This window comes from Chiloscyllium plagiosum, unplaced genomic scaffold (assembly GCF_037043375.1).
Source record: "Chiloscyllium plagiosum isolate Xiang-an unplaced genomic scaffold, Cpla_swu_hap1 HiC_scaffold_38, whole genome shotgun sequence".
In the NCBI taxonomy this organism is placed as follows: domain Eukaryota; kingdom Metazoa; phylum Chordata; class Chondrichthyes; order Orectolobiformes; family Hemiscylliidae; genus Chiloscyllium; species Chiloscyllium plagiosum.
In genome coordinates this window covers 35,609,415-35,753,593 of record NW_028270176.1, presented here as the reverse complement: position 1 = coordinate 35,753,593, position 144,179 = coordinate 35,609,415, and the positions used below count along the sequence as shown (strand labels likewise).

General features: G+C 54.0%; 1 protein-coding gene across 4 annotated transcripts in view; it reads left to right on the top strand.

Moving 5' to 3' along the window:
- The window catches only part of zbtb32 (zinc finger and BTB domain containing 32), a 61,260-nt gene extending 60,087 nt beyond the window's left edge, over positions 1-1,173 (top strand). For all 4 annotated transcript variants that reach the window (XM_087980780.1, XM_087980781.1, XM_087980778.1 and 1 more), the window contains one exon: positions 1-1,173. This exon is cut by the window's left edge and continues 2,696 nt beyond it. The gene's annotated coding sequence lies outside the window, so the exon portion shown is untranslated.
- Positions 1,174-144,179: the final 143,006 nt, after the last annotated feature.

Here is a 144,179-nt window from a genome sequence, read left to right as displayed (position 1 = left end):
TCCCGCGAGCAATCACAAACAGAAAGCCACAGGTGCCCTCCTCGTCTTCACTCTGCCTCATATTTTGGATGGAGGGGAGCTTGTTAGTGCTCATTCTGACCAGAGCGATCTCTGTCATGGCCGAGATCCCACCGGTGGGAACATTACACCCACTGATCCATCAATCCCTGTTTCTCCTTCAGGGCAATCCCGCCTTCTGGGCCACAGTGACGGTCCTGCCCTGTCCCTCCTTCAGCAGGCTCCAGCCAAGACACACACACACTCACACTCAAACACCCCGACAAACAGCGTCAGAGATACCCCCTCGCGCGTGCACACACACTCACACACACACACACACACACACTCTCACACATACACACACACACTCACACTCAAACACCCCGACAAACAGCGTCAGAGATACCCCCTCGCGCGTGCACACACACACACACACACTCACACTCACACACACACATACACACTCACACACACATACACACACACTCACACTCACACACACACTCTCACACATACACACACACTCACACTCTCACTCTCTCACAAACACACTCTCTTGGAGGGTCAGTGCTGAGGGAGTACTGCACAGTCGGAGGGTCAGTGCTGAGGGAGTGGGCACTGTCGGAGGGTCAGTGCTGAGGGAGTGGGCACTGTCGGAGGGTCAGTGCTGAGGGAGTGCCACACTGTCGGAGGGTCAGTGCTGAGGGAGTGGGCACTGTCGGAGGGTCAGTGATGAGGGAATGGGCACTGTCGGAGGGTCAGTGCTGAGGGAGTGCCACACTGTCGGAGGGTCAGTGCTGAGGGAGTGGGCACTGTCGGAGGGTCAGTGCTGAGGGAGTGGGCACTGTCGGAGGGTCAGTGCTGAGGGAGTGGGCACTGTCGGAGGGTCAGTGCTGAGGGAGTGGGCACTGTCGGAGGGTCAGTGCTGAGGGAGTGGGCACTGTCGGAGAGTCAGTGCTGAGGGAGTGGGCACTGTCGGAGGTGTGGTCAGTAAGTAACCGTATTGAAACAGAGATTCTTGGCTGGAAACAGGGTTGGTCAGTGGGTGAGAGTGTGAGAGCGATCTGACAAGGATTTCCAGGAATGTAGCACCCAGGTCCTGATGTAGCAACTTTGTGATTTTGCTGCTTTTGACTGAAATTGAAGTTAATAAAATTTGTATTTTCTGTACAACCTGAGTCTGAATGTATTGATGCTGCACCTTGGAACAGCAGGGTATCCAAAGGGAGCTTTACTCTGTATCTAACCCCATGCTGTCCCTGTCTCTGGGAGTGTTTGATGGGGGGACAGTGTAGAGGGAGCTTTACTCTGTATCTAACCCCATGCTGTCCCTGTCTCTGGGAGTGTTTGATGGGGGGACAGTGTAGAGGGAGCTTTACTCTGTATCTAACCCCATGCTGTCCCTGTCTCTGGGAGTGTTTGATGGGGGACAGTGTAGAGGGAGCTTTACTCTGTGTCTAACCCCGTGCTGTCCCTGTCTCTGGAAGTGTTTGATGGGGGGACAGTGTAGAGGGAGCTTTACTCTGTATCTAACCCCGTGCTATCCCTGTCTCTGGGAGTGTTTGATGGGGGGACAGTGTAGAGGGAGCTTTACTCTGTATCTAACCCTGTGCTGTCCCTGTCCCTGGGAGTGTTTGATGGGGGGACAGTGTAGAGAGATCTTTACTCTGTATCTAACCCCGTGCTGTCCCTGTCTCTGGGAGTGTTTGATGGGGGACAGTGTAGAGGAAGCTTTACTCTGTATCTAACCCCGTGCTGTCCCTGTCTCTGGGAGTGTTTGATGGGGGACAGTGTAGAGGGAGCTTTACTCTGTATCTAACCCCGTGCTGTCCCTGTCTCTGGGAGTGTTTGATGGGGGGGACAGTGTAGAGGAAGCTTTACTCTGTATCTAACGCCGTGCTGTCCCTGTCCTGGGAGTGCTTGATGTGGGGACAGTGTAGAGGGAGCTTTACTCTGTATCTAACCCCATGCTGTCCCTGTCCTGGGAGTGCTTGATGTGGGGACAGTGTAGAGGGAGCTTTACTCTGTATCTAACCCCGTGCTGTCCCTGTCCTGGGAGTGTTTGATGGAGGGACAGTGTAGAGGGAGCTTTACTCTGTATATAACCCCGCGCTGTCCCTGTCCCTGGGAGTGTTTGATGAGGGGACAGTGTAGAGGGAGCTTTACTCTGTATCTAACCCCATGCTGTCCCTGTCTCTGGGACTGTTTGATGGGGGGACAGTGTAGAGGGAGCTTTACTCTGTATCTAACCCCATGCTGTCCCTGTCTCTGGGAGTGTTTGATGGGGGACAGTGTAGAGGGAGCTTTACTCTGTGTCTAACCCCGTGCTATCCCTGTCTCTGGGTGTGTTTGATGGGGGGACAGTGTAGAGGGAGCTTTACTCTGTATCTAACCCTGTGCTGTCCCTGTCCCTGGGAGTGTTTGATGGGGGGACAGTGTAGAGAGATCTTTACTCTGTATCTAACCCCGTGCTGTCCCTGTCTCTGGGAGTGTTTGATGGGGGACAGTGTAGAGGAAGCTTTACTCTGTATCTAACCCCGTGCTGTCCCTGTCTCTGGGAGTGTTTGATGGGGTACAGTGTAGAGGGAGCTTTACTCTGTATCTAACCCCGTGCTGTCCCTGTCCCTGGGAGTGTTTGATGGGGGGACAGTGTAGAGGGAGCTTTACTCTGTATCTAACCCCGTGCTGTCCCTGTCTCTGGGAGTGTTTGATGGGGGGGACAGTGTAGAGGAAGCTTTACTCTGTATCTAACGCCGTGCTGTCCCTGTCCTGGGAGTGTTTGATGGGGGGACAGTGTAGAGGGAGCTTTACTCTGTATCTAACCCCATGCTGTCCCTGTCTCTGGGAGTGTTTGATGGGGGGACAGTGTAGAGGGAGCTTTACTCTGTATCTAACCCCGTTCTGTCCCTGTCTCTGGGAGTGTTTGATGGGGGACAGTGTAGAGGGAGCTTTACTCTGTATCTAACCCCGTGCTGTCCCTGTCTCTGGGAGTGTTTGATGGGGGACAGTGTAGAGGGAGCTTTACTCTGTATCTAACCCCGTGCTGTCCCTGTCCCTGGGAGTGTTTGATGGGGGGACAGTGTAGAGGGAGCTTTACTCTGTATCTAACCCCGTGCTGTCCCTGTACCTGGGAGTGTTTGATGGTGGGACAGTGTAGAGGGAGCTTTACTCTGTATCTAACCCCGTGCTGTCCCTGTCCCTGGGAGTGTTTGATGGGGGGACAGTGTAGAGGGAGCTTTACTCTGTATCTATCCCCGTGCTGTTCCTGTCCGTGGGAGTGTTTGATGGGGGACAGTGTAGAGGGAGCTTTACTCTGTATCTAACCCCGTGCTGTCCCTGTCTCTGGGAGTGTTTGATGGGGGACAGTGTAGAGGGAGCTTTACTCTGTATCTAACCCCGTGCTGTCCCTGTACCTGGGAGTGTTTGATGGGGGTCAGTGTAGAGGAAGCTTTACTCTGTATCTAACCCCGTGCTGTCCCTGTCCCTGGGAGTGTTTGATGGTGGGACAATGTAGAGGGAGCTTTACTCTGTATCTAACCCCGTGCTGTCCCTGTCCCTGGGATTGTTTGATGGGGGACAGTATAGAGGGAGCTTTACTCTGTATCTGACCCCGTGCTGTCCCTGTCCCTGGGAGTGTTTGATGGGGGACAGTGTAGAGGGAGCTTTACCCTGTATCTAACCCCGTGCTGTCCCTGTCCCTGGGAGTGTTTGATGGGGGTCAGTGTAGAGGAAGCTTTACTCTGTATCTAACCCCGTGCTGTCCCTGTCCCTGGGAGTGTTTGATGGTGGGACAATGTAGAGGGAGCTTTACTCTGTATCTAACCCCGTGCTGTCCCTGTCCCTGGGATTGTTTGATGGGGGACAGTGTAGAGGGAGCTTTACTCTGTATCTGACCCCGTGCTGTCCCTGTCCCTGGGAGTGTTTGATGGGGGACAGTGTAGAGGGAGCTTTACCCTGTATCTAACCCCGTGCTGTCCCTGTCCCTGGGAGTGTTTGATGGGGGACAGTGTAGAGGGAGCTTTACCCTGTATCTAACCCCGTGCTGTCCCTGTCCCTGGGAGTGTTTGATGGTGGGACAATGTAGAGGGATCTTTACTCTGTGTCTAACCCCGTGCTGTCCCTGTCCCTGGGAGTGTTTGATGGAGGACAGTGTAGAGGGAGCCTTACTCTGTATCTAACCCCATGCTGTCCCTGCCCCTGGGAGTGTTTGATGGGGGACAGTGTAGAGGGAGCTTTACTCTGTATCTAACTCACTTGGTGGGGGGGTGAGGGAGGGGATGGTACACACTGCTGTTACTGAGGGTCGGTGGGGGGAGGGAGGGGATGGTACACACTGCTGTTACTGAGCGTCGGTGGGGGGAGGGAGGGGATGGTACACACTGCTGTTACTGAGGGTCGGTGGGGGGGAGGGAGGGGATGGTACACACTGCTGTTACTGAGGGTCGGTGGGGGGGAGGGAGGGGATGGTACACACTGCTGTTACTGAGCGTCGGTGGGGGGGAGGGAGGGGATGGTACACACTGCTGTTACTGAGCGTCGGTGGGGGGAGGGAGGGGATGGTACACACTGCTGTTACTGAGCGTCGGTGGGGGGGGAGGGAGGGGATGGTACACACTGCTGTTACTGAGGGTCGGTGGGGGGGGAAGGAGGGGATGGTACACACTGCTGTTACTGAGCGTCGGTGGGGGGGAGGGAGGGGATGGTACACACTGCTGTTACTGAGCGTCGGTGGGGGGAGGGAGGGGATGGTACACACTGCTGTTACTGAGGGTCAGTGGGGGGGGAAGGAGGGGATGGTACACACTGCTGTTACTGAGGGTCGGTGGAGGGAGTGAGGGGATGGTACACACTGCTGTTACTGAGGGTCGGTGGGGGAGGGAGGGGATGGTACACTGCTGTTACTGAGGGTCGGTGGGGGGGGGGGGAGGGGATGGTACACACTGCTGTTACTGAGGGTCGGTGGGGGGAGGGAGGGGATGGTACACACTGCTGTTACTGAGGGTCGGTGGGGGGAGGGAGGGGATGGTACACACTGCTGTTACTGAGGGTCGGTGGGGGGGGGGGGAGGGAGGGGATGGTACACACTGCTGTTACTGAGGGTCGGTGGGGGGGGAGGGGATGGTACACACTGCTGTTACTGAGGGTCGGTGGGGGAGGGAGGGGATGGTACACACTGCTGTTACTGAGGGTCGGTGGGGGGAGGGAGGGGATGGTACACACTGCTGTTACTGAGGGTCGGTGGGGGGGGATGGAGGGGATGGTACACACTGCTGTTACTGAGGGTCGGTGGGGGGAGGGAGGGGATGGTACACACTGCTGTTACTGAGGGTCGGTGGGGGGGGGAGGGGATGGTACACACTGCTGTTACTGAGGGTCGGTGGGGGGGGAGGGGATGGTACACACTGCTGTTACTGAGGGTCGGTGGGGGGAGGGAGGGGATGGTACACACTGCTGTTACTGAGGGTCGGTGGGGGGGGAGGGGATGGTACACACTGCTGTAACTGCGGGTCGGTGGGGGAGGGAGGGGATGGTACACACTGCTGTTACTGAGCGTCGGTGGGGGGAGGGAGGGGATGGTACACACTGCTGTTACTGAGGGTCGGTGGGGGGGGATGGAGGGGATGGTACACACTGCTGTTACTGAGGGTCGGTGGGGGGAGGGAGGGGATGGTACACACTGCTGTTACTGAGGGTCGGTGGGGGGAGGGAGGGGATGGTACACACAGCTGTTACTGAGGGTCGGTGGGGGGGGAGGGGATGGTACACACTGCTGTTACTGAGGGTCGGTGGGTGGGGGGAGGGAGGGGATGGTACACACTGCTGTTACTGAGGGTCGGTGGGGGGGGGGAGGGGATGGTACACACTGCTGTTACTGAGGGTCAGTGGGGGGGATGGAGGGGATGGTACACACTGCTGTTACTGAGCGTCGGTGGGGGGGGAGGGAGAGGATGGTACACACTGCTGTTACTGAGCGTCGGTGGGGGGGGAGGGGATGGTACACACTGCTGTTACTGAGGGTCAGTGGGGGGGGATGGAGGGGATGGTACACACTGCTGTTACTGAGCGTCGGTGGGGGGGGAGGGAGAGGATGGTACACACTGCTGTTACTGAGGGTCGGTGGGGGGGGGGGATGGTACACACTGCTGTTACTGAGCGTCGGTGGGGTGAGGGAGGGGATGGTACACACTGCTGTTACTGAGGGTCGGTGGGGTGAGGGAGGGGATGGTACACACTGCTGTTCCTGAGGGTCGGTGGCGGGGAGAGGGAGGGGATGGTACACACTGCTGTTACTGAGGGTCGGTGGGGGAGGGAGGGAGGGGATGGTACACACTGCTGTTACTGAGGGTCGGTGGGGGAGGGAGGGAGGGGATGGTACACACTGCTGTTACTGAGGGTCGGTGGGGGGAGGGAGGGGATGGTACACACTGCTGTTACTGAGGGTCGGTGGCGGGGAGGGAGGGGATGGTACACACTGCTGTTACTGAGGGTCGGTGGGGGAGGGAGGGAGGGGATGGTACACACTGCTGTTACTGAGGGTCGGTGGGGGAGGGAGGGAGGGGATGGTACACACTGCTGTTACTGAGGGTCGGTGGGGGAGGGAGGGAGGGGATGGTACACACTGCTGTTACTGAGGGTCGGTGGGGGGAGGGAGGGGATGGTACACACTGCTGTTACTGAGGGTCGGTGGGGGGAGGCGGGGAGGGAGCGAGGGGATGTTTGTGGGTGTGGGGGCTGCTTTGTCCCTGGATGGTGTCGAGCTTCTCGAGTGTTGTTGGAGCTGCCCCCACCCAGGGGCAAGTGGGGAGTATTCCCTCACCCTCCTGCCTTGGGCCTTGTCGATGGTGGGGACAGGCTTTGGGGGGAGTCAGGAGGGGAGTTACTCGCTGCAGGATTCCCAGCCTCTGACCTGCTCTTGGAGCCGCTGGGTTGATGTGGTGGGTCCAGTTGTGTTTCTGGTCGATGGTAACCCCCAGGATGTTGAGAGTGGGTGGGGGTCAGTGATGGGAACACCGTTGAATGTCTAGGGAGGAGATGGTTAGAGTGTCTCTTGTTGGTGATGGTCATTGTCTGGCGTTTGTATGACTCGAATATTACTTGCCTCTTGCCAGCCCAAGCCTGGACTTTGCCCAGACCTTGGTGGATTTCACCATGAACTGCTTCACCATCTGAGGGAGTGGTGGTGAATGGGGCTGAACACGGTGCAATGATCAGTGACCATTCCCACTCCTGACCTTCTGAGGGAGGGAGGGTCATCGATGATGCAGCTGAAGATGGTTGGCTCGAGGACACTATCCTGAGAGACTCCTGCAGAGATGTCCTGGAGCTGAGATGGCTGACCCTCCAACAACCACCACCATCTTCCTGTGTGTCAGGTAAAACTCTAACCACCAGAGACTTTGCACCTGATACCCATTGATTCCAGTTATCCCAAGGCTCCATGATGCCACACTCGGTCAAATGCAACTTTGATGAGTTGGCGGGCTTACATGGAGTCTGGGTGGAATACGGTGAACAGTTCCTATCTTTGTATCCCTCAGTTAGACCCACACTCGGAGCACCGTGCACAGTTCCAGTCTCCATATCCCTCAGTCAGACCCACACTTGGAGCACCATGCACAGTTCCAGTCTCCGTATCCCTCAGTTAGACCCACACTCGGAGCACCGTGCACACTTCCAGACTCTGTATCCCTGTTAGACCCACACTCGGAGCACCGTGCACAGTTCCAGTCTCCGTATCCCTCAGTTCAACCCACACTCGGAACACCGTGCACAGTTCCAGTCTCCGTATCCCTCAGTCAGACCCACACTCGGAACACGGTGCACTGTTCCAGTCTCCGTATCCCTCAGTCCGACCCACACTCGGAGCACCGTGCACAGTTCCAGTCTCCGTAACCCTCAGTTAGACCCACACTCGGAGCACCGTGCACAGTTCCAGTCTCCGTAACCCTCAGTTAGATCCACACTCGGAGCACCGTGCACAGTTCCAATCTCCGTATTCCTTAGTTAGACCCACACAGGGAGCACCGTGCACAGTTCCAGTCTCCGTATCCCTCAGTTAGACCCACACTCGGAGCACTGTGCACAGTTCCAGTCTCCGTATACCTCAGTTAGACACACACTCGAAGCACCGTGCACAGTTCCAGTCTCTGTATCCCTCAGTTAGACCCACACTCGGAGCACCGAACACAGTTCCAGTCTCCGTATCACTCAGTTAGACCCACACTCTTGCACCGTGCACAGTTCCAGTCTCCGTATCCCTCCGTTAGAACCACACTCGGAGCACCGTGCTCAGTTCCAGTCTCCGTATCCCTCCATTAGACCGACACTCGGAGCACCATGCACAGTTCCAGTCTCCGTATCCCTCTCTTAGACCCAAACTCGGAGCACCGTGCTCTGTTCCAGTCTCCGTATCCCTCCCTTAGACCCACACTCGGAGCACTGTGCACAGTTTCAGTCTCCGTATCCCTCTCTTAGACCCACACTTGGAGCACCATGCTCTGTTCCAGTCTCCGTATCCCTCAGTCAGACCCACACTCGGACCACTGTGCACAGTTCCAGTCTCTGTATCCCTCAGTCAGACCCACACTCGGAGCACTGTGCACAGTTCCAGTCTCCTAACCCACAGTTAGACCCACACTCGGAGCACCGTTCACAGTCCCAGTCTCCGTATCCCACAGTTAGACCCACACTCGGAGCACCGTGCACTGTTCCAGTCTCCGTATCCCTCAGTTCGACCCACACTCGGAGCACCGTGCACAGTTCCAGTCTCCGCATCCCTCAGTTAGACCCACACTCGGGACACCATGCACAGTTGCAGTCTCTGGAGCCCTCAGATAGACCCACACTCGGAGCACCGTACACAGTTCCAGTCACCATATTCCTCAGTTAGACCCACACTCGGAGCAATGTGCACAGTTCCAGTCTCCTAACCCACAGTTAGACCCACACTCGGAGCAAAGTTCACAGTTCCAGTCTCCGTATCCCACAGTTAGACCCACACTCGGAGCATCGTGCACAGTTCCAGTCTCCGCATCCCTCAGTTAGACCCACACTCGGAGCACCGTGCACAGTTCCAGTCTCCAAATCCCTCAGTTCGACCCACGCTCGGACACCGTGCACAGTCCCGGTCTCCGTATCCCTCAGTTAGACCCACACTCGGAGCACCGTGCACAGTTCCAGTCTCCGTATCCCTCCGTTAGACCCACACGCGGAGCACTGTACACAGTTCCAGTCTCGGCATCCCTCAGTTAGACCCACACTCGGAACACAATGCACAGTTCCAGTCTCTGGAGCCCTCAGATAGACCCACACTCGGAGCACCGTACACAGTTCCAGTCACCATATTCCTCAGTTAGACCCACACTCGGAGCACTGTGCACAGTTTCAGTCTCCTAACCCACAGTTAGACCCACACTCGGATCACCGTTCACAGTTCCAGTCTCCGTATCCCACAGTTAGACCCACACTTGGAGCACCGTGCTCTGTTCCAGTCTCCGTATCCCTCAGTTCGACCCACACTCGGAGCACCGTGCACAGTTCCAGTCCCCAAATCCCTCAGTTCGACCCACACTCGGACACCGTGCACAGTTCCGGTCTCCGTATCCCTAAGTTAGACCCACACTTGGAGCACCGTGCACAGTTCCAGTCTCTGTATCCCTCAGTCAGACCCACACTCGGAGCACCGTGCACAGTTTCAGTCTCCGTATCCCTCAGTCAGACCCACACTCGGAGCACCGTGCACAGTTCCAGTCTCCTTATCCCTCTGTCAGACCCACACTTTGAGCACCGTGCACAGTTCCAGTCTCCATATCCATCAGTTAGAGCCACACTCGGAGCACTGCGCACAGTTCCAGTCTCCGTATCCCTCTCTTAGACCCACACTCGGAGCACTGTGCACAGTTTCCGTCTCCGTATCCCTCGCTTAGACCCACACTCGGAGCACTGTGCACAGTTCCAGTCACCGTATCCCTCCCTTAGACCCACACTCGGAGCACTGTGCACAGTTTCCGTCTCCGTATCCCTCGCTTAGACCCACACTCGGAGCACTGTGCACAGTTCCAGTCACCGTATCCCTCAGTCAGACCCACACTCGGAGCACCGTGCACAGTTCGAGTCTCCAAATCCCTCAGTTAGACCCGTACCCGGAGCACTGTGCACAGTTCCAGTCCCCGTATCCCTCAGTTAGACCCACACTCGGAGCACCATGCACAGTTCCAGTCTCCTATGCCACAGTTAGATCCACACTCGGAGCACCGTGCACTGTTCCAGTCTCCGTATCCCTCAATTAGACCCACACTCGGAGCACCATGCACAGTTCCAGTCTCCTATGCCACAGTTAGATCCACACTCGGAGCACCGTGCACAGTTCCAGTCTCTGTTTATCTCGGTTAGACCCACACTCGGAGCACCGTGATCTGTTCCAGGCTCCGTATCCCTCCATTAGACCCACACTCGGAGCACTGTGCACAGTTCCAGCCTCCGTATCACTCTCTTAGACCCACACTCGGAGCACCGTGCTCTGTTCCAGTCACCGTATCCCTCAGTCAGACCCACAGTTGCAGCACAGTGCACAGTTCCAGTCTCCGCATCCCTCATTTAGACCCACACTCGGAACACCATGCACAGTTCCAGTCTCTGGAGCCCTCAGATAGACCCACACTCGGAGCACCGTACACAGTTCCAGTCACCATATTCCTCAGTTAGACCCACACTCGGAGCACCGTGCACAGTTCCAGTCACCATATTCCTCAGTTAGACCCACACTCGGAGCACTGTGCACAGTTCCAGTCTCCAGACCCACATTCGGAGCACCGTTGACAGTTCCAGTCTCCATATCCCACAGTTAGACCCACACTCGGAGCACCGTGCACAGTTCCAGTCTCCGTATCCCTCAGTTCGACCCACACTCGGAGCACCGTGCACAGTTCCAGTCTCCAAATCCCTCAGTTCGAACCACACTCGGACACCGTGCACAGTTCCGGTCTCCGTATCCCTCAGTTAGACCCACACTCGGAGCACCGTGCACAGTTTCAGTCTCCGTATCCCTCAGTCAGACCCACAGTTGCAGCACAGTGCACAGTTCCAGTCTCCGTATCCCTCAGTTAGACCCACACTCGGAGCAGTGTGCACAGTTCCAGTCTCCGTATCTCTCAGTCAGACCCACACTCGGAGCACTGTGCACAGTTCCAGTCTCTGGAGCCCTCAGATAGACCCACACTCGGAGCACCGTACACAGTTCCAGTCACCATATTCCTCAGTTAGACCCACACTCGGAGCACTGTGCACAGTTCCAGTCTCCGTATCTCTCAGTCAGACCCACACTTGCAGCACAGTGCACAGTTCCAGTCTCCGCATCCCTCAGTTAGACCCACACTCGGAACACCATGCACAGTTCCAGTCTCTGGAGCCCTCAGATAGACCCACACTCGGAGCACCGTACACAGTTCCAGTCACCATATTCCTCAGTTAGACCCACACTCGGAGCACTGTGCACAGTTCCAGTCTCCAGACCCACATTCCGAGCACCGTTGACAGTTCCAGTCTCCATATCCCACAGTTAGACCCACACTCGGAGCACCGTGCACAGTTCCAGTCTCCGTATCCCTCAGTTCGACCCACACTCGGAGCACCGTGCACAGTTCCAGTCTCCAAATCCGTCAGTTCGACCCACACTCGGACACCGTGCACAGTTCCGGTCTCCGTATCCCTCAGCTAGACCCACACTCGGAGCACCGTGCACAGTTTCAGTCTCCGTATTCCTTAGTTAGACCCACACTCGGAGTACTGTGCACAGTTCCAGTGTCCGTATCCCTCAGTTCGACCCACACTCGGAGTACCATGCACAGTTCCAGTCTCTGGAGCCCTCAGATAGACCCACACTCGGAGCACCGTACACAGTTCCAGTCACCATATTCCTCAGTTAGACCCAAACTCGGAGCACTGTGCACAGTTCCAGTCTCCTAACCCACAGTTAGACCAACAATCGGAACACCGTTCACAGTTCCAGTCTCCGTATCCCTCAGTCCGACCCACACTCGGAGCACCGTGCTCTGTTCCAGTCTCCGTATCCCTCAGTTCGACCCACACTCGGAGCACCGTGCACAGTTCCAGTCTCCAAATCCCTCAGTTCGACCCACACTCGGAGCACCGTGCACAGTTCCGGTCTCCGTATCCCTCAGTTAGACCCACACTTGGAGCACCTTGCACAGTTCCAGTCTCCGTATCCCTCAGTCAGACCCACACTCGGAGCACAGTGCACAGTTCCAGTCTCCGTATCACTCAGTTAGACCCACACTCGGAGCATCGTGCACAGTTCCAGTCTCCGCATCCCTCAGTTAGACCCACACTCGGAGCACCGTGCACAGTTCCAGTCTCCAAATCCCTCAGTTCGACCCACACTCGGACACCGTGCACAGTCCCGGTCTCCGTATCCCTCAGTTAGACCCACACTCGGAGCACCGTGCACAGTTCCAGTCTCCGTATTCCTCTCTTAGACCCACACTCGGAGCACCGTGCTCTGTTCCAGTCTCGGCATCCCTCAGTTAGACCCACACTCGGAACACAATGCACAGTTCCAGTCTCTGGAGCCCTCAGATAGACCCACACTCGGAGCACCGTACACAGTTCCAGTCACCATATTCCTCAGTTAGACCCACACTTGGAGCACTGTGCACAGTTCCAGTCTCCTAACCCACAGTTAGACCCACACTCGGAGCACCGTTCACAGTTCCAGTCTCCGTATCCCACAGTTAGACCCACACTTGGAGCACCGTGCTCTGTTCCAGTCTCCGTATCCCTCAGTTCAACCCACACTCGGAGCACCGTGCACAGTTCCAGTCCCCAAATCCCTCAGTTCGACCCACACTCGGACACCGTGCACAGTTCCGGTCTCCGTATCCCTCAGTTAGACCCACACTTGGAGCACCGTGCACAGTTCCAGTCTCTGTATCCCTCATTCAGACCCACACTCGGAGCACCGTGCACAGTTTCAGTCTCCGCATCCATCAGTCAGACCCACACTCGGAGCACCGTGCACAGTTCCAGTCTCCGCATCCATCAGTTAGTGCCACACTCGGAGCACTGCGCACAGTTCCAGTCTCCGTATCCCTCTCTTAGACCCAAACTTGGAGCACTGTGCACAGTTTCCGTCTCCGTATCCCTCGCTTAGACCCACACTCGGAGCACTGTGCACAGTTCCAGTCTCCTATGCCACAGTTAGATCCACTCTCAGAGCACCGTGCACTGTTCCAGTCTCCAAATCCCTCAGTTAGACCCACACTCAGAGCACCGTGCTCTGTTCCAGTCACCGTATCCCTCAGTCAGACCCACACTCGGAGCACAGTGCACAGTTCCAGTCTCCTATGCCACAGTTAGATCCACTCTCGGAGCACCGTGCACTGTTCCAGTCTCCGTATCCCTCAATTAGACCCACACTCGGAGCACCGTGCACAGTTCCAGTCTCTGTATATCTCGGTTAGACCCACACTCGGAGCACCGTGCTCTGTTCCAGTCTCTGTATCCCTCCATTAGACCCACACTCGGAGCACTGTGCACAGTTCCAGTCTCCGTATTCCTCTCTTAGACCCACACTCGGAGCACCGTGCTCTGTTCCAGTCTCCGTATCCCTCAGTCAGACCCACAGTTGCAGCACAGTGCACAGTTCCAGTCTCCGCATCCCTCAGTTAGACCCACACTCGGAACACCATGCACAGTTCCAGTCTCTGGAGCCCTCAGATAGACCCACACTCGGAGCACTGTGCACAGTTCCAGTCTCCTAACCCACAGTTAGACCCACACTCGGAGCACCGTTCACAGTTCCAGTCTCCGTATCCCACAGTTAGACCCACACTTGGAGCACCGTGCTCTGTTCCAGTCTCCGTATCCCTCAGTTCAACCCACACTCGGAGCACCGTGCACAGTTCCAGTCCCCAAATCCCTCAGTTCGACCCACACTCGGACACCGTGCACAGTTCCGGTCTCCGTATCCCTCAGTTAGACCCACACTTGGAGCACCGTGCACAGTTCCAGTCTCTGTATCCCTCATTCAGACCCACACTCGGAGCACCGTGCACAGTTTCAGTCTCCGCATCCATCAGTCAGACCCACACTCGGAGCACCGTGCACAGTTCCAGTCTCCGCATCCATCAGTTAGTGCCACACTCGGAGCACTGCGCACAGTTCCAGTCTCCGTATCCCTCTCTTAGACCCAAACTTGGAGCACTGTGCACAGTTTCCGTCTCCGTATCCCTCGCTTAGACCCACACTCGGAGCACTGTGCACAGTTCCAGTCTCCTATGCCACAGTTAGATCCACTCTCAGAGCACCGTGCACTGTTCCAGTCTCCAAATCCCTCAGTTAGACCCACACTCAGAGCACCGTGCTCTGTTCCAGTCACCGTATCCCTCAGTCAGACCCACACTCGGAGCACCGTGCACAGTTCCAGTCTCCTATGCCACAGTTAGATCCACTCTCGGAGCACCGTGCACTGTTCCAGTCTCCGTATCCCTCAATTAGACCCACACTCGGAGCACCGTGCACAGTTCCAGTCTCTGTATATCTCGGTTAGACCCACACTCGGAGCACCGTGCTCTGTTCCAGTCTCTGTATCCCTCCATTAGACCCACACTCGGAGCACTGTGCACAGTTCCAGTCTCCGTATTCCTCTCTTAGACCCACACTCGGAGCACCGTGCTCTGTTCCAGTCTCCGTATCCCTCAGTCAGACCCACAGTTGCAGCACAGTGCACAGTTCCAGTCACCGCATCCCTCAGTTAGACCCACACTCGGAACACCATGCACAGTTCCAGTCTCTGGAGCCCTCAGATAGACCCACACTCGGAGCACCGTACACAGTTCCAGTCTCCGTATCCCTCAGTCAGACCCACACTTGCAGCACAGTGCACAGTTCCAGTCACCGCATCCCTCAGTTAGACCCACACTCGGAACACCATGCACAGTTCCAGTCTCTGGAGCCCTCAGATAGACCCACACTCGGAGCACCGTACACAGTTCCAGTCACCATATTCCTCAGTTAGACCCACACTCGGAGCACTGTGCACAGTTCCAGTCTCCAGACCCACATTCCGAGCACCGTTGACAGTTCCAGTCTCCATATCCCACAGTTAGACCCACACTCGGAGCACCGTGCACAGTTCCAGTCTCCGTATCCCTCAGTTCGACCCACACTCGGAGCACCGTGCACAGTTCCAGTCTCCAAATCCCTCAGTTCGACCCACACTCGGACACCGTGCACAGTTCCGGTCTCCGTATCCCTCAGTTAGACCCACACTCGGAACACTGTGCACAGTTTCAGTCTCCGTATCCCTCAGTCAGACCCACAGTTGCAGCACAGTGCACAGTTCCAGTCTCCGCATCCCTCAGTTAGACCCACACTCGGAACACCATGCACAGTTCCAGTCTCTGGAGCCCTCAGATAGACCCACACTCGGAGCACCGTACACAGTTCCAGTCACCATATTCCTCAGTTAGACCCACACTCGGAGCACAGTGCACAGTTCCAGTCTCCGCATCCCTCAGTTAGACCCACACTCGGAACACCATGCACAGTTCCAGTCTCTGGAGCCCTCAGATAGACCCACACTCGGAGCACCGTACACAGTTCCAGTCACCATATTCCTCAGTTAGACCCACACTCGGAGCACTGTGCACAGTTCCAGTCTCCAGACCCACATTCCGAGCACCGTTGACAGTTCCAGTCTCCATATCCCACAGTTAGACCCACACTCGGAGCACCGTGCACAGTTCCAGTCTCCGTATCCCTCAGTTCGACCCACACTCGGAGCACCGTGCACAGTTCCAGTCTACAAATCCCTCAGTTCGACCCACACTCGGACACCGTGCACAGTTCCGGTCTCCGTATCCCTCAGTTAGACCCACACTCGGAGCACCGTGCTCTGTTCCAGTCTCCGTATCTCTCAGTCAGACCCACACTTGCAGCACAGTGCACAGTTCCAGTCTCCGCATCCCTCAGTTAGACCCACACTCGGAACACCATGCACAGTTCCAGTCTCTGGAGATCTCAGATAGACCCACACTCGGAGCACCGTACACAATTCCAGTCACCATATTCCTCAGTTAGACCCACACTCGGAGCACTGTGCACAGTTCCAGTCTCCAGACCCACATTCCGAGCATCGTTGACAGTTCCAGTCTCCATATCCCACAGTTAGACCCACACTCGGAGCACCGTGCACAGTTCCAGTCTCCGTATCCCTCAGTTCGACCCACACTCGGAGCACCGTGCACAGTTCCAGTCTCCAAATCCCTCAGTTCGACCCACACTCGGACACTGTGCACAGTTCCGGTCTCCGTATCCCTCAGCTAGACCCACACTCGGAGCACCGTGCACAGTTTCAGTCTCCGTATTCCTTAGTTAGACCCACACTCGGAGTACTGTGCACAGTTCCAGTGTCCGTATCCCTCAGTTAGACCCACACTCGGAGCACCGTGCACAGTTTCAGTCTCCGTATTCCTTAGTTAGACCCACACTCGGAGTACTGTGCACAGTTCCGGTCTCCGTATCCCTCAGCTAGACCCACACTCGGAGCACCGTGCACAGTTTCAGTCTCCGTATCCCTCAGTTAGACCCACACTCGGAGCACCGTGCACAGTTCCAGTCTCCGTATTCCTCAGTTAGACCCACACTCGGAGCACCGTGCACAGTTCCAGTCTCTGGAGCCCTCAGATAGACCCACACTCGGAGCACCGTGCACAGTTCCAGTCTCCTATGCCACAGTTAGATCCACTCTCGGAGCACCGTGCACTGTTCCAGTCTCCGTATCCCTCAATTAGACCCACACTCGGAGCACCGTGCACAGTTCCAGTCTCTGTATATCTCGGTTAGACCCACACTCGGAGCACCGTGCTCTGTTCCAGTCTCTGTATCCCTCCATTAGACCCACACTCGGAGCACTGTGCACAGTTCCAGTCTCCGTATTCCTCTCTTAGACCCACACTCGGAGTACCGTGCTCTGTTCCAGTCTCCGTATCCCTCAGTCAGACCCACAGTTGCAGCACAGTGCACAGTTCCAGTCACCGCATCCCTCAGTTAGACCCACACTCGGAACACCATGCACAGTTCCAGTCTCTGGAGCCCTCAGATAGACCCACACTCGGAGCACCGTACACAGTTCCAGTCTCCGTATCCCTCAGTCAGACCCACACTTGCAGCACAGTGCACAGTTCCAGTCACCGCATCCCTCAGTTAGACCCACACTCGGAACACCATGCACAGTTCCAGTCTCTGGAGCCCTCAGATAGACCCACACTCGGAGCACCGTACACAGTTCCAGTCACCATATTCCTCAGTTAGACCCACACTCGGAGCACTGTGCACAGTTCCAGTCTCCAGACCCACATTCCGAGCACCGTTGACAGTTCCAGTCTCCATATCCCACAGTTAGACCCACACTCGGAGCACCGTGCACAGTTCCAGTCTCCGTATCCCTCAGTTCGACCCACACTCGGAGCACCGTGCACAGTTCCAGTCTCCAAATCCCTCAGTTCGACCCACACTCGGACACCGTGCACAGTTCCGGTCTCCGTATCCCTCAGTTAGACCCACACTCGGAGCACCGTGCACAGTTCCAGTCTCCAAATCCCTCAGTTAGACCCACACTCGGAACACTGTGCACAGTTCCAGTCTCCGCATCCCTCAGTTAGACCCACACTCGGAACACCATGCACAGTTCCAGTCTCTGGAGCCCTCAGATAGACCCACACTCGGAGCACCGTACACAGTTCCAGTCACCATATTCCTCAGTTAGACCCACACTCGGAGCACAGTGCACAGTTCCAGTCTCCGCATCCCTCAGTTAGACCCACACTCGGAACACCATGCACAGTTCCAGTCTCTGGAGCCCTCAGATAGACCCACACTCGGAGCACCGTACACAGTTCCAGTCACCATATTCCTCAGTTAGACCCACACTCGGAGCACTGTGCACAGTTCCAGTCTCCAGACCCACATTCCGAGCACCGTTGACAGTTCCAGTCTCCATATCCCACAGTTAGACCCACACTCGGAGCACCGTGCACAGTTCCAGTCTCCGTATCCCTCAGTTCGACCCACACTCGGAGCACCGTGCACAGTTCCAGTCTACAAATCCCTCAGTTCGACCCACACTCGGACACCGTGCACAGTTCCGGTCTCCGTATCCCTCAGTTAGACCCACACTCGGAGCACCGTGCTCTGTTCCAGTCTCCGTATCTCTCAGTCAGACCCACACTTGCAGCACAGTGCACAGTTCCAGTCTCCGCATCCCTCAGTTAGACCCACACTCGGAACACCATGCACAGTTCCAGTCTCTGGAGATCTCAGATAGACCCACACTCGGAGCACCGTACACAATTCCAGTCACCATATTCCTCAGTTAGACCCACACTCGGAGCACTGTGCACAGTTCCAGTCTCCAGACCCACATTCCGAGCATCGTTGACAGTTCCAGTCTCCATATCCCACAGTTAGACCCACACTCGGAGCACCGTGCACAGTTCCAGTCTCCGTATCCCTCAGTTCGACCCACACTCGGAGCACCGTGCACAGTTCCAGTCTCCAAATCCCTCAGTTCGACCCACACTCGGACACCGTGCACAGTTCCGGTCTCCGTATCCCTCAGCTAGACCCACACTCGGAGCACCGTGCACAGTTTCAGTCTCCGTATTCCTTAGTTAGACCCACACTCGGAGTACTGTGCACAGTTCCAGTGTCCGTATCCCTCAGTTAGACCCACACTCGGAGTACCATGCACAGTTCCAGTCTCTGGAGCCCTCAGATAGACCCACACTCGGAGCACCGTACACAGTTCCAGTCACCATATTCCTCAGTTAGACCCACACTCGGAGCACTGTGCACAGTTCCAGTCTCCTAACCCACAGTTAGACCAACAATCGGAACACCGTTCACAGTTCCAGTCTCCGTATCCCACAGTTAGACCCACACTCGGAGCACCGTGCTCTGTTCCAGTCTCCGTATCCCTCAGTTCGACCCACACTCGGAGCACCGTGCACAGTTCCAGTCTCCAAATCCCTCAGTTCGACCCACACTCGGAGCACCGTGCACAGTTCCATTCTCTGGAGCCCTCAGATAGACCCACACTCGGAGCACCGTACACAGTTCCAGTCACCATATTCCTCAGTTAGACCCACACTCGGAGCACTGTGCACAGTTCCAGTCTCCAGACCCACATTCCGAGCACCGTTGACAGTTCCAGTCTCCATATCCCACAGTTAGACCCACACTCGGAGCACCGTGCACAGTTCCAGTCTACAAATCCCTCAGTTCGACCCACACTCGGACACCGTGCACAGTTCCGGTCTCCGTATCCCTCAGTTAGACCCACACTCGGAGCACCGTGCTCTGTTCCAGTCTCCGTATCTCTCAGTCAGACCCACACTTGCAGCACAGTGCACAGTTCCAGTCTCCGCATCCCTCAGTTAGACCCACACTCGGAACACCATGCACAGTTCCAGTCTCTGGAGATCTCAGGTAGACCCACACTCGGAGCACCGTACACAATTCCAGTCACCATATTCCTCAGTTAGACCCACACTCGGAGCACTGTGCACAGTTCCAGTCTCCAGACCCACATTCCGAGCATCGTTGACAGTTCCAGTCTCCATATCCCACAGTTAGACCCACACTCGGAGCACCGTGCACAGTTCCAGTCTCCGTATCCCTCAGTTCGACCCACACTCGGAGCACCGTGCACAGTTCCAGTCTCCAAATCCCTCAGTTCGACCCACACTCGGACACCGTGCACAGTTCCGGTCTCCGTATCCCTCAGCTAGACCCACACTCGGAGCACCGTGCACAGTTTCAGTCTCCGTATTCCTTAGTTAGACCCACACTCGGAGTACTGTGCACAGTTCCAGTGTCCGTATCCCTCAGTTAGACCCACACTCGGAGTACCATGCACAGTTCCAGTCTCTGGAGCCCTCAGATAGACCCACACTCGGAGCACCGTACACAGTTCCAGTCACCATATTCCTCAGTTAGACCCACACTCGGAGCACTGTGCACAGTTCCAGTCTCCTAACCCACAGTTAGACCAACAATCGGAACACCGTTCACAGTTCCAGTCTCCGTATCCCACAGTTAGACCCACACTCGGAGCACCGTGCTCTGTTCCAGTCTCCGTATCCCTCAGTTCGACCCACACTCGGAGCACCGTGCACAGTTCCAGTCTCCAAATCCCTCAGTTCGACCCACACTCGGAGCACCGTGCACAGTTCCATTCTCTGGAGCCCTCAGATAGACCCACACTCGGAGCACCGTACACAGTTCCAGTCACCATATTCCTCAGTTAGACCCACACTCGGAGCACTGTGCACAGTTCCAGTCTCCAGACCCACATTCCGAGCACCGTTGACAGTTCCAGTCTCCATATCCCACAGTTAGACCCACACTCGGAGCACCGTGCACAGTTCCAGTCTCCGTATCCCTCAGTTCGACCCACACTCGGAGCACCGTGCACAGTTCCAGTCTCCAAATCCCTCAGTTCGACCCACACTCGGACACCGTGCACAGTTCCGGTCTCCGTATCCCTCAGTTAGACCCACACTCGGAGCACTGTGCACAGTTTCAGTCTCCGTATCCCTCAGTCAGACCCACAGTTGCAGCACAGTGCACAGTTCCAGTCTCTGGAGCCCTCAAATAGACCCACACTCGGAGCACCGTACACAGTTCCAGTCACCATATTCCTCAGTTAGACCCACACTCGGAGCACTGTGCACAGTTCCAGTCTCTGGAGCCCTCAGATAGACCCACACTCGGAGCACCGTACACAGTTCCAGTCTCCGTATCTCTCAGTCAGACCCACACTCGGAGCACTGTGCACAGTTCCAGTCTCTGGAGCCCTCAGATAGACCCACACTCGGAGCACCGTACACAGTTCCAGTCACCATATTCCTCAGTTAGACCCACACTCGGAGCACAGTGCACAGTTCCAGTCTCCGCATCCCTCAGTTAGACCCACACTCGGAACACCATGCACAGTTCCAGTCTCTGGAGCCCTCAGATAGACCCACACTCGGAGCACCGTACACAGTTCCAGTCACCATATTCCTCAGTTAGACCCACACTCGGAGCACTGTGCACAGTTCCAGTCTCCAAATCCCTCAGTTCGACCCACACTCGGACACCGTGCACAGTTCCGGTCTCCGTATCCCTCAGTTAGACCCACACTCGGAGCACCGTGCACAGTTTCAGTCTCCGTATTCCTTAGTTAGACCCACACTCGGAGCACTGTGCACAGTTCCAGTGTCCGTATCCCTCAGTTAGACCCACACTCGGAGCACCATGCACAGTTCCAGTCTCTGGAGCCCTCCGATAGACCCACACTCGGAGCACCGTACACAGTTCCAGTCACCATATTCCTCAGTTAGACCCACACTCGGAGCACTGTGCACAGTTCCAGTCTCCGTATCTCTCAGTCAGACCCACACTTGCAGCACAGTGCACAGTTCCAGTCTCCGCATCCCTCAGTTAGACCCACACTCGGAACACCATGCACAGTTCCAGTCTCTGGAGCCCTCAGATAGACCCACACTCGGAGCACCGTACACAGTTCCAGTCACCATATTCCTCAGTTAGACCCACACTCGGAGCACTGTGCACAGTTCCAGTCTCCAGACCCACATTCCGAGCATCGTTGACAGTTCCAGTCTCCATATCCCACAGTTAGACCCACACTCGGAGCACCGTGCACAGTTCCAGTCTCCGTATCCCTCAGTTCGACCCACACTCGGAGCACCGTGCACAGTTCCAGTCTCCAAATACCTCAGTTCGACCCACACTCGGACACCGTGCACAGTTCCGGTCTCCGCATCCATCAGTTAGTGCCACACTCGGAGCACCGTGCACAGTTTCAGTCTCCGCATCCATCAGTCAGACCCACACTCGGAGCACTGTGCACAGTTCCAGTCTCCTATGCCACAGTTAGATCCACTCTCAGAGCACCGTGCACTGTTCCAGTCTCCAAATCCCTCAGTTAGACCCACACTCAGAGCACCGTGCTCTGTTCCAGTCACCGTATCCCTCAGTCAGACCCACACTCGGAGCACCGTGCACAGTTCCAGTCTCCTATACCACAGTTAGATCCACTCTCGGAGCACCGTGCACTGTTCCAGTCTCCGTATCCCTCAATTAGAGCCACACTCGGAGCACCGTGCACAGTTCCAGTCTCTGTATATCTCGGTTAGACCCACACTCGGAGCACCGTGCTCTGTTCCAGTCTCCGTATCCCACAGTTAGACCCACACTCGGAGCACCGTGCACAGTTCCAGTCTCCGTATCCCTCTCTTAGACCCACACTCGGAGCACCGTGCTCTGTTCCAGTCACCGTATCCCTCAGTCAGACCCACACTCGGAGCACCGTGCACAGTTCCAGTCTCCTATGCCACAGTTAGATCCACTCTCGGAGCACCGTGCACTGTTCCAGTCTCCGTATCCCTCAATTAGACCCACACTCGGAGCACCGTGCACAGTTCCAGTGTCCGTATCCCTCAGTTAGACCCACACTCGGAGCACCATGCACAGTTCCAGTCTCTGGAGCCCTCCGATAGACCCACACTCGGAGCACCGTACACAGTTCCAGTCACCATATTCCTCAGTTAGACCCACACTCGGAGCACCGTGCACAGTTCCAGTCTCCGTATCCCTCAGTTAGACCCACACTCGGAGCACCGTGCACAGTTCCAGTCTCCGCATCCCTCAGTTAGACCCACACTCGGAACACCATGCACAGTTCCAGTCTCTGGAGATCTCAGATAGACCCACACTCGGAGCACCGTACACAATTCCAGTCACCATATTCCTCAGTTAGACCCACACCCGGAGCACTGTGCACAGTTCCAGTCTCCAGACCCACATTCCGAGCATCGTTGACAGTTCCAGTCTCCATATCCCACAGTTAGACCCACACTCGGAGCACCGTGCACAGTTCCAGTCTCCGTATCCCTCAGTTCGACCCACACTCGGAGCACCGTGCACAGTTCCAGTCTCCAAATCCCTCAGTTCGACCCACACTCGGAGCACCGTGCACAGTTCCATTCTCTGGAGCCCTCAGATAGACCCACACTCGGAGCACCGTACACAGTTCCAGTCACCATATTCCTCAGTTAGACCCACACTCGGAGCACTGTGCACAGTTCCAGTCTCCAGACCCACATTCCGAGCACCGTTGACATTTCCAGTCTCCATATCCCACAGTTAGACCCACACTCGGAGCACCGTGCACAGTTCCAGTCTCCGTATCCCTCAGTTCGACCCACACTCGGAGCACCGTGCACAGTTCCAGTCTCCAAATCCCTCAGTTCGACCCACACTCGGACACCGTGCACAGTTCCGGTCTCCGTATCCCTCAGTTAGACCCACACTCGGAGCACTGTGCACAGTTTCAGTCTCCGTATCCCTCAGTCAGACCCACAGTTGCAGCACAGTGCACAGTTCCAGTCTCCGTATCTCTCAGTCAGACCCACACTCGGAGCACTGTGCACAGTTCCAGTCTCTGGAGCCCTCAGATAGACCCACACTCGGAGCACCGTACACAGTTCCAGTCACCATATTCCTCAGTTAGACCCACACTCGGAGCACAGTGCACAGTTCCAGTCTCCGCATCCCTCAGTTAGACCCACACTCGGAACACCATGCACAGTTCCAGTCTCTGGAGCCCTCAGATAGACCCACACTCGGAGCACCGTACACAGTTCCAGTCACCATATTCCTCAGTTAGACCCACACTCGGAGCACCGTGCACAGTTCCAGTCTCCAGACCCACATTCCGAGCACCGTTGACAGTTCCAGTCTCCATATCCCACAGTTAGACCCACACTCGGAGCACCGTGCACAGTTCCAGTCTCCGTATCCCTCAGTTCGACCCACACTCGGAGCACCGTGCACTGTTCCAGTCTACAAATCCCTCAGTTCGACCCACACTCGGACACCGTGCACAGTTCCGGTCTCCGTATCCCTCAGTTAGACCCACACTCGGAGCACCGTGCACAGTTTCAGTCTCCGTATTCCTTAGTTAGACCCACACTCGGAGTACTGTGCACAGTTCCAGTGTCCGTATCCCTCAGTTAGACCCACACTCGGAGCACCATGCACAGTTCCAGTATCTGGAGCCCTCCGATAGACCCACACTCGGAGCACCGTACACAGTTCCAGTCACCATATTCCTCAGTTAGACCCACACTCGGAGCACTGTGCACAGTTCCAGTCTCCAGACCCACATTCCGAGCATCGTTGACAGTTCCAGTCTCCATATCCCACAGTTAGACCCACACTCGGAGCACCGTGCACAGTTCCAGTCTCCGTTTCCCTCAGTTCGACCCACACTCGGAGCACCGTGCACAGTTCCAGTCTCCAAATCCCTCAGTTCGACCCACACTCGGACACCGTGCACAGTTCCGGTCTCCGTATCCCTCAGCTAGACCCACACTCGGAGCACCGTGCACAGTTCCAGTCTCCGTATCCCTCAGTAAGTCCCACACTCGGAGCACCGTGCACAGTTCCAGTCTCTATATCCATCAGTTAGATCCACAATCGGAGCACTGCGCACAGTTCCAGTCTCCACATCCCTCAGACAGACCCACACTCGGAGCACCGTACAGAGTTTCAGTCACCATATTCCTCAGTTAGACCCACACTCGGAGCACCGTGCACAGTTTCAGTCTCCGTATCCCTCAGTCAGACCCACACCCGGAGCACCATGCACAGTTCCAGTCTGTGTATCCCTCCATTAGATCCACACTCGGAGCACCGTGGACAGTTCCAGTCTCTGTATCCCTCAGTCAGACCCACACTCGGAGCACTGTGCACAGTTCCAGTCTCTGTATCCCTCAGTCAGACCCACACTCGGAGCACTGTGCACAGTTCCAGTCTCCGTATCCCTCAGTTCGACCCACACTCGGAGCACCGTGCACAGTTCCAGTACCCGTATCCCTCAGTTAGACCCACACCCGGAGCACCGTGCACAGTTCCAGTCTCCTATGCCACAGTTAGATCCACACTTGGAGCACCGTGCACAGTTCCAGTCTCCGTATCCCTCAGTTAGACCCACACTCGGAGTACCATGCACAGTTCCAGTCTCTGGAGCCCTCAGATAGACCCACACTCGGAGCACCGTACACAGTTCCAGTCACCATATTCCTCAGTTAGACCCACACTCGGTGCACTGTGCACAGTTCCAGTCTCCGTATCTCTCAGTCAGACCCACACTTGCAGCACAGTGCACAGTTCCAGTCTCCGCATCCCTCAGTTAGACCCACACTCGGAACACCATGCACAGTTCCAGTCTCTGGAGCCCTCAGATAGACCCACACTCGGAGCACCGTACACAGTTCCAGTCACCATATTCCTCAGTTAGACCCACACTCGGAGCACTGTGCACAGTTCCAGTCTCCTAACCCACAGTTAGACCAACAATCGGAACACCGTTCACAGTTCCAGTCTCCGTATCCCACAGTTAGACCCACACTCGGAGCACCGTGCTCTGTTCCAGTCTCCGTATCCCTCAGTTCGACCCACACTCGGAGCACCGTGCACAGTTCCAGTCTCCAAATCCCTCAGTCCGACCCACACTCGGAGCACCGTGCACAGTTCCGGTCTCCGTATCCCTCAGTTAGACCCACACTTGGAGCACCGTGCACAGTTCCAGTCTCCGTATCCCTCAGTCAGACCCACACTCGGAGCACAGTGCACAGTTCCAGTCTCCGTATCACTCAGTTAGACCCACACTCGGAGCACCGTGCACAGTTCCAGTCTCCGTATCCCTCCGTTAGGACCACACTCGGAGCACCGTGCACAGTTCCAGTCTCCGTATCCCTCAGTAAGTCCCACACTCGGAGCACCGTGCACAGTTCCATTCTCCAAATCCATCAGTTAGAGCCACACTCGGAGCACTGCGCACAGTTCCAGTCTCCACATCCCTCAGACAGACCCACACTCGGAGCACCGTACACAGTTCCAGTCACCATATTCCTCAGTTAGACCCACACTCGGAGCACCGTGCACAGTTTCAGTCTCCGTATCCCTCAGTCAGACCCACACCCGGAGCACCATGCACAGTTCCAGTCTGTGTATCCCTCCATTAGATCCACACTCGGAGCACCGTGCACAGTTCCAGTCTCCGTATCCATCAGTTCGACCCACACTCGGAGCACCTTGCACAGTTCCAGTCTCTGTATCCCTCAGTCAGTCCCACACTCGGAGCACTGTGCACAGTTCCAGTCTCTGTATCCCTCAGTCAGACCCACACTCGGAGCACTGTGCACAGTTCCAGTCTCCGTATCCCTCAGTTAGACCCACACTCGGAGCACCGTGCACAGTTCCAGTCTCCGTATCCCTCAGTTAGACCCACACTCGAAGCACCGTGCACAGTTCCAGACTCCGTATCCCTTGCTTAGACCCACACTCGGAGCACCGAGCACAGTTCCATTCTCCAAATCCCTCAGTTAGACCCACACCCGGAGCACTGTGCACAGTTCCAGTCCCCGTATCCCTCAGTTAGACCCACACCCGGAGCACCGTGCACAGTTCCAGTCTCCTATGCCACAGTTAGATCCACACTCGGAGCACCATGCACAGTTCCAGTCTCCGTATCCCTCAGTTAGACCCACATTCGGAGTACCATGCACAGTTCCAGTCTCTGGAGCCCTCAGATAGACCCACACTCGGAGCACCGTACACAGTTCCAGTCACCATATTCCTCAGTTAGACCCAAACTCGGAGCACTGTGCACAGTTCCAGTCTCCGTATCCTTCCATTAGACCCACACTCGGAGCACAATGCACAGTTCCAGTCTCCGCATCCCTCAGTTAGACCCACACATGGAGCACCGTGCACTGTTCCAGTCTCCGTATCCCTCAATTAGACCCACACTCGTGGCACCGTGCACAGTTCCAGTCTCTGTATATCTCGGTTAGACCCACACTCGGAGCACCGTGCTCAGTTCCAGTCTCCGTATCCCTCCATTAGACCCACACTCGGAGCACCATGCACAGTTCCAGTCTCCGTATCCCTCTCTTAGACCCAAACTCGGAGCACCGTGCTCTGTTCCAGTCTCCGTATCCCTCCCTTAGACCCACACTCGGAGCACTGTGCACAGTTTCCGTCTCCGTATCCCTCGCTTAGACCCACACTCGGAGCACTGTGCACAGTTCCAGTCACCGTATCCCTCAGTCAGACCCACACTCGGAGCACCGTGCACAGTTCCAGTCTCCAAATCCCTCAGTTAGACCCGTACCCGGAGCACTGTGCACAGTTCCAGTCCCCGTATCCCTCAGTTAGACCCACACTCGGAGCACCGTGCACAGTTCCAGTCCCCGTATCCCTCAGTTAGACCCACACTCGGAGCACCGTGCACAGTTCCAGTCTCTGTATCCCTCAGTTAGACCCACACTCGGAGCACTGTGCACAGTTCCAGTCTCCTATGCCACAGTTAGAACCACACTCGGAGCACCGTGCACAGTTCCAGTCTCCTATGCCACAGTTAGATCCACACTTGGACCACCGTGCACAGTTCCAGTCTCCGTATCCCTCAATTAGACCCACACTCGGAGCACCGTGCTCTGTTCCAGGCTCCGTATCCCTCCATTAGACCCACACTCGGAGCAGTGTGCACAGTTCCAGTCTCCGCATCCCTCAGTTAGACCCACACTCGGAACACCATGCACAGTTCCAGTCTCTGGAGCCCTCAGATAGACCCACACTCGGAGCACCGTACACAGTTCCAGTCACCATATTCCTCAGTTAGACACACACTCGGAGCACTGTGCACTGTTCCAGTCTCCCAACCCACAGTTAGAACAACACTCGGAACACCGTTCACAGTTCCAGTCTCCGTATCCCACAGTTAGACCCACACTCGGAGCACCGTGCTCTGTTCCAGTCTCCGTATCCCTCAGTTCGACCCACACTCGGAGCACCGTGCACAGTTCCAGTCTCCAAATCCCTCAGTTCGACCCACACTCGGACACCGTGCACAGTTCCAGTCTCCGTATCCCTCAGTTAGACCCACACTTGGAGCACCGTGCACAGTTCCAGTCTCCGTATCCCTCAGTCAGACCCACACTCGGAGCACCGTGCACAGTTCCAGTCTCCGTATCCCTCCGTTAGGACCACACTCGGAGCACCGTGCACAGTTCCAGTCTCCGTATCCCTCAGTAAGTCCCACTCTCGGAGCACCGTGCACAGTTCCAGTCTCCATATCGATCAGTTAGAGCCACACTCGGAGCACTGCGACAGTTCCAGTCTCCGCATCCCTCCGACAGTCCCACACTCGGAGCACCGTGCACAGTTCCAGTCTCTGTATCCCTCCATTAGATCCACACTCGGAGCACCGTGCACAGTTCCAGTCTCCGTATCCATCAGTTCGACCCACACTCGGAGCACCTTGCACAGTTCCAGTCTCTGTATCCCTCAGTCAGACCCACACTCGGAGCACTGTGCACAGTTCCAGTGTCTGTATCCCTCAGTCAGACCCACACTCGGAGCACTGTGCACAGTTCCAGTCTCCGTATCCCTCAGTTAGACCCACACTCGGAGCACCGTGCACAGTTCCAGTCTCCGTATCCATCAGTTCGACCCACACTCGGAGCACCTTGCACAGTTCCAGTCTCTGTATCCCTCAGTCAGACCCACACTCGGAGCACTGTGCACAGTTCCAGTGTCTGTATCCCTCAGTCAGACCCACACTCGGAGCACTGTGCACAGTTCCAGTCTCCGTATCCCTCAGTTAGACCCACACTCAGAGCACCGTGCACAGTTCCAGTCTCCGTATCCCTCAGTCAGACCCACACTCGAAGCACCGTGCACAGTTCCAGACTCCGTATCCCTTGCTTAGACCCACACTCGGAGCACCGAGCACAGTTCCAGACTCCGTATCCCTTGCTTAGACCCACACTCGGAGCACCGTGCACAGTTCCAGTCTCCGTATCCCTCAGTCAGACCCACACTCGAAGCACCGTGCACAGTTCCAGACTCCGTATCCCTTGCTTAGACCCACTCTCGGAGCACCGTGCACAGTTCCAGTCTCCGTATCCATCAGTTCGACCCACACTCGGAGCACCTTGCACAGTTCCAGTCTCTGTATCCCTCAGTCAGACCCACACTCGGAGCACTGTGCACAGTTCCAGTGTCTGTATCCCTCAGTCAGACCCACACTCGGAGCACTGTGCACAGTTCCAGTCTCCGTATCCCTCAGTTAGACCCACACTCAGAGCACCGTGCACAGTTCCAGTCTCCGTATCCCTTGCTTAGACCCACTCTCGGAGCACCGTGCACAGTTCCAGTCTCCGTATCCATCAGTTCGACCCACACTCGGAGCACCTTGCACAGTTCCAGTCTCTGTATCCCTCAGTCAGACCCACACTCGGAGCACTGTGCACAGTTCCAGTGTCTGTATCCCTCAGTCAGACCCACACTCGGAGCACTGTGCACAGTTCCAGTCTCCGTATCCTTCAGTTAGACCCACACTCAGAGCACCGTGCACAGTTCCAGTCTCTGTATCCCTCAGTCAGACCCACACTCGAAGCACCGTGCACAGTTCCAGACTCCGTATCCCTTGCTTAGACCCACACACGGAGCACCGAGCACAGTTCCATTCTCCAAATCCCTCAGTTAGACCCACACCCGGAGCACTGTGCACAGTTCCAGTCTCCGTATCCCTCAGTTAGACCCACACCCGGAGCACTGTGCACAGTTCCAGTCTCCAAATCCCTCAGTCCGACCCACACTCGGAGCACCGTGCACAGTTCCGGTCTCCGTATCCCTCAGTTAGACCCACACTTGGAGCACCGTGCACAGTTTCAGTCTCCGTATCCCTCAGTCAGACCCACACTCGGAGCACAGTGCACAGTTCCAGACTCCGTATCACTCAGTTAGACCCACACTCGGAGCACCGTGCACAGTTCCAGTCTCCGTATCCCTCAGTAAGTCCCACACTCGGAGCACCGTGCACAGTTCCATTCTCCAAATCCATCAGTTAGAGCCACACTCGGAGCACTGCGCACAGTTCCAGTCTCCACATCCCTCAGACAGACCCACACTCGGAGCACCGTACACAGTTCCAGTCACCATATTCCTCAGTTAGACCCACACTCGGAGCACCGTGCACAGTTTCAGTCTCCGTATCCCTCAGTCAGACCCACACCCGGAGCACCATGCACAGTTCCAGTCTGTGTATCCCTCCATTAGATCCACACTCGGAGCACCGTGCACAGTTCCAGTCTCCGTATCCATCAGTTCGACCCACACTCGGAGCACCTTGCACAGTTCCAGTCTCTGTATCCCTCAGTCAGTCCCACACTCGGAGCACTGTGCACAGTTCCAGTCTCTGTATCCCTCAGTCAAACCCACACTCGGAGCACTGTGCACAGTTCCAGTCTCCGTATCCCTCAGTTAGACCCACACTCGGAGCACCGTGCACAGTTCCAGTCTCCGTATCCCTCAGTTAGACCCACACTCGAAGCACCGTGCACAGTTCCAGACTCCGTATCCCTTGCTTAGACCCACACTCGGAGCACCGAGCACAGTTCCATTCTCCAAATCCCTCAGTTAGACCCACACCCGGAGCACTGTGCACAGTTCCAGTCCCCGTATCCCTCAGTTAGACCCACACCCGGAGCACCGTGCACAGTTCCAGTCTCCTATGCCACAGTTAGATCCACACTCGGAGCACCATGCACAGTTCCAGTCTCCGTATCCCTCAGTTAGACCCACATTCGGAGTACCATGCACAGTTCCAGTCTCTGGAGCCCTCAGATAGACCCACACTCGGAGCACCGTACACAGTTCCAGTCACCATATTCCTCAGTTAGACCCAAACTCGGAGCACTGTGCACAGTTCCAGTCTCCGTATCCTTCCATTAGACCCACACTCGGAGCACAATGCACAGTTCCAGTCTCCGCATCCCTCAGTTAGACCCACACATGGAGCACCGTGCACTGTTCCAGTCTCCGTATCCCTCAATTAGACCCACACTCGTGGCACCGTGCACAGTTCCAGTCTCTGTATATCTCGGTTAGACCCACACTCGGAGCACCGTGCTCAGTTCCAGTCTCCGTATCCCTCCATTAGACCCACACTCGGAGCACCATGCACAGTTCCAGTCTCCGTATCCCTCTCTTAGACCCAAACTCGGAGCACCGTGCTCTGTTCCAGTCTCCGTATCCCTCCCTTAGACCCACACTCGGAGCACTGTGCACAGTTTCCGTCTCCGTATCCCTCGCTTAGACCCACACTCGGAGCACTGTGCACAGTTCCAGTCACCGTATCCCTCAGTCAGACCCACACTCGGAGCTCCGTGCACAGTTCCAGTCTCCAAATCCCTCAGTTAGACCCGTACCCGGAGCACTGTGCACAGTTCCAGTCCCCGTATCCCTCAGTTAGACCCACACTCGGAGCACCGTGCACAGTTCCAGTCCCCGTATCCCTCAGTTAGACCCACACTCGGAGCACCGTGCACAGTTCCAGTCTCTGTATCCCTCAGTTAGACCCACACTCGGAGCACTGTGCACAGTTCCAGTCTCCTATGCCACAGTTAGAACCACACTCGGAGCACCGTGCACAGTTCCAGTCTCCTATGCCACAGTTAGATCCACACTTGGACCACCGTGCACAGTTCCAGTCTCCGTATCCCTCAATTAGACCCACACTCGGAGCACCGTGCTCTGTTCCAGGCTCCGTATCCCTCCATTAGACCCACACTCGGAGCACCGTGCTCTGTTCCAGTCTCCGTATCCCTCAGTCAGACCCACACTTGCAGCACAGTGCACAGTTCCAGTCTCCGCATCCCTCAGTTAGACCCACACTCGGAACACCATGCACAGTTCCAGTCTCTGGAGCCCTCAGATAGACCCACACTCGGAGCACCGTACACAGTTCCAGTCACCATATTCCTCAGTTAGACACACACTCGGAGCACTGTGCACAGTTCCAGTCTCCCAACCCACAGTTAGAACAACACTCGGAACACCGTTCACAGTTCCAGTCTCCGTATCCCACAGTTAGACCCACACTCGGAGCACCGTGCTCTGTTCCAGTCTCCGTATCCCTCAGTTCGACCCACACTCGGAGCACCGTGCACAGTTCCAGTCTCCAAATCCCTCAGTTCGACCCACACTCGGACACCGTGCACAGTTCCAGTCTCCGTATCCCTCAGTTAGACCCACACTTGGAGCACCGTGCACAGTTCCAGTCTCCGTATCCCTCAGTCAGACCCACACTCGGAGCACCGTGCACAGTTCCAGTCTCCGTATCCCTCCGTTAGGACCACACTCGGAGCACCGTGCACAGTTCCAGTCTCCGTATCCCTCAGTAAGTCCCACTCTCGGAGCACCGTGCACAGTTCCAGTCTCCATATCGATCAGTTAGAGCCACACTCGGAGCACTGCGACAGTTCCAGTCTCCGCATCCCTCCGACAGTCCCACACTCGGAGCACCGTGCACAGTTCCAGTCTCTGTATCCCTCCATTAGATCCACACTCGGAGCACCGTGCACAGTTCCAGTCTCCGTATCCATCAGTTCGACCCACACTCGGAGCACCTTGCACAGTTCCAGTCTCTGTATCCCTCAGTCAGACCCACACTCGGAGCACTGTGCACAGTTCCAGTGTCTGTATCCCTCAGTCAGACCCACACTCGGAGCACTGTGCACAGTTCCAGTCTCCGTATCCCTCAGTTAGACCCACACTCAGAGCACCGTGCACAGTTCCAGTCTCCGTATCCCTCAGTTAGACCCACACTCGGAGCACCGTGCACAGTTCCAGTCTCCGTATCCATCAGTTCGACCCACACTCGGAGCACCTTGCACAGTTCCAGTCTCTGTATCCCTCAGTCAGACCCACACTCGGAGCACTGTGCACAGTTCCAGTGTCTGTATCCCTCAGTCAGACCCACACTCGGAGCACTGTGCACAGTTCCAGTCTCCGTATCCCTCAGTTAGACCCACACTCAGAGCACCGTGCACAGTTCCAGTCTCCGTATCCCTCAGTCAGACCCACACTCGAAGCACCGTGCACAGTTCCAGACTCCGTATCCCTTGCTTAGACCCACACTCGGAGCACCGAGCACAGTTCCAGACTCCGTATCCCTTGCTTAGACCCACACTCGGAGCACCGTGCACAGTTCCAGTCTCCGTATCCCTCAGTCAGACCCACACTCGAAGCACCGTGCACAGTTCCAGACTCCGTATCCCTTGCTTAGACCCACTCTCGGAGCACCGTGCACAGTTCCAGTCTCCGTATCCATCAGTTCGACCCACACTCGGAGCACCTTGCACAGTTCCAGTCTCTGTATCCCTCAGTCAGACCCACACTCGGAGCACTGTGCACAGTTCCAGTGTCTGTATCCCTCAGTCAGACCCACACTCGGAGCACTGTGCACAGTTCCAGTCTCCGTATCCCTCAGTTAGACCCACACTCAGAGCACCGTGCACAGTTCCAGTCTCCGTATCCCTCAGTTAGACCCACACTCGGAGCACCGTGCACAGTTCCAGTCTCCGTATCCATCAGTTCGACCCACACTCGGAGCACCTTGCACAGTTCCAGTCTCTGTATCCCTCAGTCAGACCCACACTCGGAGCACTGTGCACAGTTCCAGTGTCTGTATCCCTCAGTCAGACCCACACTCGGAGCACTGTGCACAGTTCCAGTCTCCGTATCCTTCAGTTAGACCCACACTCAGAGCACCGTGCACAGTTCCAGTCTCCGTATCCCTCAGTCAGACCCACACTCGAAGCACCGTGCACAGTTCCAGACTCCGTATCCCTTGCTTAGACCCACACACGGAGCACCGAGCACAGTTCCATTCTCCAAATCCCTCAGTTAGACCCACACTCGGAGCACCGTGCACAGTTCCAGTCTCCGTATCCATCAGTTCGACCCACACTCGGAGCACCTTGCACAGTTCCAGTCTCTGTATCCCTCAGTCAGACCCACACTCGGAGCACTGTGCACAGTTCCAGTGTCTGTATCCCTCAGTCAGACCCACACTCGGAGCACTGTGCACAGTTCCAGTCTCCGTATCCCTCAGTTAGACCCACACTCAGAGCACCGTGCACAGTTCCAGTCTCCGTATCCCTCAGTCAGACCCACACTCGAAGCACCGTGCACAGTTCCAGACTCCGTATCCCTTGCTTAGACCCACACTCGGAGCACCGAGCACAGTTCCAGACTCCGTATCCCTTGCTTAGACCCACACTCGGAGCACCGTGCACAGTTCCAGTCTCCGTATCCCTCAGTCAGACCCACACTCGAAGCACCGTGCACAGTTCCAGACTCCGTATCCCTTGCTTAGACCCACTCTCGGAGCACCGTGCACAGTTCCAGTCTCCGTATCCATCAGTTCGACCCACACTCGGAGCACCTTGCACAGTTCCAGTCTCTGTATCCCTCAGTCAGACCCACACTCGGAGCACTGTGCACAGTTCCAGTGTCTGTATCCCTCAGTCAGACCCACACTCGGAGCACTGTGCACAGTTCCAGTCTCCGTATCCCTCAGTTAGACCCACACTCAGAGCACCGTGCACAGTTCCAGTCTCCGTATCCCTCAGTTAGACCCACACTCGGAGCACCGTGCACAGTTCCAGTCTCCGTATCCATCAGTTCGACCCACACTCGGAGCACCTTGCACAGTTCCAGTCTCTGTATCCCTCAGTCAGACCCACACACGGAGCACCGAGCACAGTTCCAGTCTCCGTATCCCTCAGTTAGACCCACACTCGGAGCACCGTGCACAGTTCCAGTCTCCGTATCCATCAGTTCGACCCACACTCGGAGCACCTTGCACAGTTCCAGTCTCTGTATCCCTCAGTCAGACCCACACTCGAAGCACCGTGCACAGTTCCAGACTCCGTATCCCTTGCTTAGACCCACACACGGAGCACCGAGCACAGTTCCATTCTCCAAATCCCTCAGTTAGACCCACACCCGGAGCACTGTGCACAGTTCCAGTCCCCGTATCCCTCAGTTAGACCCACACCCGGAGCACCGTGCACAGTTCCAGTCTCCTATGCCACAGTTAGATCCACACTCGGAGCACCATGCACAGTTCCAGTCTCCGTATCCCTCAGTTAGACCCACACTCAGAGCACCGTGCACAGTTCCAGTCTCCGTATCCCTCAGTCAGACCCACACTCGAAGCACCGTGCACAGTTCCAGACTCCGTATCCCTTGCTTAGACCCACACTCGGAGCACCGAGCACAGTTCCAGACTCCGTATCCCTTGCTTAGACCCACACTCGGAGCACCGTGCACAGTTCCAGTCTCCGTATCCCTCAGTCAGACCCACACTCGAAGCACCGTGCACAGTTCCAGACTCCGTATCCCTTGCTTAGACCCACTCTCGGAGCACCGTGCACAGTTCCAGTCTCCGTATCCATCAGTTCGACCCACACTCGGAGCACCTTGCACAGTTCCAGTCTCTGTATCCCTCAGTCAGACCCACACTCGGAGCACTGTGCACAGTTCCAGTGTCTGTATCCCTCAGTCAGACCCACACTCGGAGCACTGTGCACAGTTCCAGTCTCCGTATCCCTCAGTTAGACCCACACTCAGAGCACCGTGCACAGTTCCAGTCTCCGTATCCCTCAGTTAGACCCACACTCGGAGCACCGTGCACAGTTCCAGTCTCCGTATCCATCAGTTCGACCCACACTCGGAGCACCTTGCACAGTTCCAGTCTCTGTATCCCTCAGTCAGACCCACACTCGGAGCACCGTGCACAGTTCCAGTGTCTGTATCCCTCAGTCAGACCCACACTCGGAGCACTGTGCACAGTTCCAGTCTCCGTATCCTTCAGTTAGACCCACACTCAGAGCACCGTGCACAGTTCCAGTCTCCGTATCCCTCAGTCAGACCCACACTCGAAGCACCGTGCACAGTTCCAGACTCCGTATCCCTTGCTTAGACCCACACACGGAGCACCGAGCACAGTTCCATTCTCCAAATCCCTCAGTTAGACCCACACTCGGAGCACCGTGCACAGTTCCAGTCTCCGTATCCATCAGTTCGACCCACACTCGGAGCACCTTGCACAGTTCCAGTCTCTGTATCCCTCAGTCAGACCCACACTCGGAGCACTGTGCACAGTTCCAGTGTCTGTATCCCTCAGTCAGACCCACACTCGGAGCACTGTGCACAGTTCCAGTCTCCGTATCCCTCAGTTAGACCCACACTCAGAGCACCGTGCACAGTTCCAGTCTCCGTATCCCTCAGTCAGACCCACACTCGAAGCACCGTGCACAGTTCCAGACTCCGTATCCCTTGCTTAGACCCACACTCGGAGCACCGAGCACAGTTCCAGACTCCGTATCCCTTGCTTAGACCCACACTCGGAGCACCGTGCACAGTTCCAGTCTCCGTATCCCTCAGTCAGACCCACACTCGAAGCACCTTGCACAGTTCCAGTCTCTGTATCCCTCAGTCAGACCCACACTCGAAGCACCGTGCACAGTTCCAGACTCCGTATCCCTTGCTTAGACCCACACTCGGAGCACCGAGCACAGTTCCAGACTCCGTATCCCTTGCTTAGACCCACTCTCGGAGCACCGTGCACAGTTCCAGTCTCCGTATCCATCAGTTCGACCCACACTCGGAGCACCTTGCACAGTTCCAGTCTCTGTATCCCTCAGTCAGACCCACACTCGGAGCACTGTGCACAGTTCCAGTGTCTGTATCCCTCAGTCAGACCCACACTCGGAGCACTGTGCACAGTTCCAGTCTCCGTATCCCTCAGTTAGACCCACACTCAGAGCACCGTGCACAGTTCCAGTCTCCGTATCCCTCAGTTAGACCCACACTCGGAGCACCGTGCACAGTTCCAGTCTCCGTATCCATCAGTTCGACCCACACTCGGAGCACCTTGCACAGTTCCAGTCTCTGTATCCCTCAGTCAGACCCACACACGGAGCACCGTGCACAGTTCCAGTCTCCGTATCCCTCAGTTAGACCCACACTCGGAGCACCGTGCACAGTTCCAGTCTCCGTATCCCTCAGTTAGACCCACACTCGGAGCACTGTGCACAGTTCCAGTCTCCGTATCCCTCAGTTAGACCCACACTCGGAGCACCGTGCACAGTTCCAGTTTCCGTATCCATCAGTTCGACCCACACTCGGAGCACCTTGCACAGTTCCAGTCTCTGTATCCCTCAGTCAGACCCACACTCGAAGCACCGTGCACAGTTCCAGACTCCGTATCCCTTGCTTAGACCCACACACGGAGCACCGAGCACAGTTCCATTCTCCAAATCCCTCAGTTAGACCCACACCCGGAGCACTGTGCACAGTTCCAGTCCCCGTATCCCTCAGTTAGACCCACACCCGGAGCACCGTGCACAGTTCCAGTCTCCTATGCCACAGTTAGATCCACACTCGGAGCACCGTGCACAGTTCCTGTCTCCGTATCCCTCAATTAGACCCACACTAGTGGCACCATGCACAGTTCCAGTCTCTGTATATCTCGGTTAGACCCACACTCGGAGCACCGTGCTCAGTTCCAGTCTCCGTATCCCTCCATTAGACCCACACTCTGAGCACCATGCACAGTTCCAGTCTCCATATCCCTCTCTTAGACCCAAACTCGGAGCACCGTGCTCTGTTCCAGTCTCCGTATCCCTCCCTTAGACCCACACTCGGAGCACTGTGCACAGTTTCCGTCTCCGTATCCCTCGCTTAGACCCACACTCGGAGCACTGTGCACAGTTCCAGTCACCGTATCCCTCAGTCAGACCCACACTCGGAGCACCGTGCACAGTTCCAGTCTCCAAATCCCTCAGTTAGACCCGTACCCGGAGCACTGTGCACAGTTCCAGTCCCCGTATCCCTCAGTTAGACCCACACTCGGAGCACCGTGCACAGTTCCAGTCTCCTATGCCACAGTTAGATCCACACTTGGAGCACCGTGCACTGTTCCAGTCTCCGTATCCCTCAATTAGACCCACACTCGGAGCACCGTGCTCTGTTCCAGTCTCCGTATCCCTCAGTCAGACCCACACTTGCAGCACAGTGCACAGTTCCAGTCTCCGCATCCCTCAGTTAGACCCACACTCGGAACACCATGCACAGTTCCAGTCTCTGGAGCCCTCAGATAGACCCACACTCGGAGCACCGTACACAGTTCCAGTCCCCGTATCCCTCAGTTAGACCCACACTCGGAGCACCGTGCACAGTTCCAGTCTCCGTATCCCTCAATTAGACCCACACTCGGAGCACTGTGCACAGTTTCAGTCTCCGTATCCCTCGCTTAGACCCACACTCGGAGCACTGTGCTCAGTTCCAGTCACCGTATCCCTCAGTCAGACCCACACTCGGAGCACCGTGCACAGTTCCAGTCTCCAAATCCCTCAGTTAGACCCGCACCCGGAGCACTGTGCACAGTTCCAGTCCCCGTATCCCTCAGTTAGACCCACACTCGGAGCACCGTGCACAGTTCCAGTCTCCTATGCCACAGTTAGATCCACACTCGGAGCACCGTGCACAGTTCCAGTCTCCGTATCCCTCAATTAGACCCACACTCGTGGCACCGTGCACAGTTCCAGTCTCCGTATCCCTCAGTTAGACCCACACTCGGAGCACCGTGCTCTGTTCCAGTCTCCGTATCCCTCCATTAGACCCACACTCGGAGCACCGTGCACAGTTCCAGTCTCGTATCCCTCTCTTAGACCCACACTCGGAGCACCGTGCTCTGTTCCAGTCTCCGTATCCCTCAGTTAGACCCACACTCGGAGCACTGTGCACAGTTCCAGTCTCCGTATCCCTCAGTTAGACCCACACTCGGAACACCATGCACAGTTCCAGTCTCTGGAGCCCTCAGATAGACCCACACTCGGAGCACCGTACACAGTTCCAGTCACCATATTCCTCCGTTAGACCCACACTCGGAGCACCGTGCACAGTTCCAGTCTCCGTATCCCACAGTCAGACCCACACTCGGAAAACCGTGCACAGTTCCAGTCTCTGTATCCCTCAGTTCGACCCACACTCGGAGCACCGTGCACAGTTCCAGTCTCCAAATCCCTCAGTTAGACCCACACTCGGAGCACCGTGCACAGTTCCAGTCTCCGTATTCCTTAGTTAGACCCACACTCGGAGCACAGTGCACTGTTCCAGTCTCCGTATCCCTCAGTTAGACCCACACTCGGAGCACTGTGCACAGTTCCAGTCTCGGCATCGCTCAGTTAGACCCACACTCGGAGCACCGTGCACAGTTCCAGTCTCTGGAGCCCTCAGAGAGACCCACACTCGGAGCACCGTACACAGTTCCAGTCACCATATTCCTCAGTTAGACCCACACTCGGAGCACTGTGCACAGTTCCAGTCTCCTAACCCACAGTTAGACCCACACTCGGAGCACCGTTCACAGTTCCAGTCTCCGTATCCCACAGTTAGACCCACACTCGGAGCACCGTGCACAGATTCAGTCTCCGTATCCCTCAGTTCGACCCACACTCGGAGCACCGTGCACAGTTCCAGTCTCCAAATTTCTCAGTTCGACCCACACTCGGACACCGTGCACAGTTCCGGTCTCCGTATCCCTCAGTTAGACCCACACTTGGAGCACCGTGCACAGTTCCAGTCTCTGTATCCCTCAGTCAGACCCACACTCGGAGCACCGTGCACAGTTTCAGTCTCCGTATCCCTCAGTCAGACCCACACTCGGAGCACCGTGCACAGTTCCAGTCTCCGTATCCCTCAGTCAGACCCACACTTGGAGCACCGTGCACAGTTCCAGTCTCCATATCCATCAGTTAGAGCCACACTCGGAGCACTGCGCACAGTTCCAGTCTCCGTATCCCTCTCTTAGACCCAAACTTGGAGCACCGTGCTCTGTTCCAGTCTCCGTATCCCTCCCTTAGACCCACACTCGGAGCACTGTGCACAGTTTCCGTCTCCGTATCCCTCGCTTAGACCCACACTCGGAGCACTGTGCACAGTTCCAGTCACCGTATCCCTCAGTCAGACCCACACTCGGAGCACCGTGCACAGTTCCAGTCTCCAAATCCCTCAGTTAGACCCGTACCCGGAGCACTGTGCACAGTTCCAGTCCCCGTATCCCTCAGGTAGACCCACACTTGGAGCACCATGCACAGTTCCAGTCTCCTATGCCACAGTTAGATCCACACTCGGAGCACCGTGCACTGTTTCAGTCTCCGTATCCCTCAATTAGACCCACACTCGGAGCACCGTGCACAGTTCCAGTCTCTGTATATCTCAGTTAGACCCACACTCGGAGCACCGTGCTCTGTTCCAGGCTCCGTATCCCTCCATTAGACCCACACTCGGAGCACTGTGCACAGTTCCAGTCTCCGTATCCCTCTCTTAGACCCACACTCTGAGCACCGTGCTCTGTTCCAGTCTCCGTATCCCTCAGTCAGTCCCACACTTGGAGCACTGTGCACAATTCCAGTCTCCGTATCCCTCAGTTAGACCCACACTTGCAGCACAGTGCACAGTTCCAGTCTCTGCATCCCTCAGTTAGACCCACACTCGGAACACCATGCACAGTTCCAGTCTCTGGAGCCCTCAGATAGACCCACACTCGGAGCACCGTACACAGTTCCAGTCACCATATTCCTCAGTTAGACCCACACTCGGAGCACTGTGCACAGTTCCAGTCTCCTAACCCACAGTTAGACCCACACTCGGAACACCGTTCACAGTTCCAGTCTCCGTATCCCTCAGTTCGACCCACACTCGGAGCACCATGCTCTGTTCCAGTCTCCGTATCCCTCTCATAGACCCAAACTTGGAGCACCGTGCTCTGTTCCAGTGTCCGTATCCCTCCCTTAGACCCACACGTGGAGCACTGTGCACAGTTTCCGTCTCCGTATCCCTCGCTTAGACCCACACTCGGAGCACCGTGCTCTGTTCCAGTCTCCGTATCCCTCAGTTCGACCCACACTCGGAGCACCGTGCACAGTTCCAGTCTCCAAATACCTCAGTTCGACCCACACTCGGACACCGTGCACAGTTCCGGTCTCCGTATCCCTCAGTTAGACCCACACTTGGAGCACCGTGCACAGTTCCAGTCTCTGTATCCCTCAGTCAGACCCACACTCGGAGCACCGTGCACAGTTTCAGTCTCCGTATCCCTCAGTCAGACCCACACTCGGAGCACCGTGCACAGTTCCAGTCTCCGTATCCCTCAGTCAGACCCACACTTGGAGCACCGTGCACAGTTCCAGTCTCCATATCCATCAGTTAGAGCCACACTCGGAGCACTGTGTCTGTTCCAGTCTCCATATCCCTCCCTTAGACCCACACTCGGAGCACTGTGCACAGTTTCCGTCGCCGTATCCCTCGCTTAGACCCACACTCGGAGCACTGTGCACAGTTCCAGTCTCCAAATCCCTCAGTTAGACCCACACTCGGAGCACCGTGCTCTGTTCCAGTCTCCGTATCCCTCCATTTGACCCACACTCGGAGCACCGTGCACAGTTCCAGTCTCCTATGCCACAGTTAGATCCACACTCGGAGCACCGTGCACTGTTCCAGTCTCCGTATCCCTCAATTAGACCCACACTTGTAGCACCGTGCACAGTTCCAGTCTCTGTATATCTCGGTTAGACCCACACTCGGAGCACCGTGCTCTGTTCCAGTCTCCGTATCCCTCCAGTAGACCCACACTCGGAGCACTGTGCACAGTTGCAGTCCCCGTATCCCTCAGTTAGACCCACACTCGGAGCACCGTGCACAGTTCCAGTCTCCTATGCCACAGTTAGATCCACACTCGGAGCACCGTGCACTGTTCCAGTCTCTGTATCCCTCAATTAGACCCACACTTGGAGCACCGTGCACAGTTCCAGTCTCTGTATATCTCGGTTAGACCCACACTCGGAGCACCGTGCTCTGTTCCAGGCTCCGTATCCCTCCATTAGACCCACACTCGGAGCACTGTGCACAGTTCCAGTCTCCGTATCCCTCAGTAAGTCCCACACTCGGAGCACCGTGCACAGTTCCAGTCTCCATATCCATCAGTTAGAGCCACACTCGGAGCACTGCGCACAGTTCCTGTCTCCGCATCCCTCAGACAGTCCCACACTCGGAGCACCGTGCACAGTTCCAGTCTCTGTATCCCTCAGTTAGACCCACACTCGGAGCACCGTGCACAGTTTCAGTCTCTGTATCCCTCGGTTAGACCCACACTCGGAGCACTGTGCACAGTTCCAGTCTCCGTATCCCTCAGTTAGACCCACACTCGGAGCACTGTGCACAGTTCCAGTCTCCTAACCCACAGTTAGACCCACACTTGGAGCACTGTGCACAGTTCCAGTCTCCGTATCCCACAGTCAGACCCGCACTCGGAGCACTGTGCACAGTTCCAGTCTCCGTATCCCTCAGTTAGACCCACACTCGGAGCACTGTGCACAGTTCCAGTCTCCTAACCCACAGTTAGACCCACACTTGGAGCACTGTGCACAGTTCCAGTCCCCGTATCCCTCAGTTAGACCCACACTCGGAGCACCGTGCACAGTTCCAGTCTCCTCTACCACAGTTAGATCCACACTCGGAGCACCGTGCACAGTTCCAGTCTCCGTATCCCTCAATTAGACCCACACTCGGAGCACTGTGCACAGTTCCAGTCTCCTAACCCACAGTTAGACCCACACTCGGAGCACCGTTCACAGTTCCAGTCTCCGTATCCCACAGTTAGACCCACACTTGGAGCACCGTGCTCTGTTCCAGTCTCCGTATCCCTCAGTTCGACCCACACTCGGAGCACCGTGCACAGTTCCAGTCTCCGTATCCCTCCGTTAGGACCACACTCGAAGCACCGTGCACAGTTCCAGTCTCCGTATCCCTCAGTAAATCCCACACTCGGAGCACCGTGCCCAGTTCCAGTCTCCATATCCATCAGTTAGAGCCACACTCGGAGCACCGTGCACAGTTCCAGTCTCTGTATCCCTCAGTTAGACCCACACTCGGAGCACCGTGCACAGTTTCAGTCTCTGTATCCCTCGGTTAGACCCACACTCGGAGCACTGTGCACAGTTCCAGTCTCCTAACCCACAGTTAGACCCACACTTGGAGCACTGTGCACAGTTCCAGTCTCCGTATCCCTCAGTTAGACCCACACTCGGAGCACTGTGCACAGATCCAGTCTCCGTATCCCACAGTCAGACCCGCACTCGGAGCACCGTGCACAGTTCCAGTCTCCAAACCCCTCAGTTAGACCCACACTTGGAGCACTGTGCACAGTTCCAGTCCCCGTATCCCTCAGTTAGACCCACACTCGGAGCACTGTGCACAGATCCAGTCTCCGTATCCCACAGTCAGACCCGCACTCGGAGCACCGTGCACAGTTCCAGTCTCCAAACCCCTCAGTTAGACCCACACTCGGAGCACCGTGCACAGTTCCAGTCTCCTCTACCACAGTTAGATCCACACTCGGAGCACCGTGCACAGTTCCAGTCTCTGTATATCTCGGTTAGACCCACACTCGGAGCACCGTGCTCTGTTCCAGGCTCCGTATCCCTCCATTAGACCCACACTCGGAGCACTGTGCACAGTTCCAGTCTCCGTATCCCTCAGTTAGACCCACACTCGGAACACCATGCACAGTTCCAGTCTCTGGAGCCCACAGTTAGACCCACATTCCGAGCACCGTTCACAGTTCCAGTCTCCATATCCCACAGTTAGACCCACACTCGGAGCACCGTGCACAGTTCCAGTCTCCGTATCCCTCAGTTCGACCCACACTCGGAGCACCGTGCACAGTTCCAGTCTCCAAATCCCTCAGTTCGACCCACACTCGGAGCACCGTGCACTGTTCCAGTCTCCGTATCCCTCCATTAGACCCACACTCGGAGCACTGTGCACAGTTGCAGTCCCCGTATCCCTCAGTTAGACCCACACTCGGAGCACCGTGCACAGTTCCAGTCTCCTATGCCACAGTTAGATCCACACTCGGAGCACCGTGCACTGTTCCAGTCTCCGTATCCCTCAATTAGACCCACACTTGGAGCACCGTGCACAGTTCCAGTCTCTGTATATCTCGGTTAGACCCACACTCGGAGCACCGTGCTCTGTTCCAGGCTCCGTATCCCTCCATTAGACCCACACTCGGAGCACTGTGCACAGTTCCAGTCTCCGTATCCCTCAGTAAGTCCCACACTCGGAGCACCGTGCACAGTTCCAGTCTCCATATCCATCAGTTAGAGCCACACTCGGAGCACTGCGCACAGTTCCTGTCTCCGCATCCCTCAGACAGTCCCACACTCGGAGCACCGTGCACAGTTCCAGTCTCTGTATCCCTCAGTTAGACCCACACTCGGAGCACCGTGCACAGTTTCAGTCTCTGTATCCCTCGGTTAGACCCACACTCGGAGCACTGTGCACAGTTCCAGTCTCCGTATCCCTCAGTTAGACCCACACTCGGAGCACTGTGCACAGTTCCAGTCTCCTAACCCACAGTTAGACCCACACTTGGAGCACTGTGCACAGTTCCAGTCTCCGTATCCCACAGTCAGACCCGCACTCGGAGCACTGTGCACAGTTCCAGTCTCCGTATCCCTCAGTTAGACCCACACTCGGAGCACTGTGCACAGTTCCAGTCTCCTAACCCACAGTTAGACCCACACTTGGAGCACTGTGCACAGTTCCAGTCCCCGTATCCCTCAGTTAGACCCACACTCGGAGCACCGTGCACAGTTCCAGTCTCCTCTACCACAGTTAGATCCACACTCGGAGCACCGTGCACAGTTCCAGTCTCCGTATCCCTCAATTAGACCCACACTCGGAGCACTGTGCACAGTTCCAGTCTCCTAACCCACAGTTAGACCCACACTTGGAGCACTGTGCACAGTTCCAGTCCCCGTATCCCTCAGTTAGACCCACACTCGGAGCACCGTGCACAGTTCCAGTCTCCTCTACCACAGTTAGATCCACACTCGGAGCACCGTGCACAGTTCCAGTCTCCGTATCCCTCAATTAGACCCACACTCGGAGCACTGTGCACAGTTCCAGTCTCCTAACCCACAGTTAGACCCACACTCGGAGCACCGTTCACAGTTCCAGTCTCCGTATCCCACAGTTAGACCCACACTCGGAGCACCGTGCACAGTTCCAGTCTCCGTATCCCTCAGTTCGACCCACACTCGGAGCACCGTGCACAGTTCCAGTCTCCAAATCCCTCAGTTCGACCCACACTCGGAGCACCGTGCACAGTTCCAGTCTCCGTATCCCTCCGTTAGGACCACACTCGAAGCACCGTGCACAGTTCCAGTCTCCGTATCCCTCAGTAAGTCCCACACTCGGAGCACCGTGCCCAGTTCCAGTCTCCATATCCATCAGTTAGAGCCACACTCGGAGCACCGTGCACAGTTCCAGTCTCTGTATCCCTCAGTTAGACCCACACTCGGAGCACCGTGCACAGTTTCAGTCTCTGTATCCCTCGGTTAGACCCACACTCGGAGCACTGTGCACAGTTCCAGTCTCCTAACCCACAGTTAGACCCACACTCGGAGCACCGTGCACAGTTCCAGTCTCCAAACCCCTCAGTTAGACCCACACTTGGAGCACTGTGCACAGTTCCAGTCCCCGTATCCCTCAGTTAGACTCACACTCGGAGCACTGTGCACAGATCCAGTCTCCGTATCCCACAGTCAGACCCGCACTCGGAGCACCGTGCACAGTTCCAGTCTCCAAACCCCTCAGTTAGACCCACACTCGGAGCACCGTGCACAGTTCCAGTCTCCTCTACCACAGTTAGATCCACACTCGGAGCACCGTGCACAGTTCCAGTATCTGTATATCTCGGTTAGACCCACACTCGGAGCACCGTGCTCTGTTCCAGGCTCCGTATCCCTCCATTAGACCCACACTCGGAGCACTGTGCACAGTTCCAGTCTCCGTATCCCTCAGTTAGACCCACACTCGGAACACCATGCACAGTTCCAGTCTCTGGAGCCCACAGTTAGACCCACATTCCGAGCACCGTTCACAGTTCCAGTCTCCATATCCCTCGGTTAGACCCACACTCGGAGCACCGTGCACAGTTCCAGTCTCCGTATCCCTCAGTTCGACCCACACTCGGAGCACCGTGCACAGTTCCAGTCTCCAAATCCCTCAGTTCGACCCACACTCGGAGCACCGTGCACTGTTCCAGTCTCCGTATCCCTCAATTAGACCCACACTTGTAGCACCGTGCACAGTTCCAGTCTCTGTATATCTCGTTTAGACCCACACTCGGAGCACCGTGCTCTGTTCCAGTCTCCGTATCCCTCCATTAGACCCACACTCGGAGCACTGTGCACAGTTGCAGTCCCCGTATCCCTCAGTTAGACCCACACTCGGAGCACCGTGCACAGTTCCAGTCTCCTATGCCACAGTTAGATCCACACTCGGAGCACCGTGCACTGTTCCAGTCTCCGTATCCCTCAGTCAGACCCACACTCGGAGCACCGTGCACTGTTCCAGTCTCCGTATCCCTCAATTAGACCCACACTTGGAGCACCGTGCACAGTTCCAGTCTCTGTATATCTCGGTTAGACCCACACTCGGAGCACCGTGCTCTGTTCCAGGCTCCGTATCCCTCCATTAGACCCACACTCGGAGCACTGTGCACAGTTCCAGTCTCCGTATCCCTCAGTAAGTCCCACACTCGGAGCACCGTGCACAGTTCCAGTCTCCATATCCATCAGTTAGAGCCACACTCGGAGCACTGCGCACAGTTCCTGTCTCCGCATCCCTCAGACAGTCCCACACTCGGAGCACCGTGCACAGTTCCAGTCTCTGTATCCCTCAGTTAGACCCACACTCGGAGCACCGTGCACAGTTTCAGTCTCTGTATCCCTCGGTTAGACCCACACTCGGAGCACTGTGCACAGTTCCAGTCTCCGTATCCCTCAGTTAGACCCACACTCGGAGCACTGTGCACAGTTCCAGTCTCCTAACCCACAGTTAGACCCACACTTGGAGCACTGTGCACAGTTCCAGTCTCCGTATCCCACAGTCAGACCCGCACTCGGAGCACTGTGCACAGTTCCAGTCTCCGTATCCCTCAGTTAGACCCACACTCGGAGCACTGTGCACAGTTCCAGTCTCCTAACCCACAGTTAGACCCACACTTGGAGCACTGTGCACAGTTCCAGTCCCCGTATCCCTCAGTTAGACCCACACTCGGAGCACCGTGCACAGTTCCAGTCTCCTCTACCACAGTTAGATCCACACTCGGAGCACCGTGCACAGTTCCAGTCTCCGTATCCCTCAATTAGACCCACACTCGGAGCACTGTGCACAGTTCCAGTCTCCTAACCCACAGTTAGACCCACACTCGGAGCACCGTTCACAGTTCCAGTCTCCGTATCCCACAGTTAGACCCACACTTGGAGCACCGTGCTCTGTTCCAGTCTCCGTATCCCTCAGTTCGACCCACACTCGGAGCACCGTGCACAGTTCCAGTCTCCAAATCCCTCAGTTCGACCCACACTCGGACACCGTGCACAGTTCCGGTCTCCGTATCCCTCAGTCAGACCCACACTCGGAGCACCGTGCACAGTTCCAGTCTCCGTATCCCTCCGTTAGGACCACACTCGGAGCACCGTGCACAGTTCCAGTCTCCGTATCCCTCAGTAAGTCCCACACTCGGAGCACCGTGCCCAGTTCCAGTCTCCATATCCATCAGTTAGAGCCACACTCGGAGCACTGCGCACAGTTCCTCTCTCCGCATCCCTCAGACAGTCCCACACTCGGAGCACTGTGCACAGTTCCAGTCTCCGTCCCCCTCAGTCAGACCCACACTCGGAGCACCGTGCACAGTTCCAGTCTCTGTATCCCTCAGTTAGACCCACACTCGGAGCACCGTGCACAGTTTCAGTCTCTGTATCCCTCGGTTAGACCCACACTCGGAGCACTGTGCACAGTTCCAGTCTCCTAACCCACAGTTAGACCCACACTTGGAGCACTGTGCACAGTTCCAGTCTCCGTATCCCTCAGTTAGACCCACACTCGGAGCACTGTGCACTGATCCAGTCTCCGTATCCCACAGTCAGACCCGCACTCGGAGCACCGTGCACAGTTCCAGTCTCCAAACCCCTCAGTTAGACCCACACTTGGAGCACTGTGCACAGTTCCAGTCCCCGTATCCCTCAGTTAGACCCACACTCGGAGCACCGTGCACAGTTCCAGTCTCCTCTACCACAGTTAGATCCACACTCGGAGCACCGTGCACAGTTCCAGTCTCTGTATATCTCGGTTAGACCCACACTCGGAGCACCGTGCTCTGTTCCAGGCTCCGTATCCCTCCATTAGACCCACACTCGGAGCACTGTGCACAGTTCCAGTCTCCGTATCCCTCAGTTAGACCCACACTCGGAACACCATGCACAGTTCCAGTCTCTGGAGCCCACAGTTAGACTCACATTCCGAGCACCGTTCACAGTTCCAGTCTCCATATCCCACAGTTAGACCCACACTCGGAGCACCGTGCACAGTTCCAGTCTCCGTATCCCTCAGTTCGACCCACACTCGGAGCACCGTGCACCGTTCCAGTCTCCAAATCCCTCAGTTCGACCCACACTCGGACACCGTGCACAGTTCCGGTCTCCGTATCCCACAGTTAGACCCACACTCGGAGCACAGTGCACAGTTTCCGTCTCCGTATTCCTTAGTTAGACCCATACTCGGAGCAGTGTGCACAGTTCCAGTGTCCGTATCCCTCAGTTAGACCCACACTCGGAGCACCATGCACAGTTCCAGTCTCTGGAGCCCTCAGATAGACCCACACTCGGAGCACCGTACACAGTTCCAGTCACCATATTCCTCAGTTAGACCCACACTCGGAGCACTGTGCACAGTTCCAGTCTCCTAACCCACAGTTAGACCCACACTCGGAGCACTGTTCACAGTTCCAGTCTCCGTATCCCACAGTTAGACCCACACTTGGAGCACCGTGCTCTGTTCCAGTCTCCGTATCCCTCAGTTCGACCCACACTCGGAGCACCGTGCACAGTTCCAGTCTCCAAATCCCTCAGTTCGACCCACACTCGGAGCACCGTGCACAGTTCCGGTCTCCGTATCCCTCAGTCAGACCCACACTCGGAGCACCATGCACAGTTCCAGTCTCCGTAACCCTCCGTTAGGACCACACTCGGAGCACCGTGCACAGTTCCAGTCTCCGTATCCCTCAGTAAGTCCCACACTCGGAGCACCGTGCCCAGTTCCAGTCTCCATATCCATCAGTTAGAGCCACACTCGGAGCACTGCGCACAGTTCCTGTCTCCGCATCCCTCAGACAGTCCCACACTCGGAGCACCGTGCACAGTTCCAGTCTCCAAATACCTCAGTTCGACCCACACTCGGACACCGTGCACAGTTCCGGTCTCCGTATCCCTCAGTTAGACCCACACTTGGAGCACCGTGCACAGTTCCAGTCTCTGTATCCCTCAGTCAGACCCACACTCGGAGCACCGTGCACAGTTTCAGTCTCCGTATCCCTCAGTCAGACCCACACTCGGAGCACCGTGCACAGTTCCAGTCTCCGTATCCCTCAGTCAGACCCACACTTGGAGCACCGTGCACAGTTCCAGTCTCCATATCCATCAGTTAGAGCCACACTCGGAGCACTGCGCACAGTTCCAGTCTCCGTATCCCTCTCTTAGACTCAAATTGGAGCACTGTGTCTGTTCCAGTCTCCATATCCCTCCCTTAGACCCACACTCGGAGCACTGTGCACAGTTTCCGTCGCCGTATCCCTCGCTTAGACCCACACTCGGAGCACTGTGCACAGTTCCAGTCTCCAAATCCCTCAGTTAGACCCACACTCGGAGCACCGTGCTCTGTTCCAGTCTCCGTATCCCTCCATTAGACCCACACTCGGAGCACCGTGCACAGTTCCAGTCTCCTATGCCACAGTTAGATCCACACTCGGAGCACCGTGCACTGTTCCAGTCTCCGTATCCCTCAATTAGACCCACACTTGTAGCACCGTGCACAGTTCCAGTCTCTGTATATCTCGGTTAGACCCACACTCGGAGCACCGTGCTCTGTTCCAGTCTCCGTATCCCTCCATTAGACCCACACTCGGAGCACTGTGCACAGTTGCAGTCCCCGTATCCCTCAGTTAGACCCACACTCGGAGCACCGTGCACAGTTCCAGTCTCCTATGCCACAGTTAGATCCACACTCGGAGCACCGTGCACTGTTCCAGTCTCCGTATCCCTCAATTAGACCCACACTTGGAGCACCGTGCACAGTTCCAGTCTCTGTATATCTCGGTTAGACCCACACTCGGAGCACCGTTCTCTGTTCCAGGCTCCGTATCCCTCCATTAGACCCACACTCGGAGCACTGTGCACAGTTCCAGTCTCCGTATCCCTCAGTAAGTCCCACACTCGGAGCACTGTGCACAGTTCCAGTCTCCGTATCCCTCAGTTATACCCACACTCGGAGCACTGTGCACAGTTCCAGTCTCCTAACCCACAGTTAGACCCACACTCGGAGCACCGTGCACAGTTCCAGTCTCTGTATCCCTCAGTTAGACCCACACTCGGAGCACCGTGCACAGTTTCAGTCTCTGTATCCCTCGGTTAGACCCACACTCGGAGCACTGTGCACAGTTCCAGTCTCCTAACCCACAGTTAGACCCACACTTGGAGCACTGTGCACAGTTCCAGTCTCCGTATCCCTCAGTTAGACCCACACTCGGAGCACCATGCTCTGTTCCAGTCTCCGTATCCCTCTCATAGACCCAAACTTGGAGCACCGTGCTCTGTTCCAGTGTCCGTATCCCTCCCTTAGACCCACACGTGGAGCACTGTGCACAGTTTCCGTCTCCGTATCCCTCGCTTAGACCCACACTCGGAGCACCGTGCTCTGTTCCAGTCTCCGTATCCCTCAGTTCGACCCACACTCGGAGCACCGTGCACAGTTCCAGTCTCCAAATACCTCAGTTCGACCCACACTCGGACACCGTGCACAGTTCCGGTCTCCGTATCCCTCAGTTAGACCCACACTTGGAGCACCGTGCACAGTTCCAGTCTCTGTATCCCTCAGTCAGACCCACACTCGGAGCACCGTGCACAGTTTCAGTCTCCGTATCCCTCAGTCAGACCCACACTCGGAGCACCGTGCACAGTTCCAGTCTCCGTATCCCTCAGTCAGACCCACACTTGGAGCACCGTGCACAGTTCCAGTCTCCATATCCATCAGTTAGAGCCACACTCGGAGCACTGCGCACAGTTCCAGTCTCCGTATCCCTCTGTTAGACCCACACTCGGAGCACTGTGCACAGTTTCCGTCGCCGTATCCCTCGCTTAGACCCACACTCGGAGCACTGTGCACAGTTCCAGTCTCCAAATCCCTCAGTTAGACCCACACTCGGAGCACCGTGCTCTGTTCCAGTCTCCGTATCCCTCCATTAGACCCACACTCGGAGCACCGTGCACAGTTCCAGTCTCCTATGCCACAGTTAGATCCACACTCGGAGCACCGTGCACTGTTCCAGTCTCCGTATCCCTCAATTAGACCCACACTTGTAGCACCGTGCACAGTTCCAGTCTCTGTATATCTCGGTTAGACCCACACTCGGAGCACCGTGCTCTGTTCCAGTCTCCGTATCCCTCCAGTAGACCCACACTCGGAGCACTGTGCACAGTTGCAGTCCCCGTATCCCTCAGTTAGACCCACACTCGGAGCACCGTGCACAGTTCCAGTCTCCTATGCCACAGTTAGATCCACACTCGGAGCACCGTGCACTGTTCCAGTCTCTGTATCCCTCAATTAGACCCACACTTGGAGCACCGTGCACAGTTCCAGTCTCTGTATATCTCGGTTAGACCCACACTCGGAGCACCGTGCTCTGTTCCAGGCTCCGTATCCCTCCATTAGACCCACACTCGGAGCACTGTGCACAGTTCCAGTCTCCGTATCCCTCAGTAAGTCCCACACTCGGAGCACCGTGCACAGTTCCAGTCTCCATATCCATCAGTTAGAGCCACACTCGGAGCACTGCGCACAGTTCCTGTCTCCGCATCCCTCAGACAGTCCCACACTCGGAGCACCGTGCACAGTTCCAGTCTCTGTATCCCTCAGTTAGACCCACACTCGGAGCACCGTGCACAGTTTCAGTCTCTGTATCCCTCGGTTAGACCCACACTCGGAGCACTGTGCACAGTTCCAGTCTCCGTATCCCTCAGTTAGACCCACACTCGGAGCACTGTGCACAGTTCCAGTCTCCTAACCCACAGTTAGACCCACACTTGGAGCACTGTGCACAGTTCCAGTCTCCGTATCCCACAGTCAGACCCGCACTCGGAGCACTGTGCACAGTTCCAGTCTCCGTATCCCTCAGTTAGACCCACACTCGGAGCACTGTGCACAGTTCCAGTCTCCTAACCCACAGTTAGACCCACACTTGGAGCACTGTGCACAGTTCCAGTCCCCGTATCCCTCAGTTAGACCCACACTCGGAGCACCGTGCACAGTTCCAGTCTCCTCTACCACAGTTAGATCCACACTCGGAGCACCGTGCACAGTTCCAGTCTCCGTATCCCTCAATTAGACCCACCCTCGGAGCACTGTGCACAGTTCCAGTCTCCTAACCCACAGTTAGACCCACACTCGGAGCACCGTTCACAGTTCCAGTCTCCGTATCCCACAGTTAGACCCACACTTGGAGCACCGTGCTCTGTTCCAGTCTCCGTATCCCTCAGTTCGACCCACACTCGGAGCACCGTGCACAGTTCCAGTCTCCGTATCCCTCCGTTAGGACCACACTCGAAGCACCGTGCACAGTTCCAGTCTCCGTATCCCTCAGTAAGTCCCACACTCGGAGCACCGTGCCCAGTTCCAGTCTCCATATCCATCAGTTAGAGCCACACTCGGAGCACCGTGCACAGTTCCAGTCTCTGTATCCCTCAGTTAGACCCACACTCGGAGCACCGTGCACAGTTTCAGTCTCTGTATCCCTCGGTTAGACCCACACTCGGAGCACTGTGCACAGTTCCAGTCTCCTAACCCACAGTTAGACCCACACTTGGAGCACTGTGCACAGTTCCAGTCTCCGTATCCCTCAGTTAGACCCACACTCGGAGCACTGTGCACAGATCCAGTCTCCGTATCCCACAGTCAGACCCGCACTCGGAGCACCGTGCACAGTTCCAGTCTCCAAACCCCTCAGTTAGACCCACACTTGGAGCACTGTGCACAGTTCCAGTCCCCGTATCCCTCAGTTAGACCCACACTCGGAGCACTGTGCACAGATCCAGTCTCCGTATCCCACAGTCAGACCCGCACTCGGAGCACCGTGCACAGTTCCAGTCTCCAAACCCCTCAGTTAGACCCACACTCGGAGCACCGTGCACAGTTCCAGTCTCCTCTACCACAGTTAGATCCACACTCGGAGCACCGTGCACAGTTCCAGTCTCTGTATATCTCGGTTAGACCCACACTCGGAGCACCGTGCTCTGTTCCAGGCTCCGTATCCCTCCATTAGACCCACACTCGGAGCACTGTGCACAGTTCCAGTCTCCGTATCCCTCAGTTAGACCCACACTCGGAACACCATGCACAGTTCCAGTCTCTGGAGCCCACAGTTAGACCCACATTCCGAGCACCGTTCACAGTTCCAGTCTCCATATCCCACAGTTAGACCCACACTCGGAGCACCGTGCACAGTTCCAGTCTCCGTATCCCTCAGTTCGACCCACACTCGGAGCACCGTGCACAGTTCCAGTCTCCAAATCCCTCAGTTCGACCCACACTCGGAGCACCGTGCACTGTTCCAGTCTCCGTATCCCTCCATTAGACCCACACTCGGAGCACTGTGCACAGTTGCAGTCCCCGTATCCCTCAGTTAGACCCACACTCGGAGCACCGTGCACAGTTCCAGTCTCCTATGCCACAGTTAGATCCACACTCGGAGCACCGTGCACTGTTCCAGTCTCCGTATCCCTCAATTAGACCCACACTTGGAGCACCGTGCACAGTTCCAGTCTCTGTATATCTCGGTTAGACCCACACTCGGAGCACCGTGCTCTGTTCCAGGCTCCGTATCCCTCCATTAGACCCACACTCGGAGCACTGTGCACAGTTCCAGTCTCCGTATCCCTCAGTAAGTCCCACACTCGGAGCACCGTGCACAGTTCCAGTCTCCATATCCATCAGTTAGAGCCACACTCGGAGCACTGCGCACAGTTCCTGTCTCCGCATCCCTCAGACAGTCCCACACTCGGAGCACCGTGCACAGTTCCAGTCTCTGTATCCCTCAGTTAGACCCACACTCGGAGCACCGTGCACAGTTTCAGTCTCTGTATCCCTCGGTTAGACCCACACTCGGAGCACTGTGCACAGTTCCAGTCTCCGTATCCCTCAGTTAGACCCACACTCGGAGCACTGTGCACAGTTCCAGTCTCCTAACCCACAGTTAGACCCACACTTGGAGCACTGTGCACAGTTCCAGTCTCCGTATCCCACAGTCAGACCCGCACTCGGAGCACTGTGCACAGTTCCAGTCTCCGTATCCCTCAGTTAGACCCACACTCGGAGCACTGTGCACAGTTCCAGTCTCCTAACCCACAGTTAGACCCACACTTGGAGCACTGTGCACAGTTCCAGTCCCCGTATCCCTCAGTTAGACCCACACTCGGAGCACCGTGCACAGTTCCAGTCTCCTCTACCACAGTTAGATCCACACTCGGAGCACCGTGCACAGTTCCAGTCTCCGTATCCCTCAATTAGACCCACACTCGGAGCACTGTGCACAGTTCCAGTCTCCTAACCCACAGTTAGACCCACACTTGGAGCACTGTGCACAGTTCCAGTCCCCGTATCCCTCACTTAGACCCACACTCGGAGCACCGTGCACAGTTCCAGTCTCCTCTACCACAGTTAGATCCACACTCGGAGCACCGTGCACAGTTCCAGTCTCCGTATCCCTCAATTAGACCCACACTCGGAGCACTGTGCACAGTTCCAGTCTCCTAACCCACAGTTAGACCCACACTCGGAGCACCGTTCACAGTTCCAGTCTCCGTATCCCACAGTTAGACCCACACTCGGAGCACCGTGCTCTGTTCCAGTCTCCGTATCCCTCAGTTCGACCCACACTCGGAGCACCGTGCACAGTTCCAGTCTCCAAATCCCTCAGTTCGACCCACACTCGGAGCACCGTGCACAGTTCCAGTCTCCGTATCCCTCCGTTAGGACCACACTCGAAGCACCGTGCACAGTTCCAGTCTCCGTATCCCTCAGTAAGTCCCACACTCGGAGCACCGTGCCCAGTTCCAGTCTCCATATCCATCAGTTAGAGCCACACTCGGAGCACCGTGCACAGTTCCAGTCTCTGTATCCCTCAGTTAGACCCACACTCGGAGCACCGTGCACAGTTTCAGTCTCTGTATCCCTCGGTTAGACCCACACTCGGAGCACTGTGCACAGTTCCAGTCTCCTAACCCACAGTTAGACCCACACTTGGAGCACTGTGCACAGTTCCAGTCTCCGTATCCCTCAGTTAGACCCACACTCGGAGCACTGTGCACAGATCCAGTCTCCGTAACCCACAGTCAGACCCGCACTCGGAGCACCGTGCACAGTTCCAGTCTCCAAACCCCTCAGTTAGACCCACACTTGGAGCACTGTGCACAGTTCCAGTCCCCGTATCCCTCAGTTAGACCCACACTCGGAGCACTGTGCACAGATCCAGTCTCCGTATCCCACAGTCAGACCCGCACTCGGAGCACCGTGCACAGTTCCAGTCTCCAAACCCCTCAGTTAGACCCACACTCGGAGCACCGTGCACAGTTCCAGTCTCCTCTACCACAGTTAGATCCACACTCGGAGCACCGTGCACAGTTCCAGTCTCTGTATATCTCGGTTAGACCCACACTCGGAGCACCGTGCTCTGTTCCAGGCTCCGTATCCCTCCATTAGACCCACACTCGGAGCACTGTGCACAGTTCCAGTCTCCGTATCCCTCAGTTAGACCCACACTCGGAACACCATGCACAGTTCCAGTCTCTGGAGCCCACAGTTAGACCCACATTCCGAGCACCGTTCACAGTTCCAGTCTCCATATCCCTCGGTTAGACCCACACTCGGAGCACCGTGCACAGTTCCAGTCTCCGTATCCCTCAGTTCGACCCACACTCGGAGCACCGTGCACAGTTCCAGTCTCCAAATCCCTCAGTTCGACCCACACTCGGAGCACCGTGCACTGTTCCAGTCTCCGTATCCCTCAATTAGACCCACACTTGTAGCACCGTGCACAGTTCCAGTCTCTATATATCTCGGTTAGACCCACACTCGGAGCACCGTGCTCTGTTCCAGTCTCCGTATCCCTCCATTAGACCCACACTCGGAGCACTGTGCACAGTTGCAGTCCCCGTATCCCTCAGTTAGACCCACACTCGGAGCACCGTGCACAGTTCCAGTCTCCTATGCCACAGTTAGATCCACACTCGGAGCACCGTGCACTGTTCCAGTCTCCGTATCCCTCAATTAGACCCACACTTGGAGCACCGTGCACAGTTCCAGTCTCTGTATATCTCGGTTAGACCCACACTCGGAGCACCGTGCTCTGTTCCAGGCTCCGTATCCCTCCATTAGACCCACACTCGGAGCACTGTGCACAGTTCCAGTCTCCGTATCCCTCAGTAAGTCCCACACTCGGAGCACCGTGCACAGTTCCAGTCTCCATATCCATCAGTTAGAGCCACACTCGGAGCACTGCGCACAGTTCCTGTCTCCGCATCCCTCAGACAGTCCCACACTCGGAGCACCGTGCACAGTTCCAGTCTCTGTATCCCTCAGTTAGACCCACACTCGGAGCACCGTGCACAGTTTCAGTCTCTGTATCCCTCGGTTAGACCCACACTCGGAGCACTGTGCACAGTTCCAGTCTCCGTATCCCTCAGTTAGACCCACACTCGGAGCACTGTGCACAGTTCCAGTCTCCTAACCCACAGTTAGACCCACACTTGGAGCACTGTGCACAGTTCCAGTCTCCGTATCCCACAGTCAGACCCGCACTCGGAGCACTGTGCACAGTTCCAGTCTCCGTATCCCTCAGTTAGACCCACACTCGGAGCACTGTGCACAGTTCCAGTCTCCTAACCCACAGTTAGACCCACACTTGGAGCACTGTGCACAGTTCCAGTCCCCGTATCCCTCAGTTAGACCCACACTCGGAGCACCGTGCACAGTTCCAGTCTCCTCTACCACAGTTAGATCCACACTCGGAGCACCGTGCACAGTTCCAGTCTCCGTATCCCTCAATTAGACCCACACTCGGAGCACTGTGCACAGTTCCAGTCTCCTAACCCACAGTTAGACCCACACTCGGAGCACCGTTCACAGTTCCAGTCTCCGTATCCCACAGTTAGACCCACACTTGGAGCACCGTGCTCTGTTCCAGTCTCCGTATCCCTCAGTTCGACCCACACTCGGAGCACCGTGCACAGTTCCAGTCTCCAAATCCCTCAGTTCGACCCACACTCGGACACCGTGCACAGTTCCGGTCTCCGTATCCCTCAGTCAGACCCACACTCGGAGCACCGTGCACAGTTCCAGTCTCCGTATCCCTCCGTTAGGACCACACTCGGAGCACCGTGCACAGTTCCAGTCTCCGTATCCCTCAGTAAGTCCCACACTCGGAGCACCGTGCCCAGTTCCAGTCTCCATATCCATCAGTTAGAGCCACACTCGGAGCACTGCGCACAGTTCCTCTCTCCGCATCCCTCAGACAGTCCCACACTCGGAGCACTGTGCACAGTTCCAGTCTCCGTCCCCCTCAGTCAGACCCACACTCGGAGCACCGTGCACAGTTCCAGTCTCTGTATCCCTCAGTTAGACCCACACTCGGAGCACCGTGCACAGTTTCAGTCTCTGTATCCCTCGGTTAGACCCACACTCGGAGCACTGTGCACAGTTCCAGTCTCCTAACCCACAGTTAGACCCACACTTGGAGCACTGTGCACAGTTCCAGTCTCCGTATCCCTCAGTTAGACCCACACTCGGAGCACTGTGCACTGATCCAGTCTCCGTATCCCACAGTCAGACCCGCACTCGGAGCACCGTGCACAGTTCCAGTCTCCAAACCCCTCAGTTAGACCCACACTTGGAGCACTGTGCACAGTTCCAGTCCCCGTATCCCTCAGTTAGACCCACACTCGGAGCACCGTGCACAGTTCCAGTCTCCTCTACCACAGTTAGATCCACACTCGGAGCACCGTGCACAGTTCCAGTCTCTGTATATCTCGGTTAGACCCACACTCGGAGCACCGTGCTCTGTTCCAGGCTCCGTATCCCTCCATTAGACCCACACTCGGAGCACTGTGCACAGTTCCAGTCTCCGTATCCCTCAGTTAGACCCACACTCGGAACACCATGCACAGTTCCAGTCTCTGGAGCCCACAGTTAGACCCACATTCCGAGCACCGTTCACAGTTCCAGTCTCCATATCCCACAGTTAGACCCACACTCGGAGCACCGTGCACAGTTCCAGTCTCCGTATCCCTCAGTTCGACCCACACTCGGAGCACCGTGCACCGTTCCAGTCTCCAAATCCCTCAGTTCGACCCACACTCGGACACCGTGCACAGTTCCGGTCTCCGTATCCCACAGTTAGACCCACACTCGGAGCACAGTGCACAGTTTCCGTCTCCGTATTCCTTAGTTAGACCCATACTCGGAGCAGTGTGCACAGTTCCAGTGTCCGTATCCCTCAGTTAGACCCACACTCGGAGCACCATGCACAGTTCCAGTCTCTGGAGCCCTCAGATAGACCCACACTCGGAGCACCGTACACAGTTCCAGTCACCATATTCCTCAGTTAGACCCACACTCGGAGCACTGTGCACAGTTCCAGTCTCCTAACCCACAGTTAGACCCACACTCGGAGCACCGTTCACAGTTCCAGTCTCCGTATCCCACAGTTAGACCCACACTTGGAGCACCGTGCTCTGTTCCAGTCTCCGTATCCCTCAGTTCGACCCACACTCGGAGCACCGTGCACAGTTCCAGTCTCCAAATCCCTCAGTTCGACCCACACTCGGAGCACCATGCACAGTTCCGGTCTCCGTAACCCTCAGTCAGACCCACACTCGGAGCACCATGCACAGTTCCAGTCTCCGTAACCCTCCGTTAGGACCACACTCGGAGCACCGTGCACAGTTCCAGTCTCCGTATCCCTCAGTAAGTCCCACACTCGGAGCACCGTGCCCAGTTCCAGTCTCCATATCCATCAGTTAGAGCCACACTCGGAGCACTGCGCACAGTTCCTGTCTCCGCATCCCTCAGACAGTCCCACACTCGGAGCACCGTGCACAGTTCCAGTCTCCAAATACCTCAGTTCGACCCACACTCGGACACCGTGCACAGTTCCGGTCTCCGTATCCCTCAGTTAGACCCACACTTGGAGCACCGTGCACAGTTCCAGTCTCTGTATCCCTCAGTCAGACCCACACTCGGAGCACCGTGCACAGTTTCAGTCTCCGTATCCCTCAGTCAGACCCACACTCGGAGCACCGTGCACAGTTCCAGTCTCCGTATCCCTCAGTCAGACCCACACTTGGAGCACCGTGCACAGTTCCAGTCTCCATATCCATCAGTTAGAGCCACACTCGGAGCACTGCGCACAGTTCCAGTCTCCGTATCCCTCTCTTAGACTCAAATTGGAGCACTGTGTCTGTTCCAGTCTCCATATCCCTCCCTTAGACCCACACTCGGAGCACTGTGCACAGTTTCCGTCGCCGTATCCCTCGCTTAGACCCACACTCGGAGCACTGTGCACAGTTCCAGTCTCCAAATCCCTCAGTTAGACCCACACTCGGAGCACCGTGCTCTGTTCCAGTCTCCGTATCCCTCCATTAGACCCACACTCGGAGCACCGTGCACAGTTCCAGTCTCCTATGCCACAGTTAGATCCACACTCGGAGCACCGTGCACTGTTCCAGTCTCCGTATCCCTCAATTAGACCCACACTTGTAGCACCGTGCACAGTTCCAGTCTCTGTATATCTCGGTTAGACCCACACTCGGAGCACCGTGCTCTGTTCCAGTCTCCGTATCCCTCCATTAGACCCACACTCGGAGCACTGTGCACAGTTGCAGTCCCCGTATCCCTCAGTTAGACCCACACTCGGAGCACCGTGCACAGTTCCAGTCTCCTATGCCACAGTTAGATCCACACTCGGAGCACCGTGCACTGTTCCAGTCTCCGTATCCCTCAATTAGACCCACACTTGGAGCACCGTGCACAGTTCCAGTCTCTGTATATCTCGGTTAGACCCACACTCGGAGCACCGTTCTCTGTTCCAGGCTCCGTATCCCTCCATTAGACCCACACTCGGAGCACTGTGCACAGTTCCAGTCTCCGTATCCCTCAGTAAGTCCCACACTCGGAGCACCGTGCACAGTTCCAGTCTCTGTATCCCTCAGTTAGACCCACACTCGGAGCACCGTGCACAGTTTCAGTCTCTGTATCCCTCGGTTAGACCCACACTCGGAGCACTGTGCACAGTTCCAGTCTCCGTATCCCTCAGTTATACCCACACTCGGAGCACTGTGCACAGTTCCAGTCTCCTAACCCACAGTTAGACCCACACTTGGAGCACTGTGCACAGTTCCAGTCTCCGTATCCCACAGTCAGACCCGCACTCGGAGCACTGTGCACAGTTCCAGTCTCCGTATCCCTCAGTTAGACCCACACTCGGAGCACTGTGCACAGTTCCAGTCTCCTAACCCACAGTTAGACCCACACTTGGAGCACTGTGCACAGTTCCAGTCCCCGTATCCCTCAGTTAGACCCACACTCGGAGCACCGTGCACAGTTCCAGTCTCCTCTACCACAGTTAGATCCACACTCGGAGCACCGTGCACAGTTCCAGTCTCTGTATCCCTCAGTCAGACCCACACTCGGAGCACCGTGCACAGTTCCAGTCACCGTATCCCTCAGTTAGACCCACACTCGGAACACCGTTCACAGTTCCAGTCTCCGTATCCCACAGTTAGACCCACACTTGGAGCACCGTGCTCTGTTCCAGTCTCCGTATCCCTCAGTTCGACCCACACTCGGAGCACCATGCACAGTTCCAGTCTCCAAATCCCTCAGTTCGACCCACACTCGGACACCGTGCACAGTTCCGGTCTCCGTATCCCTCAGTCAGACCCACACTCGGAGCACCGTGCACAGTTCCAGTCTCCGTATCCCTCCGTTAGGACCACACTCGGAGCACCGTGCACAGTTCCAGTCTCCGTATCCCTCAGTAAGTCCCACACTCGGAGCACCGTGCCCAGTTCCAGTCTCCATATCCATCAGTTAGAGCCACACTCGGAGCGCTGCGCACAGTTCCTCTCTCCGCATCCCTCAGAGAGTCCCACACTCGGAGCACTGTGTACAGTTCCAGTCTCCGTCCCCCTCAGTCAGACCCACACTCGGAGCACCGTGCACAGTTCCAGTCTCTGTATCCCTCAGTTAGACCCACACTCGGAGCACCGTGCACAGTTTCAGTCTCTGTATCCCTCGGTTAGACCCACACTCGGAGCACTGTGCACAGTTCCAGTCTCCTAACCCACAGTTAGACCCACACTTGGAGCACTGTGCACAGTTCCAGTCTCCGTATCCCTCAGTTAGACCCACACTCGGAGCACTGTGCACAGATCCAGTCTCCGTATCCCACAGTCAGACCCGCACTCGGAGCACCGTGCACAGTTCCAGTCTCCAAACCCCTCAGTTAGACCCACACTTGGAGCACTGTGCACAGTTCCAGTCCCCGTATCCCTCAGTTAGACCCACACTCGGAGCACCGTGCACAGTTCCAGTCTCCTCTACCACAGTTAGATCCACACTCGGAGCACCGTGCACAGTTCCAGTCTCTGTATATCTCGGTTAGACCCACACTCGGAGCACCGTGCTCTGTTCCAGGCTCCGTATCCCTCCATTAGACCCACACTCGGAGCACTGTGCACAGTTCCAGTCTCCGTATCCCTCAGTTAGACCCACACTCGGAACACCATGCACAGTTCCAGTCTCTGGAGCCCACAGTTAGACCCACATTCCGAGCACCGTTCACAGTTCCAGTCTCCATATCCCACAGTTAGACCCACACTCGGAGCACCGTGCACAGTTCCAGTCTCCGTATCCCTCAGTTCGACCCACACTCGGAGCACCGTGCACAGTTCCAGTCTCCAAATCCCTCAGTTCGACCCACACTCGGACACCGTGCACAGTTCCGGTCTCCGTATCCCACAGTTAGACCCACACTCGGAGCAGTGTGCACAGTTCCGATCTCCGTATCCCACAGTTAGACCCACACTCGGAGCACAGTGCACAGTTTCCGTCTCCGTATTCCTTAGTTAGACCCACACTCGGAGCAGTGTGCACAGTTCCAGTGTCCGTATCCCTCAGTTAGACCCACACTCGGAGCACCATGCACAGTTCCAGTCTCTGGAGCCCTCAGATAGACCCACACTCGGAGCACCGTACACAGTTCCAGTCACCATATTCCTCAGTTAGACCCACACTCGGAGCACTGTGCACAGTTCCAGTCTCCGTATCCCACAGTTAGACCCACACTCGGAGCAGTGTGCACAGTTCCGATCTCCGTATCCCACAGTTAGACCCACACTCGGAGCAGTGTGCACAGTTCCGGTCTCCGTATCCCTCAGTTAGACCCACACTCGGAGCAGTGTGCACAGTTCCGATCTCCGTATCCCACAGTTAGACCCACACTCGGAGCACAGTGCACAGTTTCCGTCTCCGTATTCCTTAGTTAGACCCACACTCGGAGCACCGTGCACAGTTCCAGTCTCCAAATACCTCAGTTCGACCCACACTCGGACACCGTGCACAGTTCCGGTCTCCGTATCCCTCAGTTAGACCCACACTTGGAGCACCGTGCACAGTTCCAGTCTCTGTATCCCTCAATCAGACCCACACTCGGAGCACCGTGCACAGTTTCAGTCTCCGTATCCCTCAGTCAGACCCACACTCGGAGCACCGTGCACAGTTCCAGTCTCCGTATCCCTCAGTCAGACCCACACTTGGAGCACCGTGCACAGTTCCAGTCTCCATATCCATCAGTTAGAGCCACACTCGGAGCACTGCGCACAGTTCCAGTCTCCGTATCCCTCTCTTAGACCCAAATTGGAGCACTGTGTCTGTTCCAGTCTCCGTATCCCTCCCTTAGACCCACACTCGGAGCACTGTGCACAGTTTCCGTCGCCGTATCCCTCGCTTAGACCCACACTCGGAGCACTGTGCACAGTTCCAGTCTCCAAATCCCTCAGTTAGACCCACACTCGGAGCACCGTGCTCTGTTCCAGTCTCCGTATCCCTCCATTAGACCCACACTCGGAGCACCGTGCACAGTTCCAGTCTCCTATGCCACAGTTAGATCCACACTCGGAGCACCGTGCACTGTTCCAGTCTCCGTATCCCTCAATTAGACCCACACTTGTAGCACCGTGCACAGTTCCAGTCTCTGTATATCTCGGTTAGACCCACACTCGGAGCACCGTGCTCTGTTCCAGGCTCCGTATCCCTCCATTAGACCCACACTCGGAGCACCGTGCACAGTTGCAGTCCCCGTATCCCTCAGTTAGACCCACACTCGGAGCACCGTGCACAGTTCCAGTCTCCTATGCCACAGTTAGATCCACACTCGGAGCACCGTGCACTGTTCCAGTCTCCGTATCCCTCAATTAGACCCACACTTGGAGCATCGTGCACAGTTCCAGTCTCTGTATATCTCGGTTAGACCCACACTCGGAGCACCGTGCTCTGTTCCAGGCTCCGTATCCCTCCATTAGACCCACACTCGGAGCACTGTGCACAGTTCCAGTCTCCGTATCCCTCAGTAAGTCCCACACTCGGAGCACCGTGCACAGTTCCAGTCTCCATATCCATAAGTTAGAGCCACACTCGGAGCACTGCGCACAGTTCCTGTCTCCGCATCCCTCAGACAGTCCCACACTCGGAGCACCGTGCACAGTTCCAGTCTCTGTATCCCTCAGTTAGACCCACACTCGGAGCACCGTGCACAGTTTCAGTCTCTGTATCCCTCGGTTAGACCCACACTCGGAGCACTGTGCACAGTTCCAGTCTCCGTATCCCTCAGTTAGACCCACACTCGGAGCACTGTGCACAGTTCCAGTCTCCTAACCCACAGTTAGACCCACACTTGGAGCACTGTGCACAGTTCCAGTCTCCGTATCCCACAGTCAGACCCGCACTCGGAGCACTGTGCACAGTTCCAGTCTCCGTATCCCTCAGTTAGACCCACACTCGGAGCACTGTGCACAGTTCCAGTCTCCTCTACCACAGTTAGATCCACACTCGGAGCACCGTGCACAGTTCCAGTCTCCGTATCCCTCAATTAGACCCACACTCGGAGCACTGTGCACAGTTCCAGTCTCCTAACCCACAGTTTGACCCACACTCGGAGCACCGTTCACAGTTCCAGTCTCCGTATCCCACAGTTAGACCCACACTTGGAGCACCGTGATCTGTTCCAGTCTCCGTATCCCTCAGTTCGACCCACACTCGGAGCACCGTGCACAGTGCCAGTCTCCTAATCCCTCAGTTCGACCCACACTCGGACACCGTGCACAGTTCCGGTCTCCGTATCCCTCAGTCAGACCCACACTCGGAGCACCGTGCACAGTTCCAGTCTCCGTATCCCTCCGTTAGGACCACACTCGGAGCACCGTGCACAGTTCCAGTCTCCGTATCCCTCAGTAAGTCCCACACTCGGAGCACCGTGCCCAGTTCCAGTCTCCATATCCATCAGTTAGAGCCACACTCGGAGCACTGCGCACAGTTCCTCTCTCCGCATCCCTCAGACAGTCCCACACTCGGAGCACTGTGCACAGTTCCAGTCTCCGTCCCCCTCAGTCAGACCCACACTCGGAGCACCGTGCACAGTTCCAGTCTCTGTATCCCTCAGTTAGACCCACACTCGGAGCACCGTGCACAGTTTCAGTCTCTGTATCCCTCGGTTAGACCCACACTCGGAGCACTGTGCACAGTTCCAGTCTCCTAACCCACAGTTAGACCCACACTTGGAGCACTGTGCACAGTTCCAGTCTCCGTATCCCTCAGTTAGACCCACACTCGGAGCACTGTGCACAGATCCAGTCTCCGTATCCCACAGTCAGACCCGCACTCGGAGCACCGTGCACAGTTCCAGTCTCCAAACCCCTCAGTTAGACCCACACTTGGAGCACTGTGCACAGTTCCAGTCCCCGTATCCCTCAGTTAGACCCACACTCGGAGCACCGTGCACAGTTCCAGTCTCCTCTACCACAGTTAGATCCACACTCGGAGCACCGTGCACAGTTCCAGTCTCTGTATATCTCGGTTAGACACACACTCGGAGCACCGTGCTCTGTTCCAGGCTCCGTATCCCTCCATTAGACCCACACTCGGAGCACTGTGCACAGTTCCAGTCTCCGTATCCCTCAGTTAGACCCACACTCGGAACACCATGCACAGTTCCAGTCTCTGGAGCCCACAGTTAGACCCACATTCCGAGCACCGTTCACAGTTCCAGTCTCCATATCCCACAGTTAGACCCACACTCGGAGCACCGTGCACAGTTCCAGTCTCCGTATCCCTCAGTTCGACCCACACTCGGAGCACCGTGCACAGTTCCAGTCTCCAAATCCCTCAGTTCGACCCACACTCGGACACCGTGCACAGTTCCGGTCTCCGTATCCCACAGTTAGACCCGCACTCGGAGCACCGTGCACAGTTCCAGTCTCCAAACCCCTCAGTTAGACCCACACTTGGAGCACTGTGCACAGTTCCAGTCCCCGTATCCCTCAGTTAGACCCACACTTGGAGCACCGTGCACAGTTCCAGTCTCTGTATCCCTCAATCAGACCCACACTCGGAGCACCGTGCACAGTTTCAGTCTCCGTATCCCTCAGTCAGACCCACACTCGGAGCACCGTGCACAGTTCCAGTCTCCGTATCCCTCAGTCAGACCCACACTTGGAGCACCGTGCACAGTTCCAGTCTCCATATCCATCAGTTAGAGCCACACTCGGAGCACTGCGCACAGTTCCAGTCTCCGTATCCCTCTCTTAGACCCAAATTGGAGCACTGTGTCTGTTCCAGTCTCCGTATCCCTCCCTTAGACCCACACTCGGAGCACTGTGCACAGTTTCCGTCGCCGTATCCCTCGCTTAGACCCACACTCGGAGCACTGTGCACAGTTCCAGTCTCCAAATCCCTCAGTTAGACCCACACTCGGAGCACCGTGCTCTGTTCCAGTCTCCGTATCCCTCCATTAGACCCACACTCGGAGCACCGTGCACAGTTCCAGTCTCCTATGCCACAGTTAGATCCACACTCGGAGCACCGTGCACTGTTCCAGTCTCCGTATCCCTCAATTAGACCCACACTTGTAGCACCGTGCACAGTTCCAGTCTCTGTATATCTCGGTTAGACCCACACTCGGAGCACCGTGCTCTGTTCCAGGCTCCGTATCCCTCCATTAGACCCACACTCGGAGCACCGTGCACAGTTGCAGTCCCCGTATCCCTCAGTTAGACCCACACTCGGAGCACCGTGCACAGTTCCAGTCTCCTATGCCACAGTTAGATCCACACTCGGAGCACCGTGCACTGTTCCAGTCTCCGTATCCCTCAATTAGACCCACACTTGGAGCATCGTGCACAGTTCCAGTCTCTGTATATCTCGGTTAGACCCACACTCGGAGCACCGTGCTCTGTTCCAGGCTCCGTATCCCTCCATTAGACCCACACTCGGAGCACTGTGCACAGTTCCAGTCTCCGTATCCCTCAGTAAGTCCCACACTCGGAGCACCGTGCACAGTTCCAGTCTCCATATCCATAAGTTAGAGCCACACTCGGAGCACTGCGCACAGTTCCTGTCTCCGCATCCCTCAGACAGTCCCACACTCGGAGCACCGTGCACAGTTCCAGTCTCTGTATCCCTCAGTTAGACCCACACTCGGAGCACCGTGCACAGTTTCAGTCTCTGTATCCCTCGGTTAGACCCACACTCGGAGCACTGTGCACAGTTCCAGTCTCCGTATCCCTCAGTTAGACCCACACTCGGAGCACTGTGCACAGTTCCAGTCTCCTAACCCACAGTTAGACCCACACTTGGAGCACTGTGCACAGTTCCAGTCTCCGTATCCCACAGTCAGACCCGCACTCGGAGCACTGTGCACAGTTCCAGTCTCCGTATCCCTCAGTTAGACCCACACTCGGAGCACTGTGCACAGTTCCAGTCTCCTCTACCACAGTTAGATCCACACTCGGAGCACCGTGCACAGTTCCAGTCTCCGTATCCCTCAATTAGACCCACACTCGGAGCACTGTGCACAGTTCCAGTCTCCTAACCCACAGTTTGACCCACACTCGGAGCACCGTTCACAGTTCCAGTCTCCGTATCCCACAGTTAGACCCACACTTGGAGCACCGTGATCTGTTCCAGTCTCCGTATCCCTCAGTTCGACCCACACTCGGAGCACCGTGCACAGTGCCAGTCTCCTAATCCCTCAGTTCGACCCACACTCGGACACCGTGCACAGTTCCGGTCTCCGTATCCCTCAGTCAGACCCACACTCGGAGCACCGTGCACAGTTCCAGTCTCCGTATCCCTCCGTTAGGACCACACTCGGAGCACCGTGCACAGTTCCAGTCTCCGTATCCCTCAGTAAGTCCCACACTCGGAGCACCGTGCCCAGTTCCAGTCTCCATATCCATCAGTTAGAGCCACACTCGGAGCACTGCGCACAGTTCCTCTCTCCGCATCCCTCAGACAGTCCCACACTCGGAGCACTGTGCACAGTTCCAGTCTCCGTCCCCCTCAGTCAGACCCACACTCGGAGCACCGTGCACAGTTCCAGTCTCTGTATCCCTCAGTTAGACCCACACTCGGAGCACCGTGCACAGTTTCAGTCTCTGTATCCCTCGGTTAGACCCACACTCGGAGCACTGTGCACAGTTCCAGTCTCCTAACCCACAGTTAGACCCACACTTGGAGCACTGTGCACAGTTCCAGTCTCCGTATCCCTCAGTTAGACCCACACTCGGAGCACTGTGCACAGATCCAGTCTCCGTATCCCACAGTCAGACCCGCACTCGGAGCACCGTGCACAGTTCCAGTCTCCAAACCCCTCAGTTAGACCCACACTTGGAGCACTGTGCACAGTTCCAGTCCCCGTATCCCTCAGTTAGACCCACACTCGGAGCACCGTGCACAGTTCCAGTCTCCTCTACCACAGTTAGATCCACACTCGGAGCACCGTGCACAGTTCCAGTCTCTGTATATCTCGGTTAGACCCACACTCGGAGCACCGTGCTCTGTTCCAGGCTCCGTATCCCTCCATTAGACCCACACTCGGAGCACTGTGCACAGTTCCAGTCTCCGTATCCCTCAGTTAGACCCACACTCGGAACACCATGCACAGTTCCAGTCTCTGGAGCCCACAGTTAGACCCACATTCCGAGCACCGTTCACAGTTCCAGTCTCCATATCCCACAGTTAGACCCACACTCGGAGCACCGTGCACAGTTCCAGTCTCCGTATCCCTCAGTTCGACCCACACTCGGAGCACCGTGCACAGTTCCAGTCTCCAAATCCCTCAGTTCGACCCACACTCGGACACCGTGCACAGTTCCGGTCTCCGTATCCCACAGTTAGACCCACACTCGGAGCACAGTGCACAGTTTCCGTCTCCGTATTCCTTAGTTAGACCCACACTCGGAGCAGTGTGCACAGTTCCAGTGTCCGTATCCCTCAGTTAGACCCACACTCGGAGCACCATGCACAGTTCCAGTCTCTGGAGCCCTCAGATAGACCCACACTCGGAGCACCGTACACAGTTCCAGTCACCATATTCCTCAGTTAGACCCACACTCGGAGCACTGTGCACAGTTCCAGTCTCCTAACCCACAGTTAGACCCACACTCGGAGCACCGTTCACAGTTCCAGTCTCCGTATCCCACAGTTAGACCCACACTTGGAGCACCGTGCTCTGTTCCAGTCTCCGTATCCCTCAGTTCGACCCACACTCGGAGCACCGTGCACAGTTCCAGTCTCCAAATCCCTCAGTTCGACCCACACTCGGACACCGTGCACAGTTCCGGTCTCCGTATCCCTCAGTCAGACCCACACTCGGAGCACCGTGCAAAGTTCCAGTCTCCGTAACCCTCCGTTAGGACCACACTCGGAGCACCGTGCACAGTTCCAGTCTCCGTATCCCTCAGTAAGTCCCACACTCGGAGCACCGTGCCCAGTTCCAGTCTCCATATCCATCAGTTAGAGCCACACTCGGAGCACTGCGCACAGTTCCTGTCTCCGCATCCCTCAGACAGTCCCACACTCGGAGCACCGTGCAAAGTTCCAGTCTCCAAATACCGCAGTTCGACCCACACTCGGACACCGTGCACAGTTCCGGTCTCCGTATCCCTCAGTTAGACCCACACTTGGAGCACCGTGCACAGTTCCAGTCTCTGTATCCCTCAGTCAGACCCACACTCGGAGCACCGTGCACAGTTTCAGTCTCCGTATCCCTCAGTCAGACCCACACTCGGAGCACCGTGCACAGTTCCAGTCTCCGTATCCCTCAGTCAGACCCACACTTGGAGCACCGTGCACAGTTCCAGTCTCCATATCCATCAGTTAGAGCCACACTCGGAGCACTGTGTCTGTTCCAGTCTCCATATCCCTCCCTTAGACCCACACTCGGAGCACTGTGCACAGTTTCCGTCGCCGTATCCCTCGCTTAGACCCACACTCGGAGCACTGTGCACAGTTCCAGTCTCCAAATCCCTCAGTTAGACCCACACTCGGAGCACCGTGCTCTGTTCCAGTCTCCGTATCCCTCCATTAGACCCACACTCGGAGCACCGTGCACAGTTCCAGTCTCCTATGCCACAGTTAGATCCACACTCGGAGCACCGTGCACTGTTCCAGTCTCCGTATCCCTCAGTTAGACCCACACTCGGAGCACCGTGCTCTGTTCCAGTCTCCGTATCCCTCCATTAGACCCACACTCGGAGCACCGTGCACAGTTCCAGTCTCCTATGCCACAGTTAGATCCACACTCGGAGCACCGTGCACTGTTCCAGTCTCCGTATCCCTCAATTAGACCCACACTTGTAGCACCGTGCACAGTTCCAGTCTCTGTATATCTCGGTTAGACCCACACTCGGAGCACCGTGCTCTGTTCCAGTCTCCGTATCCCTCCATTAGACCCACACTCGGAGCACTGTGCACAGTTGCAGTCCCCGTATCCCTCAGTTAGACCCACACTCGGAGCACCGTGCACAGTTCCAGTCTCCTATGCCACAGTTAGATCCACACTCGGAGCACCGTGCACTGTTCCAGTCTCCGTATCCCTCAATTAGACCCACACTTGGAGCACCGTGCACAGTTCCAGTCTCTGTATATCTCGGTTAGACCCACACTCGGAGCACCGTGCTCTGTTCCAGGCTCCGTATCCCTCCATTAGACCCACACTCGGAGCACTGTGCACAGTTCCAGTCTCCGTATCCCTCAGTAAGTCCCACACTCGGAGCACCGTGCACAGTTCCAGTCTCCATATCCATCAGTTAGAGCCACACTCGGAGCACTGCGCACAGTTCCTGTCTCCGCATCCCTCAGACAGTCCCACACTCGGAGCACCGTGCACAGTTCCAGTCTCTGTATCCCTCAGTTAGACCCACACTCGGAGCACCGTGCACAGTTTCAGTCTCTGTATCCCTCGGTTAGACCCACACTCGGAGCACTGTGCACAGTTCCAGTCTCCGTATCCCTCAGTTAGACCCACACTCGGAGCACTGTGCACAGTTCCAGTCTCCTAACCCACAGTTAGACCCACACTTGGAGCACTGTGCACAGTTCCAGTCTCCGTATCCCACAGTCAGACCCGCACTCGGAGCACTGTGCACAGTTCCAGTCTCCGTATCCCTCAGTTAGACCCACACTCGGAGCACTGTGCACAGTTCCAGTCTCCTAACCCACAGTTAGACCCACACTTGGAGCACTGTGCACAGTTCCAGTCCCCGTATCCCTCAGTTAGACCCACACTCGGAGCACCGTGCACAGTTCCAGTCTCCTCTACCACAGTTAGATCCACACTCGGAGCACCGTGCACAGTTCCAGTCTCCGTATCCCTCAATTAGACCCACACTCGGAGCACTGTGCACAGTTCCAGTCTCCTAACCCACAGTTAGACCCACACTCGGAGCACCGTTCACAGTTCCAGTCTCCGTATCCCACAGTTAGACCCACACTTGGAGCACCGTGATCTGTTCCAGTCTCCGTATCCCTCAGTTCGACCCACACTCGGAGCACCGTGCACAGTTCCAGTCTCCAAATCCCTCAGTTCGACCCACACTCGGACACCGTGCACAGTTCCGGTCTCCGTATCCCTCAGTCAGACCCACACTCGGAGCACCGTGCACAGTTCCAGTCTCCGTATCCCTCCGTTAGGACCACACTCGGAGCACCGTGCACAGTTCCAGTCTCCGTATCCCTCAGTAAGTCCCACACTCGGAGCACCGTGCCCAGTTCCAGTCTCCATATCCATCAGTTAGAGCCACACTCGGAGCACCGTGCACAGTTCCAGTCTCCTATGCCACAGTTAGATCCACACTCGGAGCACCGTGCACTGTTCCAGTCTCCGTATCCCTCAATTAGACCCACACTTGTAGCACCGTGCACAGTTCCAGTCTCTGTATATCTCGGTTAGACCCACACTCGGAGCACCGTGCTCTGTTCCAGGCTCCGTATCCCTCCATTAGACCCACACTCGGAGCACCGTGCACAGTTGCAGTCCCCGTATCCCTCAGTTAGACCCACACTCGGAGCACCGTGCACAGTTCCAGTCTCCTATGCCACAGTTAGATCCACACTCGGAGCACCGTGCACTGTTCCAGTCTCCGTATCCCTCAATTAGACCCACACTTGGAGCATCGTGCACAGTTCCAGTCTCTGTATATCTCGGTTAGACCCACACTCGGAGCACCGTGCTCTGTTCCAGGCTCCGTATCCCTCCATTAGACCCACACTCGGAGCACTGTGCACAGTTCCAGTCTCCGTATCCCTCAGTAAGTCCCACACTCGGAGCACCGTGCACAGTTCCAGTCTCCATATCCATAAGTTAGAGCCACACTCGGAGCACTGCGCACAGTTCCTGTCTCCGCATCCCTCAGACAGTCCCACACTCGGAGCACCGTGCACAGTTCCAGTCTCTGTATCCCTCAGTTAGACCCACACTCGGAGCACCGTGCACAGTTTCAGTCTCTGTATCCCTCGGTTAGACCCACACTCGGAGCACTGTGCACAGTTCCAGTCTCCGTATCCCTCAGTTAGACCCACACTCGGAGCACTGTGCACAGTTCCAGTCTCCTAACCCACAGTTAGACCCACACTTGGAGCACTGTGCACAGTTCCAGTCTCCGTATCCCACAGTCAGACCCGCACTCGGAGCACTGTGCACAGTTCCAGTCTCCGTATCCCTCAGTTAGACCCACACTCGGAGCACTGTGCACAGTTCCAGTCTCCTAACCCACAGTTAGACCCACACTTGGAGCACTGTGCACAGTTCCAGTCCCCGTATCCCTCAGTTAGACCCACACTCGGAGCACCGTGCACAGTTCCAGTCTCCTCTACCACAGTTAGATCCACACTCGGAGCACCGTGCACAGTTCCAGTCTCCGTATCCCTCAATTAGACCCACACTCGGAGCACTGTGCACAGTTCCAGTCTCCTAACCCACAGTTTGACCCACACTCGGAGCACCGTTCACAGTTCCAGTCTCCGTATCCCACAGTTAGACCCACACTTGGAGCACCGTGATCTGTTCCAGTCTCCGTATCCCTCAGTTCGACCCACACTCGGAGCACCGTGCACAGTGCCAGTCTCCTAATCCCTCAGTTCGACCCACACTCGGACACCGTGCACAGTTCCGGTCTCCGTATCCCTCAGTCAGACCCACACTCGGAGCACCGTGCACAGTTCCAGTCTCCGTATCCCTCCGTTAGGACCACACTCGGAGCACCGTGCACAGTTCCAGTCTCCGTATCCCTCAGTAAGTCCCACACTCGGAGCACCGTGCCCAGTTCCAGTCTCCATATCCATCAGTTAGAGCCACACTCGGAGCACTGCGCACAGTTCCTCTCTCCGCATCCCTCAGACAGTCCCACACTCGGAGCACTGTGCACAGTTCCAGTCTCCGTCCCCCTCAGTCAGACCCACACTCGGAGCACCGTGCACAGTTCCAGTCTCTGTATCCCTCAGTTAGACCCACACTCGGAGCACCGTGCACAGTTTCAGTCTCTGTATCCCTCGGTTAGACCCACACTCGGAGCACTGTGCACAGTTCCAGTCTCCTAACCCACAGTTAGACCCACACTTGGAGCACTGTGCACAGTTCCAGTCTCCGTATCCCTCAGTTAGACCCACACTCGGAGCACTGTGCACAGATCCAGTCTCCGTATCCCACAGTCAGACCCGCACTCGGAGCACCGTGCACAGTTCCAGTCTCCAAACCCCTCAGTTAGACCCACACTTGGAGCACTGTGCACAGTTCCAGTCCCCGTATCCCTCAGTTAGACCCACACTCGGAGCACCGTGCACAGTTCCAGTCTCCTCTACCACAGTTAGATCCACACTCGGAGCACCGTGCACAGTTCCAGTCTCTGTATATCTCGGTTAGACCCACACTCGGAGCACCGTGCTCTGTTCCAGGCTCCGTATCCCTCCATTAGACCCACACTCGGAGCACTGTGCACAGTTCCAGTCTCCGTATCCCTCAGTTAGACCCACACTCGGAACACCATGCACAGTTCCAGTCTCTGGAGCCCACAGTTAGACCCACATTCCGAGCACCGTTCACAGTTCCAGTCTCCATATCCCACAGTTAGACCCACACTCGGAGCACCGTGCACAGTTCCAGTCTCCGTATCCCTCAGTTCGACCCACACTCGGAGCACCGTGCACAGTTCCAGTCTCCAAATCCCTCAGTTCGACCCACACTCGGACACCGTGCACAGTTCCGGTCTCCGTATCCCACAGTTAGACCCACACTCGGAGCACAGTGCACAGTTTCCGTCTCCGTATTCCTTAGTTAGACCCACACTCGGAGCAGTGTGCACAGTTCCAGTGTCCGTATCCCTCAGTTAGACCCACACTCGGAGCACCATGCACAGTTCCAGTCTCTGGAGCCCTCAGATAGACCCACACTCGGAGCACCGTACACAGTTCCAGTCACCATATTCCTCAGTTAGACCCACACTCGGAGCACTGTGCACAGTTCCAGTCTCCTAACCCACAGTTAGACCCACACTCGGAGCACCGTTCACAGTTCCAGTCTCCGTATCCCACAGTTAGACCCACACTTGGAGCACCGTGCTCTGTTCCAGTCTCCGTATCCCTCAGTTCGACCCACACTCGGAGCACCGTGCACAGTTCCAGTCTCCAAATCCCTCAGTTCGACCCACACTCGGACACCGTGCACAGTTCCGGTCTCCGTATCCCTCAGTCAGACCCACACTCGGAGCACCGTGCAAAGTTCCAGTCTCCGTAACCCTCCGTTAGGACCACACTCGGAGCACCGTGCACAGTTCCAGTCTCCGTATCCCTCAGTAAGTCCCACACTCGGAGCACCGTGCCCAGTTCCAGTCTCCATATCCATCAGTTAGAGCCACACTCGGAGCACTGCGCACAGTTCCTGTCTCCGCATCCCTCAGACAGTCCCACACTCGGAGCACCGTGCAAAGTTCCAGTCTCCAAATACCGCAGTTCGACCCACACTCGGACACCGTGCACAGTTCCGGTCTCCGTATCCCTCAGTTAGACCCACACTTGGAGCACCGTGCACAGTTCCAGTCTCTGTATCCCTCAGTCAGACCCACACTCGGAGCACCGTGCACAGTTTCAGTCTCCGTATCCCTCAGTCAGACCCACACTCGGAGCACCGTGCACAGTTCCAGTCTCCGTATCCCTCAGTCAGACCCACACTTGGAGCACCGTGCACAGTTCCAGTCTCCATATCCATCAGTTAGAGCCACACTCGGAGCACTGTGTCTGTTCCAGTCTCCATATCCCTCCCTTAGACCCACACTCGGAGCACTGTGCACAGTTTCCGTCGCCGTATCCCTCGCTTAGACCCACACTCGGAGCACTGTGCACAGTTCCAGTCTCCAAATCCCTCAGTTAGACCCACACTCGGAGCACCGTGCTCTGTTCCAGTCTCCGTATCCCTCCATTAGACCCACACTCGGAGCACCGTGCACAGTTCCAGTCTCCTATGCCACAGTTAGATCCACACTCGGAGCACCGTGCACTGTTCCAGTCTCCGTATCCCTCAGTTAGACCCACACTCGGAGCACCGTGCTCTGTTCCAGTCTCCGTATCCCTCCATTAGACCCACACTCGGAGCACCGTGCACAGTTCCAGTCTCCTATGCCACAGTTAGATCCACACTCGGAGCACCGTGCACTGTTCCAGTCTCCGTATCCCTCAATTAGACCCACACTTGTAGCACCGTGCACAGTTCCAGTCTCTGTATATCTCGGTTAGACCCACACTCGGAGCACCGTGCTCTGTTCCAGTCTCCGTATCCCTCCATTAGACCCACACTCGGAGCACTGTGCACAGTTGCAGTCCCCGTATCCCTCAGTTAGACCCACACTCGGAGCACCGTGCACAGTTCCAGTCTCCTATGCCACAGTTAGATCCACACTCGGAGCACCGTGCACTGTTCCAGTCTCCGTATCCCTCAATTAGACCCACACTTGGAGCACCGTGCACAGTTCCAGTCTCTGTATATCTCGGTTAGACCCACACTCGGAGCACCGTGCTCTGTTCCAGGCTCCGTATCCCTCCATTAGACCCACACTCGGAGCACTGTGCACAGTTCCAGTCTCCGTATCCCTCAGTAAGTCCCACACTCGGAGCACCGTGCACAGTTCCAGTCTCCATATCCATCAGTTAGAGCCACACTCGGAGCACTGCGCACAGTTCCTGTCTCCGCATCCCTCAGACAGTCCCACACTCGGAGCACCGTGCACAGTTCCAGTCTCTGTATCCCTCAGTTAGACCCACACTCGGAGCACCGTGCACAGTTTCAGTCTCTGTATCCCTCGGTTAGACCCACACTCGGAGCACTGTGCACAGTTCCAGTCTCCGTATCCCTCAGTTAGACCCACACTCGGAGCACTGTGCACAGTTCCAGTCTCCTAACCCACAGTTAGACCCACACTTGGAGCACTGTGCACAGTTCCAGTCTCCGTATCCCACAGTCAGACCCGCACTCGGAGCACTGTGCACAGTTCCAGTCTCCGTATCCCTCAGTTAGACCCACACTCGGAGCACTGTGCACAGTTCCAGTCTCCTAACCCACAGTTAGACCCACACTTGGAGCACTGTGCACAGTTCCAGTCCCCGTATCCCTCAGTTAGACCCACACTCGGAGCACCGTGCACAGTTCCAGTCTCCTCTACCACAGTTAGATCCACACTCGGAGCACCGTGCACAGTTCCAGTCTCCGTATCCCTCAATTAGACCCACACTCGGAGCACTGTGCACAGTTCCAGTCTCCTAACCCACAGTTAGACCCACACTCGGAGCACCGTTCACAGTTCCAGTCTCCGTATCCCACAGTTAGACCCACACTTGGAGCACCGTGATCTGTTCCAGTCTCCGTATCCCTCAGTTCGACCCACACTCGGAGCACCGTGCACAGTTCCAGTCTCCAAATCCCTCAGTTCGACCCACACTCGGACACCGTGCACAGTTCCGGTCTCCGTATCCCTCAGTCAGACCCACACTCGGAGCACCGTGCACAGTTCCAGTCTCCGTATCCCTCCGTTAGGACCACACTCGGAGCACCGTGCACAGTTCCAGTCTCCGTATCCCTCAGTAAGTCCCACACTCGGAGCACCGTGCCCAGTTCCAGTCTCCATATCCATCAGTTAGAGCCACACTCGGAGCACTGCGCACAGTTCCTCTCTCCGCATCCCTCAGACAGTCCCACACTCGGAGCACTGTGCACAGTTCCAGTCTCCGTCCCCCTCAGTCAGACCCACACTCGGAGCACCGTGCACAGTTCCAGTCTCTGTATCCCTCAGTTAGACCCACACTCGGAGCACCGTGCACAGTTTCAGTCTCTGTATCCCTCGGTTAGACCCACACTCGGAGCACTGTGCACAGTTCCAGTCTCCTCTACCACAGTTAGATCCACACTCGGAGCACCGTGCACAGTTCCAGTCTCTGTATATCTCGGTTAGACCCACACTCGGAGCACCGTGCTCTGTTCCAGGCTCCGTATCCCTCCATTAGACCCACACTCGGAGCACTGTGCACAGTTCCAGTCTCCGTATCCCTCAGTTAGACCCACACTCGGAACACCATGCACAGTTCCAGTCTCTGGAGCCCACAGTTAGACCCACATTCCGAGCACCGTTCACAGTTCCAGTCTCCATATCCCACAGTTAGACCCACACTCGGAGCACCGTGCACAGTTCCAGTCTCCGTATCCCTCAGTTCGACCCACACTCGGACACCGTGCACAGTTCCGGTCTCCGTATCCCACAGTTAGACCCACACTCGGAGCACAGTGCACAGTTTCCGTCTCCGTATTCCTTAGTTAGACCCACACTCGGAGCAGTGTGCACAGTTCCAGTGTCCGTATCCCTCAGTTAGACCCACACTCGGAGCACCATGCACAGTTCCAGTCTCTGGAGCCCTCAGATAGACCCACACTCGGAGCACCTTACACAGTTCCAGTCACCATATTCCTCAGTTAGACCCACACTCGGAGCACTGTGCACAGTTCCAGTCTCCTAACCCACAGTTAGACCCACACTCGGAGCACCGTTCACAGTTCCAGTCTCCGTATCCCACAGTTAGAACCACACTTGGAGCACCGTGCTCTGTTCCAGTCTCCGTATCCCTCAGTTCGACCCACACTCGGAGCACCGTGCACAGTTCCAGTCTCCAAATCCCTCAGTTCGACCCACACTCGGACACCGTGCACAGTTCCGGTCTCCGTATCCCTCAGTCAGACCCACACTCGGAGCACCGTGCACAGTTCCAGTCTCCGTATCCCTCAGTCAGACCCACACTCGGAGCACCGTGCACAGTTCCAGTCTCCGTATCCCTCAGTACGTCCCACACTCGGAGCACCGTGCCCAGTTCCAGTCTCCATATCCATCAGTTAGAGCCACACTCGGAGCACTGCGCACAGTTCCTGTCTCCGCATCCCTCAGACAGTCCCACACTCGGAGCACCGTGCACAGTTCCAGTCTCTGTATCCCTCAGTTAGACCCACACTCGGAGCACCGTGCACAGTTTCAGTCTCTGTATCCCTCGGTTAGACCCACACTCGGAGCACTGTGCACAGTTCCAGTCTCCTAACCCACAGTTAGACCCACACTTGGAGCACTGTGCACAGATCCAGTCTCCGTATCCCACAGTCAGACCCGCACTCGGAGCACCATGCACAGTTCCAGTCTCCAAACCCCTCAGTTAGACCCACACTTGGAGCACTGTGCACAGTTCCAGTCCCCGTATCCCTTGCTTAGACCCACACTCGGAGCACCGTGCACAGTTCCAGTCTCCAAATCCCTCAGTTAGACCCACACCCGGAGCACTGTGCACAGTTCCAGTCCCCGTATCCCTCAGTTAGACCCACACTCGGAGCACCGTGCACAGTTCCAGTCTCCTCTACCACAGTGAGATCCACACTCGGAGCACCGTGCACAGTTCCAGTCTCCGTATCCCTCAATTAGACCCACACTCGGAGCACCGTGCACAGTTCCAGTCTCTGTATATCTCGGTTAGACCCACACACGGAGCACCGTGCTCAGTTCCAGTCTCCGTATCCCTCCATTAGACCCACACTCGGAGCACCGTGCACAGTTCCAGTCTCCGTATCCCTCTCTTAGAGCCACACTCGGAACGCTGTGCACAGTTCCAGTCTCCGCATCCCACGGTTAGACTCACACTCGGAACGCCGTGCACAGTTCCAGACTCCGTATCCCTCAGTCAGACCCACACTCGGAGCACCGTGCACAGTTCCAGTCTCCGTATCCCTCCATTAGACACACTCTTGGAACCATGTGCACTGTTCCAGTCTCCGCATCCCTCGGTTAGAACCGTGCACAGTTCCAGTCTCTGTATCCCTCCATTAGACCCACATTCGGAGCATGATGCACAGTTCCAGTCTCCGTGTCCCTCAGTTCGACCCACACTCGGAGCACCGTGCACAGTTCCAGTCTCTGTTTCCCTCAGTTAGACCTACACTTGGAGCACCGTGCACAATTCCAGTCTCCGTTTCCCTCAGTTAGACCCACACTCGGAGCACCGTGCACAGTTCCAGTCTCCGTATCCCTCAGTTAGACCCACACTCGGAGCAACTTGCACAGTTTCCGTCTCCGTATCCCTCAGTTAGACCCACACTCGGAGCACCGTGCACAGTTCCAGTCTCCGTATCCCTCGGTTAGACCCACACTCGGAGCACCGTGCACAGTTCCAGTCTCTGTATCCCTCGGTTAGACCCACACTCGGAGCACCGTGCACAGTTCCAGTCTCCTATGCCACAGTTAGATCCACACTCGGAGCACTGTACACAGTTCCAGTCGCCATATTCCTCAGTTAGACCCACACTCGGAGTACTGTGCACAGTTCCAGTCTCCTAACCCACAGTTAGACCCACACTCGGAGCACCGTTCACAGTTCCAGTCTCCGTATCCCACAGTTAGACCCACACTCGGAGCACCGTGCACAGTTCCAGTCTCCGTATCCCTCCATTAGTCCCACACTCGGAGCACCGTTCACAGTTCCAGTCTCCGTATCCCTCCATCAGACCCACACACGGAGCACCGTGTACAGTTCCAGTCTCCGCATCCGTCCATCAGACCCACACTCGGAGCACTGTGCACAGTTCCAGTCTCCGTATCCCTCAGTCAGACCCACACTCGGAGCACTGTGCACAGTTCCAGTCTCCGTATCCCTCAGTTAGACCCACACTCGGAGCACTGTGCACACTTCCAGTCTCCGTATCCCTCAGCCAGACCCACACTCGGAGCCCTGTGCACAGTTCCAGTCTCCGTACCCCTCAATTCGACCCACACTCGGAGCACCGTGCACACTTCCAGTCTCCGTATCCCTCAGTTAGACCCACACTCGGAGCACCGTGCACATTTCCAGTCTCCGTATCCCTCAGTCAGACCCACACTCGGAGCACCGTGCACTGTTCCAGTCTCCCTATCCCTCGGTTAGACCCACACTCGGAGCACCGTGCTCAGATCTAGTCTCCGTATCCCTCCATTAGACCCACACTCGGTGCACCATGCACAGTTCCAGTCTCCGTATCCCTCCATTCGACCCACACTCGGAGCACCGTGCTCTGTTCCAGTCTCCGTATCCTTCCCTTAGACCCACACTCAGAGCACCGTGCGCAGTTCCAGTCTCCGTATCCCGCAGTCAGACCCACACTCGGAGCACCGTGCACAGTTTCAGTCTCTGTATCCCTCGCTTAGGCCCACTCTCGGAGCACCGTGCGCAGTTCCAGTCTCCGTATCCCTCAGTTAGACCCACACTCGGAGCACCGTGCACAGATTCAGTCTCCGTATCCCTCGCTGAGGCCTACTCTCGGAGCACCGTGCGCAGTTCCAGTCTCCGTATCCCTTAGATAGACCCACACTCGGAGTACTGTGCACAGTTCCAGTCTCCCTATCCCTCAGTCAGACCCACACTCGGAGCACCGTGCACAGTTCTAGTCTCCGTATCCCTCAGTTAGACCCACACTCGGAGCACCGTGCACAGATTCAGTCTCCGTATCCCTCGCTTAGGCCTACTCTCGGAGCACCGTGCGCAGTTCCAGTCTCCGTATCCCTTAGATAGACCCACACTCGGAGTACTGTGCACAGTTCCAGTCTCCCTATCCCTCAGTCAGACCCACACTCGGAGCACCGTGCACAGTTCCAGTCTCTGTATCCCTCAGTCAGACCCACACTCGGAGCACCGTGCACAGTTTCAGTCTCCGTATCCCTCAGTCAGACCCACACTCGGAGCACCGTGCACAGTTCCAGTCTCCGTATCCCTCAGTCAGACCCACACTTGGAGCACCGTGCACAGTTCCAGTCTCCATATCCATCAGTTAGAGCCACACTCGGAGCACTGTGCACAGTTCCAGTCTCCGTATCCCTCTCTTAGACCCAAACTTGGAGCACCCTGCTCTGTTCCAGTCTCCGTATCCCTCCCTTAGACCCACACTCGGAGCACTGTGCACAGTTTCCATCTCCGTATCCCTCGCTTAGACCCACACTCGGAGCACCGTGCACAGTTCCAGTCACCGTATCCCTCAGTCAGACCCACACTCGGAGCACCGTGCACAGTTCCAGTCTCCAAATCCCTCAGTTAGACCCGTACCCGGAGCACTGTGCACAGTTCCAGTCCCCGTATCCCTCAGTTAGACCCACACTCGGAGCACCATGCACAGTTCCAGTCTCCTATGCCACAGTTAGATCCACACTCGGAGCACCGTGCACTGTTCCAGTCTCCGTATCCCTCAATTAGACCCACACTCGGAGCACCGTGCACAGTTCCAGTCTCTGTATATCTCGGTTAGACCCACACTCGGAGCACCGTGCTCTGTTCCAGGCTCCGTATCCCTCCATTAGACCCACACTCGGAGCACTGTGCACAGTTCCAGTCTCCGTATCCCTCTCTTAGACCCACACTCGGAGCACCGTGCTCTGTTCCAGTCTGCGTATCCCTCAGTCAGTCCCACACTTGGAGCACCGTGCACAGTTCCAGTCTCCGCATCCCTCAGTTAGACCCACACTCGGAGCACTGTGCACAGTTCCAGTCTCCGCATCCCTCAGTCAGACCCACACTCAGAGCACCGTGCACAGTTCCAGTCTCCGTATCACTCAGTCAGACCCACACTCGGAGCACCATGCACAGTTCCAGTCTCCCTATCCCTCAGTTAGACACACACTCAGAGCTTCGTGTACAGTTCCAGTCTCCGTATCCCTCCATTAGTCCCACACTCGGAGCACCGTGCACAGTTCCAGTCTCCGCATCCCTCAGTCAGACCCACACTCAGAGCACCGTGCACAGTTCCAGTCTCCGTATCACTCAGTCAGACCCACACTCGGAGCACCATGCACAGTTCCAGTCTCCGCATCCCTCAGTCAGACCCACACTCAGAGCACCGTGCACAGTTCCAGTCTCCGTATCACTCAGTCAGACCCACACTCGGAGCACCATGCACAGTTCCAGTCTCCCTATCCCTCAGTTAGACACACACTCGGAGCTTCGTGCACAGTTCCAGTCTCCGTATCCCTCCATTAGTCCCACACTCGGAGCACCGTGCACAGTTCCAGTCTCCGTATCCCTCCGTTAGTCCACACTCGGAGCACCGTGCACAGTTCCAGTCTCATTATCTCTCAGTTAGACCCACTCTCGGAGCACCGTGCACAGTTCCAGTCTCGGTATCCCTCAGTCAGACCCACACTCAGAGCACCGTGCACTGTTCCAGTTTCTGTATCCCTCCATTAGACCCACACACGGAGCACCGTGCACAGTTCCAGTCTCCATATCCCTCAGTCAGACCCACACTCGGAACGCTGTGCACAGTTCCAGTCTCCGCATCCCACGGTTAGACTCACACTCGGAACGCCGTGCACAGTTCCAGACTCCGTATCCCTCAGTCAGACCCACACTCGGAGCACCGTGCACAGTTCCAGTCTCCGTATCCCTCCATTAGACACACTCTTGGAACCATGTGCACTGTTCCAGTCTCCGCATCCCTCGGTTAGAACCGTGCACAGTTCCAGTCTCTGTATCCCTCCATTAGACCCACATTCGGAGCATGATGCACAGTTCCAGTCTCCGTGTCCCTCAGTTCGACCCACACTCGGAGCACCGTGCACAATTCCAGTCTCCGTTTCCCTCAGTTAGACCCACACTCGGAGCACCGTGCACAGTTCCAGTCTCCGTATCCCTCAGTTAGACCCACACTCGGAGCAACTTGCACAGTTTCCGTCTCCGTATCCCTCAGTTAGACCCACACTCGGAGCACCGTGCACAGTTCCAGTCTCCGTATCCCTCGGTTAGACCCACACTCGGAGCACCGTGCACAGTTCCAGTCTCTGTATCCCTCGGTTAGACCCACACTCGGAGCACCGTGCACAGTTCCAGTCTCCTATGCCACAGTTAGATCCACACTCGGAGCACTGTACACAGTTCCAGTCGCCATATTCCTCAGTTAGACCCACACTCGGAGTACTGTGCACAGTTCCAGTCTCCTAACCCACAGTTAGACCCACACTCGGAGCACCGTTCACAGTTCCAGTCTCCGTATCCCACAGTTAGACCCACACTCGGAGCACCGTGCACAGTTCCAGTCTCCGTATCCCTCCATTAGTCCCACACTCGGAGCACCGTTCACAGTTCCAGTCTCCGTATCCCTCCATCAGACCCACACACGGAGCACCGTGTACAGTTCCAGTCTCCGTATCCGTCCATCAGACCCACACTCGGAGCACTGTGCACAGTTCCAGTCTCCGTATCCCTCAGTCAGACCCACACTCGGAGCACTGTGCACAGTTCCAGTCTCCGTATCCCTCAGTTAGACCCACACTCGGAGCACTGTGCACACTTCCAGTCTCCGTATCCCTCAGTCAGACCCACACTCGGAGCCCTGTGCACAGTTCCAGTCTCCGTACCCCTCAGTTCGACCCACACTCGGAGCACCGTGCACACTTCCAGTCTCCGTATCCCTCAGTCAGACCCACACTCGGAGCACTGTGCACAGTTCCAGTCTCCGTATCCCTCAGTTAGACCCACACTCGGAGCACCGTGCACATTTCCAGTCTCCGTATCCCTCAGTCAGACCCACACTCGGAGCACCGTGCACTGTTCCAGTCTCCGTATCCCTCGGTTAGACCCACACTCGGAGCACCGTGCTCAGATCTAGTCTCCGTATCCCTCCATTAGACCCACACTCGGTGCACCATGCACAGTTCCAGTCTCCGTATCCCTCCATTCGACCCACACTTGGAGCACCGTGCTCTGTTCCAGTCTCCGTATCCTTCCCTTAGACCCACACTCAGAGCACCGTGCGCAGTTCCAGTCTCCGTATCCCGCAGTCAGACCCACACTCGGAGCACCGTGCACAGTTTTAGTCTCTGTATCCCTCGCTTAGGCCCACTCTCGGAGCACCGTGCGCAGTTCCAGTCTCCGTATCCCTCAGTTAGACCCACACTCGGAGCACCGTGCACAGATTCAGTCTCTGTATCCCTCGCTGAGGCCTACTCTCGGAGCACCGTGCGCAGTTCCAGTCTCCGTATCCCTTAGATAGACCCACACTCGGAGTACTGTGCACAGTTCCAGTCTCCGTATCCCTCAGTTAGACCCACACTCGGAGCACTGTGCACAGTTCCAGTCTCCCTATCCCTCAGTCAGACCCACACTCGGAGCACCGTGCACAGTTCCAGTCTCCGTATCCCTCAGTTAGACCCACACTCGGAGCACCGTGCACAGATTCAGTCTCCGTATCCCTCGCTTAGGCCTACTCTCGGAGCACCGTGCGCAGTTCCAGTCTCCGTATCCCTTAGATAGACCCACACTCGGAGTACTGTGCACAGTTCCAGTCTCCCTATCCCTCAGTCAGACCCACACTCGGAGCACCGTGCACAGTTCCAGTCTCTGTATCCCTCAGTCAGACCCACACTCGGAGCACCGTGCACAGTTTCAGTCTCCGTATCCCTCCATCAGACCCACACACGGAGCACCGTGTACAGTTCCAGTCTCCGTATCCGTCCATCAGACCCACACTCGGAGCACTGTGCACAGTTCCAGTCTCCGTATCCCTCAGTCAGACCCACACTCGGAGCACTGTGCACAGTTCCAGTCTCCGTATCCCTCAGTTAGACCCACACTCGGAGCACTGTGCACACTTCCAGTCTCCGTATCCCTCAGCCAGACCCACACTCGGAGCCCTGTGCACAGTTCCAGTCTCCGTACCCCTCAATTCGACCCACACTCGGAGCACCGTGCACACTTCCAGTCTCCGTATCCCTCAGTTAGACCCACACTCGGAGCACCGTGCACATTTCCAGTCTCCGTATCCCTCAGTCAGACCCACACTCGGAGCACCGTGCACTGTTCCAGTCTCCCTATCCCTCGGTTAGACCCACACTCGGAGCACCGTGCTCAGATCTAGTCTCCGTATCCCTCCATTAGACCCACACTCGGTGCACCATGCACAGTTCCAGTCTCCGTATCCCTCCATTCGACCCACACTCGGAGCACCGTGCTCTGTTCCAGTCTCCGTATCCTTCCCTTAGACCCACACTCAGAGCACCGTGCGCAGTTCCAGTCTCCGTATCCCGCAGTCAGACCCACACTCGGAGCACCGTGCACAGTTTCAGTCTCTGTATCCCTCGCTTAGGCCCACTCTCGGAGCACCGTGCGCAGTTCCAGTCTCCGTATCCCTCAGTTAGACCCACACTCGGAGCACCGTGCACAGATTCAGTCTCCGTATCCCTCGCTGAGGCCTACTCTCGGAGCACCGTGCGCAGTTCCAGTCTCCGTATCCCTTAGATAGACCCACACTCGGAGTACTGTGCACAGTTCCAGTCTCCCTATCCCTCAGTCAGACCCACACTCGGAGCACCGTGCACAGTTCTAGTCTCCGTATCCCTCAGTTAGACCCACACTCGGAGCACCGTGCACAGATTCAGTCTCCGTATCCCTCGCTTAGGCCTACTCTCGGAGCACCGTGCGCAGTTCCAGTCTCCGTATCCCTTAGATAGACCCACACTCGGAGTACTGTGCACAGTTCCAGTCTCCCTATCCCTCAGTCAGACCCACACTCGGAGCACCGTGCACAGTTCCAGTCTCTGTATCCCTCAGTCAGACCCACACTCGGAGCACCGTGCACAGTTTCAGTCTCCGTATCCCTCAGTCAGACCCACACTCGGAGCACCGTGCACAGTTCCAGTCTCCGTATCCCTCAGTCAGACCCACACTTGGAGCACCGTGCACAGTTCCAGTCTCCATATCCATCAGTTAGAGCCACACTCGGAGCACTGTGCACAGTTCCAGTCTCCGTATCCCTCTCTTAGACCCAAACTTGGAGCACCCTGCTCTGTTCCAGTCTCCGTATCCCTCCCTTAGACCCACACTCGGAGCACTGTGCACAGTTTCCATCTCCGTATCCCTCGCTTAGACCCACACTCGGAGCACCGTGCACAGTTCCAGTCACCGTATCCCTCAGTCAGACCCACACTCGGAGCACCGTGCACAGTTCCAGTCTCCATATCCCTCAGTCAGACCCACACTCGGAACGCTGTGCACAGTTCCAGTCTCCGCATCCCACGGTTAGACTCACACTCGGAACGCCGTGCACAGTTCCAGACTCCGTATCCCTCAGTCAGACCCACACTCGGAGCACCGTGCACAGTTCCAGTCTCCGTATCCCTCCATTAGACACACTCTTGGAACCATGTGCACTGTTCCAGTCTCCGCATCCCTCGGTTAGAACCGTGCACAGTTCCAGTCTCTGTATCCCTCCATTAGACCCACATTCGGAGCATGATGCACAGTTCCAGTCTCCGTGTCCCTCAGTTCGACCCACACTCGGAGCACCGTGCACAATTCCAGTCTCCGTTTCCCTCAGTTAGACCCACACTCGGAGCACCGTGCACAGTTCCAGTCTCCGTATCCCTCAGTTAGACCCACACTCGGAGCAACTTGCACAGTTTCCGTCTCCGTATCCCTCAGTTAGACCCACACTCGGAGCACCGTGCACAGTTCCAGTCTCCGTATCCCTCGGTTAGACCCACACTCGGAGCACCGTGCACAGTTCCAGTCTCTGTATCCCTCGGTTAGACCCACACTCGGAGCACCGTGCACAGTTCCAGTCTCCTATGCCACAGTTAGATCCACACTCGGAGCACTGTACACAGTTCCAGTCGCCATATTCCTCAGTTAGACCCACACTCGGAGTACTGTGCACAGTTCCAGTCTCCTAACCCACAGTTAGACCCACACTCGGAGCACCGTTCACAGTTCCAGTCTCCGTATCCCACAGTTAGACCCACACTCGGAGCACCGTGCACAGTTCCAGTCTCCGTATCCCTCCATTAGTCCCACACTCGGAGCACCGTTCACAGTTCCAGTCTCCGTATCCCTCCATCAGACCCACACACGGAGCACCGTGTACAGTTCCAGTCTCCGTATCCGTCCATCAGACCCACACTCGGAGCACTGTGCACAGTTCCAGTCTCCGTATCCCTCAGTCAGACCCACACTCGGAGCACTGTGCACAGTTCCAGTCTCCGTATCCCTCAGTTAGACCCACACTCGGAGCACTGTGCACACTTCCAGTCTCCGTATCCCTCAGTCAGACCCACACTCGGAGCCCTGTGCACAGTTCCAGTCTCCGTACCCCTCAGTTCGACCCACACTCGGAGCACCGTGCACACTTCCAGTCTCCGTATCCCTCAGTCAGACCCACACTCGGAGCACTGTGCACAGTTCCAGTCTCCGTATCCCTCAGTTAGACCCACACTCGGAGCACCGTGCACATTTCCAGTCTCCGTATCCCTCAGTCAGACCCACACTCGGAGCACCGTGCACTGTTCCAGTCTCCGTATCCCTCGGTTAGACCCACACTCGGAGCACCGTGCTCAGATCTAGTCTCCGTATCCCTCCATTAGACCCACACTCGGTGCACCATGCACAGTTCCAGTCTCCGTATCCCTCCATTCGACCCACACTTGGAGCACCGTGCTCTGTTCCAGTCTCCGTATCCTTCCCTTAGACCCACACTCAGAGCACCGTGCGCAGTTCCAGTCTCCGTATCCCGCAGTCAGACCCACACTCGGAGCACCGTGCACAGTTTTAGTCTCTGTATCCCTCGCTTAGGCCCACTCTCGGAGCACCGTGCGCAGTTCCAGTCTCCGTATCCCTCAGTTAGACCCACACTCGGAGCACCGTGCACAGATTCAGTCTCTGTATCCCTCGCTGAGGCCTACTCTCGGAGCACCGTGCGCAGTTCCAGTCTCCGTATCCCTTAGATAGACCCACACTCGGAGTACTGTGCACAGTTCCAGTCTCCGTATCCCTCAGTTAGACCCACACTCGGAGCACTGTGCACAGTTCCAGTCTCCCTATCCCTCAGTCAGACCCACACTCGGAGCACCGTGCACAGTTCCAGTCTCCGTATCCCTCAGTTAGACCCACACTCGGAGCACCGTGCACAGATTCAGTCTCCGTATCCCTCGCTTAGGCCTACTCTCGGAGCACCGTGCGCAGTTCCAGTCTCCGTATCCCTTAGATAGACCCACACTCGGAGTACTGTGCACAGTTCCAGTCTCCCTATCCCTCAGTCAGACCCACACTCGGAGCACCGTGCACAGTTCCAGTCTCTGTATCCCTCAGTCAGACCCACACTCGGAGCACCGTGCACAGTTTCAGTCTCCGTATCCCTCCATCAGACCCACACACGGAGCACCGTGTACAGTTCCAGTCTCCGTATCCGTCCATCAGACCCACACTCGGAGCACTGTGCACAGTTCCAGTCTCCGTATCCCTCAGTCAGACCCACACTCGGAGCACTGTGCACAGTTCCAGTCTCCGTATCCCTCAGTTAGACCCACACTCGGAGCACTGTGCACACTTCCAGTCTCCGTATCCCTCAGCCAGACCCACACTCGGAGCCCTGTGCACAGTTCCAGTCTCCGTACCCCTCAATTCGACCCACACTCGGAGCACCGTGCACACTTCCAGTCTCCGTATCCCTCAGTTAGACCCACACTCGGAGCACCGTGCACATTTCCAGTCTCCGTATCCCTCAGTCAGACCCACACTCGGAGCACCGTGCACTGTTCCAGTCTCCCTATCCCTCGGTTAGACCCACACTCGGAGCACCGTGCTCAGATCTAGTCTCCGTATCCCTCCATTAGACCCACACTCGGTGCACCATGCACAGTTCCAGTCTCCGTATCCCTCCATTCGACCCACACTCGGAGCACCGTGCTCTGTTCCAGTCTCCGTATCCTTCCCTTAGACCCACACTCAGAGCACCGTGCGCAGTTCCAGTCTCCGTATCCCGCAGTCAGACCCACACTCGGAGCACCGTGCACAGTTTCAGTCTCTGTATCCCTCGCTTAGGCCCACTCTCGGAGCACCGTGCGCAGTTCCAGTCTCCGTATCCCTCAGTTAGACCCACACTCGGAGCACCGTGCACAGATTCAGTCTCCGTATCCCTCGCTGAGGCCTACTCTCGGAGCACCGTGCGCAGTTCCAGTCTCCGTATCCCTTAGATAGACCCACACTCGGAGTACTGTGCACAGTTCCAGTCTCCCTATCCCTCAGTCAGACCCACACTCGGAGCACCGTGCACAGTTCTAGTCTCCGTATCCCTCAGTTAGACCCACACTCGGAGCACCGTGCACAGATTCAGTCTCCGTATCCCTCGCTTAGGCCTACTCTCGGAGCACCGTGCGCAGTTCCAGTCTCCGTATCCCTTAGATAGACCCACACTCGGAGTACTGTGCACAGTTCCAGTCTCCCTATCCCTCAGTCAGACCCACACTCGGAGCACCGTGCACAGTTCCAGTCTCTGTATCCCTCAGTCAGACCCACACTCGGAGCACCGTGCACAGTTTCAGTCTCCGTATCCCTCAGTCAGACCCACACTCGGAGCACCGTGCACAGTTCCAGTCTCCGTATCCCTCAGTCAGACCCACACTTGGAGCACCGTGCACAGTTCCAGTCTCCATATCCATCAGTTAGAGCCACACTCGGAGCACTGTGCACAGTTCCAGTCTCCGTATCCCTCTCTTAGACCCAAACTTGGAGCACCCTGCTCTGTTCCAGTCTCCGTATCCCTCCCTTAGACCCACACTCGGAGCACTGTGCACAGTTTCCATCTCCGTATCCCTCGCTTAGACCCACACTCGGAGCACCGTGCACAGTTCCAGTCACCGTATCCCTCAGTCAGACCCACACTCGGAGCACCGTGCACAGTTCCAGTCTCCAAATCCCTCAGTTAGACCCGTACCCGGAGCACTGTGCACAGTTCCAGTCCCCGTATCCCTCAGTTAGACCCACACTCGGAGCACCATGCACAGTTCCAGTCTCCTATGCCACAGTTAGATCCACACTCGGAGCACCGTGCACTGTTCCAGTCTCCGTATCCCTCAATTAGACCCACACTCGGAGCACCGTGCACAGTTCCAGTCTCTGTATATCTCGGTTAGACCCACACTCGGAGCACCGTGCTCTGTTCCAGGCTCCGTATCCCTCCATTAGACCCACACTCGGAGCACTGTGCACAGTTCCAGTCTCCGTATCCCTCTCTTAGACCCACACTCGGAGCACCGTGCTCTGTTCCAGTCTGCGTATCCCTCAGTCAGTCCCACACTTGGAGCACCGTGCACAGTTCCAGTCTCCGCATCCCTCAGTTAGACCCACACTCGGAGCACTGTGCACAGTTCCAGTCTCCGCATCCCTCAGTCAGACCCACACTCAGAGCACCGTGCACAGTTCCAGTCTCCGTATCACTCAGTCAGACCCACACTCGGAGCACCATGCACAGTTCCAGTCTCCCTATCCCTCAGTTAGACACACACTTAGAGCTTCGTGTACAGTTCCAGTCTCCGTATCCCTCCATTAGTCCCACACTCGGAGCACCGTGCACAGTTCCAGTCTCCGCATCCCTCAGTCAGACCCACACTCAGAGCACCGTGCACTGTTCCAGTCTCCGTATCACTCAGTCAGACCCACACTCGGAGCACCATGCACAGTTCCAGTCTCCGCATCCCTCAGTCAGACCCACACTCAGAGCACCGTGCACAGTTCCAGTCTCCGTATCACTCAGTCAGACCCACACTCGGAGCACCATGCACAGTTCCAGTCTCCCTATCCCTCAGTTAGACACACACTCGGAGCTTCGTGCACAGTTCCAGTCTCCGTATCCCTCCATTAGTCCCACACTCGGAGCACCGTGCACAGTTCCAGTCTCCGTATCCCTCCGTTAGTCCACACTCGGAGCACCGTGCACAGTTCCAGTCTCATTATCTCTCAGTTAGACCCACTCTCGGAGCACCGTGCACAGTTCCAGTCTCGGTATCCCTCAGTCAGACCCACACTCAGAGCACCGTGCACTGTTCCAGTTTCTGTATCCCTCCATTAGACCCACACACGGAGCACCGTGCACAGTTCCAGTCTCCATATCCCTCAGTCAGACCCACACTCGGAACGCTGTGCACAGTTCCAGTCTCCGCATCCCACGGTTAGACTCACACTCGGAACGCCGTGCACAGTTCCAGACTCCGTATCCCTCAGTCAGACCCACACTCGGAGCACCGTGCACAGTTCCAGTCTCCGTATCCCTCCATTAGACACACTCTTGGAACCATGTGCACTGTTCCAGTCTCCGCATCCCTCGGTTAGAACCGTGCACAGTTCCAGTCTCTGTATCCCTCCATTAGACCCACATTCGGAGCATGATGCACAGTTCCAGTCTCCGTGTCCCTCAGTTCGACCCACACTCGGAGCACCGTGCACAATTCCAGTCTCCGTTTCCCTCAGTTAGACCCACACTCGGAGCACCGTGCACAGTTCCAGTCTCCGTATCCCTCAGTTAGACCCACACTCGGAGCAACTTGCACAGTTTCCGTCTCCGTATCCCTCAGTTAGACCCACACTCGGAGCACCGTGCACAGTTCCAGTCTCCGTATCCCTCGGTTAGACCCACACTCGGAGCACCGTGCACAGTTCCAGTCTCTGTATCCCTCGGTTAGACCCACACTCGGAGCACCGTGCACAGTTCCAGTCTCCTATGCCACAGTTAGATCCACACTCGGAGCACTGTACACAGTTCCAGTCGCCATATTCCTCAGTTAGACCCACACTCGGAGTACTGTGCACAGTTCCAGTCTCCTAACCCACAGTTAGACCCACACTCGGAGCACCGTTCACAGTTCCAGTCTCCGTATCCCACAGTTAGACCCACACTCGGAGCACCGTGCACAGTTCCAGTCTCCGTATCCCTCCATTAGTCCCACACTCGGAGCACCGTTCACAGTTCCAGTCTCCGTATCCCTCCATCAGACCCACACACGGAGCACCGTGTACAGTTCCAGTCTCCGTATCCGTCCATCAGACCCACACTCGGAGCACTGTGCACAGTTCCAGTCTCCGTATCCCTCAGTCAGACCCACACTCGGAGCACTGTGCACAGTTCCAGTCTCCGTATCCCTCAGTTAGACCCACACTCGGAGCACTGTGCACACTTCCAGTCTCCGTATCCCTCAGTCAGACCCACACTCGGAGCCCTGTGCACAGTTCCAGTCTCCGTACCCCTCAGTTCGACCCACACTCGGAGCACCGTGCACACTTCCAGTCTCCGTATCCCTCAGTCAGACCCACACTCGGAGCACTGTGCACAGTTCCAGTCTCCGTATCCCTCAGTTAGACCCACACTCGGAGCACCGTGCACATTTCCAGTCTCCGTATCCCTCAGTCAGACCCACACTCGGAGCACCGTGCACTGTTCCAGTCTCCGTATCCCTCGGTTAGACCCACACTCGGAGCACCGTGCTCAGATCTAGTCTCCGTATCCCTCCATTAGACCCACACTCGGTGCACCATGCACAGTTCCAGTCTCCGTATCCCTCCATTCGACCCACACTCGGAGCACCGTGCTCTGTTCCAGTCTCCGTATCCTTCCCTTAGACCCACACTCAGAGCACCGTGCGCAGTTCCAGTCTCCGTATCCCGCAGTCAGACCCACACTCGGAGCACCGTGCACAGTTTCAGTCTCTGTATCCCTCGCTTAGGCCCACTCTCGGAGCACCGTGCGCAGTTCCAGTCTCCGTATCCCTCAGTTAGACCCACACTCGGAGCACCGTGCACAGATTCAGTCTCTGTATCCCTCGCTGAGGCCTACTCTCGGAGCACCGTGCGCAGTTCCAGTCTCCGTATCCCTTAGATAGACCCACACTCGGAGTACTGTGCACAGTTCCAGTCTCCGTATCCCTCAGTTAGACCCACACTCGGAGCACTGTGCACAGTTCCAGTCTCCCTATCCCTCAGTCAGACCCACACTCGGAGCACCGTGCACAGTTCCAGTCTCCGTATCCCTCAGTTAGACCCACACTCGGAGCACCGTGCACAGATTCAGTCTCCGTATCCCTCGCTTAGGCCTACTCTCGGAGCACCGTGCGCAGTTCCAGTCTCCGTATCCCTTAGATAGACCCACACTCGGAGTACCGTGCACAGTTCCAGTCTCCCTATCCCTCAGTCAGACCCACACTCGGAGCACCGTGCACAGTTCCAGTCTCTGTATCCCTCAGTCAGACCCACACTCGGAGCACCGTGCACAGTTTCAGTCTCCGTATCCCTCCATCAGACCCACACACGGAGCACCGTGTACAGTTCCAGTCTCCGTATCCGTCCATCAGACCCACACTCGGAGCACTGTGCACAGTTCCAGTCTCCGTATCCCTCAGTCAGACCCACACTCGGAGCACTGTGCACAGTTCCAGTCTCCGTATCCCTCAGTTAGACCCACACTCGGAGCACTGTGCACACTTCCAGTCTCCGTATCCCTCAGCCAGACCCACACTCGGAGCCCTGTGCACAGTTCCAGTCTCCGTACCCCTCAATTCGACCCACACTCGGAGCACCGTGCACACTTCCAGTCTCCGTATCCCTCAGTTAGACCCACACTCGGAGCACCGTGCACATTTCCAGTCTCCGTATCCCTCAGTCAGACCCACACTCGGAGCACCGTGCACTGTTCCAGTCTCCCTATCCCTCGGTTAGACCCACACTCGGAGCACCGTGCTCAGATCTAGTCTCCGTATCCCTCCATTAGACCCACACTCGGTGCACCATGCACAGTTCCAGTCTCCGTATCCCTCCATTCGACCCACACTCGGAGCACCGTGCTCTGTTCCAGTCTCCGTATCCTTCCCTTAGACCCACACTCAGAGCACCGTGCGCAGTTCCAGTCTCCGTATCCCGCAGTCAGACCCACACTCGGAGCACCGTGCACAGTTTCAGTCTCTGTATCCCTCGCTTAGGCCCACTCTCGGAGCACCGTGCGCAGTTCCAGTCTCCGTATCCCTCAGTTAGACCCACACTCGGAGCACCGTGCACAGATTCAGTCTCCGTATCCCTCGCTGAGGCCTACTCTCGGAGCACCGTGCGCAGTTCCAGTCTCCGTATCCCTTAGATAGACCCACACTCGGAGTACTGTGCACAGTTCCAGTCTCCCTATCCCTCAGTCAGACCCACACTCGGAGCACCGTGCACAGTTCTAGTCTCCGTATCCCTCAGTTAGACCCACACTCGGAGCACCGTGCACAGATTCAGTCTCCGTATCCCTCGCTTAGGCCTACTCTCGGAGCACCGTGCGCAGTTCCAGTCTCCGTATCCCTTAGATAGACCCACACTCGGAGTACTGTGCACAGTTCCAGTCTCCCTATCCCTCAGTCAGACCCACACTCGGAGCACCGTGCACAGTTCCAGTCTCTGTATCCCTCAGTCAGACCCACACTCGGAGCACCGTGCACAGTTTCAGTCTCCGTATCCCTCAGTCAGACCCACACTCGGAGCACCGTGCACAGTTCCAGTCTCCGTATCCCTCAGTCAGACCCACACTTGGAGCACCGTGCACAGTTCCAGTCTCCATATCCATCAGTTAGAGCCACACTCGGAGCACTGTGCACAGTTCCAGTCTCCGTATCCCTCTCTTAGACCCAAACTTGGAGCACCCTGCTCTGTTCCAGTCTCCGTATCCCTCCCTTAGACCCACACTCGGAGCACTGTGCACAGTTTCCATCTCCGTATCCCTCGCTTAGACCCACACTCGGAGCACCGTGCACAGTTCCAGTCACCGTATCCCTCAGTCAGACCCACACTCGGAGCACCGTGCACAGTTCCAGTCTCCAAATCCCTCAGTTAGACCCGTACCCGGAGCACTGTGCACAGTTCCAGTCCCCGTATCCCTCAGTTAGACCCACACTCGGAGCACCATGCACAGTTCCAGTCTCCTATGCCACAGTTAGATCCACACTCGGAGCACCGTGCACTGTTCCAGTCTCCGTATCCCTCAATTAGACCCACACTCGGAGCACCGTGCACAGTTCCAGTCTCTGTATATCTCGGTTAGACCCTCACTCGGAGCACCGTGCTCTGTTCCAGGCTCCGTATCCCTCCATTAGACCCACACTCGGAGCACTGTGCACAGTTCCAGTCTCCGTATCCCTCTCTTAGACCCACACTCGGAGCACCGTGCTCTGTTCCAGTCTGCGTATCCCTCAGTCAGTCCCACACTTGGAGCACCGTGCACAGTTCCAGTCTCCGCATCCCTCAGTTAGACCCACACTCGGAGCACTGTGCACAGTTCCAGTCTCCGCATCCCTCAGTCAGACCCACACTCAGAGCACCGTGCACAGTTCCAGTCTCCGTATCACTCAGTCAGACCCACACTCGGAGCACCATGCACAGTTCCAGTCTCCCTATCCCTCAGTTAGACACACACTCAGAGCTTCGTGTACAGTTCCAGTCTCCGTATCCCTCCATTAGTCCCACACTCGGAGCACCGTGCACAGTTCCAGTCTCCGCATCCCTCAGTCAGACCCACACTCAGAGCACCGTGCACAGTTCCAGTCTCCGTATCACTCAGTCAGACCCACACTCGGAGCACCATGCACAGTTCCAGTCTCCGCATCCCTCAGTCAGACCCACACTCAGAGCACCGTGCACAGTTCCAGTCTCCGTATCACTCAGTCAGACCCACACTCGGAGCACCATGCACAGTTCCAGTCTCCCTATCCCTCAGTTAGACACACACTCGGAGCTTCGTGCACAGTTCCAGTCTCCGTATCCCTCCATTAGTCCCACACTCGGAGCACCGTGCACAGTTCCAGTCTCCGTATCCCTCCGTTAGTCCACACTCGGAGCACCGTGCACAGTTCCAGTCTCATTATCTCTCAGTTAGACCCACTCTCGGAGCACCGTGCACAGTTCCAGTCTCGGTATCCCTCAGTCAGACCCACACTCAGAGCACCGTGCACTGTTCCAGTTTCTGTATCCCTCCATTAGACCCACACACGGAGCACCGTGCACAGTTCCAGTCTCCATATCCCTCAGTCAGACCCACACTCGGAACGCTGTGCACAGTTCCAGTCTCCGCATCCCACGGTTAGACTCACACTCGGAACGCCGTGCACAGTTCCAGACTCCGTATCCCTCAGTCAGACCCACACTCGGAGCACCGTGCACAGTTCCAGTCTCCGTATCCCTCCATTAGACACACTCTTGGAACCATGTGCACTGTTCCAGTCTCCGCATCCCTCGGTTAGAACCGTGCACAGTTCCAGTCTCTGTATCCCTCCATTAGACCCACATTCGGAGCATGATGCACAGTTCCAGTCTCCGTGTCCCTCAGTTCGACCCACACTCGGAGCACCGTGCACAATTCCAGTCTCCGTTTCCCTCAGTTAGACCCACACTCGGAGCACCGTGCACAGTTCCAGTCTCCGTATCCCTCAGTTAGACCCACACTCGGAGCAACTTGCACAGTTTCCGTCTCCGTATCCCTCAGTTAGACCCACACTCGGAGCACCGTGCACAGTTCCAGTCTCCGTATCCCTCGGTTAGACCCACACTCGGAGCACCGTGCACAGTTCCAGTCTCTGTATCCCTCGGTTAGACCCACACTCGGAGCACCGTGCACAGTTCCAGTCTCCTATGCCACAGTTAGATCCACACTCGGAGCACTGTACACAGTTCCAGTCGCCATATTCCTCAGTTAGACCCACACTCGGAGTACTGTGCACAGTTCCAGTCTCCTAACCCACAGTTAGACCCACACTCGGAGCACCGTTCACAGTTCCAGTCTCCGTATCCCACAGTTAGACCCACACTCGGAGCACCGTGCACAGTTCCAGTCTCCGTATCCCTCCATTAGTCCCACACTCGGAGCACCGTTCACAGTTCCAGTCTCCGTATCCCTCCATCAGACCCACACACGGAGCACCGTGTACAGTTCCAGTCTCCGTATCCGTCCATCAGACCCACACTCGGAGCACTGTGCACAGTTCCAGTCTCCGTATCCCTCAGTCAGACCCACACTCGGAGCACTGTGCACAGTTCCAGTCTCCGTATCCCTCAGTTAGACCCACACTCGGAGCACTGTGCACACTTCCAGTCTCCGTATCCCTCAGTCAGACCCACACTCGGAGCCCTGTGCACAGTTCCAGTCTCCGTACCCCTCAGTTCGACCCACACTCGGAGCACCGTGCACACTTCCAGTCTCCGTATCCCTCAGTCAGACCCACACTCGGAGCACTGTGCACAGTTCCAGTCTCCGTATCCCTCAGTTAGACCCACACTCGGAGCACCGTGCACATTTCCAGTCTCCGTATCCCTCAGTCAGACCCACACTCGGAGCACCGTGCACTGTTCCAGTCTCCGTATCCCTCGGTTAGACCCACACTCGGAGCACCGTGCTCAGATCTAGTCTCCGTATCCCTCCATTAGACCCACACTCGGTGCACCATGCACAGTTCCAGTCTCCGTATCCCTCCATTCGACCCACACTCGGAGCACCGTGCTCTGTTCCAGTCTCCGTATCCTTCCCTTAGACCCACACTCAGAGCACCGTGCGCAGTTCCAGTCTCCGTATCCCGCAGTCAGACCCACACTCGGAGCACCGTGCACAGTTTCAGTCTCTGTATCCCTCGCTTAGGCCCACTCTCGGAGCACCGTGCGCAGTTCCAGTCTCCGTATCCCTCAGTTAGACCCACACTCGGAGCACCGTGCACAGATTCAGTCTCCGTATCCCTCGCTGAGGCCTACTCTCGGAGCACCGTGCGCAGTTCCAGTCTCCGTATCCCTTAGATAGACCCACACTCGGAGTACTGTGCACAGTTCCAGTCTCCCTATCCCTCAGTCAGACCCACACTCGGAGCACCGTGCACAGTTCTAGTCTCCGTATCCCTCAGTTAGACCCACACTCGGAGCACCGTGCACAGTTCTAGTCTCCGTATCCCTCGCTTAGGCCTACTCTCGGAGCACCGTGCGCAGTTCCAGTCTCCGTATCCCTTAGATAGACCCACACTCGGAGTACTGTGCACAGTTCCAGTCTCCCTATCCCTCAGTCAGACCCACACTCGGAGCACCGTGCACAGTTCCAGTCTCTGTATCCCTCAGTCAGACCCACACTCGGAGCACCGTGCACAGTTTCAGTCTCCGTATCCCTCAGTCAGACCCACACTCGGAGCACCGTGCACAGTTCCAGTCTCCGTATCCCTCAGTCAGACCCACACTTGGAGCACCGTGCACAGTTCCAGTCTCCATATCCATCAGTTAGAGCCACACTCGGAGCACTGCGCACAGTTCCAGTCTCCGTATCCCTCTCTTAGACCCAAACTTGGAGCACCCTGCTCTGTTCCAGTCTCCGTATCCCTCCCTTAGACCCACACTCGGAGCACTGTGCACAGTTTCCGTCTCCGTATCCCTCGCTTAGACCCACACTCGGAGCACTGTGCACAGTTCCAGTCACCGTATCCCTCAGTCAGACCCACACTCGGAGCACCGTGCACAGTTCCAGTCTCCAAATCCCTCAGTTAGACCAGTACCCGGAGCACTGTGCACAGTTCCAGTCCCCGTATCCCTCAGTTAGACCCACACTCGGAGCACCATGCACAGTTCCAGTCTCCTATGCCACAGTTAGATCCACACTCGGAGCACCGTGCACTGTTCCAGTCTCCGTATCCCTCAATTAGACCCACACTCGGAGCACCGTGCACAGTTCCAGTCTCTGTATATCTCGGTTAGACCCACACTCGGAGCACCGTGCTCTGTTCCAGGCTCCGTATCCCTCCATTAGACCCACACTCGGAGCACTGTGCACAGTTCCAGTCTCCGTATCCCTCTCTTAGACCCACACTTGGAGCACCGTGCTCTGTTCCAGTCTCCGTATCCCTCAGTCAGTCCCACACTTGGAGCACTGTGCACAATTCCAGTCTCCGTATCGCTCAGTTAGACCCACACTCGGAGCACCTTGCACAGTTTCAGTCTCCGTATCCCTCAGTTAGACCCACACTCGGAGCACCGTGCACAGTTCCAGTCTCTGTATCCCTCAGTTAGACCCACATTCGGAGCACACGTGCACAGTTCCAGTCTGCGTATCCCTCGGTTAGACCCACACTCGGAGCACCGTGCACAATTCCAGTCTCCGTTTCCCTCAGTTAGACCCACACTCGGAGCACCGTGCACAGTTCCAGTCTCCGTATCCCTCAGTTAGACCCACACTCGGAGCACCGTGCACAGTTCCAGTGTCCGTATCCCTCAGTAAGATATACACTCGGAGCACCGTGCACTTTTCCAGTCCCCGTATTCCTTAGTTAGACCCACACTCGGAGCACTGTGCACAGTTCCAGTCTCCGCATCCCTCAGTTAGACCCACACACGGAGCACAGTGCACTTTTCCAGTCCCCGTATTCCTTAGTTAGACCCACACTCGGAGCACTGTGCACAGTTCCAGTTTCTGCATCCCTCAGTTGGACCCACACACGGAGCACTGTGCAAAGTTCCAGTCTACGCATTCCTCAGTTAGACCCTCAGCGGAGCACTGTGCACAGTTCCAGTCTCCGTATCCCTCAGTCAGACCCACACTCGGAGCACTGTGCACAGTTCCAGTCTCCGTATCCCTCAGTTAGACCCACACTTGGAGCACTGTGCACAGTTCCAGTCTCCGTATCCCTCCATTAGACCCACACTCGGAGCACTGTGCACAGTTCCAGTCTCCGCATCCCTCAGTTAGACCCACACTCGGAAAACCGTGCACAGTTCCAGTCTCCGTATCCCTCAGTTAGACCCACACTCGGAGCACCGTGCACAGTTCCAGTCTCCGTATCCCTCAGTCAGACCCACACTCGGAGCACCGTGCACAGTTCCAGTCTCCGCATCCCTCAGTCAGGCCCACACTCGGAGCACCGTGCACAGTTCCAGTCTCCGCATCCCTCAGTTAGACCCACACTCGGAGCACTGTGCACAGTTCCAGTCTCCGCATCCCTCAGTCAGACCCACACTCAGAGCACCGTGCACAGTTCCAGTCTCCGTATCACTCAGTCAGACCCACACTCGGAGCACCATGCACAGTTCCAGTCTCCCTATCCCTCAGTTAGACACACACTCAGAGCTTCGTGTACAGTTCCAGTCTCCGTATCCCTCCATTAGTCCCACACTCGGAGCACCGTGCACAGTTCCAGTCTCCGCATCCCTCAGTCAGACCCACACTCAGAGCACCGTGCACAGTTCCAGTCTCGGTATCCCTCAGTCAGAACCACACTCAGAGCACCGTGCACTGTTCCAGTTTCTGTATCCCTCCATTAGACCCACACACGGAGCACCGTGCACAGTTCCAGTCTCCATATCCCTCAGTCAGACCCACACTCAGAGCACCGTGCACAGTTCCAGTTTCTGTATCCCTCAGTCAGACCCACACTCGGAGCACAGTGCACAGTTCCAGTCTCCGTATCCTTCAGTTAGACCAACACTCGGATCACCGTGCAAAGTTCCAGTCTCCGTATCCCTCGCTTCGACCCACACTCGGAGCACCGTGCACAGTTCCAGTCTCCGTATCCCTCAGTTAGACCCACGCTCGAAGCACCGTGCACAGTTCCAGTCTCCCTATCCCTCAGTTAGACACACACTCGGAGCATCGTGCACAGTTCCAGTCTCTGTATCCCTCCATTAGTCCCACACTCGGAGCACTGTGCACAGTTCCACTCTCCGTATCCCTCCATCAGACCCACACTCGGAGCACTGTGCACAGTTCCAGTCTCCCCATCCCTCAGTCAGACCCACACTCGGAGCACCGTGCACAGTTCCAGTCTCCGTATACCTCAGTCAGACCCACACTCGGAGCACTGTGCACAGTTCCAGTCTCCGTATCCCTCAGTTAGACCCACACTCGGAGCACCGTGCACACTTCCAGTCTCCGTATCCCTCAGTCAGACCCACACTCGGAGCACTGTGCACAGTTCCAGTCTCCGTATCCCTCGGTTAAACCCACACTCGTAGCACCGTGCTGTGTTCCAGTCTCCGTGTCACTCCCTTAGACCACACTCGGAGCACCGTGCATAGTTTCAGTCTCTGTATCCCTCGCTTAGTCCCAAACTCAGAGCACTGTGCGCAGTTCCACTCTCCGTATCCCTCAGTTATACCCACACTCGGAGCACCGTGCACAGTTTCAGTCTCCGTATACCTCAGTCAGACCCACACTCGGAGCACCGTGCACAGTTCCAGTCTCCGTATCCCTCAGTTAGACCCACACTCGGAGCACCGTGCACACTTCCAGTCTCCGTATCCCTCAGTCAGACCCACACTCGGAGCACTGTGCACAGTTCCAGTCTCCGTATCCCTCGGTTAAACCCACACTCGTAGCACCGTGCTGTGTTCCAGTCTCCGTGTCCCTCCCTTAGACCACACTCGGAGCACCGTGCATAGTTTCAGTCTCTGTATCCCTCGCTTAGTCCCAAACTCAGAGCACTGTGCGCAGTTCCACTCTCCGTATCCCTCAGTTATTCCCACACTCGGTGCACCGTGCACAGTTTCAGTCTCCGTATCACTCGCTTAGGCCCACACTCGGAGCACCGTGCACAGTTCCAGTCTCCGTATCCCTTAGGTAGATCCACACCCGGAGTACCGTGCACAGTTCCAGTCTCCCTATCCGTCAGATAGACCCACACTCGGAGCACTGTGCACAGTTCCAGTCTCCGTATCCCTCCATCAGACCCACACTCGGAGCACTGTGCACAGTTCCAGTCTCCCCATCCCTCAGTCAGACCCTCACTCGGAGCACCGTGCACAGTTCCAGTCTCCCTATCCGTCAGATAGACCCACACTCGGAGCACTGTGCACAGTTCCAGTCTCCGTATCCCTCAGTTCGACCCACCCTCGGAGCACCATGCACAGTTCCAGTCTACGTATCCCTCAGTTAGACCCACACTCGGAGCACCGCGCACAGTTCCAGTGTCCGTATCCCTCAGTTAGACCCACACTCGGATCACCATGCACAGTTCCAGTCTCCGTATCCCTCCATTAGACCCGCACTCGGAGCACTGTGCACAGTTCCAGTCTCCGTATCCCTCCGTCAGTCCCACACTCGGAGCACTGTGCACAGCTCCAGTCTCTGTGTCCCAAACTCCTGTCCTCAATACTCTGACCAATAAAGGAAAGCATACCAAACGCCGCCTTCACTATCCTATCTACCTGCAACTCCACTTTCAAGGACCTTTGAACCTGCACTCCAAGGGCTCTTTGTTCTGCAACATTTTCTCGGACCTTACCATTAAGTGTATAAGTCCTGCTAAGATTTGCTTTCCCAAAATGCAGCACCTCACATTTATCTGAATTAAACTCCATCTGCCACTTCTCAGCCCATTGGCCCATCTGGTCCAGATCCTGTTGTAATCTGAGGTAACCCTCTTCGCTGTCCACTACACCTCCAATTTTGGTGTCATCTGCAAACTTACTAACTGTACCTCTTATGCTCGCATCCAAATCATTTATGTAAATGACAAAACGTAGAGGACCCAACACCGATCCTTGTGGCACTCCACTGGTCACAGGCCTCCAGTCTGAAAAACAACCCTCCACCAACACCCTCTGTCTTCTACCTTTGAGTCAGTTCTGTATCCAAATGGCTAGTTCTCTCTGTCTTCCATGAGATCTAACCTTGCTAATCAGTCTCCCATGGGGAACCTTGTTGAACGCCTAATTGAAGCCCATATAGATCACATCTACTGCTCTGTCCTCATCAATCCTCTTTGTTACTTCTTCAAAAAACTCAATCAAGTTTGTGAGACATGATTTCCCACGCACAAAGCCATGTTGACTATCCCCAATCAGTCCTTGCCTTTCCAAATACATGTACATCTTGTCCCTCAGGATTCCCTCCAATAACTTGCCCACCACCGAGGTCAGGCTCACTGGTCTATTGTTCCCTGACTTGTCCTTACCGCCCTTCTTAAACAGTAGCACCATGTTTGCCAACCTCCAGTCTACTGAAACCTCACTTGTGACTATCGATGATACAAATATCTCAGCAAGAGGCCCAGCAATCACTTCTCTAGCTTCCCACAGAGTGCTCGGGTACACCTGGTCAGGTCCTGTGGATTTATCCACCTTTACCTGTTTGAAGACATCCAGCACTTCCTCCTCTGTAATCTGGGCATTTTGCAAGATGTCACCATCTATTTCCCTACTTTCTATATCTGCCATATCCTTTTCCACAGTAAACACTGATGCAAAATACTCGCTTAGTATCTTCCCATCTCCTGCAGCTCCACACAAAGACCATCTTGCTGATCTTTGAGGGACCCTATTCTCTCCCTAGTTACCCTTTTGTCCTTAATGTATTTATAAAACCCTTTTGGATTCTCCTTAACCCTATTTGCCAAAGCTATCTCATGTCCCCTTTTTGCCCTCCTGATTTCCCTCTTAAGTAAACTCCTACTGCCTTTATACTCTTCTAAGGATTCACTTGATCTATCCTCTCTATACCTGACATATGCTTCCTTCTTTTTCTTAACCAAACCCTCAATTTCTTTAGTCATCCAGCATTCCCTATACCTACCAGCCTTCCCTTTCACCCTAACAGGAACATACTTTCTCTGGATTCTGGTTATCTCATTTCTGAAGGCTTCCCATTTTCCAGCCGTCCCTTTACCTGCGAACATCTGCCTCCAATCAGCTTTCGAAAGTTCTTGCCTAATACCGTCAAAATTGGCCTTTCTCCAATTTAGAACTTCAACTTTTAGATCTGATCTCTCCTTTTCCATCACGATTTTAAATCTAATAGAATTATGGTCGCTGGCCCCAAAGTGCTCCCCCACTGACACCTCAGTCACCTGCCCTGCCTTATTTCCCAAGAGTAGGTCAAGTTTTGCACCTTCTCTAGTAGGTACATCCACGTACTGAATCAGAAAATTGTCTTGTACACACTTAACAAATTCCTCTCCATCTAAACCTTTAACACTATGGTCTATGTTTGGAAAGTTAAGATACCCTACCATAACCACCCTATTACTCTTAACAGATAACTGAGATCTCCTTACAAATTTGTTTCTCAATTTCCCGCTGGCTTCTTCCATACCTGTGGATTACCCCCACTGTGATTGATGGGGCCCTTAGTCACCTTTGACCTATCACCTGTACCTCTGCCCTTGTCCCTTCCCCTCACTCACAGCAATGTAATCAGGTCCCCCTTGTCCTCACTTTCCATCCCACCAGCCTCCGCATTCAAAGGATCAACTCCAGCCAGACGTCCCCACCAAACACATCTTCCCATCACCCCCCCCCCGTCTGTATTTCACGGGGATCGATCGCTCCAGGACACTCTATTCCATTCCACAACCACCAACATCACCCCTCCCCCTGTAACCGCAGAAGGTGCAGTACCTGCCCCTTCCCCTCCTCCCTGCTGACTGTCCAAGGGCTGAAACAGTCTTTCCAGGCTGAAGCGGCATTTCACCTGCACCTCCTCCCATCTTGGACACTATATTGGCTGCACCGAATGTGGCCCACTCCCCATTGGAGAAACCAAACGCAGGCCGGGTGACCGTTCCGCGGATCCCCTCCGGTCTGTGTGTGTGCAGGACCCTGACCTTCCTGGAGCTGGTTATTTTAACCCAGCGCCCTGCTCACATTCCCCCCCCCACCCCCGTGTCTGTCATCGGCACGCTGCGGTGTTCCAGGGAATCCCAGCACAAACTGGTGGAACAACATCTCACCTTCAGACCCTCCCACTTTCTAACCTTCTGGGTCGATGTTGATGTCAACACCTTCAGATTGTGAGTCCAGTCCCTCCCTTTCATTTCCCTTCACTTGTTACATTCCCTGTCACCCTGTCTCTCTCTCTCCCCTCACCCCCCACCCCACCCCAGTGGGACTGTCTGTCCTTCCCGGTCTGAGAGTTAGACACACCATAGTTCTGTTGTTCTCACATTCCCATCGCTTCACCTGAACTAACCACATCCTTCCTCTCCCCAGCGCTCCCGGCCCCACTACAGCATCAACGCTGCTCCCTCCCCACTTCACGGCAGCTCTGAGGGAGAGGCATCGAGACTCGAAGTGTTAGCTTGCTCTCTCTCCGTGGATACTGTCTGACCCATTGTGATCTCCAGCATTTATTGTTTCCTGTAGTTTTCAGCATCTGCGGTAATTGGCTCTTGTCCTTGCTCTCATCAATATCTCTTTGTAATTTTACACTGTCAACAATGCTATCTGCAGGGGGGGGGGGGGCGTGTTGCCAGGCTGGTGTGCTGGCTTCAGAGTCCTGTAAAAAACCATGGCATTTTACTTTCTGCATTTCTGATTACAGTCTGAAAGAAATTTTATAAAAACCTGGAAAGTGGAAAGACTACCTACCCTTTGTAAAACGAGTAAGGAACCTCATTGTGAGTGGTGTTTACACTGCTGCATTGTTAAAGCAGCAGGGGAGGCAGTTTACAGACAGTGCAGCGCCAGGGGTGGCGGTGGGGGGGAGGGGGGGAGGGGAGACGTGTGAAAAAAGAGACATTCTTGGTTAGGAACAAGCAGCTGATTGGTCTGTATAATTGTCATCAGCCCTGAGACAACACTCTGATTGGTTCCTGGGCGTCAGAGCAGCTTGTGGATGTGTACGATGCAGGCAGAAGCTATTGGACTGCTGTGTGGGTTGGTTTGGTGTGTGTGCAATAAAAATACCTTTAAAAAGCCAATGACTTTCTCCCAACAGTTTCCAGACGTTGTTGGCTTTAACCGGGAACTTGGAGACTTTGCAGTTAGTGTATTAATTTCTTAGTTAAAAAAAAAATCACACAACACCAGGTTATAGTCCAACAGGAAGTACTAGCTTTCGGAGCGCTGCTCCTTTGTCAAGTATCTAGTGAGGCAGGATCATAGGACGCAGAATTCATAGCAAAAGATCAAAATATCATACAACTGAAATGATATATTGAACAAACCGAAATTGCTGTTAAGTCTTTCATCTTTCAGAATGGGTTGCAGGTTTCAGTTCATTAATAATCCCAGAACTCCTTTCAAGTCACATTCCCGAGATAACTTAAGGTTTTATAAGAAAAGGTGACGTCTCAGCTCAGACAATGTGTTAAAGGTGTGAGGTTAGAGTCTGTCTGTATCCCAACCTTGGGTCAGACTGGTTCTGTTTCCAAAGTAGGAATTTATAAATTGTCAAATGGATTGCCTGCCTACAGGCTGTGTGCCTATTGAACAAAATGGAATGTATCTGCAAATACAAATTCACCCCATAGACTTATGTGTTTGTGTGTATGTGAGGGGGAAAGAGAGTGAGAACCATACCCCAGTGAGAATCTGTGTGTGTGTGTGTGTGTGTGTGAGAGAGAGAGAGAGAGAGAGAGAGAGAGAGAGAGAGAGAGAGAGAGAGAGAGAGAGAGAGAGAGAGAGAGAGAGAGAGAGAGAGAGAGAGAGAGAGAGAGAGAGAGAGAGAGAGAGAGAGAGAGAGAGAGAGAGAGAGTGAGAGTGTGTGTGCATGATAGAGTGCGTGCCCGACTGTGACAGAGTATATACCTGTGAGAGGGTGTTCACGTGTCTGTGTCTGTGTGCGTCTATGTCTGTGTGTGTGTCTGTGTGTGTGTGAGTGCGTGTGTATGTGAGAGAGCGCGAGTGTGTGAGTGTGATTGTTTAAGAGTGTGCGTGTAAGTGTGAGTGGGATGAGAGGCAGAGGCTGATAGGCAAGTTTGGTATCCATGGGAATGGCCTCAACCAGGATCTCGGGTTCATGTCACACTACAGGTGACCCCATTACACTATACACACACACACACACACACACTATTACACATGATCACACTCACACAAACCCTCTCTCATATACTCGTTCTCTCTCAGACGTGTACACACTCACCCTCGCGCACACCCTCTCCCAGCTAAATACTCTATCACACTTGAACACACACTCTATCGAGCACGTGCACACACTCACACACACTCTCTCTCTCCCTCACACACATGCACGCACAAAGATAAGTTTATGGTATGAATTTGCATTTGTGGAATTCTATTTGCAGATACATTTGGCAGCACGGTGGCACAGTGGTTAGCACTGCTGCCTCACAGCGCCTGAGACCCGGGTTCAATTCCCGCCTCAGGCAACTGACTGTGTGGAGTTTGCACATTCTCCCCGTGTCTGCGTGGGTTTCCTCCGGGTGCTCCAGTTTCCTCCCACAGTCCAAAGATGTGCAGGTCAGGTGAATTGGCCATGGGAAATTGCCCGTAGTGTTAGGTAAGGGGTAAATGTAGGGGTATGGGTGGGTTGCGCTTCGGCGGGTTGGTGTGGACTTGGTGGGCCGAAGGGCCTGTTTCCACACTGTAATGTAATGTAAAAAAAAAATTTTGTTTTATTCAAAAAGCACACAACCTGTATGCAGTCAGTCCATGTAATGTTTTATAAATTCGTACTTTGGAAATAGAACCAAACCTGGCATACAGCCAGACTCTAACCTCACACCTTTAACACATTGTCTGAGCTGAGATGTCACCTTTTTATTATAAAACCTTAAGTTATCTTGGGAATGTGACTTGAAAGAATTTCTGGGATTTACATATTACATAGAACATAGAAAAGTACAGCACAGAGCAGGCCCTTCGGCCCACGATGTTGTGCCATGGATTAATCCTAATCTAAAATAAAATAACCTAACCTACGCACCCCTCAACTCACTGCTATCCATGTGCATGTCCAGCAGTCGCTTAAATGACTTCGCTTGCACCACCACAGCTGGCAACACATCCCATGCATTCACAACTCTCTGCATAAAGAACCTATCTCTGACGTCTCCTTTATACCTTCCTCCTAATATCTTCAAACTATGACCCCTCGTCCCAGTCAATCCTGCCCTGGGGAAAAGTCTCTGGCTATTGACTCGATCTATTCCTCTCATTATTTTGTACACCTCGATCAGGTCACCTCTCTTCCTCCTTCTTTCCAGAGAGAAAAATCCGAGCTTATTCATAAGGCCACCCCTCCAGTCCAGGCAGCATCCTGGTAAACCTTCTTTGCACCCTCTCCAAAGCCTCTGTATCTTTCCTATAGTAGGGCGACCAGAACTGGACACAATATTCCAAGTGTGGTCTCACCAGGGACTTGTGGAGCTGCAGCAAAACCTCACGGCTCTTAAATTCCCTGTTAATGAAAGCCAGAATACCATATGCTTTCTCAACAACCCTATCCACTTGGGTGGCAACTTTGAGGGATCTATGTACTTGCACACCCAGATCCCTCTGTTCCTCTACATTGCCAAGAACCCTGTCTTTAATCCAATATTCAGCATTCAAGTTCGGTCTTCCAAAATGCATCACTTCGCACTTTGAAGAAGTAACAAAGAGGATTGATGAGGGCAGAGCAGTAGATGTGATCTGTATGGACTTCAGTAAGGCGTTCGACAAGGTTCCCCATGGGAGACTGATTAGCAAGGTTAGATCTCACGGGATACAGGGAGAACTAGCCATTTGGATATAGAACTGGCTCAAGGGTAGAAGACAGAGGGTGGTGGTGGAGGGTTGTTTTTCAGACTGGAGGCCTATGACCAGTGGAGTGCTACAAGGATCGGTGCTGGGTGCTCTACCTTTTGTCATTTATATAAATGATTTGGATGCGAGCATAAGAGGTACAGTTAGTAAGTTTGCAGATGACACCAAAATTGGAGGTGTAGTGGACAGCGAAGAGGGTTACCTCAGATTACAACAGGATCTGGACCAGATGGGCCAATGGGCTGAGAAGTGGCAGATGGAGTTTAATTCAGATAAATGCGAGGTGCTGCATTTTGGGAAAGCAAATCTTAGCAGGACTTATACACTTAATGGTAAGGTCCTAGGGAGTGTTGCTGAACAAAGAGCCCTTGGAGTGCAGGTTCATAGCTCCTTGAAAGTGAGTCGCAGGTAGATAGGATAGTGAAGAAGGCGTTTGGTATGCTTTCCTTTGTTGGTCTCAACACCTTCAGATTGTGAGTCCAGTCCCCCCATTTATCTCTAAACCCCGGAGGCTCTCTGCCTTCATGCTTGATGAAGGGCTTTTGCCAGAAACGTCGATTCCCCTGCTCCCCGGATGCTGCCTGACCTGCTGTGCTTTTCCAGCGCCACACTCTAATCTAGACTCTGACATCCAGCATCTGCTGTCCTCACTTTTGCCAGAGGAAGTGGTGGAGGCTGGAACAATGACAACATGTAAAAGGCGCCTGGACGGGTAAATGGATAGGAAGGGTTTGGAGGGATGTGGGCCAAATGCTGGAAGGTGGGACTAGATTGGGTTGGGATATCTGGGTCAGCATGGACAGGTTGGACCGAAGGGTGTATTTTGGTGCGGCGCATCCCTATGACATGGTTGTGGAGTATAAGATCGTACACACAGAATTTATAGCTGAAAATGCGTTGCTGGAAAAGCGCAGCAGGTCAGGCAGCATCCAAGGAGCAGGAGAATCGGGCATGAGCCCTTCTTCAGGGCATGAGCCTGACCTGCTGCGCTTTTCCAGCAACACATTTTCAGCTCTGATCTCCAGCATCTGCAGTTCTCACTTTCCCCTACACAGAATTTATAGCAAAGGATGACATTGAACAAATGTGGATTGTTCACAGTATAGACTTAACAATCCAGATTTGTTCAATATTTCAGCTGGATGACATTTTAAACTTTTGCTGTAAATTCTGTGCCTTGTGATCTTATACTTCACAGCCACCAGATGCAAAAGCTGGTGCTTCCAAATAAAGCTGTTGGATTGTAACCTGGTGTTGTGTGATTTTTAACTTTAGTCCATCCCAGTGTAACACTGGCTCCAGCGCATCACGGGAAATGTAGTCCGCTAAGGCATCGGGGCGGTGGGTGTTTGTGAATGGACTACAGGTCCCGGCGTGCAATGCGGGCGAGGGGACATGCGCAGATCGGGGAGCGCGGGCGGGCCGCTGTCGTTCTGGCAGCGCGGGGACGACGGGGGTTTGTAGTCCGACGTGCGGACGCGACTACAGATCCCGTGACGCCCGGCGCGAGGTGCGCAGTTTTCGCGACGGGAGATGCGAAGGGACTACATTTCCCGAGGGGCCGTGCGGCCCGGGGAGCGTTGGCGTACTGCGCTCCCGTTCGTGATGGGGGTCGACGGCGAATGTAGTCTCGTTCGGGCGTTGGGAATGACTACAAATCCCGTGACGCCTGGCGGGAGGTGAGCGAGCGGGCTACGCTTGGTCTCGCGCTGGGGACGACGGGAGATGTAGTCCTCCCCGGGGGCTGGGACTGTCGGAGATGACTACTATTTCCCAAAGTTAGAAATCCCACAACACCAGGTTATAGTCCAACAGGTGTAATTGGAAGCACTAGCTTTCAGAGCGCTGCTCCTTCAGGTGATAGTGGAGGGCTCAAACCTAACACGGAATTTATAGCAAAAATTTGCAGTGTGATGTAACTGAAATTATACATTGAAAAATTGATTGTCTGTTAAACCTTTCATCTGTTAGAATACAGTGATTGTTTCACTTCTTTCATGTGAGAATCACAAAACCTTTTTTTTAAAAAGGTGCATTCTCAGGTTAGCTATTAACAATGGTGATAGCTAGACAACATGTTGAAGGTGTTAGCCCCCTATGTTCTCTGTTATTTCACTTTTTAGATTAGAATCAGAGTTTTACATAAATTCATGCAGTTTTTGAGCTGAGTTCTACATGAGTGTATTTCATGTAGAACTCTGAGCTCAAACACTGCATGAATTTATGTAAAACTCTGATTCTAATCTAAAAAGTGAGTAACAATCTGAACATCATGGAATAGGCAGAGAACACAGGGGGCTAACACCTTCAACATATTGTCTAGCTATCATCATTGTTAACAGCTAATCCGAGAATGCCCCTTTTAAAAAAGGTTTTGTGATTCTCACATGAAAGAAGTGAAATTATCACTGTATTGTCACAGATGAAAGGTTTAACGGACAATCAATTTTTCAATGCATAATTTCAGTTACCTCACACTGCAAATTTTTGCTATAAATTCTGTGTTAGGTTTGAGCCCTCCACTATCACCTGATGAAGGAGCAGCGCTCTGAAAGCTAGTGCTTCCAATTACACCTGTTGGACTATAACCTGGTGTTGTGGGATTTTTATAATTTCCCAGACACCCTTCCTTTGCAGGTGGTGCGCAGGAACGCTGCGCTCAATGAGATCATAGGGACGACGGGAGATGTATTCCCGGGGGTGGGTGGGAGGGAAATGACCACGAATTTCCAGAAGCCCCTTCCAGGGAGGTGCGCCGCGGGCACAGGGATGACGGGAGATGTAGTCTTCCGCGGGGGGGGGGGGGGGGAAGGTGACTACAATCACCTGATGAAGGAGCGTCGCTCCGAAAGCTAGTGCTTCCAATTAAACCTGTTGGACTATAACCTGGTGTTGTGTGATTTTTTAACTTTAAACAAATTCCCAGAACCGCCTTTCCGGCGGGTGCGCAGGCGCGCTGCACTCGATGCGACCAGAGGGACGACGGGAGGTGTAGTCCTCCGCGGGGGAGAAGATGACTACAAATTCCCTGAACCGCCTTTCCGGCGGGTGCGCAGGCGCGCCGCACTCGATGCGACCAGAGGGACGACGGGGGATGTAGTCCCGATCGAGTCGGCGCGGACTACAGATCCCGAGGTGCCATGCGGGACATGCGCAGTGAGCGTTTCTCCCCCCCTCCCCCCTCACACAGAGAGAGAGAGAGAGAGGCGGCGGCGGTGGCGCCCATCCCCCTCCCCTCCCTCAGAGACACACAGTGAGACAGAGAGAGAGACACAGACGGTGACACAGAGCTCCCCCCACCCTCCCTGTACCGATGGCGGGCACCGGGCCCGCTCCGATGGCGGTGGCGGGGGCTCGGTGCCGTTTCCCGGGGCGGCCCTGTGACCGGAGGCGGTGGGCGGCGCGGAGGAGGCGCTGGGCGGCGGCTGGAGCCGGAGGAGAGGCCCAGGCTGCGGCCCAGGCCCCGGCCCCGGCCCAGGCCCCGGCCCCGGCCCCGGGCGCCTCCTGCCTCCGGCTCCAGGCCGGACTCCGCAGGTTCCACCAGCTTTTCGGAGGAGGAGACAGTGAGGAGGAGGAGGAGGAGGAGGAGGTGAGGCGCGCTCCCCCCACCCCCCCAGCGCTGCTCCGCGCGCGCGCGCACCGTCCCCGGGGCCCGTGCTCTGGGAGCGCGCTCAGACTCGCGCCCTTTGTTCAACCCCCCCTCGGGGGGAGGTGCTTGGGGGTGATCAATGTACCCCTGGGGTGGTCAATATCAGTGTAGGGTGGTCAATATCAGTGTAGGGTGGTCAATATCAGTGTAGGGTGGTCAATAACAGTGTAGGGTGATCAATATCAGTGTAGGGTGATCAATATCAGTGTAGGGTGGTCAATATCAGTGTAGGGTGGTCAATATCAGTGTAGTGTGATCAATATCAGTGTAGGGTGGTCAATATCAGTGTAGGGTGGTCAATATCAGTGTAGGGTGGTCAATAACAGTGTAGGGTGATCAATATCAGTGTAGGGTGATCAATATCAGTGTAGGGTGGTCAATATCAGTGTAGGGTGGTCAATATCAGTGTAGTGTGATCAATATCAGTGTAGGGTGGTCAATATCAGTGTAGGGTGGTCAATATCAGTGTAGGGTGGTCAATATCAGTGTAGGGTGATCAATATCAGTGTAGGGTGGTCAATATCAGTGTAGGGTGGTCAATAACAGTGTAGGGTGATCAATATCAGTGTAGGGTGGTCAATATCAGTGTAGGGTGGTCAATATCAGTGTAGGGTGGTCAATAACAGTGTAGGGTGGTCAATATCAGTGTAGGGTGATCAATATCAGTGTAGGGTGGTCAATATCAGTGTAGGGTGGTCAATATCAGTGTAGGGTGATCAATAACAGTGTAGGGTGGTCAATATCAGTGTAGGGTGATCAATATCAGTGTAGGGTGGTCAATATCAGTGTAGGGTGGTCAATATCAGTGTAGGGTGGTCAATATCAGTGTAGGGTGATCAATATCAGTGTAGGGTGGTCAATATCAGTGTAGGGTGGTCAATAACAGTGTAGGGTGATCAATATCAGTGTAGGGTGGTCAATATCAGTGTAGGGTGGTCAATATCAGTGTAGGGTGGTCAATATCAGTGTAGGGTGGTCAATATCAGTGTAGGGTGGTCAATATCAGTGTAGGGTGATCAATATCAGTGTAGGGTGGTCAATATCAGTGTAGGGTGGTCAATAACAGTGTAGGGTGATCAATATCAGTGTAGGGTGGTCAATATCAGTGTAGGGTGGTCAATATCAGTGTAGGGTGGTCAATAACAGTGTAGGGTGGTCAATATCAGTGTAGGGTGATCAATATCAGTGTAGGGTGGTCAATATCAGTGTAGGGTGATCAATATCAGTGTAGGGTGGTCAATATCAGTGTAGGGTGGTCAATATCAGTGTAGGGTGATCAATAACAGTGTAGGGTGGTCAATATCAGTGTAGGGTGATCAATATCAGTGTAGGGTGGTCAATATCAGTGTAGGGTGGTCAATATCAGTGTAGGGTGGTCAATATCAGTGTAGGGTGATCAATATCAGTGTAGGGTGGTCAATATCAGTGTAGGGTGGTCAATATCAGTGTAGGGTGGTCAATATCAGTGTAGGGTGATCAATATCAGTGTAGGGTGATCAATAACAGTGTAGGGTGGTCAATATCAGTGTAGGGTGGTCAATATCAGTGTAGGGTGGTCAATATCAGTGTAGGGTGATCAATATCAGTGTAGGGTGGTCAATATCAGTGTAGGGTGGTCAATATCAGTGTAGGGTGATCAATATCAGTGTAGGGTGATCAATATCAGTGTAGGGTGGTCAATATCAGTGTAGGGTGGTCAATAACAGTGTAGGGTGATCAATATCAGTGTAGGGTGGTCAATATCAGTGTAGGGTGGTCAATATCAGTGTAGGGTGGTCAATAACAGTGTAGGGTGGTCAATATCAGTGTAGGGTGATCAATATCAGTGTAGGGTGGTCAATATCAGTGTAGGGTGGTCAATATCAGTGTAGGGTGATCAATAACAGTGTAGGGTGGTCAATATCAGTGTAGGGTGATCAATATCAGTGTAGGGTGGTCAATATCAGTGTAGGGTGGTCAATATCAGTGTAGGGTGGTCAATATCAGTGTAGGGTGGTCAATATCAGTGTAGGGTGGTCAATATCAGTGTAGGGTGGTCAATATCAGTGTAGGGTGGTCAATATCAGTGTAGGGTGATCAATATCAGTGTAGGGTGATCAATAACAGTGTAGGGTGGTCAATATCAGTGTAGGGTGGTCAATATCAGTGTAGGGTGGTCAATATCAGTGTAGGGTGATCAATATCAGTATAGGGTGATCAATATCAGTGTAGGGTGGTCAATATCAGTGTAGGGTGGTCAATATCAGTGTAGGGTGGTCAATATCAGTGTAGGGTGGTCAATATCAGTGTAGGGTGGTCAATATCAGTGTAGGGTGGTCAATATCAGTGTAGGGTGGTCAATATCAGTGTAGGGTGGTCAATATCAGTGTAGGGTGGTCAATATCAGTGTAGGGTGGTCAATATCAGTGTAGGGTGGTCAATATCAGTGTAGGGTGGTCAATATCAGTGTAGGGTGGTCAATATCAGTGTAGGGTGGTCAATATCAGTGTAGGGTGGTCAGTATCAGTGTAGGGTGGTCAGTATCAGTGTAGGGTGGTCAGTATCAGTGTAGGGTGATCAATATCAGTGTAGGGTGATCAATATCAGTGTAGGGTGATCAATATCAGTGTAGGGTGATCAATATCAGTGTAGGGTGGTCAATATCAGTGTAGGGTGGTCAATATCAGTGTAGGGTGGTCAATATCAGTGTAGGGTGGTCAATATCAGTGTAGGGTGGTCAATATCAGTGTAGGGTGGTCAATAACAGTGTAGGGTGGTCAATATCAGTGTAGGGTGGTCAATATCAGTGTAGGGTGGTCAATATCAGTGTAGGGTGGTCAATATCAGTGTAGGGTGGTCAATATCGGTGTAGGGTGGTCAATATCGGTGTAGGGTGGTCAATATCGGTGTAGGGTGGTCAATATCGGTGTAGGGTGGTCAATATCGGTGTAGGGTGGTCAATATCGGTGTAGGGTGGTCAATGTCAGTATAGGGTGGTCAATATCAGTGTAGGGTGATCAATGTCAGTGTAGGGTGGTCAATGTCAGTGTAGGGTGGTCAATATCAGTGTAGGGTGATCAATGTCAGTGTAGGGTGGTCAATGTCAGTATAGGGTGGTCAATGTCAGTGTAGGGTGATCAATGTCAGTGTAGGGTGGTCAATATCAGTATAGGGTGCTCAATGTCAGTGTAGGGTGATCAATATCAGTGTAGGGTGGTCAATATCAGTGTAGGGTGGTCAATATCACGGTGGCACAGTGGTTAGCACTGCTGCCTCGCAGCGCCAGAGACCCGGGTTCAATTCCCGACTCAGGCGACTGACTGTGTGTGAGTTTGCACGTTCTCCCCGTGTCTGCGTGGGTTTCCTCCGGGTGCTCCGGTTTCCTCCCACAGTCCAAAGATGTGCAGGTCAGGTGAATTGGCCATGCTAAATTGCCCGTAGTGTTAGGTATAGGGGTAAATGTAGGGGTATGGGTGGGTTGCGCTTCGGCGGGTCGGTGTGGACTTGTTGGGCTGAAGGGCCTGTTTCCATACTGTAATGTAATCTAATCTAATCTAATATCAGTGTAGGGTGGTCAATATCAGTGTAGGGTGGTCAATATCAGTGTAGGGTGGTCAATATCAGTGTAGGGTGGTCAATATCAGTGTAGGGTGGTCAATGTCAGTACAGGATGGTCAATATCAGTATAGGGTGGTCAATATCAGTGTAGGGTGGTCAATGTCAGTGTAGGGTGGTCAATGTCAGTGTAGGGTGGTCAATATCAGTGTAGGGTGGTCAATATCAGTGTAGGGTGGTCAGTATCAGTGTAGGGTGATCAATATCAGTGTAGGGTGATCAATATCAGTGTAGGGTGATCAATATCAGTGTAGGGTGATCAATATCAGTGTAGGGTGATCAATATCAGTGTAGGGTGGTCAATATCAGTGTAGGGTGGTCAATATCAGTATTGGGTGGTCAATATCAGTGTAGGGTGATCAATATCAGTGTAGGGTGGTCAATATCAGTGTAGGGTGGTCAATATCAGTGTAGGGTGGTCAATATCAGTATAGGGTGGTCAATATCAGTATAGGGTGGTCAATATCAGTATAGGGTGGTCAATGTCAGTGTAGGGTGATAAATATCAGTATTGGGTGGTCAATGTCAGTGTAGGGTGGTCAATGTCAGTGTAGGGTGGTCAATGTCAGTGTAGGGTGGTCAATGTCAGTGTAGGGTGGTCAATATCAGTGTAGGGTGGTCAACATCAGTGTAGGGTGGTCAACATCAGTGTAGGGTGGTCAACATCAGTGTAGGGTGGTCAATATCAGTATTGGGTGGTCAGTATCAGTATTGGGTGGTCAGTATCAGTGTAGGGTGATCAATATCAGTGTAGGGTGATCAATATCAGTGTAGGGTGATCAATATCAGTGTAGGGTGATCAATATCAGTGTAGGGTGATCAATATCAGTGTAGGGTGATCAATATCAGTGTAGGGTGATCAATATCAGTGTAGGGTGGTCAATATCAGTGTAGGGTGGTCAATATCAGTGTAGGGTGGTCAATATCAGTGTAGGGTGGTCAATATCAGTATTGGGTGGTCAATGTCAGTATAGGGTGGTCAATGTCAGTGTAGGGTGATAAATATCAGTATTGGGTGGTCAATGTCAGTGTAGGGTGGTCAAGATCAGTGTAGGGTGGTCAAGATCAGTGTAGGGTGATCAATATCAGTATAGGGTGGTCAATATCAGTATAGGGTGGTCAATATCAGTATAGGGTGGTCAATATCAGTATAGGGTGGTCAATATCAGTATAGGGTGGTCAATATCAGTATAGGGTGATCAATATCAGTGTAGGGTAATCAATATCAGTATTGGGTGATCACTATCAGCATTGGTTGATCAATATCAGTATAAGGTCAATATCCGTATAGGGTGATCAATATCCGTATAGGGTGATCAATATCATATAGAGTGATCGATATCAGCGTAGGTTGTTCAATATCAGCATTGGGTGATCACTATCAGTATAGAGTGATCAATATCAGCATAGGGTGATCAGTATCAGTATCAGGTGATCAATATCAGCGTTCGGTGGTCAATATCAGCGTTGGGTGATCAATATCAGCGTTGGGTGATCAATATCAGCGTTGGGTGGTCAATATCAGTATTGGGTGGTCAATATCAGCGTTGGGTGGTCAATATCAGTATTGGGTGGTCAATATCAGTATTGGGTGGTCAATATCAGCATTGGGTGATCAATATCAGCATCGGGTGATCAATATCAGTATAGGATGATCAATATCAGTATAGGGTGATCAATATCAGTATAGGGTGATCAATTTCAGCATAGGGTGGTCAATATCAGCATTGGGTGATCAATATCAGAATAGGGTGATCAATTTCAGCATTTGGTGGTCGATATCAGTATAGAGTGGTCAATATCGGTATAGAGTGATCAGTGTCTGTATAGGGCTATCTAGGGTTATCAATGTCAGTATAGGGTGATCAATATCAGTATTGGGTGATCAATATCAGTATAGGGTGGTCAACATCTGTATCGGGTGGTCAGTATCAGTATCGGGTGGTCAGTATCAGTATCGGGTGGTCAGTATCAGTATCGGGTGGTCAATATCAGCATTGGGTGGTCAAAATCAGCATCGGGTGATCAATATCAGCATCGGGTGATCAATATCAGCATCGGGTGATCAATATCAGCATCGGGTGATCAATATCAGCATCGGGTGTTCAATATCAGCATCGGGTGTTCAATATCAGCATCGGGTGTTCAATATCAGCATTGGGTGATCAATATCAGCACTGGGTGTTCAATATCAGCACTGGGTGATCAATATCAGCATTGAGTGATCATTATCAGCATTGGGTGTTCAATATCAGTATTGGGTGTTCAATATCAGCACTGGGTGTTCAATATCAGCACTGGGTGATCAATATCAGCATTGAGTGATCATTATCAGCATTGGGTGATCAATATCAGTATAGGGTGGTCAACATCTGTATCGGGTGGTCAGTATCAGTATCGGGTGGTCAGTATCAGTATCGGGTGGTCAGTATCAGTATCGGGTGGTCAATATCAGCATTGGGTGGTCAAAATCAGCATTGGGTGATCAATATCAGCATCGGGTGATCAATATCAGCATCGGGTGATCAATATCAGCATCGGGTGATCAATATCAGCATCGGGTGATCAATATTAGCATCGGGTGATCAATATCAGCATCGGGTGTTCAATATCAGCATCGGGTGTTCAATATCAGCATCGGGTGTTCAATATCAGCATTGGGTGATCAATATCAGCACTGGGTGTTCAATATCAGCACTGGGTGTTCAATATCAGCACTGGGTGATCAATATCAGCATTGAGTGATCATTATCAGCATTGGGTGTTCAATATCAGTATTGGGTGTTCAATATCAGTATTGGGTGTTCAATATCGGCATTGGGTGATCGATATCAGCATTGGGTGTTCAATATCAGTATTGAGTGATCATTATCAGCATTGGGTGTTCAATATCAGTATTGAGTGATCATTATCAGTATTGGGTGTTCAATATCTGTATTGGGTGTTCGATATCAGCATTGGGTGATCAATATCAGCATTGGGTGATCAATATCAGTATTGAGTGATCATTATCAGTATTGGGTGTTCAATATCAGCATTGGGTGATCAATACCAGCATTGGGTGTTCAATATCAGTATAGGGTGTTCAATATCAGTATAGGGTGTTCAATATCAGCATTGGGTGTTCAATATCAGCATTGGGTGTTCAATATCAGCATTGGGTGTTCAATATCTGTATAGGGTGTTCAATATCAGCATTGGGTGTTCAATACCAGTATAGGGTGTTCATTATCAGCATTGGGTGTTCAATATCAGCATTGGATGATCAATATCAGCATTGGATGATCAAAATCAGCATTGGGTGTTCAATATCAGCATTGGGTGTTCAATATCAGCATTGGGTGTTCAATATCAGCATTGGGTGTTCAATATCAGCATTGGGTGTTCAATATCAGCATTGGGTGTTCAATATCAGCATTGGGTGTTCATTATCAACATTGGGTGTTCAATATCAGCATTGGGTGTTCAATATCAGCATTGGATGATCAATATCAGCATTGGATGATCAATATCAGCATTGGGTGTTCAATATCAGCATTGGGTGATCAATACCAGCATTGGGTGTTCAATATCAGTATAGGGTGTTCAATATCAGTATAGGGTGTTCAATATCAGTATAGGGTGTTCAATATCAGCATTGGGTGTTCAATATCAGCATTGGGTGTTCAATATCAGCATTGGGTGTTCAATATCTGTATAGGGTGTTCAATATCAGCATTGGGTGTTCAATACCAGTATAGGGTGTTCATTATCAGCATTGGGTGTTCAATATCAGCATTGGATGATCAATATCAGCATTGGATGATCAAAATCAGCATTGGGTGTTCAATATCAGTATAGGGTGTTCAATATCAGCATTGGGTGTTCAATATCAGCATCGGGTGTTCAATATCAGCATTGGGTGTTCAATATCAGCATTGGGTGTTCAATATCAGCATTGGGTGTTCAATATCAGCATTGGGTGTTCATTATCAGCATTGGGTGTTCAATATCAGCATTGGGTGTTCAATATCAGCATTGGGTGTTCAATATCAGCATTGGATGATCAATATCAGCATTGGATGATCAATATCAGCATTGGGTGATCAATATCAGCATTGGATGATCAATATCGGCATTGGGTGATCAATATCGGCATTGGGTGTTCAATATCGGCATTGGGTGTTCAATATCGGCATTGGGTGATCAATATCGGCATTGGGTGATCAATATCAGCATTGGGTGTTCAATATCAGCATTGGGTGTTCAATATCAGCATTGGGTGTTCAATATCAGCATTGGGTGATCAATATCAGCATTGGGTGATCAATTTCAGCATTTGGTGGTCGATATCAGTATAGAGTGGTCAATATCGGTATAGAGTGATCAATGTCTGTATAGGGCTATCTAGGGTTATCAATATCAGTATAGGGTGATCAATATCAGTATAGGGTGATCAATATCAGTATAGGGTGGTCAACATCTGTATCGGGTGGTCAGTATCAGTATCGGGTGGTCAGTATCAGTATCGGGTGGTCAGTATCAGTATCGGGTGGTCAGTATCAGTATCGGGTGGTCAGTATCAGTATCGGGTGGTCCATATCAGTATAGGGTGGTCCATATCAGTATAGGGTGGTCCATATCTGTGTAAGGTGGTCCATATCAGTATCGGGTGGTCCATATCAGTATCGGGTGGTCCATAACAGTATAGGGTGGTCCATATCTGTGTAAGGTGGTCCATATCTGTGTAGGGTGGTCCATATCTGTGTAGGGTGGTCCATATCAGCATCGGGTGGTCCATATCAGCATCGGGTGGTCCATATCAGCATCGGGTGGTCCATATCAGCATCGGGTGGTCCATATCAGCATCGGGTGGTCCATATCAGCATCGGGTGGTCCATATCAGCATCGGGTGTTCAATATCAGCATCGGGTGTTCAATATCAGTACAGGGTGTTCAATATCAGCATTGGGTGATCAATATCAGTACAGGGTGGTCAATATCAGCATCGGGTGTTCAATATCAGCATCGGTTGTTCAATATCAGCATCGGGTGATCCATATCAGCATCGGGTGGTCAATATCAGCATCGGGTGTTCAATATCAGCATCGGGTGTTCAATATCAGCATCGGGTGTTCAATATCAGCATCGGGTGATCAATATCAGTACAGGGTGTTCAATATCAGCATTGGGTGATCAATATCAGTACAGGGTGGTCAATATCAGCATCGGGTGTTCAATATCAGCATCGGTTGTTCAATATCAGCATCGGGTGTTCAATATCAGCATCGGGTGATCAATATCAGTACAGGGTGTTCAATATCAGCATTGGGTGATCAATATCAGTACAGGGTGTTCAATATCAGCATCGGGTGTTCAATATCAGCATCGGGTGTTCAATATCAGCATCGGGTGATCAATATCAGCATCGGGTGTTCAATATCAGCATCGGGTGTTCAATATCAGCATCGGGTGATCAATATCAGTACAGGGTGTTCAATATCAGCATTGGGTGGTCAATATCAGCATTGGGTGATCAATATCAGCATTGGGTGATCAATATCAGCATTGGGTGTTCAATATCAGCATTGGGTGTTCAATATCAGCATTGGGTGTTCAATATCAGCATTGGGTGTTCAATATCAGCATTGGGTGTTCAATATCAGCATTGGGTGTTCAATATCAGCATTGGGTGTTCAATATCAGCATTGGGTGTTCAATATCAGCATTGGGTGTTCAATATCAGCATTGGGTGTTCAATATCAGCATTGGGTGTTCAATATCAGCATTGGGTGGTCAATATCAGCATTGGGTGGTCAATATCAGCATTGGGTGGTCAATATCAGCATTGGGTGGTCAATATCAGCATTGGGTGGTCAATATCAGCACTGGGTGGTCAATATCAGTACAGGGTGTTCAATATCAGCATTGGGTGATCAATATCAGTACAGGGTGGTCAATATCAGCATCGGGTGTTCAATATCAGCATCGGTTGTTCAATATCAGCATCGGGTGTTCAATATCAGCATCGGGTGTTCAATATCAGCATCGGGTGTTCAATATCAGCATCGGGTGTTCAATATCAGCATCGGGTGTTCAATATCAGCATCGGGTGTTCAATATCAGCATCGGGTGTTCAATATCAGCATTGGGTGTTCAATATCAGCATTGGGTGTTCAATATCAGCATTGGGTGTTCAATATCAGCATTGGGTGGTCAATATCAGCATTGGGTGGTCAATATCAGCATTGGGTGGTCAATATCAGCACTGGGTGGTCAATATCAGTACAGGGTGTTCAATATCAGCATTGGGTGATCAATATCAGTACAGGGTGGTCAATATCAGCATCGGTTGTTCAATATCAGCATCGGGTGTTCAATATCAGCATCGGGTGTTCAATATCAGCATCGGGTGTTCAATATCAGCATCGGGTGTTCAATATCAGCATCGGGTGTTCAATATCAGCATCGGGTGATCAATATCAGCATCGGGTGATCAATATCAGCATCGGGTGATCAATATCAGCATCGGGTGATCAATATCAGCATCGGGTGATCAATATCAGTGCAGGGTGTTCAATATCAGCATCGGGTGTTCAATATCAGCATCGGGTGTTCAATATCAGCATCGGGTGTTCAATATCAGCATCGGGTGATCCATATCAGCATCGGGTGGTCAATATCAGCATCGGGTGGTCAATATCAGCATCGGGTGTTCAATATCAGCATCGGGTGTTCAATATCAGCATCGGGTGTTCAATATCAGCATCGGGTGATCAATATCAGTACAGGGTGTTCAATATCAGCATTGGGTGATCAATATCAGTACAGGGTGGTCAATATCAGTATCGGGTGTTCAATATCAGCATTGGGTGATCAATATCAGCACTGGGTGTTCAATATCAGCATCGGGTGATCAATATCAGCATTGGGTGATCAATATCAGTACAGGGTGGTCAATATCAGCATTGGGTGGTCAATATCAGCATTGGGTGTTCAATATCAGCATTGGGTGTTCAATATCAGCATTGGGTGATCAATATCAGCACAGGGTGTTCAATATCAGCATTGGGTGATCAATATCAGTACAGGGTGTTCAATATCAGCATTGGGTGATCAATATCAGTGCAGGGTGTTCAATATCAGCATTGGGTGATCAATATCAGTACAGGGTGGTCAATATCAGCATCGGGTGATCAATATCAGCATCGGGTGATCAATATCAGCATCGGGTGATCAATATCAGTATTGGCTGGTCAATATCAGCATTGGGTGTTCAATATCAGCATCGGGTGATCATTATCGGCATTGGGTGATCAATATCAGTATAGGGTGGACCATATCAGTATAGGTTGGTCCGTATCAGTATTGGGTGTTCAATATCAGCATTGGGAGATCGATATCAGCATTGGGTGATCAATATCAGCATTGGGTGATCAATATCAGCACTGGGTGTTCAATATCAGCATTGGGTGTTCAATATCAGTATTGGGTGATCAATATCAGCATTGGGTGATCAATATCAGCACTGGGTGTTCAATATCAGCATTGGGTGTTCAATATCAGCATTGGGTGATCAATACCAGCATTGGGTGTTCAATATCAGTATAGGGTGTTCACTATCAGTATAGGGTGTTCAATATCGGTATAGGGTGTTCAATATCAGCATTGGGTGATCACTATCAGCATTGGGTGATCACTATCAGCATTGGGTGATCACTATCAGCATTGGGTGTTCAATATCAGCATTGGGTGTTCAATATCAGCATTGGGTGTTCAATATCAGCATTGCGTGTTCAATATCAGCATTGGGTGTTCATTATCAGTATTGAGTGATCATTATCAGCATTGGGTGTTCAATACCAGCATTGGGTGATCATTATCAGTATTGGGTGTTCAATATCAGCATTGGGTGTTCAATATCAGCATTGGGTGATCAATATCAGCATTGGGTGATCAATATCAGCATTGGGTGATCAATATCAGCATTGGGTGTTCAATATCAGCATTGGGTGATCAATATCAGCATTGGGTGATCAATATCAGCATTGGGTGATCAATATCAGTATTGGGTGATCATTATCAGTATTGGGTGTTCAATATCAGCATTGGGTGATCAATATCTGTATTGAGTGATCATTATCAGTATTGAGTGATCAATATCAGCATTGGGTGATCAATATCAGCATTGGGTGATCAATATCAGTATTGAGTGATCATTTTCAGTATTGGGTGATCAATATCAGCATTGGGTGATCAATACCAGCATTGGGTGTTCAATACCAGTATAGGGTGTTCAATATCAGCATTGGGTGATCACTATCAGCATTGGGTGATCACTGTCAGCATTGGGTGTTCAATATCAGCATTGGGTGATCAATATCAGCATTGGGTGTTCAATATCAGCATTGGGTGTTCAATATCAGCATTGGGTGTTCAATATCAGCATTGGGTGATCAATATCAGTACAGGGTGTTCAATATCAGCATTGGGTGATCAATATCAGTACAGGGTGTTCAATATCAGCATTGGGTGATCAATATCAGTGCAGGGTGTTCAATATCAGCATTGGGTGATCAATATCAGTACAGGGTGGTCAATATCAGTATCGGGTGTTCAATATCAGCATTGGGTGATCAATATCAGCACTGGGTGTTCAATATCAGCATCGGGTGATCAATATCAGCACTGGGTGATCAATATCAGTACAGGGTGTTCAATATCAGCATTGGGTGATCAATATCAGTACAGGGTGGTCAATATCAGCATTGGGTGGTCAGTATCAGCATTGGGTGTTCAATATCAGCATTGGGTGTTCAATATCAGCATTGGGTGTTCAATATCAGCATTGGGTGTTCAATATCAGCATTGGGTGATCAATATCAGTACAGGGTGTTCAATATCAGCATCGGGTGTTCAATATCAGCATCGGGTGATCAATATCAGCATCGGGTGATCAATATCAGCATCGGGTGATCAATATCAGCATCGGGTGATCAATATCAGCATCGGGTGATCAATATCAGTATTGGCTGGTCAATATCAGCATCGGGTGATCATTATCGGCATTGGGTGATCAATATCAGTATAGGGTGGACCATATCAGTATAGGTTGGTCCGTATCAGTATTGGGTGTTCAATATCAGCATTGGGAGATCGATATCAGCATTGGGTGATCAATATCAGCATTGGGTGATCAATATCAGCACTGGGTGTTCAATATCAGCATTGGGTGTTCACTATCAGTATTGGGTGTTCAATATCGGTATAGGGTGTTCAATATCAGCATTGGGTGATCACTATCAGCATTGGGTGATCAATATCAGCATTGGGTGATCAATATCAGCATTGGGTGTTCAATATCAGCATTGGGTGTTCAATATCAGCATTGGGTGATCAATATCAGTACAGGGTGTTCAATATCAGCATTGGGTGATCAATATCAGTACAGGGTGTTCAATATCAGCATTGGGTGATCAATATCAGTGCAGGGTGTTCAATATCAGCATTGGGTGATCAATATCAGTACAGGGTGGTCAATATCAGTATCGGGTGTTCAATATCAGCATTGGGTGATCAATATCAGCACTGGGTGTTCAATATCAGCATCGGGTGATCAATATCAGCACTGGGTGATCAATATCAGTACAGGGTGTTCAATATCAGCATTGGGTGATCAATATCAGTACAGGGTGGTCAATATCAGCATTGGGTGGTCAGTATCAGCATTGGGTGTTCAATATCAGCATTGGGTGTTCAATATCAGCATTGGGTGTTCAATATCAGCATTGGGTGTTCAATATCAGCATTGGGTGATCAATATCAGTACAGGGTGTTCAATATCAGCATCGGGTGTTCAATATCAGCATCGGGTGATCAATATCAGCATCGGGTGATCAATATCAGCATCGGGTGATCAATATCAGCATCGGGTGATCAATATCAGCATCGGGTGATCAATATCAGTATTGGCTGGTCAATATCAGCATCGGGTGATCATTATCGGCATTGGGTGATCAATATCAGTATAGGTTGGTCCGTATCAGTATTGGGTGTTCAATATCAGCATTGGGAGATCGATATCAGTATTGGGTGTTCAATATCAGTATAGGGTGTTCAATATCAGCATTGGGTGTTCAATATCAGTATAGGGTGTTCAATATCAGCATTGGGTGTTCAATATCAGTATAGGGTGTTCAATATCAGCATTGGGTGTTCAATATCAGTATAGGGTGTTCAATATCAGCATTGGGTGTTCAATATCAGTATAGGGTGTTCAATATCAGCATTGGGTGTTCAATATCTGTATAGGGTGTTCAATATCAGCATTGGGTGTTCAATATCAGCATTGGGTGTTCAATATCAGTATAGGGTGTTCAGTATCAGCATTGGGTGTACAGTATCAGTATAGGGTGTTCAATATCAGCATTGGGTGTTCAATATCAGTATAGGGTGTTCAATATCAGCATTGGGTGTTCAATATCTGTATAGGGTGTTCAGTATCAGCATTGGGTGTACAGTATCAGCATTGGGTGTTCATTATCAGCATTGGGTGTTCAATATCAGCATTGGGTGTTCAATATCAGGATTGGGTGATCAATATCAGGATTGGGTGATCAATATCAGCATTGGGTGTTCAATATCCGCATTGGGTGTTCAATATCAGCATTGGGTGTTCAATATCAGCATTGGGTGTTCAATATCAGCATTGGGTGTTCAATATCAGCATTGGATGTTCAATATCAGCATCGGGTGATCGATATCAGCATCGGGTGATCGATATCAGCATCGGGTGATCGATATCAGCATTGGGTGATCAATACCAGCATTGGGTGTTCAATATCAGCATTGGGTGTTCAATATCAGCATTGGGTGTTCAATATCAGCATTGGGTGTTCACTATCAGTATAGGGTGTTCAATATCAGTATAGGGTGTTCAATATCGGTATAGGGTGATCACTATCAGCATTGGGTGATCACTATCAGCATTGGGTGTTCAATATCAGCATTGGGTGTTCAATATCAGCATTGCGTGTTCAATATCAGCATTGGGTGTTCAATATCAGTATTGAGTGATCATTATCAGCATTGGGTGTTCAATACCAGCATTGGGTGATCACTATCAGTATTGGGTGTTCAATATCAGCATTGGATGATCAATATCAGCATTGGGTGATCAATATCAGCATTGGGTGTTCAATATCAGCATTGGGTGTTCAATATCAGCATTGGGTGATCAATATCAGCATTGGGTGATCAATATCAGTATTGAGTGATCATTATCAGTATTGGGTGTTCAATATCAGCATTGAGTGATCATTATCAGTATTGAGTGATCAATATCAGCATTGGGTGATCAATATCAGCATTGGGTGATCAATATCAGTATTGAGTGATCATTTTCGGTATTGGGTGATCAATATCAGCATTGGGTGATCAATACCAGCATTGGGTGTTCAATACCAGTATAGGGTGTTCAATATCAGCATTGGGTGATCACTGTCAGCATTGGGTGATCACTGTCAGCATTGGGTGTTCAATATCAGCATTGGGTGATCAATATCAGCATTGGGTGATCAATATCAGCATTGGGTGTTCAATATCAGCATTGGGTGTTCAATATCAGCATTGGGTGTTCAATATCAGCATTGGGTGTTCAATATCAGCATTGGGTGTTCAATATCAGCATTGGGTGTTCAATATCAGTATAGGGTGTTCAATATCAGCACTGGGTGATCAATATCAGCATTGGGTGTTCAATATCTGTATAGGGTGTTCAGTATCAGCATTGGGTGTACAGTATCAGCATTGGGTGTTCATTATCAGCATTGGGTGTTCAATATCAGCATTGGGTGTTCAATATCAGGATTGGGTGATCAATATCAGGATTGGGTGATCAATATCAGCATTGGGTGTTCAATATCCGCATTGGGTGTTCAATATCAGCATTGGGTGTTCAATATCAGCATTGGGTGTTCAATATCAGCATTGGGTGTTCAATATCAGCATTGGATGTTCAATATCAGCATCGGGTGATCGATATCAGCATCGGGTGATCGATATCAGCATCGGGTGATCGATATCAGCATTGGGTGATCAATACCAGCATTGGGTGTTCAATATCAGCATTGGGTGTTCAATATCAGCATTGGGTGTTCAATATCAGCATTGGGTGTTCACTATCAGTATAGGGTGTTCAATATCAGTATAGGGTGTTCAATATCGGTATAGGGTGATCACTATCAGCATTGGGTGATCACTATCAGCATTGGGTGTTCAATATCAGCATTGGGTGTTCAATATCAGCATTGCGTGTTCAATATCAGCATTGGGTGTTCAATATCAGTATTGAGTGATCATTATCAGCATTGGGTGTTCAATACCAGCATTGGGTGATCACTATCAGTATTGGGTGTTCAATATCAGCATTGGATGATCAATATCAGCATTGGGTGATCAATATCAGCATTGGGTGTTCAATATCAGCATTGGGTGTTCAATATCAGCATTGGGTGATCAATATCAGCATTGGGTGATCAATATCAGTATTGAGTGATCATTATCAGTATTGGGTGTTCAATATCAGCATTGAGTGATCATTATCAGTATTGAGTGATCAATATCAGCATTGGGTGATCAATATCAGCATTGGGTGATCAATATCAGTATTGAGTGATCATTTTCGGTATTGGGTGATCAATATCAGCATTGGGTGATCAATACCAGCATTGGGTGTTCAATACCAGTATAGGGTGTTCAATATCAGCATTGGGTGATCACTGTCAGCATTGGGTGATCACTGTCAGCATTGGGTGTTCAATATCAGCATTGGGTGATCAATATCAGCATTGGGTGATCAATATCAGCATTGGGTGTTCAATATCAGCATTGGGTGTTCAATATCAGCATTGGGTGTTCAATATCAGCATTGGGTGTTCAATATCAGCATTGGGTGTTCAATATCAGCATTGGGTGTTCAATATCAGTATAGGGTGTTCAATATCAGCACTGGGTGATCAATATCAGCACTGGGTGTTCAATATCAGCATTGGGTGATCAGTATCAGCATTGGGTGATCAGTATCAGTATTGAGTGATCATTATCAGTATTGGGTGTTCAACATCAGTATTGGGTGTTCAATATCAGTATTGGGTGTTCAATATCAGTATTGGGTGTTCAATATCAGTATTGGGTGATCACTATCAGTATTGGGTGATCACTATCAGTATTGGGTGATCAGTATCAGTATTGGGTGATCAATATCAGCATTGGGTGATCAATATCAGCATTGGGTGTTCAATATCAGTATTGAGTGATCATTATCAGCATTGGGTGTTCAATACCAGCATTGGGTGATCACTATCAGTATTGGGTGTTCAATATCAGTATTGGGTGTTCAATATCAGTATTGGGTGTTCAATATCAGTATTGGGTGTTCAATATCAGTATTGGGTGTTCAATATCAGCATTGGGTGATCGATATCAGCATTGGGTGTTCAATATCAGCATTGGGTGTTCAATATCCGCATTGGGTGTTCAATATCAGCATTGGGTGTTCAATATCAGCATTGGGTGTTCAATATCAGCATTGGGTGTTCAATATCAGCATTGGATGTTCAATATCAGCATTGGATGTTCAATATCAGCATTGGGTGATCGATATCAGCATTGGGTGATCAATACCAGCATTGGGTGATCAATACCAGCATTGGGTGTTCAATATAAGTATAGGGTGTTCAATATCAGCATTGGGTGTTCAATATCAGTATAGGGTGTTCAATATCAGCATTGGGTGTTCAATATCAGTATAGGGTGATCAATATCAGTATAGGGTGTTCAATATCAGTATAGGGTGTTCAATATCAGTATAGGGTGTTCAATATCAGCATTGGGTGTTCAATATCAGTATAGGGTGATCAATATCAGCATTGGGTGTTCAATATCAGTATAGGGTGTTCAATATCAGCATTGGATGTTCAATATCAGTATAGGGTGTTCAATATCAACATTGGGTGTTCAATATCAGTATAGGGTGTTCAATATCAGTATAGGGTGTTCAATATCAGCATTGGGTGTTCAATATCAGTATAGGGTGTTCAATATCAGCATTGGGTGTTCAATATCAGTATAGGGTGTTCAATATCAGCATTGGGTGTTCAATATCAGTATAGGGTGTTCAATATCAGCATTGGGTGTTCAATATCAGTATAGGGTGTTCAATATCAGCATTGGGTGTTCAATATCTGTATAGGGTGTTCAATATCAGCTTTGGGTGTTCAGTATCAGCTTTGGGTGTTCAGTATCAGCATTGGGTGTACAGTATCAGCATTGGGTGTTCAATATCAGTATAGGGTGTTCAATATCAGTATAGGGTGTTCAATATCAGTATAGGGTGTTCAATATCAGCATTGGGTGTTCAATATCAGTATAGGGTGTTCAATATCAGCATTGGGTGTTCAATATCAGTATAGGGTGTTCAATATCAGCATTGGGTGTTCAATATCAGTATAGGGTGTTCAATATCAGCATTGGGTGTTCAATATCTGTATAGGGTGTTCAATATCAGCTTTGGGTGTTCAGTATCAGCATTGGGTGTACAGTATCAGCATTGGGTGTTCATTATCAGCATTGGGTGTTCATTATCAGCATTGGGTGTTCAATATCAGCATTGGGTGTTCAATATCAGCATTGGGTGTTCAATATCAGCATTGGGTGTTCAATATCAGCATTGGGTGTTCAATATCAGCATTGGGTGTTCAATATCAGCATTGGGTGTTCAATATCAGGATTGGGTGATCAATGTCAGCATTGGGTGTTCAATATCAGCATTGGGTGTTCAATATCCGCATTGGGTGTTCAATATCTGCATTGGGTGTTCAATATCAGCATTGGGTGTTCAATATCAGCATCGGGTGTTCAATATCAGCATCGGGTGTTCAATATCAGCATCGGGTGTTCAATATCAGCATCGGGTGATCAATATCAGCATCGGGTGATCAATATCAGCATCGGGTGATCAATATCAGCATCGGGTGATCAATATCAGCATCGGGTGATCAATATCAGCATCGGGTGATCAATATCAGCATCGGGTGATCAATATCAGCATCGGGTGTTCAATATCAGCATCGGGTGTTCAATATCAGCATCGGGTGATCAATATCAGCATCGGGTGATCAATATCAGCATTGGGTGATCAATATCAGCATTGGGTGTTCAATATCAGCATTGGGTTTTCAATATCAACATTGGGTTTTCAATATCGGCATTGGGTGTTCAATATCAGCATTGGGTGTTCAATATCAGTATAGGGTGTTCAATATCAGCACTGGGTGATCAATATCAGCACTGGGTGTTCAATATCAGCATTGGATGATCAGTATCAGCATTGGGTGATCAGTATCAGTATTGAGTGATCAGTATCAGTATTGAGTGATCATTATCAGTATTGGGTGTTCAATATCAGTATTGGGTGTTCAATATCAGTATTGGGTGTTCAATATCAGTATTGGGTGATCAGTATCAGTATTGAGTGATCATTATCAGTATTGGGTGATCAATATCAGCATTGGGTGATCAATATCAGCATTGGGTGTTCAATATCAGTATTGAGTGATCATTATCAGCATTGGGTGTTCAATACCAGCATTGGGTGATCACTATCAGTATTGGGTGTTCAATATCAGTATTGGGTGTTCAATATCAGTATTGGGTGTTCAATATCAGTATTGGGTGTTCAATATCAGTATTGGGTGTTCAATATCAGTATTGGGTGTTCAATATCAGTATTGGGTGTTCAATATCAGTATTGGGTGTTCAATATCAGCATTGGGTGATCGATATCAGCATTGGGTGTTCAATATCAGCATTGGGTGTTCAATATCCGCATTGGGTGTTCAATATCAGCATTGGGTGTTCAATATCAGCATTGGGTGTTCAATATCAGCATTGGGTGATCAATATCAGCATTGGATGTTCAATATCAGCATTGGATGTTCAATATCAGCATTGGGTGATCGATATCAGCATTGGGTGATCAATACCAGCATTGGGTGATCAATACCAGCATTGGGTGTTCAATATAAGTATAGGGTGTTCAATATCAGCATTGGGTGTTCAATATCAGTATAGGGTGTTCAATATCAGCATTGGGTGTTCAATATCAGTATAGGGTGATCAATATCAGTATAGGGTGTTCAATATCAGTATAGGGTGTTCAATATCAGTATAGGGTGTTCAATATCAGCATTGGGTGTTCAATATCAGTATAGGGTGATCAATATCAGCATTGGGTGTTCAATATCAGTATAGGGTGTTCAATATCAGCATTGGATGTTCAATATCAGTATAGGGTGTTCAATATCAACATTGGGTGTTCAATATCAGTATAGGGTGTTCAATATCAGTATAGGGTGTTCAATATCAGTATAGGGTGTTCAATATCAGTATAGGGTGTTCAATATCAGCATTGGGTGTTCAATATCAGCATTGGGTGTTCAATATCAGCATTGGGTGTTCAATATCAGTATAGGGTGTTCAATATCAGTATAGGGTGTTCAATATCAGCATTGGGTGTTCAATATCTGTATAGGGTGTTCAATATCAGCTTTGGGTGTTCAGTATCAGCTTTGGGTGTTCAGTATCAGCTTTGGGTGTACAGTATCAGCATTGGGTGTTCAATATCAGTATAGGGTGTTCAATATCAGTATAGGGTGTTCAATATCAGCATTGGGTGTTCAATATCAGTATAGGGTGTTCAATATCAGCATTGGGTGTTCAATATCAGTATAGGGTGTTCAGTATCAGCATTGGGTGTTCATTATCAGCATTGGGTGTTCAATATCAGCATTGGGTGTTCAATATCAGCATTGGGTGTTCAATATCAGCATTGGGTGTTCAATATCAGCATTGGGTGTTCAATATCAGCATTGGGTGTTCAATATCAGGATTGGGTGATCAATGTCAGCATTGGGTGTTCAATGTCAGCATTGGGTGTTCAATATCCGCATTGGGTGTTCAATATCTGCATTGGGTGTTCAATATCAGCATTGGGTGTTCAATATCAGCATTGGGTGTTCAATATCAGCATTGGGTGTTCAATATCAGCATTGGGTGTTCAATATCAGCATCGGGTGATCAATATCAGTATTGGGTGTTCAATATCAGTATAGGGTGATCAATATTCTATATCGATGTGGGGCGACTGGTATCCCTACGGGGTGCTCTGTATCCCTACGGGGTGCTCTGTATCGATGTGGGGTGACCTGTATCCGTACGGGGCACTGTGTATCGATGTGGGGTGACCGATATCCCTACGGGACGCTCTGTATCGATGTGGGGTGACCGATATCCCTACGGGACGCTCTGTATCGATGTGGAGTGACCTGTAACCCTACGGGGCGCTCTGTATCGATGTGGGGTGACCTGTATCCCTACGGGGCACACTGTATCGATGTGGGGTGACCTGTATCCCTACGGGGCACTCTGTATCGATGTGGAGCGACCTGTATCCCTACGGGGCACACTGTATCGATGTGGGGCGACCTGTATCCCTAAGGGGCACTCTGTATCGATGTGGAGCGACCTGTATCCCTACGGGGCACACTGTATCGATGTGGGGCGACCTGTATCCCTATGGGGCACTCTGTATCAATGTGGGGCGACCGGTATCCCTACGGGGCACTCTGTATCGATGTGGGGCGACCTGTATCCCTAAGGGGCACTCTGTATCCCTATGGGGCACTCTGTATCAATGTGGGGCGACCTGTATCCCTACGGGGCACACTGTATCGATGTGGGGCGACCGGTATCCCTACGGGGCACTCTGTATCGATGTGGGGCGACCTGTATCCCTACGGGGCACACTGTATCGATGTGGGGTGACCTGTATCCCTACGGGGCACTCTGTATCGATGTGGAGCGACCTGTATCCCTACGGGGCACACTGTATCGATGTGGGGCGACCTGTATCCCTAAGGGGCACTCTGTATCCCTATGGGGCACTCTGTATCAATGTGGGGCGACCGGTATCCCTACGGGGCACTCTGTATCGATGTGGGGCGACCTGTATCCCTAAGGGGCACTCTGTATCCCTATGGGGCACTCTGTATCAATGTGGGGCGACCTGTATCCCTACGGGGCACACTGTATCGATGTGGGGTGACCTGTAACCCTACGGGGCGCTCTGTATCGATGTGGAGTGACCTGTAACCCTACGGGGCGCTCTGTATCGATGTGGGGTGACCTGTATCCCTACGGGGCACACTGTATCGATGTGGGGTGACCTGTATCCCTACGGGGCACTCTGTATCGATGTGGAGCGACCTGTATCCCTACGGGGCACACTGTATCGATGTGGGGCGACCTGTATCCCTAAGGGGCACTCTGTATCCCTATGGGGCACTCTGTATCAATGTGGGGCGACCGGTATCCCTACGGGGCACTCTGTATCGATGTGGGGCGACCTGTATCCCTACGGGGCACACTGTATCGATGTGGGGCGACCTGTATCCCTACGGGGCACACTGTATCGATGTGGGGCGACCGGTATCCCTACGGGGCACTCTGTATCGATGTGGGGCGACCTGTATCCCTACGGGGCACACTGTATCGATGTGGGGTGACCTGTATCCCTACGGGGCACTCTGTATCGATGTGGAGCGACCTGTATCCCTACGGGGCACACTGTATCGATGTGGGGCGACCTGTATCCCTAAGGGGCACTCTGTATCCCTATGGGGCACTCTGTATCAATGTGGGGCGACCGGTATCCCTACGGGGCACTCTGTATCGATGTGGGGCGACCTGTATCCCTAAGGGGCACTCTGTATCCCTATGGGGCACTCTGTATCAATGTGGGGCGACCTGTATCCCTACGGGGCACACTGTATCGATGTGGGGTGACCTGTAACCCTACGGGGCGCTCTGTATCGATGTGGAGTGACCTGTAACCCTACGGGGCGCTCTGTATCGATGTGGGGTGACCTGTATCCCTACGGGGCACACTGTATCGATGTGGGGTGACCTGTATCCCTACGGGGCACTCTGTATCGATGTGGAGCGACCTGTATCCCTACGGGGCACACTGTATCGATGTGGGGCGACCTGTATCCCTAAGGGGCACTCTGTATCCCTATGGGGCACTCTGTATCAATGTGGGGCGACCGGTATCCCTACGGGGCACTCTGTATCGATGTGGGGCGACCTGTATCCCTACGGGGCACACTGTATCGATGTGGGGTGACCTGTATCCCTACGGGGCACTCTGTATCGATGTGGAGCGACCTGTATCCCTACGGGGCACACTGTATCGATGTGGGGCGACCTGTATCCCTAAGGGGCACTCTGTATCCCTATGGGGCACTCTGTATCAATGTGGGGCGACCGGTATCCCTACGGGGCACTCTGTATCGATGTGGGGCGACCTGTATCCCTAAGGGGCACTCTGTATCCCTATGGGGCACTCTGTATCAATGTGGGGCGACCTGTATCCCTACGGGGCACTCTGTATCGATGTGGGGCGACCTGTATCCCTATGGGGCACTCCGAATCGATGTGGAGCGACCTGTAACCCTACGGGGCACTGTGTATCGATGTGGGGCGATCGGTATCCCTACGGGGTGCTCTGTATTGATGGGCGCTCTATTGATGTGGGGCGACCGGTATCCCTGCGGGGCACTCTGTATCAATGTGGGGCGACCGGTATCCCTGCGGGGCACTCTGTATCAATGTGGGGCGCTCTGTATCCCTACGGGGCGCTCTATATCCCTACAGGGCACACTGAATCGATGTGGGGTGACCTGCACCCCTACTGGGCGCTCTGTATCGATGTGGAGCGACCAATATCCCTAAGGGGCGCTCTGTATCGATGTGGGGTGACCTGTATCCCTACTGGGCACTCTGTATCGATGTGGGGTGACCTGTATCCCTACTGGGCACTCTGTATCGATGTGGGGTGACCTGTATCCCTACAGGGCACACTGAATCGATGTGGGGTGACCTGTATCCCTACTGGGCACTCTGTATCGATGTGGAGCGACCAATATCCCTAAGGAGCGCTCTGTATCGATGTGGGGTGACCTGTATCCCTACTGGGCACTCTGTATCGATGTGGGGTGACCTGTATCCCTACTGGGCACTCTGTATCGATGTGGGGTGACCTGTATCCCTACTGGGCACTCTGTATCGATGTGGGGTGACCTGTATCCCTACTGGGCACTCTGTATCGATGTGGGGTGACCTGTATCCCTACTGGGCACTCTATCGATGTGGAGCGACCAATATCCCTACGGGGCGCTCTATCGATGTGGGGTGACCTGTATCCCTACTGGGCACTCTGTATCGATGTGGAGCGACCAATATCCCTAAGGGGCGCTCTGTATCGATGTGGGGTGACCTGTATCCCTACTGGGCACTCTGTATCGATGTGGAGCGACCAATATCCCTAAGGGGCGCTCTGTATCGATGTGGGGTGACCTGTATCCCTACTGGGCAATCTGTATCGATGTGGGGTGACCTGTATCCCTACTGGGCACTCTGTATCGATGTGGGGTGACCTGTATCCCTACTGGGCACTCTGTATCGATGTGGAGCGACCAATATCCCTAAGGGGCGCTCTGTATCGATGTGGGGTGACCTGTATCCCTACTGGGCACTCTGTATCGATGTGGGGTGACCTGTATCCCTACTGGGCACTCTATCGATGTGGAGCGACCAATATCCCTACGGGGCGCTCTATCGATGTGGGGTGACCTGTATCCCTACTGGGCACTCTGTATCGATGTGGAGCGACCAATATCCCTAAGGGGCGCTCTGTATCGATGTGGGGTGACCTGTATCCCTACTGGGCACTCTGTATCGATGTGGAGCGACCAATATCCCTAAGGGGCGCTCTGTATCGATGTGGGGTGACCTGTATCCCTACTGGGCGCTCTATCGATGTGGGGCGACCGGTATCCCTACGGGGCACTCTGTATCGATGTGGGGCTTCCTGTATCCCTACGGGGCGCTCTGTATCGATGTGGAGCGACCGGTATCCCTAAGGGGCACTCTGTATCCCTAAGGGGCACTCTGTATCGATGTGGAGCGACCTGTATCCCAACGGGGCACTCTGTATCAATGTGGGGCGACCGGTATCCCTACGCGGGGCTCTGTATTCCTACGGGGCACGCTGTATTGATGTGGGGCGACCTGTATCCCTAGGGCAGACTGTATCGATGTGGGGCGACCTGTATCTCTATGGGGCACTCTGTATCGATGTGGGGCGACCTGTATCCCTATGGGGCGCTCTGTATCGATGTGGGGCGACCTGTATCCCTACGGGGCGCTCTGTATAGATGTGGGGCGACCTGTATCCCTACGGGGCGCTCTGTATCGATGTGGGGTGACCTGTATCCCTACGGGGCACACTGTATCGATGTGGGGTGACCTGTATCCCTACGGGGCGCTCTGTATCGATGTGTGGCAACTGGTACCCCTAAGGGGCACTCTGTATCCTTACGGGGCACTCTGTATCAATGTGGGGCGACATGTATCCCTACGGGGCGCTCTGTATCGATATGGAGCGACCGGTATCCCTACGGGGCGCTCTGTATCGATGTGTGGCAACCGGTATCCATATGGGGCACTCAGTATCGATGTGGGGTGACCTGTATCCCTACGGGGCGCTCTGTATCGATGTGGAGCGACCGGTATCCCTACGGGGCACTCTGTATCGATGTGGGGTGACCTGTATCCCTATGGGGCGCTCTGTATCGATGTGGGGTGACCTGTTTCCCTACGGGGCTCTCTGTATCGATGTGGAGCGACCTGTATCCCTACGGGGTGCTCTGTATCGATGTGGGGTGACCTGTATCCCTACGGGGCACTCTGTATCCCTACGGGGCGCTCTGTATCGATGTGGAGCGACCTGTATCCCTACGGGGCGCTCTGTATTGATGGGTGCTCTACTGATGTGGGACGACCTGTATCCCTACGGGGCGCTCTGTATCGATGTGGGGTGACCGGTATCCCTACGGGGCGCTCTGTATCGATGTGGGGTGACCGGTATCCCTACGGGGCGCCCTGTATCAATGTGGGGCGACCGGTATCCCTACGGGGCGCTCTGTATCGGTGTGGGGCGACCGGTATCCCTACGGGGCACTCTGTATCGATGTGGGGTGACCGATATCCCTACGGGGCGCTCTGTATCGATGTGGGGCGACCGATATCCCTACGGGGCGCTCTGTATTAATGGGTGCTCTATTTATGTGGGACGACCTGTATCCCTACAGGGCACTCTGTATCACTGTGGGCGACCGGTATCCCTACGGGGCACTCTGTATACCTACGGAGCACTCTGTATCAATGTGGTGCGACCAATATCCCTACGGGGCGCTCTGTATTGATGGGTGCTCTATTTATGTGGGTGACCGGTATCCCTACGCGGCGCTCTGTATCCCTACGGAGCACTCTGTATCAATGTGGGGCGACCGATATCCCTACGGGGCGCTCTGTATCGATGTGGGGCGACCGATATCCCTATGGGGCACTCTGTATCAATGTGGGGCGACCGGTATCCCTACTGGGCACTCTGTATCAATGTGGGGCGACCTGTCTCCCTACGGGGCGCTCTGTCTCCCTACGGGGCGCTCTGTCTCCCTACGGGGCGCTCTGTCTCCCTACGGGGCGCTCTGTCTCCCTACGGGGCGCTCTGTCTCCCTACGGGGCGCTCTGTCTCCCTACGGGGCGCTCTGTCTCCCTACGGGGCGCTCTGTCTCCCTACGGGGCGCTCTGTCTCCCTACGCGGCGCCCCTACGCGGCGCTCTGTCTCCCTACGCGGCGCTCTGTCTCCCTACGCGGCGCTCTGTCTCCCTACGCGGCACTCTGTATCAATGTGGAGCGACCGGTATCCCTACGGGGCGCTCTGTATCGATGTGGGGCGACCGGTATCCCTACGGGACACACTGTATCGATGTGGAGCGACCGGTATCCCTACGGGGCACTCTGTATCGATGTGGGGCGACCGGTATACCTACGGGGCACTCTGTATCGATGTGGGGTGACCTGTATCCCTACGGGGCGCTCTGTATCGATGTGGGGCGACCGGTATCCCTACGGGGCACTCTGTATCGATGTGGGGTGACCTGTATCCCTACGGGGCGCTCTGTATCGATGTGGGGCGACCGGTATCCCTACGGGGCACTCTGTATCGATGTGGGGCGACCTGTATCCCTACGGGGCACTCTGTATCGATGTGGGGCGACCTGTATCCCTACGGGGCGCTCTGTATCGATGTGGGGCGACCGGTATACCTACGGGGCACTCTGTATCGATGTGGGGTGACCTGTATCCCTACGGGGCGCTCTGTATCGATGTGGGGCGACCGGTATCCCTACGGGGCACTCTGTATCGATGTGGGGCGACCTGTATCCCTACGGGGCACTCTGTATCGATGTGGGGCGACCTGTATCCCTACGGGGCGCTCTGTATCGATGTGGGGCGACCGGTATCCCTACGGGGCACACTGTATCGATGTGGGGCGACCTGTATCCCTACGGGGCACTCTGTATCGATGTGGGGCGACCTGTATCCCTACGGGGCACTCTGTATCGATGTGGAGCGACCTGTAACCCTACGGGGCACTGTGTATCGATGTGGGGCGATCGGTATCCCTCCGGGGCGCTCTGTATTGATGGGCGCTCTATTGATGTGGGGCGACCGGTATCCCTACGGGGCACTCTGTATCAATGTGGGGCGACCGGTATCCCTATGGGGCACTCTGTATCAATGTGGGGCGACCGGTATCCCTGCGGGGCACTCTGTATCAATGTGGGGCGACCGGTATCCCTGCGGGGCACTCTGTATCAATGTGGGGTGACCAATATCCCTACGGGGCGCTCTGTATTGATGGGCGCTCTATTGATGTGGGACGTCCTGTATCCCTACGGGACGCTCTGTATCAATGTGGGGTGACCTGTAACCCTACGGGGCACTCTGTATCGATGTGGGGCGACCTGTATCCCTACGGGGCGCTCTGTATCAATGTGGGGCGACCGGTATCCCTACGGGGCACACTGTATCGATGTGGGGTGACCTGTATCCCTATGGGGCGCTCTGTATCGACGTGGGGTGACCTGTATCCCTACGGGGCGCTCTGTATCGATGTGGAGCGACCGGTATCCCTACGGGGCGCTCTGTATCGATGTGGGGTGATCTGTATCCCTATGGGGCGCTCTGTATCGATGTGGGGTGACCTGTATCCCTACGGGGCGCTCTGTATCCCTACGGGGCACGCTGTATCGATGTGGGGCGACCTGTATCCCTACGGGGCACACTGTATCGATGTGGGGCGACCTGTATCCCTACGGGCCGTTCTGTATCGATGTGGGGCGACCGGTATCCCTACGGGGCGCTCTGTATCCCTACGGGGCACTCTGTATCAATGTGGGGCGACCTGTATCCCTACGGGGCACTCTGTATCGATGTGGAGTGACCGGTATCCCTACGGGGCACACTAGATCGATGTGGAGCGACCTGTATCCCTACGGGGCACACTGTATCGATGTGGAGCGACCTGTATCCCTACGGGGCACACTGTATCGATGTGGAGCGACCTGTATCCCTACGGGGCACTCTGTATCGATGTGGAGCGACCTGTATCCCTACGGGGCACACTGTATCGATGTGGAGCGACCTGTAACCCTACGGGGCGCTGTGTATTGATGTGGTGCGACCGGTATCCCTACGGGGCGCTCTGTATCGATGTGGGGTGATCTGTATCCCTACGGGGCACTCTATATCCCTACAGGGCACACTGAATCGATGTGGGGTGATCTGTATCCCTACTGGGCACTCTGTATCAATGTGGGGCGACCAGTATCCCTACGGGGCGCTCTGTATCGATGTGGGGTGATCTGTATCCCTACGGGGCACTCTATATCCCTACAGGGCACACTGAATCGATGTGGGGTGATCTGTATCCCTACTGGGCACTCTGTATCGATGTGGAGCGACCAATATCCCTAAGGGGCGCTCTGTATCGATGTGGAGTGACCTGTATCCCTACGGGGCACTCCGAATCGATGTGGAGCGACCTGTAACCCTACGGGGCACTGTGTATCGATGTGGGGCGACCGGTATCCCTACGGGGCACTCTGTATCAATGTGGGGCGACCGGTATCCCTACGGGGCGCTCTGTATCGATGTGGGGTGATCTGTATCCCTACGGGGCACTCTATATCCCTACAGGGCACACTGAATCGATGTGGGGTGATCTGTATCCCTAAGGGGCGCTCTGTATCGATGTGGGGTGACCTGTATCCCTACGGGGCACTCTGTATCAATGTGGGGCGACCGGTATCCCTACGGGGCGCTCTGTATCGATGTGGGGTGATCTGTATCCCTACGGGGCACTCTATATCCCTACTGGGCACTCTGTATCGATGTGGAGCGACCAATATCCCTAAGGGGCGCTCTGTATCGATGTGGGGTGACCTGTATCCCTACTGGGCGCTCTATCGATGTGGGGTGACCGGTATCCCTACGGGGCGCTCTGTATCGATGTGGGGTGACCTGTATCCCTACGGGGCACTCTGTATCGATGTGGAGCGACCCGTATCCCTACGGGGCGCTCTGTATCGATGTGGAGCGACCCGTATCCCTACGGGGCACTCTGTATCGATGTGGGGCGACCTGTATCTCTATGGGGCACTCTGTATCGATGTGGGGTGACCTGTATCCCTACGGGGCACTCTGTATCGATGTGGGGCGACCTGTATCCCTACGGGGCACACTGTATCGATATGGAGCGATCGGTATCCCTATGGGGCACTCTGTATCGATGTGGGGCGACCGGTATCCCTACGGGGCACTCTGTATCGATGTGGGGTGACCTGTATCCCTATGGGGCGCTCTGTATCGATGTGGGGCGACCTGTATCCCTACGGGGCGCTCTGTATCGATGTGGGGCGACCGGTATCCCTACGGGGCACACTGTATCGATATGGAGCGACCGGTATCCCTACGGGGCGCTCTGTATCGATGTGGGGTGACCTGTATCCCTACGGGGCGCTCTGTATCGATGTGGGGTGACCTGTATCCCTACGGGGCGCTCTGTATCGATGTGGGGTGACCTGTATCCCTACGGGGCACACTGTATCGATGTGGGGTGACCTGTATCCCTACGGGGCACACTGTATCGATGTGGGGTGACCTGTATCCCTACGGGGCGCTCTGTATCGATGTGGGGTGACCTGTATCCCTACGGGGCGCTCTGTATCGATGTGGAGCGACCTGTATCCCTACGGGGCACACTGTATCGATGTGGGGTGACCTGTATCCCTATGGGGCGCTCTGTATCGATGTGGGGTGACCTGTATCCCTACGGGGCGCTCTGTATCGATGTGGAGCGACCTGTATCCCTACGGGGCACACTGTATCGATGTGGGGTGACCTGTATCCCTACGGGGCACACTGTATCGATGTGGGGTGACCTGTATCCCTACGGGGCGCTCTGTATCGATGTGGGGTGACCTGTATCCCTACGGGGCGCTCTGTATCGATGTGGAGCGACCTGTATCCCTACGGGGCACACTGTATCGATGTGGGGTGACCTGTATCCCTATGGGGCGCTCTGTATCGATGTGGGGCGACCGGTATCCCTACGGGGCGCTCTGTATCGATGTGGGGCGACCTGTATCCCTACGGGGCACACTGTATCGATGTGTGGCAACCGGTAACCCTAAGGGGCACTCTGTATCCTTATGGGGCACTCTGTATCAATGTGGGGCGACCTGTATCCCTACAGGGCACTCTGTATCGATGTGGGGCGACCTGTATCCCTACGGGGCGCTCTGTATCGATGTGGGACGACCTGTATCCATATGGGGCACTCAGTATCGATGTGGGGTGACCTGTATCCCTACGGGGCGCTCTGTATCGATGTGGGGCGACCGGTATCCCTACGGGGCGCTCTGTATCGATGTGGGGTGACCTGTATCCCTACGGGGCGCTCTGTATCGATGTGGGGTGACCTGTATCCCTACGGGGCTCTCTGTATCGATGTGGAGCGACCTGTATCCCTACGGGGTGCTCTGTATCGATGTGGGGTGTCCTGTATCCCTACGGGGCACTCTGTATCCCTACGGGGCGCTCTGTATCGATGTGGAGCGACCTGTATCCCTACGGGGCGCTCTGTATTCATGGGTGCTCTACTGATGTGGGACGACCTGTATCCCTACGGGGCGCTCTGTATCGATGTGGGGTGACCGGTATCCCTACGGGGCGCCCTGTATCAATGTGGGGCGACCGGTATCCCTACGGGGCGCTCTGTATCGGTGTGGGGCGACCGGTATCCCTACGGGGCGCTCTGTATCGGTGTGGGGCGACCGGTATCCCTACGGGGCGCTCTGTATCGATGTGGGGTGACCGATATCCCTACGGGGCGCTCTGTATCGATGTGGGGCGACCGATATACCTACGGGGCGCTCTGTATTAATGGGTGCTCTATTTATGTGGGACGACCTGTATCCCTACAGGGCACTCTGTATCACTGTGGGCGACCAATATCCCTACGGGGCACTCTGTATCGATGTGGGGTGACCGATATCCCTACGGGGCGCTCTGTATTGATGGGTGCTCTATTTATGTGGGTGACCGGTATCCCTACGTAGCGCTCTGTATCCCTACGGAGCACTCTGTATCCCTACGGAGCACTCTGTATCAATGTGGGGCGACCGATATCCCTACGGGGCGCTCTGTATCGATGTGGGGCGACCGATATCCCTACTGGGCGCTCTGTATCGATGTGGGGCGACCGATATCCCTATGGGGCGCTCTGAATTGATGGGTGCTCTATTTATGTGGGACGACCTGTATCCCTACGGGGCACTCTGTATCAATGTGGGCGACCGGTATCCCTACGGGGCGCTCTGTCTCCCTACGGGGCGCTCTGTCTCCCTACGGGGCGCTCTGTCTCCCTACGGGGCGCTCTGTCTCCCTACGGGGCGCTCTGTCTCCCTACGGGGCGCTCTGTCTCCATACGCGGCGCTCTGTCTCCATACGCGGCGCTCTGTATCAATGTGGGGTGACCTGTATCCCTACGGGGCACTCTGTATCGATGTGTGGCGACCGGTATCCCTACGGGACACACTGTATCGATGTGGAGCGACCGGTATCCCTACGGGCCGCTCTGTATCGATGTGGGGCGACCAGTATCCCCACGGGACACACTGTATCGATGTGGAGCGACCGGTATCCCTACGGGCCGCTCTGTATCGATGTGGGGCGACCAGTATCCCTACGGGCCGCTCTGTATCGATGTGGGGCGACCGGTATCCCTACGGGGCACTCTGTATCAATGTGGGGCGCTCTGTACCCTGCGGGGCACTCTATATCCCTATGGGGCACACTGTAACGATGTGGGGCGACTGGT